A 122,455-nucleotide genomic window follows, 5' to 3' on the forward strand; every position below is an offset into this window, starting at 1 on the left:
CATTTAACCATCTATCCAACCAACCAAGCATCCATCCAACCATCCAAGCACTCATCCATCCAACCACTCATCCACTCACCCATCCATGCATGCATCCATCCACCCATTCAACCACTCATTCATCCATCTGTCCATCCACTCATTCATCCATCTATCCATCCATTCACACCTCCATGCATCCACCCACCCCTCCATCCACTCATCCATCCATCCAACCAACCACTGATTCATCCATCTATCCATCCACACATCCATGCCTCCATCCATCCATCCATCCACTCATCCACCCATCCATCCAACCACTGATTCATCCATCTATCCATCCACACATCCATGCATACATCCACCCCTCCAACCACTCATCCGTCCATCCATCCACTCATCCGCCCATCCATCCACTCACTCGTCCACCCATCCAACCACACTCATCCGTCCAACCACTCATCCATCCATCCAATCACTCATCCACCCATCCAAGCACTCATCCATCCAACCAACCACTGATTCATCCATCTATCCATCCACACATCCATGCCTCCATCCATCCACTCATCCATCCATCCATCCATCCATCCATCCATCCATCCATCCAACCACTGATTCATCCATCTATCCATCCACACATCCATGCATCCATCCACCCCTCCAACCACTCATTCATCCAACTATCCATTCATCCAGCCATTCATCCACCCCTCAACCACTCATCCACCCATCCATCCATCCACCCAACCACTGATTCCTCCATCTATCCACCCTCCCCTCAGTGCATCCATCCACCCCTCCAACCACTCATCCATCCATTTACCCATCTAACCAACCACCCATCCAAGCATCCATCCATCCATCCATCCATCCATCCATCCATCCATCCATCCATCCACTGATTCATCCATCTATCCACCCTCCCCTCAGTGCATCCATCCACCCCTCCAATCACTCATCCATCCATTTACCCATCTAACCAACCACCCATCCAAGCATCCATCCATCCATCCATCCATCCATCCATCCATCCATCCATCCAAGCATCCATCCATCCATCCATCCACTGATTCATCCATCTATCCATCCTCCCCTCAATGCATCCATCCACCCCTCCAACCACTCATCCATCCAACCACTCATCCATGCATCCCTTCACCCCCCTCACTGCCCAGGAACAATGCCTGCTCCCCTCTGCTGCTGCCGCACGTCAGGCGCACGCTGGACGCTCGCCTTCAAAACAGGCTTGGGCTTGGGGAGCTGCTGGTGGCTTTTAATTAGGAGCTTTGCCTGGAAGGTTCTTTTCTTCTCTCTTTCCCCCCCCCCCCCAAAGTGTTCTTCTTCCACCACGGAGACAAAAGGCACTTGGAGAAAGAAAGAAAAAGGAGGTGGGGTTGGGGGGGAAGCTTTAAACTGGATCTTGTTTGCTTTTGGAGGCTCCCAGTGCTGCTTTGCAGCATTCCCAGATCCACTCAGGGATGGCAAAAATGAGCAGGGTCATTCCATGGCTCCTGGATTTGTGGCAGAGAGGTTTCAGGGATGGGAATGTGTAAAAATGACCGCGAGTTGGCTCCTGGTTCCGTGGCTGACAGATGCCGGGGGGAGGGGGGGGTGGGTGGGTGGCAAAGGTGCCCAAGCCGAATTCCTCAGCGCGCTCGGGCGTGCGGCGGTTTGGTTGGAGCTCTCCGTGGAGGCTGTGCAAATCCAGCGGCAACCACTTGGAATTGATTGACTGATTCCATGCATGGGAATTGCTGAGGGTTGTTTCCCCCCCCCCCCCCCCCCCCCTCCGCCTCGCTTCCAGCCGGGGCTGGGCAGCTGCTCCGACGCGTGGCTGGCGATGACAGGGCAATGGCTTTGCCCTCCCTGGCTGCCAGCGAGGAGCCGCAGCTGAGGATCCAGCCCACAGCTCCTTGTGGGCCACAGCTGGGTCCTGGGGGTACAGGCAGGGATAGAACTGGGGTGCAGAGGTGAGGAGGCTGCTGGGGAGCTGAGGGACAGGGTGTAAAAGGGGTGCAAGGATGCTGTGGTACCAGGGTGCCAGGTGCTGGATGGAGAGTATGGGGGAATGGGGGTTAGGGTGCAGAGGTCAGGCTGCGTGGGTGGTGGGATGTGGGGGTGCAGGAGGATGAAGTGGATGGGTGCTGGGGTCTGTGGGTGCTGGGATGTGGGGGTGCAGGAGGATGAAGTGGATGGGTGCTGGGGTCTGTGGGTTCTGGGATGTGGGGGTGCAGGGGGATGAAGTGGATGGGTGCTGGGGTCTGTGGGCAGTGGGATGTGAGGTGCAGGAGGATGAAGTGGATGGGTGCTGGGGTCTGTGAGCACTGGGATGTGGGGGTGCAGGAGGATGAAGTGGATGGGTGCTGGGGTCTGTGAGCACTGGGATGTGGGGGTGCAGGAGGATGAAGTGGATGGGCGCTGGGGTCTGTGAGCACCGGGATGTGGGGGTGCAGGAGGATGAAGTGGATGGGTGCTGGGGTCTGTGGGCACTGGGATGTGGGGGTGCAGGAGGATGAAGTGGATGGGTGCTGGGGTCTGTGAGCAGTGGGATGTGAGGGTGCAGGAGGATGAAGTGGATGGGTGCTGGGGTCTGTGAGCACTGGGACGTCGGAGTGCAGGAGGATGAAGTGGATGGGCGCAGGGGTCTGTGAGCACCGGGATGTGGGGGTGCAGGGCTATGAAGTGGATAGGCGCAGGGGTCTGTGAGCACCGGGATGTGGGGGTGCGAGGGAGTCAGGGTGCGTTTGCTGCTGCTGGACGCCGGCGAGCGGCTCCGGCGCCTGCTTGCGCTCGGAGGCGGTTGTGAAGCGAAGCCTCCTGCGGGGGCCGGGGCCGGGGCCGGGGCCGGGCAGTGCCGCTCACATGAGCCATTTGCTTTAGCTCTCCTTAGCAGAAGTGTGTTGACATTTTCTCTCGGGGGCCTGCCGGGGGCGGGGGGGGACACACACAGGACACTGATGAATGGCTCCGTCCTGTACCGTGCGGCCGGGAGAGCTGCGGGCTCCTGCCACGCCGTGAACAGCCAAGGCTGAATCTCAGCCCTGGAGCTGAGGGGAATGCTTTTGGTGTTTACATCGCTGCTGGTCCTCAGCCTCAGCTCGTGTTGAAAGTTTATTAGGGAGGAGGGGGCGGAAAAAAAGCCCCTTCCCCTGGTTAACCCTCCCTGGGTATTTCCTCCTCTCGCTTGGCTGCTGACAGCTGCAGCTCCGCTCCGTGCTGCGGCTGGAAAGCTCTGCTGGAGGGCGAGAGGGAGCTTAGCTGGGTGGGTTTGGAGGCAGCTCAAGCCCCGGGGTGGAGGCAGCAGCCTCAGGCTCTCTTTGCTCCCACTTTTCTCCGAGGCTGGGAAGGGTTTTGCAGCTGCCTTTGTTCTCCTGCCGAGCCCCTGCTGCATTCTTCCCTTTTGCCATTATCATTTTGGTTAAACAGAGAGCCAAGTTGTGTACCATATGGATCATGTTAACAATTGCTTATCTGCAGCCTGTGTTTTCTCCTCCCTCCCTTTTTTTCCAACCCCCCCCCCCCACTCCTCGGCCTTTTTCTCCCTTCTGGGACCTGGGCTGAGGGCTTTAACAGCCTGGAATCATTGAAATAGAATCACAGAGCCACAGAAGAAAGCAGAATCATTGAATCCTAAAATCCTTGAGTCATAAAATCATGGAGTGATAGACTCACTGAATGACAAAACCCACAGAATGAAAGGACTACAAAGTCCTCAAGGCTGTAAAAGAGCCCAGAGGTCACCAAGCCATTGGGTTTGGTGCTGGTTTGGTGCAGTCCTGTAACCCAAACCTCTCAAGTCTCCACCAGAGTTAATTCCCCACGAGAATAAAACTGAGCTACCTCCAGCCTGGCTCTCCCTGGGTGCTCTGAAGCACAGCAGACAGTGGCTGAGGAGTGCAGCCTGCCTGTGCTCACAGATTGATGCCCCTGGGGGGGCAGCTGAGCCTCCCTTTGCCTTTATTTGGGAAGGAGGTCTCTGACCAGGCTCTGCATCTGCATCTGGGATGGCTCAGGAGCAGTGTGGGCAGCAGGAGCAGGGAGGTTCTTCTGCCCCTGTGCCTGTTTCTACAGCCTGGTGTGAGCAGAGGCTGGGATGCTCCCAAACCCCTGCTCCAGGCTGCTACCAGTCCTCTGTGGAGGAAGGAGGATGAAAGGTTTTTGAGCCCTCCCCACATCCATCCTTCATAGATCCATGGAATGGGACCTTAAGGATCATCCCATGCCAACCTCCTGCCATGGGCAGAGACACTTCCACCAGCCCAAGTTGCTCAAGGCTTCATTCAGCCTGGCCTTGGACATCTCCAGGGAGGGGGCCAGCCCTGGGCAGCCTGTTCCAGGGTCTTCCCACCCTCCCTGTCAGGAATTTCTCCTTAGTGTCCAGTCTCAGTCTCTCCTTTTCCAGCTCCAATCCATTCCCTCTCAAAAAGCCCTTCTCAGAAGTCCCTTCCTTTGCTCCAGAGGCTCCTGGTAGCTCCTGGAAGACCAAAAGGGGGGGAAAAAAAACCCAGTTTGTTATTTTGTGTGCCCAAACAGAGGTGCAAGGCCCTAACCTGAGGCCAAGGGAGTGGCTCTTGGGTCACTTAATTCACCTTTCCCTGCAGGAAAGGTAACCACAAAAGCCTCTGATCCCAGATCCCAGCAGAGCAGCAGCAGGTTGGCAGGAGGCAAATGGTTCTGCAGGGCAGAGCCTCACCTCCAGAGCAACATCACCACTGGGGCCACTGGAACAGTGCCTGGAAGGAGTCTGGAGAGGAGGAGGCTGAGGAGAGACCTCACTGCTCTCTACAGCTCCCTGCAAGGAGGTTGGGGTGAGGTGGGGGTTGGGCTCTGCTCCTCAGTATCAGCTGATAGAAGGAGAGGAAATGGCCTGGGATTGCCCTAGGGGAGGTTCAGGTTGGCCATGAGGAACAATTTCTGCCCTGCAAGAGTGGTCAGGGATTGACACAGGCTGCCCAGGGAGGTGGTGGAGAGTCCCTCCCTGGAGGTGACCAAGAACTGTGTGGCCATGGCACATGGGGGCAGGGTTTGGTGGTGCTGAGTTGATGCTGGACTGGATGATCCTGGGAGGTCTCTTCCAACCCAAGCACTTCTGTGACTCTGGAATGTGTGCCCTGACTGCTGCCTCCTTAGACTTTATTCCTGGTAGTGATTCTTTTACCCTCTCTAGCTGAGGAGCTATTCCTGAGGGCAGGAATTGCCACCTCTGGAGTTTTCTGCCAGCAGCCAAACCTTCTCCTTTCTACCCTTTCTGCCTCTGCTGGTCTGAGGCTTTGGAGCTTCTTGCACTTCCCTGCTCCTGTCCTCAAAGCTGGAAGGAGCTGAGCTGCACATGGGGAGGGAGCAAATCCTCAGTCCTCAGTTTACACCAGCAGATGCAGGAGCAGTGGATTGGAGGGAGGATTCCTAAAGGGAATTCCCCTGCAGATGACATTAATGCATCTGGAGAAGTGATGGTGACCCTTGGTGACACCAACCCTTGTGCCAGTGCCATTCTCCAGTAATTCTGTGGCTGGAAGTGGAGCTTTGCTGTTTGGCAGCTCATGGCTTGGACAAATTCACTCTGATATGGGTCAAGAACTGGGTGGAGAGCCCTGCAGAGGGACCTGGCCAGGATGGATGGGTGGAATGGGATGAGACTGAACAAGGCCAAGGGCAGGGTTCTGCACTTTGGCCACAACAACCCCAAGCAGCTCCAGGCTGGGGCCAGAGTGGCTGAGAGCAGGCAGGCAGAGAGGGAGCTGGGGGTGCTGGCAGAGAGGAGCTGCAGAGGAGGCAGCAGTGCCCAGGTGGGCAGCAGAGCCAATGGCATCCTGGGCTGGCTCAGGAGCAGTGTGGGCAGCAGGACAAGGGAGGTTCTTGTGCCCCTGTGCTCAGCACTGCTCAGGCCACCCCTGGAGTGCTGTGTCCAGTTCTGGGCTCCTCCATTGCAGAGAGATGTTGAGGTGCTGGAAGGTGCCCAGAGCAGGGCAGCAAGGCTGGGGAGGGGCCTGGAGCACAGCCCTGTGAGGAGAGGCTGAGGGAGCTGGGGGGGTGCAGCCTGCAGCAGAGGAGGCTCAGGGCAGAGCTTATTGCTGCCTGCAGCTGCCTGCAGGGAGGCTGTAGCCAGGTGGGGTTGGGCTCTGCTGCCAGGCAGCCAGGGCCAGAAGAAGAGGACATCCAGCCCTATCCAATCACCCAGACCATGGCACTCAGTGCCCCAGCCAGGCTTGGCTTCAACACCTCCAGCCATGGGCACTGCACCACCTCCCTGGGCAGCCCATTCCAGTGCCAATCACTCTCTCTGACAACAACTTCCTAACAACATCCAGCCTCAGCCTGCCCTGGCACAGCTTCAGGCTGTGTCCCCTTCTTCTGGCCCTGGCTGCCTGGCAGCAGAGCCCAACCCCACCTGGCTACAGCCTCCCTGCAGGCAGCTGCAGGCAGCAATCAGCTCTGCCCTGAGCCTCCTCTCCTCCTTCCTTTCCACATCTGCAGGTGGTGGCATCCAGCTCCCAAATCAGGCTCTATTCACATGAAGCTGGAGGAGATGAACCTGAGTGAGGACCCTCAAAGGCTCTCTCAAGGCTCCATCAACCCCAGCCTGGATTTGCAGAGGCTTCTCTACAGGCACTGCCCTGCAGGTCCTGGGCTGGAGCCTCCTTTTAGTGGGAGCAGGAGTTGAAAGTCAGCTCTGGCTCTGCACAGAGCAAAGTTTGCTTTGCTGGGGGTGAGGAAGCTGTAAAAGCTCTCTGCTGGCCTTGTGGCCTGGCACCAGCTGGAGTTAATGGTGGTTAAATTGCACAGGTCACCAGCCCAAATCTGCCTCCACTGCTGCCTTATCAACATCCCCTGATCTTTATGGGGGCCCTCATAAACCCCCACCAAGGCCTCGCAGGTGCTGCTGGCTCAGGGTGAGGAGCATGGGAGGAGCAGCCTGAAGGATTTCTCCCTGGCTCCTTTCTCCTCAGGACAGACAATTCCATGCTGGGAAAAACGTGGCCATGTTAATGCCAGGGATGCCAGCCTGGCACGGGGGGGGGGGGTGTGTGTGCCTGGGGGCCTTGCACTGCATCACGATGCTGGGATGTGCTCCAGGCTGGGATGCTGGGATGTGCTCCAGGCTGGTGCTGGGATGTGCTCCAAGATGGGATGCTGGGATGTGCTCCCAGGGTGGGGATGCTGGGATGTGCTCCCAGGATGGAGTGATGGGATGCACTCCAGGCTGGGATGCTGGGATGTGCTCCCAGGGTGGGATACTTCAGTGTGTTCTGCAGGTTGGGGTGCTAGGATGTGCTCTCAAGTTGGGATGCTGGGATGTGCTCCCAGGTTCAGATGCTGGGATGTGCTCCCGGGGGGGGAAGATGCTGGGATGTGCTCCCAGGGAGGGCTGCTGGGATGTGCTCCCAGGGAGGGGGATGCTGGGATGTGCTCCCAGGGGGGGATGCTGGGATGTGCTCCCAGGGGGGGATGCTGGGATGTGCTCCCGGGGGGGGGAAGAGGCTGGGATGTGCTCCCAGGGGGGGATGCTGGGATGTGCTCCCAGGGGGTGATGCTGGGATGTGCTCCCGGGGGGGGAAGATGCTGGGATGTGCTCCCAGGGAGGGGGCTGCTGGGATGTGCTCCCGGGGGGGGGAAGATGCTGGGATGTGCTCCCGGGGGGGGAAAATGCTGGGATGTGCTCCCAGGGAGGGGGCTGCTGGGATGTGCTCCCAGGGAGGGCTTCTGGGATGTGCTCCCGGGGGGGGAAGATGCTGGGATGTGCTCCCGGGGGGGGAAGATGCTGGGATGTGCTCCCAGGGAGGGGGATGCTGGGATGTGCTCCCGGGGGGGAAGATGCTGGGATGTGCTCCCAGGGAGGGGGATGCTGGGATGTGCTCCCGGGGGGGAAGATGCTGGGATGTGCTCCCGGGGGGGGAAAATGCTGGGATGTGCTCCCAGGGAGGGCTGCTGGGATGTGCTCCCAGGGGGGGATGCTGGGATGTGCTCCCGGGGGGGGAAGATGCTGGGATGTGCTCCTGGGCAGGATGCTCTGCTGGCTGGGGCTGGCCCCAGGCCTCTCCTTTCCCTCAGAGGAGAACACAGCCACTTTTTTTTTCCCCCTCCCTTTTTTTTCCCCCCAAGGAAGTGCAAACTGCTGTCAGGACCAATTGCACTTTAACCTGCACTTGTCTTGCCTACAAGAAATAAAGCTGAATAATAGCTGAACAAGTACCCCAGTGCCTGCCCTGGCCATGCTCACAAGAGGAGCCTGCTCCTCACAAAGCCTTTGCTGTGTAAACAGCTGAGAGGTGCAGTGACAGCACTGAGGGGACTCGTGGCATGGAGGGAGGGGGGAGGAGGCACTGGAGCTTGAGTCCTCTCCCTGTGATTAATCTTCCAAGGCTCTGAGGAGCAGCAGGAGTTGGTTGCTGTTTGCTTCCTCAGCTCTGCTGTGCTCTAGGGAGGTTCTTCTCCTGTTCTGCTCCGCTCTGCTCTGCCCACACTTGGAATGCTGTGTCCAGTTTGGAGCTCCCCCAGGTCAAGAGAGAGAAAGGGATCTGCTGTGGAGAGAGTTTTTGGTGTGGGGGTATTGGAAACCTGCCCAGAGAGGTTGTGGAGTCTCCTCTGGAGAGATTCCAACCCCACCTGGACATGTTCCTATGTGACTGAGCCTGCTCTGGCAGGGAGGGATTTGGACTTGATGATCTCTGCCTGCCCAGAGAGGTTGTGGAGTCTCCTCTGGAGAGATTCCAACCCCTCCTGGATGTGTTCCTGTGTGAGTGGCCCTGCTCTGGCAGGGGGGGTTTGGACTGGATGATCTCTAGAGGTCCCTTCTGTGATTCTGTGGCCAAGGAACCTTCCCATCAGAGGTTGTTTCCTTCCCTTGGAAGGAGCCTGTGGAGCTCTCAGCTCTGCTCCCCAGGCCCTGCTGCCTCCCAGAGCTGGGTGGTGTGGCTGTCACTGATGGAGGGAGGGTGATGGCTGCAGCAGGGTGGCATTAAAGGCCAGGGCTGAGGCTCTGCTGGGCACGGGAGGGTTGAGTGTGTCCTTGTCCTGCACATCTGCCCCAGGATGGGCAGGGCACCCTGCTCGAGGTGTCCATGTGCCCTCCTGTGTCATCAGGAGGGGCATCTCCTTCCTCTTTATCCATTTCCATTTGCACCTTAACCCTTTTAATTCCTTTCCCTCCTCCTCCTCCTTCTCATCCTCCTCCTCCTCCTCCTCTTTTTCCCCCCCATTGTATTTCCTTTTGCACCTTAATCCACCTCCAGCCTCAGGGCAGGGTCCAAGGGTCATGGCATGGGTCTAAGGGTGGCACAATCCAGGTAGAGGTTCCAGAAGGAGGTGGTTAGGGGTCTGGCTTTGGGCTGCTGGTGTCCTCCTCCTCCAGGGTGATTACTTTTTAATGAGCAGCTGCTGAAGAGGGAGAAAAATGAATTATTTCTGGCCCACGATAGGCTCGGGGGGGAGGGCAGCAGCAGCACTGCCCTGATCGATACGGAGCCAGCCTGGCGCCGAGCTGCTCCCCGGTGATGCCTTCAGCCTCATGCTGCTGCCTGGGGCTGGGAATGAAGCATCCCCCTCCTGGCATGGAGCAGTGCCAGCAGCTTGTGATCAGAGCCAGCTTCCAGCCACTGAGTGTAATCCCAAACACAAATCCAGGCTGGGTGAGGAGTGGCTGAGAGCAGCCTGTAGGACAAGCTCTTGGGGGTGTCAGTTGGTGACAAACTGCCCAGGAGCCAGCACTGGTTGGTGGCAGCCCAGAGCCAGCTGAGTGCTGGGCTGCAGCCAGAGCAAGGAGAGCAAGGAGGGGATTCTGCCCCTCTGCTCTGCTCAGACCCCACCTGCAGCATCCCTTTCAGTTCTGAGGTCCTCAGCACAAGGAGCTGCTGGAGAGAGTCCAGAGGAGGCCACAAAGATGAGCAGAGGGCTGCAGAACCTCCCCTGTGGGGACAGGCTGGAAGAGTTGGGGATGTTCAGCATGGAGAAGAGGAGGCTCCAGGGAGAGCTTAGAGCAGCTTTCCACTGCCTGAAGGAGCTCCAGGAGCTGGGGAAGGACTTGGGACAAGGGCTGGGAGTGCCAGGATGAGGGCCAGTGGCTTTGAGCTGGGAGAGGGGAGAGTGAGAGTGGAGAGGAGGAAGAAATTGTTGAGAGTGAGGGTGGGGAGAGCCTGGCACAGGAGTGTGCAGCCTGGCAGAGAGGAGGCTCAGGGCAGAGCTCATTGCTGCCTGCAGCTGCCTGCAGGGAGGCTGTAGCCAGGTGGGGTTGGGCTCTGCTGCCAGGCAGCCAGGGCCAGAAGAAGGGGACACAGCCTGAAGCTGTGCCAGGGCAGGCTCAGGCTGGATGTTGTTAGGAAGTTGTTGTCAGAGAGAGTGATTGGCACTGGAATGGGCTGCCCAGGGAGGTGGTGCAGTGCCCATGGCTGGAGGTGTTGAAGCCAAGCCTGGCTGGGGCACTGAGTGCCATGGTCTGGTTGGTTGGGCAGGGCTGGGGGCTGGGTTGTGCTGGGTGAGCTTGGAGCTCTCTGCCAACCTACTTGGTTCTGTGATTCTCTGATGTTAGGAGGAAGTTCTTCAGCATCAGAGTGGTGAGAGCCTGGAACGGTTTGCCCAGGGAGGATGTGGAAGCCTCACCCCTGGAGGTGTTTCAGGTCAGGCTGGATGAGGCTCTGGGCAGCCTGATCTCGTGTGAGGTGTCCCTGCCCATGCCATGGGGATGGCTCTGGCTGATCCTTGTGGTCCCTTCCAACCCTGACTGGTTCTGTGATTCTCTAAAGGCCAAGGAGCCTCAGGCTGGGTCTTGAAGGTCCCTTCCAACCATGGCAGGGGGTTGGAACTGGATGGTCCTGAGGGTCCCTTCCAACCATGGCAGGGGGTTGGAACTGGATGGTCCTGAGGGTCCCTTCCAACCATGCAGAGGGTTGGAACTGAATGGTCCTGAGGGTCCCTTCCAACCATGGCAGGGGGTTGGAACTGGATGGTCCTGAGGGTCCCTTCCAACCATGCAGAGGGTTGGAACTGGATGGTCCTGAGGGTCCCTTCCAACCATGCAGAGGGTTGGAACTGGATGGTCCTGAGGGTCCCTTCCAACCATGCAGAGGGTTGGAACTGGATGGTCCTGAGGGTCCCTTCCAACCATGGCAGGGGGTTGGAACTGGATGGTCCTGAGGGTCCCTTCCAACCATGCAGAGGGTTGGAACTGGATGGTCCTGAGGGTCCCTTCCAACCATGGCAGGGGGTTGGAACTGGCTGACCTTGAAGATCCCTTCCAACCCAACCCATTCCATGATCTGTGGCTGAAGATGAGAGTCCTAGGGGCAGCTACTCAGAGCATGGCTCCCAGGTCCCAAAGCCAGAGTCTGTCTGTCTGTCTGTCCATGCTGGAGCGCAGCAGAGGGGAGCTGCAACCTCGGGCGTGCGTGGGGGCAGTGCTGTCAGCCAAGAAAAAAGAGAAAAGCTCCCAAAAGAGAAAAAGAAGGGAAAAAAAGAAGGGAACTTCTGGAAAATCCATTAGTGAATGGAGTGCAGGAGGGAGCTGAGCTTTTCAGGCTGCCTTTAAAGGAGGAATCCTGAGTCAAAAGGCTGAGAAAACAAAAGAGAGGCCCCCAGGGCTGGCCGGGAGATGCTGAAGCTGTGGGTGCTGAGGGCAGGGAAGGTGGTCCACAGGCAGTGGGGCTGGGAGACAACATCCCACAGGGTGTGTGAGAAGGACACACAAGGCTCCAGGGCAGAGGAGATGGAGAAATGCTGCCAGAGAGGATTTCCTCCCTCCCACCCCCCCACCCCCCCCTGCCCTGCTCGGTTCCCTGCGGAGCTGCTGCCCAGCAGAGCACCCAGGCAGAAAATACAACCAGGTTGTGCAGCGCCGGATGGGGCTGGGAGGCTCCTCGGAATTAACAGCTAATTAAGATTGATTCGTTCCATGCAGGAGCTGAGCTGAAGCGTTGCTGCTGCTGCTGCTGCTGCTGCTTGCTGTAGACAGGCTCCGGTGCAGGGGGGGAGTAAATTATCTCCCTGCTGCAGCCCCCTCAGCCCCCGGCACTGACCCCTGCCCAAGAGCAGAGATCGGAGAAGATAGAGCAGGGGCTGGTGGCTTCTGCCGGGGCTTTTGCCACCCCCCAGGGGGAGTTTGTTATTGGAGCTTCATCAGGAAGATCACCTTAGGAGGAGAAGGCTTGAGCAGGGGTGAGGGGTGGGGGGTGGTGATTGTGTGCTTGCTCCTGGGGCCCCTTTGCTGGGCTGCAAAGCAGCTCCTGTGTTTAATGACCTTCATCCAAGGGCTTGTGGGGAGAGGAAAGGTGATGGCAGTGGGGAGAAAAAAAATCGGTTATCAGAGATGGTTTTCAGCCTCCTGGGATCCATGGGTGTAGGATGGGAGTTTGCAGACCCTCTCCACCCACAGTGCTGGGTGTGGGTCAAGCTGTGACTCCCCAGGGTGCAGCAGGGGTGCAGCAGCTGGGCTCAGTGTCCAGCCCTGCAATGCTTTGGCTTTGCTTCTTCTCCTGCTCTTGTGGTGGAAATTCCAAGGCTTGCATCCCTGAGCTGGCATCTCCCTCTCCCAACATCCTACACAGCATCACAGCTGCTGGCTCAGTGCTGGCTGCAGCCTGGTGGGGGCCGTCACAAGAGCAGGACACTCCCTCCCCAACACCCCCACCCAAATCCTCCTTCTGCAAGTTCAGGTGGGGTCAAGCAGCCCCTCTCAGGGGTGGGGTGGGTCCTGATGGGTTTCAACAAGTGGGTTTGAATGGAGTGAGCTCAGGACAGGATTTCCAGAGCTGGAGCTGGGGCAGAGTTGCCTCCAGACTCTTTCTCTGTGGACCATTTGAAGTTGCATGCCCAGAGCTGGAATCTCTGCAGGTGGTTTCTGGGTCAGCTTGAGGAGAAGCTGAGCATGGCCACATCGGTGGCAAGCACAGACCCACACAGCCCAGATGGGAGCAGCAATGTCCTCACCTCACTGCATCCTCCTGCCTGGCCCTGGGCTGGAGGCAGAAGCAGGAGGCAGAGCCCTGTAGGGGAAGGGGAGACTGGAAGCTTTGGGGTGCATCCAGCACCCTCACTGGCTTGGCTGCTCTTGTGCAGCTTGTGGGTCCATTTGGGGCTGTTCAGCCTGGAGAGGAGAACATTCTGGGGTGGCCTTAAACAGCTTTCCAGTACCTGAAGGGGGCTACAGGGGGGCTGGGGAGGGACTTTTTATAAGGTCCTTTGGTGACTGGGCAAGGGACAATGGTTTGGAAGCAGGGCAGGGGAGGATTGGCCATTAGGAAGTGGTTTACTATGGTACACTGGAAGAGGTTGCCCAGGGAAGTGCTTAAGACCAGGCTGGATTAGACCTTGAGCAGCCTGAGCTAGCAGGAGGTGTCCCTGCCCATGGCAGGGGGTTGGAACTGGGTGGTCTTGAGGGTCCCTTCCAACCATGGCAGGGGGTTGGAACTGGGTGGTCTTGAGGGTCCTTTCTAACCATAGTAGGGGGTTGGAACTGGGTGGTCTTGAGGGTCCTTTCTAACCATAGTAGGGAATTGGACCTGGATGGTCTTGAAGGTCCGTTCCAACCATGTCAGGGGTTGGAATTGGATGGTCTTGAGGGTCCTTTCCAACCATGTCAGGGGTTGGAAACGGATGGTCTTGAGGGTCCTTTCCAACCACAGCAGGGGGTTGGAACTGGCTGATCAGGTCCCTTCCAACTCAACCCACTCCACGCTCTGTGAGGAACAAGCATCAAGGCAGAGGCTGATTTGCACCTGGATCCCTTTTATTGCTTCTTCCTCTCCCATCCCTCTCCTCCTGTGCAAAGCTGGAGCAAAATTCCTCAGATCCACTAACTGCCTCAGCTCATTAGGGACAATTCCTGCCTTTTGCTGCCATCTACCCTGACTCTGGGCATTCCCAGGGCCAGGCTGTGTGCACAGTTTCCTGCTGGTGACATTGAGGTGACAGATGGGTGATGCTCAGCTGCTGCCAGGCTGCAGCAGCCATATGAATTTTTCATTTGCTGGCTGGGGGCTGGGGCAGCACAGATGGACGATGGCCCCGGTGGTCACTGGCTCCTGGTTCATGCTGGTGTCCAGCTGCTCTGCACTTGATATATGAGTGGACAGAGAGGATGCTGGAGCCTGCAGCTTGTGCTGGATGGGGCTGTGGAGGTTGTTTTCCCCACGGTGGGGGTGGGGAAAGGGCATGGTGGGAGTTAGGCTGAATCCTTTTAACATCTGTACCTTGCCCCAGCTCTGGTTGCAGGAGCATCCTTTGCTTCGCCGGCACAGGCTAGGAGGGGAATGTGCTGGACAAAGAAGCAGCTTCCCAAGGGATTTGCCAAACCACCCCACTTTGCCTTGGAAAATGATGTTTGTGGCTTGCAGGGGAGGGCAGGAGGTTTAAACCTCTCCCCCTTTGCAGATGCTGCCAGGTGCTGTGCTTGAGTTCCAGCACCGAACGGGTTGGGTTAGATGGGAGCTCAAAGCTCAGCCAGTTCCAGCCCTCTGCCATGGGCAGGGACACCTCCCACTAGCCCAGGTTGCTCAAGGCTTCATCCACTGCTCCCTCCCAAAGGTTGGGATGCTCCTGCAGAGCAGCAGCAGAAGAGTCCACTCTAACAGGATGCAGTGTGGGAATCTGTGAGCGTGGGGCTGGGACATGAGCAGATCAAACTCCCATCCCTCTGTGTGTGTGGTGTGCTCTGCCTAGGAGGGCTGTGGAGGAGATCTCAGAGTGCCAGGTTGGAAGGGACCCCCAAGGATCATCTGCTCTAACCTCTGCTGAACTCAGACATCAGATGTCAGACTCTTGACAAGGGCTGGTAGTGGTGGGACAAGAGGGAATGGAATGAAGCTTGAGGAGAGCAGATTGAGAGTGGAGATGAGGAAGAGATTCTTGAGAGTGAGGGTGGGGAGACACTGGCACAGGTGGCCCAGGGAGGTTGTGGATGTCCCCTCCCTGGAGCTGTTCAAGGCCAGGCTGGATGAGACCTTGAGCAGCCTGTGCCGGTGGGAGGTGTCGCTGCCCATGGCAGGGCATTGGCACTGCCTGCTCTTTAAGGTCGCTTCCAACCCAACCTATTCCATGAATCCATCAACCTCTGAATGCAAGCTCCAACAAAGCCATCCCTGGGCTGCTGCTGGGGGCTGCCCTGTGTCCCCACAGCCTCCAATCCCCCAAGCAGAGCTTTTTTGTGGGGAGAAGGGGGGGGAATGTTTGTTGGGGGGGGGGGGATGGGGGTGGTGGGAGTGCACCCCATGGGCAGCGCCGAGCCGTTGGACACCCTCGGTGGAGCTCCCCTGGAGAAAGCCCTGAACAAAGGCCCAGTTGAGAGCTGCTGCTGAATAGATTAACGAGATTTCCATAATTAGGGCGGGTGGGAACAATGGGATTCTCCTCTGCCCAGCCCCCCCTGCCTGCCTTTGTCTTGCACGGGGGATAATGGGCAGCAGCGAGGGTGGGAACCAGCCCAACCATTTGGTCACTGGACAGTAATTTTCTCACACTGCCAAGGGGAGCATTGAAACATCTGCCCTGCTCCACCGCCCCCTCCCCAGCCCATTGCAGCCCCCTGACAGCTTCTCCCTGCTCCCTGGCCCTCCCCCTCCTCCTCCTCCTCCTCCTTTTCCAGGCTTTTTTTTTTTTTTTTTGGGGGGGGGAGGTGTTTGGTCTTTTCTTCTCCCAAATCATCTTTGATAGATCCCTTAGATTCATGGAGTGGGTTGGAAGGGATCTTAAAGATCAGCCAGATCCAACCCCCCCCATACACACACCCCCTGCCATGGGCAGGGATACCTCCCACCAGCTCAGGCTTGCTGAAGGCCTTCATGGTGGTGGAGTCTTCATCCCTGGAGCTGTTCAAGGAACCAGTGGCCATGGCAGCCAGGGGACATGGTTTGGTGTCTTGGACTGGATGGCCCTTGGAGGGCTTTGCCAACCCAACTCAGCTCTCTGAGCTCAGAGCTCTTCTTCTTTGTGCCTTTTCCTGCAGGCTGCATTGGGGGCTGTGGTCCATCAGGAGCACTTTAATCATGGGCAGTAAAGGCAGGGAGGATGCCAGATAAAGGCAGGCAAAGCTGCCAGGGAAATCCTCTTGTGGAAGTTGGATATCCAAAGTGGAAGCACAAATGCCCCCTAAGTCAATTAAAGCATCCAGTAATCGAATTGTGCTGCGCTCCCAAAGTGGCTTAAAGGCTGAGAGCTGCACCAGCTCCCCCCCTGCCTCCTGCCTCAGCTGTCCCCTAAGGGGCTGGGCAGAAGGGCAAAGGAGGGGACCCACACCAGGGCTTGTGCTGGGGGGACACTGACACTGTGAGCAGCCAGGGACCGTCTGGTGTTTGGGGGCTGGAGCAGAGAGGCTGCTGCTGACCTCAGCGTTGCTGTGATCATAGTGTCAGGGAAATGGTTTGGCTGGAACAGCCTTGTGAGGGCACTGAGTGCCAACCTTCAACCCAGCACCACCAGGGCTGTTAAACCATGTCCTGAGCCTCAGAATCCCAGAGTGGCTGTGGTTGGAAGAGGCCTCAGAGCTCATCTGCTCCAGCCTCCTGCCGTGGGCAGAGACACCTCTCAACCACACGTGGCTGTTCGAGGCCTCATCCAACCTGGCAACCTCCCTGGGCAGCCTGTGCCAGAGTCTCACCACCCTGGCACTGCAGAACTTCTTCCTCAGCTCCACTCTAACCCTGCTCTGCCTCAGCTTCAAACCATTCCCCCTTGGCCTGGCTCAGACACTCTCATGCCAAGTCCCTCTGCAGCCTTCCTGCAGGATCCCTTCAGGCTCCAGCAGGCAGCTCTGGGGTCCCCCTGGAGCCTTCTCTAGGGGGACCTGAAGATGTTTGTCCCTGCTTCTCTGCCCTCACCCCCAGCTCTGCTGTGCCCCTTGGCCTGGCTCAGACACCCTCATGCCAAGTCCCTCTGCAGCCTTCCTGCAGGATCCCTTCAGGTACCAGCAGGCAACTCTGGGGTCCCCCTGGAGCCTTCTCTAGGGGGACCTGAAGATGTTTGTCCCTGCTTCTCTGCCCTCACCCCCAGCTCTGCTGTGCCCCCAGGTCTGTCGAAGATGCACTGGTCACCAGAGCATGCCCAGTCCCTGAACCAGTGGCCCGAGCAGCACCTCGATGTCTCCTCCACCACCTCCTCACCAGCCCACAAGTCCGAGCTCTACCCCAGCACCCGGCAGCGCTTCAACTACGCCTGGGCCAACGACGACATCTCGGCCCTGACGGCCTCCAACCTGCTCAAGAGGTACGCGGAGAAGTACTCGGGGGTGCTGGAGGCGCCCTACGAGCGTCCGGTGCTGAGCGGCTACGGGGACGGAGCCTTCGCGGCAGTTAACGGCCAGAAGGGGGATGCGGAGCCCTGGCCTGGGGCGCACGGTTCGGACGGTGCCTACCCCCTCACCCCCATCCACGATGGCCTCCCCGGTGCCAAGGGGGTGGTGCCGCCCCCCGTCCCCTCCAGCGGCGGCGCCATCGGGCTCGGCGGCTCGCCCGTGGTGTCCGCCAACCTCAGCGACCCCATGTACCCCGGCAGCTCCTGCGGAGGAGCCGCTGCCAGCTCCGGTGGGCTCGGGGCATCTCAGGAGTACCCCTCAGGTTACGGTGGCACCTATTTGCCCTCCAGCTACTGCACCCAGCCGGCCGCGGCGCTGCCTCCCCCGCACCCTCCTGCTCTCCACGGCTCAGGGCTCCTGCAGCCTCCACACCCCTCGCCCGCCTTAGTGCCAGGCTACGGCTCCTCCGGCCCCATGTATAACTACAGTGCCAGCAGCTACCCGCCGCAGCCAGGATACGGCACCATCCACCCTCCCCACCCCTCCGCTTCCTACCTGCCCTCCGGCATCGCGGCGCCCACCCCCATCCCCGCCCCGCCGCCCTCCACTCGCCCACCGGGGGTGCCCAGTTACGGCTATCAGGGTGCCGGCTTGGCCCCCCTGGCCGTGCCCCCCCTTGGCACCGAGGCAGCGGGCACCCTGAAGAGGAAGGCTTTCGACATCTCGGGCAGCGAGGACGAAGGGGAAGGTCGCTATCGGAAGTACAGCTACGAGCAGCCAAAGTCTCCCTACCCCCTGCCGGACAACGGCGAGTGCCGGGGCAACGGATTCGGTGGCAACGCCGAGTCCCCCCAGGTGGCCTTCAAGCCCGGGAAGCGGCCGGCTGGGGCCGGGAACGCCGAGCAGCACGGCAGCAAGTACGGAGGGCAGGCGATGAAGAGAGTGGTGTCGCCTCCCTACAGCGCCGGGGACGCTCCGCTACGGCCCGCAGAGCCCTTCGAGAAGTTCAGCCCCCCCTTGGCCAACGGGGAGCGGGCGGCCGAGCCGGGACCCCCCTTCCCGCTGCGGCTGCCCCTTAAAGCGCCTCTCTTCGGCGGTCCGCCCGTAGAGGAGCAGCCTAAGAACGTCGACCCTCTGGTCTTGGAGCTGGTGAACACCAAGGTGGTGGAGCGGGGGCCGCCGGTGCAGTGGTCGGACATCGCCGGGCAGGTGTCGGTGAAGGCGACCCTCGAAGAGCAGCTGCTGTGGCCCATCCTGCGTCCCGGCGCCTACAGCGGTGCCAGCCGCCCGCCAAGGACCATCCTGCTCTTCGGACCCCGTGGCACCGGCAAGACCCTGCTGAGCCGCTGCATCTCCACCCAGCTGGGCTCCACCTTGCTGAAGCTCAGCGGCGCGACCCTGCTCTCCACCTGGAAAGCCGAAGCCGAGAAGATCCTGCAGACTGTCTTCTTCGTGGCCAGCTGCCGGCAACCTGCCGTGGTGCTCATCACGGAGACCGAAGCCCTGCTGGTGTCCCGGGCCGCTGAGGACGGCAACCTGCTGAGCAACCTCAAGTCCCAACTCCTCTCCTACCTGGACAACGTGGCTACCTCATCCGAGCAGAACGTGGTCGTTATCGGCACCACCTCCCGGCCCGGCAGCATGGACGAAGCCTCTCACCGACGCTTCGCCAAACGCTTCTACATCCCTCCCCCGGACAGCCTCGCCCGGCGCCAGATCCTGCATCAAGCCCTGGCTCAGCAAAGCTCCTGCCTGAGCGAACGGGAGATGACCTCCTTGGTGCAGCACACCGAGAGCTTCTCGGGCAGCGAACTGGTGCAGCTGTGCCAGCAGGCAGGCGCCGCCACCCTGCACGCTCTGCCCACCTCCTACCAGGACTTCGAGAAGGCTTTCTGCAAGGTGCGCCCCGCGGCCTCGGCCGAGGAGCTGGACCTGCTCCTGGAGTGGGACAAGATGTACGGCACCAGGCACTGACGGCAGGGACGGAGCCTCCGCTGCGGGGCCCCAAGCTTTGCGGGCTGGATTCGGGACCGCTGGACCGCAGAGTCGGGAGGGGCTGGGCTGGGGTCTTGCAGGTCCTGCTCGGAGCTGCGCCCCGGGACGGGTGCAGCCTCCCCGGGGGCGATGCGCGGGGTCAGCTCCGACGGCGCTACCGGTACCTCGGTGTGGGACCGAAACGGGGGTCTGCTTCTCCTTGGGGAGGGGGGAGGACTGAGGTAGGGTATTCCTCCTCCTCCTCCTCCTCCTCGGGGCTCGGGGAGCTGTCCCCTACCCAACTCAGGATCTCCTATTTATTATTTTCCCATTCTCCATCCCCAGAGCAGCAGCGCAGGGCTGGAGGCTCCTCAGGATCTGTGGGGTGCAGGAGCTGCCCCTTCTCTGAGCTCCCCCCACTCCCCTACCCCTTCTACCCCTTCCCCTCCCTCCCCCCCCAGTGGCTCCCATTTTTATTATTATTAATCTTTATTTTTCCACAGAAATACCTCAGGAGCATCCTGGGAGCAAAGCAGCCTCTGGCCCATGGCAGCCGTGTCTGGAATGGGGGTGGGAAAATAGGGGTGGGGGGTGGGAGGGCTGGGGGTGATCCAAACCCAAAACCTGGGGAGGGGTTTTGGGGGTGGGGGTGTGGAGGGGTGGAGTGGGGTGGGAAAATGCTGTAGAGTGTTTCATATCCTAGACTTGGGGTTGGGGTGGGGGTTGGTTATTTTTGTAAGGTTTGTAGGAATTTTGGGGTTGGGTTTTGGGGTTTTGATTGGGTTTTTTTTTGGGGGGGGAGGAGGAGTTTGGGTTTGGGTGTTGGGGTTTTTTTTTTCGTTTTATTATTGATTTTTTTTGTTCAACTACTCAGGAAAATGAAAATACCTCAGAAATATAAGAAAAGAAGGAAAGAAAAGAAAGGAAGGGAAGGAAAGGAAGGAAAGGAAGGAAAGAAAAGAAATAAAAGGAAGGAAGGAAGGAAGGAAGGAAGGAAAGAAAGAAAGAAAGAAAGAAAGAAAGAAAGAAAGAAAGAAAGAAAGAAAGAAAGAAAGAAAGAAAGAAAGGAAAAACATAAAAGAAAGGAAAGAAAGAACAGAAAAGAAAGAAAGAAAGAAAATAAAAGAAAGGAAAGAAAGAAGAATGAAAGAAAGAAAGAAAGGAAGGAAGGAAAGGAAAAAAGGAAAGAAAGAAGGAAAGAAAGAAGGAAAGAGGGAAGGAAAGAGGGAAGGAAAGAAAGAAAGAAAGAAAGAAAGAAAGAAAGAAAGAAAGAAAGAAAGAAAGAAAGAAAGAAAGAAAGAAAGAAAGAAAGAAAGAAAGAAAGAAAGAAAAGAAAGAAATAGAGAAAGAAAGAAAGAAAGAAAGAAAGAAAGAAAGAAAGAAAGAAAGAAAGAAAGAAAGAAAGGGAAATTAAATGAAAGAAAATCAATAAATAAAGAAAAGAAAGAAATAAATAGAGAAAGAAAGAAAGAGAAAGAAAGAAAGAAAGAAAGAAAGAAAGAAAGAAAGAAAGAAAGAAAGAAAGAAAGAAAGAAAGAAAGAAAGAAAGAAAGAAAAGAAGGAAAGAAAGAAGGAAAGAAAGAAAGAAAGAAAGAAAGAAAGAAAGAAAGAAAGAAAGAAAGAAAGAAAGAAAGAAAGAAAGGAAAAAAAAAGAATGTGTTAAAAAAAAACCTTTTTTATCTGCTCAGAAATGGGGAAAAAGAAAAACACAAAAACCAAAAAAGGTTTCTTTTCCAAGACTTTTTTTCCATGCCTGGCATAAAACTGCCTCAGGTTTGGGGTTGTCATTGTTGTTGTTTGGGTTTTTCTTGGGTTCTTTTGGTTTGGTTTTGGCTTCCAAAAAGGAGAAGGAGAAGAAAAACTTGAGGAGAAAAGAAACCAACAAGGACAAGAAAATAACCCCAAACCAGAAACTTGAAGCTGTCACAAGTTGAATGTATTTTGGGTGCTTTCCATGTCTCTCGTGCCAGGATTTTACTGGGATTTCTTCTTTGGTTTTGGTTGGAGTTGTTGTTGGGAATGTTGGAAGTGTAGCTTTTTGGTGGAGCAAAGGAGTCTTCGAGGGCAGGAGGAGCAGGATGGGAGCACCACTTTTGGGTCAGGTTGGATCCCTCCAGTAGGTTGGATGTGTTCAAGAGGTTGGATGTGTTCAAGAGGTTGGGTGTGTTGAAGAGGTTGGGTGTGTTCAGGAGGTTGGGTCCATCCATGAGGTTGGATCTGTCCATAAGGTTGGGTCCATCCATCAGCTTGGGTCTATCCATGAGGTTGGATCTGTTCATCAGGTTGGATCCATCCATCAGCTTGAGTCTATCCATGAGGTTGGATCTGTTCATCAGGTTGGATCCATCCATCAGCTTGGGTCTATCCATGAGGTTGGATCTGTTCATCAGGTTGGGTCCATCCATCAGCTTGGGTCTATCCATGAGGTTGGATCTGTTCATCAGGTTGGATCTATCCATCAGTTTGGGTCTATCCATGACACTGAATCCATTCAGGAGGTTGGATGCATCCATCTATCCATCTATCAGCTTGGGTCTATCCATGAGGTTCAATGCATCCACCAGGTTGGATCCATCCACCAGGCTAGATCCATCCATCAGATTGGATCCATCCATCAGGTTGGATCTGTCCATGAGGTTGGATCCATTCAGGAGGTTGGATACATCCATCAGATTGGATCTGTCCATGAGGTTGGATCCATTCAGGAGGTTGGATCCATCCATCAGCTTGGGTCTATCCCTGAAGTTGCATCCATCCACCAGGTTGGATCTATCCAGGTTAGATCCATCCCTGAAGTTGCATCCATCCACCAGGTTGGATCCTTCCAGGTTAGATCCATGCATAAGGTTGGACCCATCATCAAGCTGGATCTGCCCATGAGGTTGGACCCATCCCTGAGGTTGGACCCATCCCTGAGTTTGAATCCATCCCTAAGATTGGATCCATCCCTCCCCCCAGCCCCCATCCAGCAGCTCCCCCTGAGCTCTCCACCTGAGGCCTGGGGGGTGCAGGAGGGTGGCACCAGCATGGCACTGGCCTGGGAGTGGTCCTGTCCCAGTGCCACTTTTCAGCTGGACCTTGGGGGCCACCAAAGCTTTGCTGGGGAGGACTCTGCTGCTGCAGGGGCCTGGAGCCCACCCCCCCAAAAAAAAAAAGAAAGGGATCTTTGGCTTCCCACCCAGGCAGGAGGTGCAGGAATCATTTTCCACACTCCCCCCACTCCCCCCCCCCCCCAAAAAAAAAGTCCTCTCAGGGCTGAGTGAGCTCCGAGCTGGGTTGAAGCTTTTGGGCTTGCAGCACAAAGAAGGAGTTTTGTAATGATTGGTTTTGCTTTTGGGGTCTCAATTCCCCCGGGGGGGGGCCGTGAGGGGGGGTGGGGAACAGCTGCTCTGCAGCTGCCCTGCTCAGAGCAAGCCCAAAGCCCCTCCCCAGGAACCTCAGGGTCTGCGTGCAGGGGCCAGGGGGATGCACAGCTCCTCCCTGGGGAGGGGTCCCCAAAGGTGGGAGTGAGTTGGCTGCCAGTTGGGGGCTGCTTTCCCAGGATCTGGGAGCTGTTTTCCCAGGATTTGGGGGCTGCATTCCCAAGATTTTGAGGGTTGATATCTCAGAAGTTTGGGTCACTTTCCCAGAATTGGGGGGGCTGTTTTCCCAGGATTTAGGAGCTGTTTTCCCAAGATTTGGAAGTTTGATATCCCAGAGGTTTGCCTCAGCTTCCCAGAATTTTGGGTCAGTTTCTCAAGATGTGGGGGGCTCTTTTCCCAGGATTTGGGGGCTGCTTTCCCAAGGTTTTGGGGCTGTTTTCCCAAGATTTTGAGGGTTGATATCAGACTTTTGGGTCAGTTTCCCAGGATCTGGGGGGGTCTTTTCCCAGGATTTTGAGGGTTGACATCCCAGAATTTTGGGGCCAGCTTTGCAGAATTTTGGGTCAGTTTCTCAGGATTGGGGGGGTCTTTTCCCAGGGTTGGGGGGCTCTTTTCCCAGGATTAGGGGAGCTCTCTTCCCAGGACTGGGGAATGCTCTTTTCCCAGGATTGAGGGGGATTCTTTCCCCAGGGTTTAAGGAACCTCTTTTCCAGGACTGGGGGAGTTCTTTTCCCAGAGTTTAAGGACCTCTTTTCCAGGACTGGGGGGGGGCTCTTTTCCCAGGCCTGGGGAGGGGGGAGGGCTCTTTCCCCAGGGTTTAAGTGACCTCTTTTCCAGGACTAGGGGGGGGGGGTCTCTTGTCCCAGGTCCTGGAGGGGGGGCCTCTTTTCCCAGGACTTGAGGAGCTCTTTTCCCAAGATTTTGAAGGTTGATATCCCAAAATTTTGGGGGCAGCTTCCCAGGATTTGAGCCAAGGGCATTACCTGGTGGGGGGGGGGGATGTGTGTGTGTGTGTGCATGGAGGGGGTGGCTCATTGCGTGCACGGTAAGGGGGTGAGGATGTGTGTGTGTGTGGGAGTGGGAGTAGGGGGGGGGAGGGAAGGGAAAGGTGGTTTTGGGGGGGGCTGTGGGGATCAGCTCCTCCCAAAAGTTGGGTTCCAGAAGACTTTTTGTTTGTTTGTTTGTTTTTTTTAATCCTCTTTTTTTTCCCCCTCCCTTTTGTTAATTATTATTAATTATTAATGAATGAATTAATTATTACCCTGTCCGTACGACTTCTCTGTAACCATTTCTACCTCATTTTGTTGCAACGTCTTGTACATGGAAGTATTTAATTCCTGGCTTAAAGGAACCCGGCGGGGGGAGGCGGCGGCGGCGGCGGCGGCGGCGGCGGCGGCAGCGGCAGCGGCGCTGCTCTCGCTGGGGTTGCTCTACCTCATGAAGTGCTGTATTTTAAAGAAGGAAAAATAATGATGATGATGATGATGATGATGATGATGATGATGATGATGATGATGATGATGATGATGATGATATGATACAGTATTAAAGAGATTACCTGAAACGAGCTCCCCCCCAATCTCGGCCTGAGACAACCTCCCCCCCCCCCCCATTCCCGGCCCCCTGCAACCACCTCCAGCCCTCTTGATCCATCCCCAGCCCTCCTCAACCAGCCCCCAACCCTCCTCAGCCAGCCCCTAACCCCCCTGATCCACCCCCAGCCCTCCTCAGCCAGCACCCAACCCTCCTGCTCCACCCCCAGCCCTCCTCAACCAACTCACAGCCTTCCCAAACCAGCCCCCAACCCTCCTGATCCACCTCCAGCCCTCCTCAACCAGCCTCCAGCCTCCCTCAACCACCCCCAGCCCTCCTGATGCCAAGGGGCAACCCTGATGCCAAGGGACAACTCCAATGCCAAAGGGCAGTCCCAACGCCAAGAGGCAACCTCCACGCCAAGGGGCAACCCAGACACCAAGGGACAACCCCAACACCAAGGGGCAACCGTGATGCCAAGAGGCAGCCCTGATGCCAAGGGTAACCTTGATGCCAAGGGCAACCTTGACCCCAAGAGGTAGCCCTGATGACAAGGGGCAGCCCTGATGCCAAGGGACAACCCTGACACCAAGGGTAACTCAGACACCAAGGGCAACCCTGATGCCAAGGGACAACTCTGATGTCAAGAGGCAACTCTGGTGCCAAGAGGCAAACCAGACACCAAGGGCAACCCTGACGCCAAGGGCAACACTGATGCCAAGGGTAACCCAGACACCGAGGGCAGCCCTGATGCCAAGGGCAACCCAGACGCCAAGGGCAACCCTGATGCCAAGGGCAACCCAGACGCCAAGGGCAACCCTGATGCCAAGGGCAGCCCTGACGCCAAGAGGCAGCGGCGGCGCCAAGGGGCAGGCGCAGCGATGCTGGCAGCGGTGGGACTCGCCCTGCTCCTGCTGGCGGTGGGCGGCCAGAGCGAGGACGCGGTGGTGGGCAGCGTGGGCCGGCACACCATGAGCCGCATCGTGGCCATACTGAGCCCCGCCGAGTGCCGCCGGCTGCGGAGGTGGCTGATGGGGCCCGAGGAGGCGCTGGAGGAGCAGGCGCTGGAGCTGCTCTCGGAGGACAAGAACCCGATCCGGCCCCGGCAGCGGCGGCAGCTCCGCGGACCCCTGCGCTGCTCGGCGGAGCTGCGGCACTGGCGGGACACGGTGGGGACCGCGGTCGGTTGGGACCGGCTGGCGAGGAGCCTGCGCCGCATCGGCCGCTCCGACATCGCCCGGGAGCTGGGCAAGAACCTGAATCAGGACCGGAGCCTGGAGCTGCGCAGGAACGTGGAGGGCTACGGTCGAGCCTTGCAAGGCTTCGGCTCCGGCTTGTTGCTGCCGGGCGGGCGGCAGAGCGCAGCGCGGGGCAGGAGAGCCTCGGCCGAGCGGCTCCGGGAGCTGCGCTTCGAGCGGCTGCCGCAGCCCCCATACAGCCGCAGCCTGCTGGGCTGGGTCGGCCCCTTGCTCTGGGGGGTCCTGGGTGGCTTCTTCACCTCCGCCCTGCTCAGCCTGGCCACTGCCTACTCCTGCCGCTGCGCCGTGGCTCCGGGGCCGCCTGAACCTGGGGGGTGACCCGAACTGGGCAGCTGCCGGAGACTGCTGGAGAGCGAATAAAGCCTTGCGGAGGGGCTGAGAGTAGAGACCGACCCTGTGTGCTCCGGACAGGGAGGGGCCCACCCGGGAGGGTCTCACCCTCAGCGTGGGTTCTGCTAGAGCATGCTGGAGGAGATGCCCAGCAGCCATCCCCACCAGCCCTGGCAGCTCCGGAGGTGGCTCCGGCTGGCACTGGATGCCTTTCCCTGCCTCGACGAGCAGCCTGAGGCACTTCAGGCCAGAGGCTGGAGCTGGATGTCCTGGACCTGACTTTGTGAAGCTGTCTGAGGAGTGGGTGTCAAGGTGAAGGTGCCAGGCTCTTTTCAGTGGTGCCCAGGGACAGGACAAGGGGCAGTGGGGGCAAGCTGGAACGCAGGAGGTTCCACTTGGACCAGGAGGAGAAAATCCTTTGGTGCTGCAGCCCTGGAGCAGGCTGCCCAGAGAGGCTGTGGAGTGCCCTCTGGAGAGCTTCCAACCCTTCCTGGATGTGTTCCTTTGTGCCCTGCCCTGGGTGACCCTGCTCTGGCAGAGGTTGGACTCAGTGGTCCCCAGAGGTCCTTTCCAGCCCAACCATCCTGTGGTGCTGTGGTGGCAGCAGTCCTGATGGGCTCTGCCCCATCCAGCAGTGATGACCTGGCTGAGCTGAGGGGCTGGGGGACCTAAGGAGCTGCATGGGGTGGGGGAGGTGGTGGTGGTGGTTGCTGCTGTGCAAAGGTGAACAGAAGGACAGGGCAGGCAGGAGGAGTTGTTAAACCAAGGTGGCCAAAGCTTTTTATTGCAAATTCCAAAGTAAAAAGATGTACAGTACAAAGGAGCTCAAAGTTCAGACATCAAACTCCCAGCCCACTTCTCAACCACATCCCTCCTCCTCCTCCCTCCCTCCCCAGGCCAGCTTCAGCCTCTTCCTTCCATCGTGTGGCACAGAACAGAGAATAAAAGCCCAGGAGTGGAGGTGAAGAACAAGGGGAGGGAAGCTGTGCCCCAGGTGGGCAGCAGGAGCTGTGCTGGCTCACAAGGACCTTCCTAGCAGCACCTTTGGCACCAGCTCACAGGTGCCCAGCTCCTGCTGCACACTTCTTGGTGCTCATGGCTCTTGGTGCCCATGGCTCGAGGTGCCCTGCCCACAGCCCCCTCATTAAGCCTCACAACACCCCTGTGAGGTAGGGAAGGGGACACCCAGTTTACAGCTTGGAGGCTGGAGGGAGGTTTCCTTCCCTGTGCCCTGTGCACCCCTCAGGGAAATGCCAACAGAAGTGAAGTGGCAGAGAGGGAAATGATTTTGTTGCTGTTGTTTGTTTAAGAAGAAAGACTGAAGCCAGCCTGGGCTTTGGGTGCCAGCTGGACCTGGTGAGGTGCAGGACAGCACAACCATGCTCTGTGTCCTGCAGTGGTTTTATCTGAGCAGCAAAATTCCCATTTTGGGGCTAAATTGAACCCAAACTCTGTCAGGAAAAATAATTCCATGGTGCCATCCTCAGCCATTAACTTGCAACCACTCCAGGAGGAATTCTGCCCCTCCAAGGAGGCAGAGCCTGGACTTGGAGCTTGTGCCCTGCTCAGCATTGTGGGGCAGAGGTGGGAGAAGCTGTGCTGAGTGTGGGTCACTTGCTGCTGGCTGCAGCCTCAATCTGGGACCCTTCAGCACCATTGAGCAGCAGGACCTTGCACTTGTGCCCCAAGAGGGGGGCAGGTACCCACTGACCACTCCTACACAGAGGGTCCCACTGGGTGTGGAGTTTCTGGGGAACCCAAGCTGAGAAGAGGGGTGAGAGTCCTGAGCTCACAGTGATGTGCCCAAGCAAGGGGTGCTGCAGGAGGTGCCCCAGCACAGCATGGCCCAGAGGAGATGGCTGCTGGGGAAGGGCTCTCTGGCCACTCTTCATCTGACTTCCAGTGCAAGTGACTGCAGGGTGAGGGGCTGCAGGGAAGAGGCTGCAGGGTAAGAGGCTTTGGGGTGAGAGGCTGCAGGGTAAGGGCCAGTAGGGTAAAGGGCTGCAAGGCAAAGGGGTGCAGGGAAGAGGCTGCAGGGAAGAGGCTGCAGGACAAGAGCATGCCTGAGTCCTCCCTTGCCAAAGCAGGTCCAGCACGGCCAGCAGCAGAGCTGTCCTCTGAGCATGCAGTCAAGGGGCATCTCCTGAAGGGCACCCACCTGCCATCCACGCTGGAACACTGCACAGACATCCATCCCTCCCACTCCCCCCGACAGCATCAATCCCCACGGCCCCAGAGTGGGCAGCTCAGGATGGAGGAGAATGAGGCTGAGCCATGTTCAGCACTGAGCCCCTGCACCAAACACCCTTCCAGCAGCTCCTCCTGCAGCAGAGCAGTGCCCTGCAGCGCTCACGGTGCCCAAACACCCTTCCAGCAGCCTCTCCTGCAGCCGACCTGTGCCCAGCAGCGCTCACGGTGCCCAAACACCCTTCCAGAAGCCTCTCCTGCAGCCGACCTGTGCCCAGCAGCGCTCACGGTGCCCAAACACCCTTCCAGCAGCTCCTCCTGCAGCTGAGCTGTGCCCTGCAGCACTCACGGTGCCCAAACACCCTTCCAGCAGCTCCTCCTGCATCCGAACTGTGCCCAGCAGCGCTCACGGTGCCCAAACACCCTTCCAGCAGCCTCTCCTGCAATTCACTCGAGCCAAAAGACTTCTGGAAGGAAACTTGGAGGAGATGGAGGGGAAGGAGGAGGCAAAATAATCGGGACACCAAGACAACCTGAACCTCATAGAGTGAAAAGGGTAACCTTTATTTCATCTTCTTTTGGCTTATAGTCAACCTTAATTGTTAATCATGTTGGGTAAAGGTCATTAAGAGCCACCATGCAATTTCTAATACACTAATTAATCTTCACTATTGATCTTTTACAGCTTCAACAGGTTTGGTTCTTTTTTTGTTGTTGTTGTTGTTCCTTTAAGTATTATTTTTATTATTTTTTCCCTTTTTTTTTTTGTTTTTGTTTTTTTTTGTTTTGTTCCTGCAGAAAATGAAAGAATTCAAACTGGGGTCGTGGCCTCTCTGCACCATCAGAAGGGGGAAAAAGGAGGGGAGGGAGGGTTTAGGGTTTTGCTTCTTAATTTGGGGTTGGTTGGGTGTTGACTTCTCTCAAGGGTTAAAAATAAGTGAAGAGGAGAGAGAAAAGAACCAAAGAAAAAGCAGCAATTTTTGGTTGGGTTGGGTCTTGGAGCATCTCTCCCTCTGCCCTTGGAAGAACTCAGTCAGAAATTACCCCCCCACACACCACCCCCAAAACCGAGGAGGATTTTAGGAGTGGGGGAGGGAAGGGAGTGACTTGTCCTGATTTTTGCCTGTGCCCTTTGAACTAGCACACACCCCCTCCCCCCAACATACACCCACCTCACCCCACTCCCACAGCCCTGAACCCAGGATACGAATTCCATGCACGCAGAGAGATGCCTGGTGGCACCCACGCGGTGGCACCGAGGTCCCCGAGGCTCTTTGACCACTTTCCTGCTGTCCTTGGCTTCACCCAGAGCAGGGTTGCAGCCTCAGCCCCACTGCTTCAGCACCTGAGGGCTGGGTGCAAATCTCTGCTCCAGGAAGGAGGCTAAGAGAAGGGAAGGGACTTTGTGCAAGGGCTTGGAGAGGCAGGACAAGGAGGGGACAGAGTGAAGCTGGGAGAGGGAAGGTTGAGACTGGAGAGGAGGAGGAAACTGGTGAGAGTGAGGGTGAGGAAGACACTGGCACAGGTTGCCCAGGAAGGTTGTGGCTGTCCCCTCCCTGCAGGTGCCCAAGGCTAAGCTGAATGAGCATCCTGGGCTGGTGGAGGTGTCCCTGCCTATGGCAGGGGGTGGCTCATTGGACCTGGCTGATCTCTGAGGTCCCTTCCAACCCAAACCCATTCCACACCTCCATCACTCTATGAAAAACAACCTTCCTCTCCCCCCACCCCCCTTCAATCCCCTCCCCATGAGACTTCTGCTTTGAGCAGAGAGCACAACTCCAGCCGCAAAGCTGCCTCATTGCCACCCTCTCAGCAAGGGTTGGCACCAACAGCTGGCACCGGCAGCAGCCTCCTGCCACGAGCAGAGCTCTGGCTGAGGTAAAAAAGAGGAAAACAAACGAAAAAGAGAGAAAAAGAAACGAAAAAGAGAGGAAAAGAAACGAAAAAGAGAGGAAAAGAAATGAAAAAGAGAGGAAAAGAAACGGAAAAGAGAGAAAAAGAAACGAAAAAGAGAGGAAAAGAAACGAAAAAGAGAGAAAAAGAAACGAAAAAGAGAGGAAAAGAAACGAAAAAGAGAGGAAAAGAAACGAAAAAGAGAGGAAAAGAAACGAAAAAGAGAGAAAAAGAAACGAAAAAGAGAGAAAAAGAAACGGAAAAGAGAGGAAAAGAAACGAAAAAGAGAGGAAAAGAAACGAAAAAGAGAGGAAAAGAAACGAAAAAGAGAGAAAAAGAAACGAAAAAGAGAGAAAAAGAAACGAAAAAGAGAGGAAAAGAAACGAAAAAGAGAGAAAAAGAAACGAAAAGGGGAGAAAAAGAAACAAAAAAGAAACGAAAAAGAGAGGAAAAGAAACGAAAAAGATAGGAAAAGAAGCAAAAAAGAGAGGAAAAGAAACGAAAAAGAGAGGAAAACAAACGAAAAAGAGAGAAAAACAAACGAAAAAGAGAGAAAAACAAAAGAAAAAGAGAGAAAAAGAATCGAAAAAGAGAGAAAAAGAAACGAAAAAGAGAGGAAAAGAAACGAAAAAGAGAGGAAAAGAAGCAAAAAAGAGAGGAAAAGAAGCAAAAAAGAGAGGAAAAGAAACGAAAAAGAGAGGAAAAGAAGCAAAAAAGAGAGGAAAAGAAACGAAAAAGAGAGGAAAACAAAAGGACAACGAAAGAAAATTCTCACACCCCCCCAAAAAAAAAATCTCTCCCCAGAGGTTTTGAAGGGACCTTTTTATTTGGAAAGCACTCGAGGAGCTCGAAGGAATTTGCCAGCACAAACTCTAACCGTACCCAAAGCGTCCCCATGAGCCCAGCCTGGGGAAAGGGAGGTGGAGAAGCCAAATCCTTGCATAGAAGAGGTCAAATTATTGCACATCGGAACCCGAAAGAGAGATTCTGCTGCGAGGAGAAGTGGCAAGAAAGCTTCGGAGCTGTGAGACCTACTTGAGAGGAGGGGGAGGGAAGAAAGGGGAAGGGGGAGGGGCTGCTTCGTCTGAGTTTTTGTTCCTCTTTAGCTTTCTTTGTATGTTTTTTGTTGCCTTTTTCTTTTTGCCTTTTCCTTTTTGCCTTTTCCTTTTTGCCTTTTCTTTCCCCCCCCCTCCTGTTTCTCTCTCTCTTTTTTTCCCCCTCTCTTTGCTTGTTATTTATTTTTCTGTTTGGCTTTTCCTCTTTATTTATTTGTCTTTTTTTTTATGTCCTTTTTATTTGTCTTTTTATTTTTGGTGTCTTTTTTTTGTTGCTTTCCAACCCATTTTGGTCTTTTTTTCCCTGTTTGTCTTTTTTTTCCTGTTTGCCTTGTTAAAATATTTTTCTTTCTTTTTTCCCCTTCTCCTTTCATCTTTTTTCCTTTTCTTTCTCTTTTATTTCATTTTTTCTATCTCTTCTTCTTCCCTCCTTTCTTTCTTCCTTTCCTCCTTCCTTCCTTTCTTTCTTTCTCTTTCTTTCTTTCTTTCTTTCTTTCTTTCTTTCTTTCTTTCTTTCTTTCTTTCTTTCTTTCTTTCTTTCTTTCTTTCTTTCTTTCTTTCTTTCTTCCTTCCTTCCTTCCGTCCTTCCTTCCTTCCTTCCTTCCTTCCTTCCTTCCTTCCTTCCTCCCTCCCTCCCTCCCTCCCTCCCTCCCTCCCTCCCTTCCTTCCTTCCTTCCTTCCTTCCTTCCTTCCTTCCTTCCTTCCTTCCTTCCTTCCTTCCTTCCTTCCTTCTCCCCTCCTTTTTATTTCTTTTTCCTTCCTATTTCTTTCCCCTCCTTATTTTATTTGCCTTCCTTTTCTCTTCCCTTCCTTTTAAATTCTTTTCCTTTCCTTATTTTATTTCCCCTTCCCTTTTAGTTTTCTTCCTGTTTCTTTTCCCTTCCTTATTTTACCTTTCCCTCCTTTTTATTTCTTTCCCCTTCCTATTTTATTTTTCCTTCATTTTTAGTTTATTTTTCTTTCCTTTTTATTTATTTTCTCTTCCTTATTTAATTTTCCTTCCTTTTTATTTATTTTTTCCTTATTTCTTTCCCCTTCTTATTTCTTTTCTCTTGCTTTTTATTTTTCTTTTCCCTTCCTTCCTTTTTCTTTTCCCTTCTTTCCTTTTTCTTTTCCCTTCCTTCCTTTTTCTTTTCCCTTCCTGTTTCTTTCTTTCTTTTCCTTTCCTTTTAATTTATTTCCCCCCTTCCTCTTTATTTCTGTGTTTCTTTTTTTATCATCCCTCTTTTTCCTTTGCTGTGTGCTCTGCTTTGTGCTGCTCTCACGCCGCAGCCTGTACAGATGGATGAGCTTTGCTCTCGTGCTTTATTACACAACTGATTCCTAGGAGCAACTTGAAGGGGACCAAGAGCTGAGAGGGGAGCAAAACACCACCAAAACCCCCAACACCAACACCCCTCACCCCACCTCCCTCCAAGGTTCCCTTGTGAGTGCTGCTGGGCAGCGGCAGAAGCTGCTGGCACTGCCAGAGCCGGGGGCTGGGCAGCGCGGCTGTGGCACAGGTGGCTGCTGATGGCTTCCTGCGTGGCTTTGTTGGCTAAGTGACTCCTGGCATCGCCTGGGCTGTGAGGTCCTGCACGCTGAGCTTTGCCCAGCCAAGCTCTGCTGTCGTGGTTTGGGTTTCTTTCCTGCCGTTCCAGATACCCTGAAGCTGGTCCCTGCTCAGCCCTCGCTGCTGCTGCCAGCTGCTGCCGGAGGGGCAGCGGAGCCTTGGCGCTGCTCTGCTACCCTGCGAGCTGGCCCTGAAGCGAAGCCTCTCACCCCGGAGCGGTGGCTGAGAGCTGGCTCAGCCATGAGGACACCACGGAAAGGGATCTGGGGATGGCTTGAGTCTGGTCACTGACAAAAAGGAATGGTTGGAGCTGTTGCGGGATGGTCCTGCGGGGGTTGCAGCGAGAGGGCTGAGGCAAGAGGTAGCTCTGGGTCTTCACCCACCCTGCGGAGCCTTTCCGTGGGAGTGGAGGAAATAGAGGGAAGGAGAAGGCACCCAGCAGCTGCTGCCCCACCCTGCTGCCCAGAACGGGCTCCTCCTCCGCTGCAAACCCTCACAGCTATGGGAGCGAGGGAGCTGCAGCAGCTGCTGCCAGAGGATGAAGGACTCAGGGGGTCTGGAAAGCTCCTGAGGCTCCGTATCCCCCCCACGGCAGGAGTCCTGATGGCTGTGGGACAAAGGAATGCTCTGAGCCACGTCCCTGACCCCGAGTGGGACTATTTGGGGTAAGCTCCCCAAATTCCTGCCAGCAGAGAGAAGAGGCTGCAGGGTTTAGCACTTAGCTCAAAACCCAAAGGTGTCCACGCTGCAGGGTGGAGACTGAACCATCACTGACACCAGGGAGCACAGGACGTGGCAGGGGACTGACTGGCACTGGAGCCCTGGAGCTTGGCTTGACAGTGAAACTTCTGACAGCGAGGGTGGAAAGACCCTGGCACAGGTTGCCCATGGATGTCCCCTCCCTGGAGGTGTCCAAGACCAGGCTGGATGTGGCCTTAAGCAACCTGGGCTGGTGGAGGTTGTCTCTACCCACGGCAGGGCAGGGGTTGGAGTTGGATGAGCTTCAAGGTCCCTTCCAACCCAACCCATTCCATGACCCTCTCAAGGAGCCATTCCCAGCTTTGATCACCTCCCCTGGGATGAGGTCCAGAGCAGCATTTGAGTTTTGTTGTCTTTCAGAGTGCAAAAAGAAAAGGATGAATGGCTTGGGGGGAGGAGGAGGAGGGAGAAAAACCAAACCAAAACAAACCAAAGACAAAGCTGTTAAACATCCACACACAAAATGATTTAATCTGCTTCCTTTTGGGGTCGGTTTGGGGTTGGTTTGTTTGTCTTTTTGTTCTCCTACCGCAAGAACTTGCTAAGAACTGGGCTGGGTGAGGGCCAAGGAGGGTTTTTGGCTCCCAGTACAGTGCAGGGGTGGTCAGGGGAAGTGCTCCGAGTTTATGGCTTAACACTGCTGTGGATCGGGCACGGAGGGTCTGGTGGTGATGGTGGTGATGATGGTGGTGGTGGTGGTTCCTCATGCATGGTCCTGGTCACTGCATGCCAACATGCAAACTGCTCCTGGGCACTGAACGAGCACTTGGGGGGGTGTGGGGTGGAAATCGACCTGAGCTGACTGTAGTAGGCTGCAAGTCCCCAACTGGCACCCCCCCCCGCCCCCCAGAGCCAGGAGAGAGAGGCCATGGGGAAAGAAGGATGCAGGTAACAGAGAGCAAATAAAGGATGGCAATTAAATGGCAATTAAATGGCAATTAAATGGCAATTAAGTGGCTCAAGGGGCAACTTCTTTCTTCTTTCCCCCCCCTCCCTTTTCAATTTGTTTTTTCCTTATTTGAATTCTTTTTGTTTTTTCCCCTTTAAAAAATATTTTCTTCATTTTTCTTCATTTCTCCTCCCCCTTTTTTCTTTCTTTTCCTTTTTTCTGGGGGGGAGGGAGGGAGCTGCTTAGCTAAATGCAAACCAAACCTAATTTTACATGACCAGAAACCCTTTCACATCATCACCCTGGCAGGGGTTGGGTTTCCGCCCCCCCCCCCCCCCCCCCCCCCTTTCAACCACCACAACAACGAGGGAGGGGTTGAGTTTTCCTCCCCCTTGACCACCACAACCACCAGGGAGGAGTTGGTTTTTTTCATCCCTTTCAACCACAACCACCACCAGGGAGGGGTTGAGGTTTTTCCCCTTGGAACACAACCACCAGGGAGGGGTTGATTTCCACCCCCCCCCTTTCAACCACCACAACAACCAGGGAGGGGTTGATTTTTTTTCCCCTTGGACCACAACAACCACCAGGGAGGAGTTGTTCCCCCCCCTCCCCTTTCAACCACCACAACAACCACCAGGAAGGAGTTGTTTCCCCCTCCCCCTTTCAACCACAGCAACAACCACCAGGGAGGGGTTGAATATTTCGCCCCCTTGACCACCACAGCAACAACCAGGGAGGGGTTGACTTTTCCCCCTCTTTGACCACCACCACAAGCACCAGGGAGGGGTTGTTATTTTCCCCCTTTCACCAGCACAACCACCAGGGAGGAGTTGGTCTTTTCCCCCCTTTCAACCACAGCAACCACCAGGGAGGGGTTGTTCCCCCCCCTCCCCTTTCAACCATCACCACAACCACCAGGGAGTTGTTTTTTCCCCCTTTCAACCACCACAACCACTAGGGAGGGGTTGTTTTCCCCCCCCCTTTTAACCACCACCACAACCACCAGGGAGAAGTTGTTACTTTCCCCCTTCAACCACAGCAACCACCAGGGAGGGGTTGTTATTTCCCCCCCTCCTTTCAACCACAGCAACCACCAGGGAGGGGTTGTTATTTCCCCCCCTCCTTTCAACCACAGCAACCACCAGGGAGGGGTTGTTATTTCCCCCCCTCCTTTCAACCACAGCAACCACCAGGGAGGGGTTGTTATTTTCCCCCCTTTCACCACCACAACCACCAGGGAGGAGTTGTTTTTTAACCCTTTCAACCACAACAACAACCAGGCAGGAGCTGTTTCTACCCCCCCCACCCCCCCCCCCCACCCCACCACAACAACAACCAGGGAGGGGTTGATTTTTCACCCCCTTCCAACCACCACAACCACCAGGGAGGGGTTGTTATTTTCCCCCCTTTCAACCACCACAACCACCCAGGAGGAGTTGTTGTTGTTTCCCCCCCCCCCCCCCCCCTTTCCAACCACCACAACCACCAAGCAGAGATTGTTTCCCCCCCCCCCTTTCATCCCACACCAACCACCAAACCTCCTCTCCTTTTTTTCCCCACAACCAAACCCTTTCACCTCATCACTTTGTAGGGGGAAAGAAGAAACATAAAGGAGAAACTAAACCTCCCCCCCCCCAAAAAAAATTCATGTTGGGGTCGCTTTGGTAAAACCAAAACCAAACCAAACCCAAAACAACAGCAGCAAAACCCTCCCCTCCCCCTCCCCCCCCCCAAAATAAAACAACCCCAAAAGCTGACTCCCAGCAGCAGGTTCTGTGTCTGTCTGTCTGTCTTTGTGGGGGGGGGGTTGTGTGAGTGTGGGGGGGGTTGTGTCTGGTGTCTTTTGCTTCTTTGTCCTAAGTGGCATTGACCGCTGTGGAACATGCAGTATCCACCTGCCCCAACGATAGAAAATCCTTATTATGGGATGGGATTTTTGGTTGGGATTTAAAGGTTTGGGTTTTTTTTTTTGGGGGGGGGGAGAGGAGGAAGTTTGGGAGAGTTTTGGAGAGGGGGAGGGGGGGGTCCTTTAGACAGGTGGTGGTGGGGCACTGCCGGAGATGCGACGCTGGCATACGGTAAAGCAGGGCTAAGTTTGGTATAAGATCTTGAGAGAGAGGGGATGGGGGGGGGGGGGGGGGGGGGGGCTTGGGTGGGGGGGGGGTCTCCAGAGAGGCTCTGGGTTGGGTACAGCTCAGGGGAGTTTGTAAACAATCTGTTTTGCTTTTTTTTTTGTGTGTGTGTGTGTCTGTTTTTGTTTTAGTTCTTTGTTTGTTCTGGTTTTAATGTTTTGCTTTTGTTAATGTTTTGCTTTTGTTGTGTTTTGTTTTGCTTTTGCTGTGTTTTGTTTTTGTTTTGTTTTTGTTGTGTTTTGGGGTTTTTTTGTGGTTTTTTTTTGTGTGTGTTTTGTTTTGTTTCTGGTTTGTTTGTGGTTGGTTTTGTTTTGTTTTGTTTTGTGTTTTTTTTATCGCTTGCAAAGAGTTGAATCTGTACAATTCTGGTACAATCCTCAGCACTGCTCTGTCCCCCTCAGCACTTGGACTCCCTGACGTCTTTTGGTCTCTTGGCTCGCTCTTTCCTCCCCTCCTCCGCCCGCTGCTGCTTCTCCTTCTCGGGTTTGGTGACGCTGTCGTAGGAGGGCAGGGACGCCGTGGAGGGAGTCCCCTCCTTCTTCTCCCTGTTGGCTCCTCCGTTCTCCAGGTTTTTGGAGATAGGCCTCCTGCTGATGAAGCCTCTCCTGGCCAAACGGACCCTGTAAGCCCTCTGGATAACCACCGCCGAGACCTCCTCCTGCTTGCGGCGCAAGGTGGTGGTGATTGGCTCGTAAGACACTTTGGAAGGGTTGGAAGCCACAAACCTCTCCTCCATCTGCTGCCTCAGGATGTCCAACTCGCCGCTGTCCCCCAGGACGCGTTTGGTGAAGGCAAAGAGGATATCTAAACAGTGGATCCTGTCCCCACTTACCATAGGCAGGTCCATGGCGATGAGTTCGATGGTGTTGGGCTTGGGGACCCGCAGGGGGTGCTCCAGGGCGTCGGCGAAGTCTGCCAGCTTGCTGTACTCGATGAACTGAGTGGCGTCGGGGTCGAACTTCTCCCAGATCTCGTAGAAGGTCTCGAAGTCGTCCTCGCTCAGCGGGTCCGCGCTCTCCTCCGTCGCCACGCTGAAGTTCTCCAGGATGATGGCGATGTACATGTTGACCACGATCAGGAAGGAGATGATGATGTAGCTGACGAAGAAGAAGATGCCCACCGAAGGGTTGCCGCAATCCCCTTTGAAGCCGCTGCCGGGGTGCTCCTTGTCCAGGTCGCAGTCGGGCGGCCGGTTGAGGATGGGCAGCAGGAGGCCGTCCCAGCCCGCCGAGGTGGTGATCTGGAAGAGGCAGATCATGCTGTTGCCGAAGGTCTCGAAGTTGAACATGTCGTCGATGCCGGCCTCGTGCTTGACGTAGGCGAAGTTGGACATGCCAAAGATGGAGAAGATGAACATGACCAGGAAGAGCAGGAGGCCGATGTTGAAGAGGGCAGGCAGGGACATCATTAAGGCAAAGAGCAGGGTGCGGATCCCTTTGGCTCCCTTGATCAGGCGCAGGATCCGCCCGATGCGGGCCAGGCGGATGACGCGGAACAGGGTGGGGGACACGAAGTACTTCTCGATGATCTCGGCCAGGAACATTCCTAGAGGGGAAGAGAAGGGCTGAGGGTGAGCGTGGAGGTGCTTGGTCTGCTGCCCAAGCTAGTCGAGGGGGTGGGCAGCACAGAACAGCTTGGGCGGTGATGATGGTCAGAGGGAGGGTTGGAGAACCTCCCCTGCGGGCACAGGCTGAGGGAATTGGGGCTGCTCAGGATGAAGGCTCCAGGGAGAGCTTAGAGAAGCCTTTGTAGGGGCTCCAGGGACAGCTTAGAGCAACCTTTGCAGGGGCTCTAGGGAGAGCTTAGAGCAGCCTTTGCAGGGGCTGCAGGGAGAGCTTAGAGCAGCCTTTGCAGGGACTCTAGGGACAGCTTAGAGCAGCCTTTGTAGGGGCTGCAGGGAGAGCTTAGAGCAGCCTTTGTAGGGGCTGCAGGGAGAGCTTAGAGCAGCCTTTGCAGGGGCTCTAGGGACAGCTTAGAGCAGCCTTTGTAGGAGCTGCAGGGAGAGCTTAGAGCAGCCTTTGCAGGGGCTCTAGGGACAGCTTAGAGCAGCCTTTGCAGGGGCTGCAGGGAGAGCTTAGAGCAGCCTTTGCAGGGGCTCTAGGGAGAGCTTAGAGCAACCTTTGTAGGGGCTCCAGGGACAGCTTAGAGCAGCCTTTGCAGGGGCTCTAGGGACAGCTTAGAGCAGCCTTTGTAGGGGCTGCAGGGAGAGCTTAGAGCAGCCTTTGCAGGGGCTGCAGGGAGAGCTTAAGCAGCCTTTGCAGGGGCTCTAGGGAGAGCTTAGAGCAGCCTTTGTAGGGGCTGCAGGGAGAGCTTAGAGCAGCCTTTGCAGAGGCTCCAAGAGAGTTGGTGAGGGACTTTGGACCTGGGCTGGAGTACCAGGATGAGGGACAATAGTTTTGAGCTGGGAGAGGAGAGATTGAGAGTGGAGATGAGGAAGAAAATGTTGAGAGTGAGGGTGGGGAAAAGACTGGCACAGGCTGCCCAGGGAGGCTGAGGCTGCCCAGGGAGGCTGTGGCTGCCCCCTCCCTGGTGGCTGTTCAAGGCCAGGCTGGATGAAGCCTTGAGCAAGCTGAGCCTAGCTGAGCAGCATCCCTACCCCCAGCAGGCAAGGGAGAGGTTGGAGCAGCTGAGCTCCGAGATCCCTTCCAACCTGAGCCGCTCTAGGATCCTGCACATCCCCTTGGAGCTCTAACTTTGTAACCCCCACAAGTCAGCCCAGAGCTCGAGAGCCCTCCAGCTGCTTGGTGTCTCACTTACCCACGATGGACAGAATCACAACCACGAAGTCAAAAATGTTCCACCCGATGGTGAAATAATAGTGCCGCAAGGCGAACATCTTCAGCACACACTCACAGGTGAAGAAGATGACAAACACCAGGTTAATCCAGTACAGGATGTCCTCCATCTGCTTGCTTTGGGTGTCTGTCTCCACCATCATGGTCACCATGTTGAGGCAAATGAGCATCATGATGACAATGTCAAAGGCTTGCTGGGTCACAAAGTCAAAGACAGCTCCTTGGATGCGGTTCTGCGCGACAGGAGGGAGAGCGTGAGGCAGGTACAGGGAGCAGGCAGGGCAAGGGTGGGGTGGCAGAGAGTGGGGCATGGCTCTGGGGGTAGCTAACAGGGCACAGGTGGGGTGGCAGACAGTGGGGCATGGCTCTGGGGGTAGCTAACAGGGCACGGGTGGGGTGGCAGACAGTGGGGCATGGCTCTGGGGGTAGCTAACAGGGCACAGCTCTGATGGTAGCTAACAGGGCATAGGTGAGGTAGCAGCCAACAGGGCACAGCTTCAGTGGTAGCTAACAGGGCACAGCTCTGGTGATAGTTAACAGGGCACAGGTGTGGTGGCAGCCAACAGGACACAGCTCCAGTGGCAGCTAACAGGGCACAGGTGGGGCAGCAGCCAGAAGGGCACAGGTGGGGTGGTAGCCAACAGGGCACAGCTCTGATGGCAGCTAATAGGGCACAGGTGTGGCTACAGCCAATGGGGCACAGCTCTGGTGGTAGCTAACAGGGCACAGGTGGGGCAGCAGCCAGCAGGGCACAAGTCTGGTGGCAGCTAAGAGGGCACAGCTCCAGCAGCAGCCAACAGGGCTGGCCAAAGTGCCAGGAGATGAGACCCTCTGGGACATGGAGGTGCTGGGCAGAAGGCTGCCCAAGGAGGCTGTGGCTGCCTCCTCCCTGGAGTGCTCAAGGCCAGGCTGGGTGAGTCCTTGAGCAGCTGAGTGCAGCTCAGAGGGGTCCCTGCCCGCGGTGGGAGGCTGGAGCAGAGCTGGGAGGTGCCTCCTGCCCCGAGCCGTGCTGCAGCTCTCTGAAAGCTGAGGGACATCGACAGGAGCGTGGGAAGAGTCCAGCAGGAGGCAGCCCAAAGGACGCTTCTGGAGCTGAAGCTCCTTTGCAAGCCTGCCCTGCAGGTGCCTTTCTGCTCTCTCACACTCACCAGAGGTCGAGGGATTGGTTTCTGAGGCTTCTTGGAGCCCAGCTTCTTCATGGCATTGTAGTACTTCTTCTGCTCCTCTGTCATGAAGATGTCCTGACCTCCAAAGTAAAGGGCAAAGGGAATCTGATCACAACCAGCAGCAGCAGGGAGAGGGCAAACAGATCCTGGCTAAGACAGGAGGACATCTGCCCGGTGGGAAGGTGGTGGCAGCTGGCTGGGGCAGGAATCCTTTGCTCTAAGAGCCAAGGGGCTCAGAGCTTCACTTAGAGAGAGTTGGGAGCTGCCCTGCTGGGACCCTGCTGCAGCCTGCCCCAGCTCGCAGCTGCTGCAGGTCCTGCATGCAGCAAACCCTCAGCCTGAGCTGCAGGGAAGGAAAGCAGCACAGGGCAGAGAGAGGGCAAAGGAAACATCTCATCAGTCCAGGCTGTGAGTCTTAGCCTGGGTTAAAACCCCAACCTTCTCCCTTCCAGGCTGTCTTAGCCCAGGATTAAACCCCCAAACATTTCCCTTCCAGGCTGTCTTAGCCCAGGATTAAACCCCCAAACATTTCCCTTCCAGGCTCTGAGTCTTAGCCCAGCATAAACCCCCAAACATTTCCCTTCCAGGCTCTGAGTCTTAGCCCAGGAGAAAAATCAACCCAAGGGAAATGCAGGAAAATGTAGCCCAGGAGAAAGAGTTTTGAGTTTCCCACAAAGCTTGAGGCTGCCTCCTGGCCCCAAAGCCTCTGTGGGGCTGGGGAGGGAGTGCTGCAGACAGGGCCTGTGGCTCTCTGCCCCACAGCTCTCAGAGGGGAGGTCTCTGCCTCAGCCTTTAGAGAATGGGTTGGAAGGGACCACAAGGATCAGCCAGAGCCATCCCCATGGCATGGGCAGGGACACCTCACACTAGATCAGGCTGCCCAGAGCCTCATCCAGCCTGGCCTGAAACACCTCCAGGGGTGAGGCTTCCACCACCTCCCTGGGAAACCCATTCCAAGCTCTCACCACTCTCATGCTGAAGAACTTTCCCCTAACATCAGAGAATCACAGAACCAAGCAGGTTGGCAGAGAGCTCCAAGCTCATCCAGCACAACCCAGCCCCCAGCCCTGCCCAACCAACCAGACCATGGCACTCAGTGCCCCAGCCAGGCTTGGCTTCAACACCTCCAGCCATGGGCACTGCACCACCTCCCTGGGCAGCCCATTCCAGTGCCAATCACTCTCTCTGACAACAACTTCCTAACAACATCCAGCCTGAGCCTGCCCTGGCACAGCTTCAGGCTGTGTCCCCTTCTCCTGGCCCTGCCTGCCTGGCAGCAGAGCCCAACCCCACCTGGCTACAGCCTCCCTGCAGGCAGCTGCAGGCAGCAATCAGCTCTGCCCTGAGCCTCCTCTGCTGCAGGCTGCACCCCCCCGGCTCCCTCAGCCTCTCCTCACAGGGCTGTGCTCCAGGCCCCTCCCCAGCCTTGCTGCCCTGCTCTGGGCACCTTCCAGCACCTCAACATCTCTCTGCAATGGAGGAGCCCAGAACTGGACACAGCACTGCAGGGGTGGCCTGAGCAGTGCTGAGCACAGGGGCACAAGAACCTCCCTTGTCCTGCTGCCCACACTGCTCCTGAGCCAGCCCAGGATGCCATTGGCTCTGCTGCCCACCTGGGCACTGCTGCCTCCTCTGCAGCTCCTCTCTCCCAGCACCCCCAGGGCCCTCTCTGCCTGCCTGCTCTCAGCCACTCTGGCCCCAGCCTGTAGCTGCTTAAGGCTGTTGTGGCCAAAGTGTAGAACCCTGCACTTGGCCTTGTTCAATCTCATCCCATTGACCCCTGCCCACTCATCCAGCCTGGCCAGGTCCCTCTGCAGGGCTCTGCTACCCTCCAACAGCTCCACACTGCTCCTAGCTTGGTGCCATCTGCAAACTCACTGATGATGGACTCTCTCCATTTCCAGCTCTGTTCCATCCCCCCCAGTCCTATCACTCCCTGACAGCCTAAAAAGTCCTTCTCCAGCTTTCTCGTCGCCCCCTTAAGATAATGAGAGGTCACAACAAGGTCACCACAGAGTCTTCTCCTCTCCAGACCGCACAGCCCCAACTCCCTCAGGCTCTCCTTACATCAGAGCAGCTCCAGCCCTCTGCTGGCCCTTCTCTGGGCCCCTTCCAGCACCTCCAGATCGCTCTTGTACCCCGGGGGGGTCTCCAGAACTGAACTGTTATTTGGCAGCAATGCCCACCCCAGGCTGCAGCCTGCAGCTCCCCAGCCCAGCAGCCAGCCCAGGGCACTTATCTTTTTCTTCTGCTGGTTGAAGTTGTCGATGATGACACCAATGAAGAGGTTCAGGGTGAAAAAGGAGCCAAAGATGATGAAGATGACAAAGTAGATGTACATGTAGATGTTGTCTTCGTACTTGGGCTGCTCTTCTTGCTGAGGGGGAGAGGGGAGGGGAGGGAGAGGAGAGATGAGGAGAGGAGAAGGGAGAGGAGAAGGGAGAGGAGAAGGGAGAGGAGAAGGGAGAGGAGAAGGGAGAGGAGAAGGGAGAGGAGAAGGGAGAGGAGAAGGGAGAGGAGAAGGGAGAGGAGAAGGGAGAGGAGAAGGGAGAGGAGAAGGGAGAGGAGAAGGGAGAGGAGAAGGGAGAGGAGAAGGGAGAGGAGAAGGGAGAGGAGAAGGGAGAGGAGAAGGGAGAGGAGAAGGGAGAGGAGAAGGGAGAGGAGAAGGGAGAGGAGAAGGGAGAGGAGAAGGGAGAGGAGAAGGGAGAGGAGAAGGGAGAGGAGAAGGGAGAGGAGAAGGGAGAGGAGAAGGGAGAGGAGAAGGGAGAGGAGAAGGGAGAGGAGAAGGGAGAGGAGAAGGGAGAGGAGAAGGGAGAGGAGAAGGGAGAGGAGAAGGGAGAGGAGAGTTAGAGCAGGACTCTGTGCTCGGGAGCAGCAAGCATCACAGAGCTCAATCCAAAAGAAACTAGTTTGGTTTGGGGTTTTTTTTGCTCTTGATTTGCCCAAAGCAAAACGAGCTGCTGGGAGCTGCTGGGAGCTGCTGGGAGCTGCTGGGAGCTGCTGGGAGCTGCTGGGAGCTGCTCTTTACCTTCCTGGAGTCCACTGCTGCATACATGATGTCCATCCAGCCCTTGAAGGTAGCCTGCCAGAGAGCACAGATCAGGAACCACAGCAGTCAGACAGAGCTCCCCCCAGAGATCCAACCTGGTGTGGGTGCAGCCAGGCCAGAGGGCCCCTTGGCACTCCTCACCCTCCTCACCCTCCACTCTGAGAGCACTCCAAGAGTTCCCTCTGCACTTAAGCCAAGGAGAGGGGAGAAGAAAGTGCCCAGCAGGGCCTGGCACGGGGCAGGAGGTGCTGATGTGAGCTTAAAGAGGCAGAATTCAGCTGCATACAAGGGAGATGTTTTGGGCATTCAGGTGTCCAAGGCTCTCTCCAGGCACCATTCCTAGCCCACGGACTGAGCCAGCTTGGTCATGGGCTGGGCACCACCAGGGAGCCCAAGAGAGGGGATAGGCACTGCCAGGGAGCCCTGGGGAAAGGCTGGGCACTGCCAGGGAGCCCCAAGGAAGGGCTGGGCATCACCAGGGAGCCCCAGGGAAGGGCTGGGCACCACCGGGGAGCCCTGGGGAAGGGCTGGGGACTGCCAGAGAACCCCAGAAAAGGGCTGGGCACCACCAGGGAGCCTCAGGGAAGGGGTGGGCACCACTAGGGAACCCCAGAGAAGGGCTGGGCACCACCAGGGAGCCCTGGGGAAGGGCTGGACACCACCAGGGAGCCCTGGGGGAGGATTGGGCACCACCAGGGAGCCCCAGAGAAGGACTGGGGGCGTTGGTGGGGCAGGCAGAGGTGGGAGGCAGCTGCCTGCAGCCTATGACTTTTTCCTCCCAGCTTCGCAGGTTTGGCTGCCGTCGGCCCCAGGGAACAGGCGACAGCCCCCAGCCCCTCCCCCCATCCCCATCCCCCTCCACGGGGAGAGGGCAGCAGGCAAAGGCAGCAGCAGCAGCAGCAGGAGGAGGAGGAGGAGGGAGCTGCCGGCAGCACAACTTACGACTTGCAGCAGCGCCAAGTACCCTGCCCCGACGTTGTCGAAGTTGATTTTGACATTCTTCCACCTGATCTCCGTGGAGTTGGGAGGCATCAGAGCCTCGCAGTCGGTCTTGTTGTTCACAACCTCAATCTCAAAGCGCTCCTCGGAGGTCTCATTAAAGCAGTAATGATATTTGCCAGCGAACAGGTTCACCCCCATGATGCTGAAAATCAGCCAGAAGATAAGGCAGACCAACAAGACATTCATAATGGAGGGGATAGCCCCAACCAAGGCGTTGACAACCACCTGTGTTGGAAGGGGGTGGGAGAGAGTTTTCAGTATAAACCAGGAAGGGAGGGAACCAGCAAGCACCAATACAGCTGCCTGGGGGAGGGGGAGTTGGAGGTAAGGCTCTCCCCCCACCCCCTCAACCCTTCCCCATCCCCTCCTCCTGAGGGGGTTGTGGCTTTGACTCCAGGCAGTGAACTTAGTCCAAAGCAGGGAAGCAAAACAACTTCTGCTCCCCCCCCAAGCCACCTCCTGAAGGGCTGTTTGAGAAAGCAAACAGGCCACAGGGCTGGGGCTGGTTTAGGGCTGTCGATTCCTTCAGCAAATGGTTTGGTTGCCCAAAAGGGAGAGAGGAATTTCTGTGCCTGAGGCTCTCCTCTGGCTGCCAAACAGGCTCCTGGCTGCAATTTGCCCAGAGGAGACCTTTTTTTTTCCTGGTGGATTTGCTGGGTCCCTTACAGCCATTCCCCACCCTCAAACAAGGCTGTCCTGAGCCTGCCTCCTGCCCCCACCGAGCTGCCCAGCACCCTGAGTGGGGTGGGCTCAGGTGGGGCCAGGAGCAAGCCTGGTTCAAGTGAGTGACTGCACACATCCAGAGCAGATCTGCCCTCAAGCAAGGCCAGGCAGAGAGCTGAGCATGCAGCTGGGCAGGCTCCAGAGGACACCAAAGCCAAGTTCCTAACTCCAGGCTGCAGCAAAGGCAGCAGGCAGTGGGGCTGGGCAGAGCTCCTCTCTTCCAGTGCCTCCTCAGTTTAGCTGCTCCCTAAGCACCCCTGGGCAGTGGAAGCCACCAGGCTGTGGATGGAGTCAGGTCAGCAGCTGTGACAGCTTTGATGATGATGATGGTGATGATGATCTCCTAAATTCAGATCCCTTTAATAAATGAACAGAAGCTAAACTGCTTTGAGCCTTCTGCCTTCCTTCTGAAAGGGTCCTCAGCCCTGTGGGGATGTAGGAGGAGGCTTCAGGTAGTAGCAGCTGAGCCACAAACTGGCCCTGGCCACCACCAAGTGTCCCCTTCTGTTCCCACAGCATCTGCTGGCTGGGTGCAGCCACCATGGGCATGCCAAGCTCTGCAGCACCTCCTGTCCTCCAGCCCTGTGGGCACGAAGGGAAGCTGCAGACAGGAATGAACCTGGGTGAGAAGTGGCACTGCAGCAGCAGTGAGCTGACCTCAGGGATCCATCACAGAGGTGTCAAGCCACAGGTCACAGCCCAGCCCTCCAGGACACCTTCACTTCCATCCTCCCATCACCCAGCCAGGACCTCTGCTGCTGACCACCAGCACATCAGGGCAGCTTCTGAGGTTCAAGACCCTTCAGATGCTGGTTTATGGCTGCAGCTCATCACAGGAAGCTAAGAGAGTGGCAGGACCTGCTGAGATGTGGTCCCCAGGAGCAGCCTGAGTGCCTACAGCACCCAAAACAAAAGAGCTGGGAGGAGGAACTTGGCTTTTGTGTGCAGACTGACACGAGGCATGCAGAGCTCACAGCGAACCTCCTGAGCCAGCCAAGAGCAGAGCAAGCTCTGGGGAATGCAGACAGCTATGGAGAGAGAGAAAAGCAAAGAACTACTTCTCTGTTTCCTTTGCAAAGCCAATTCCAATCTGTGCCCTGCCTCAGAAGGGTCTTTTGGGGCTTCTTTTGGGTTGGGTGGGGCAGATTTTTTTTGCCTCCAAGAAGTCTAAATCAAGGGAGAACAATTGGAGCTTAGGGATCCTCCAGGGCTGCAGGCAGAGCTCTCCATCAGGGCTGCAGGCAGAGCTCTCCATCAGGGCTGCAGGCAGAGCTCTCCATCAGGGCTGCAGGCAGAGCTCTCCATCAGGGCTGCAGGCAGAGCTCTCCATCAGGGCTGCAGGCAGAGCTCTCCATCAGGGCTGCAGGCAGAGCTCTCCATCAGGGCTGCTGTGATGCAAAATCTCCCAGTTGAAGCCTGGGAATCTCCTGGCTGTAGCTGAGGGATTGCAGCTTCTCTCCAGCATGGCTTAAAGCTGAGCTTTGATACCTGCAGGTTTAGGGTCAGGTCTTTTCCTTTGTGATCATAACTTTAAGTGGGGTCTGAGCCCAGGCTCTGGGTTATGGAAATGTTTTCCTCCTCTGTGCCTGTTTTAGGAAGCAAACTGCCACAGAGGAATCCTAACAGCAGAGTAACAGAGCAGGGAAGAAGCAAACCCTCTGGATCTGGGCTGATGGCTTCTACTTCTATCTCTTCCCATGGACTCTGAGGGCTCCTGCTCAGGTTCTTTTTTGCCTCTCTCTCTGATGCTGAAGTTTTGTGCTCAGCAAATTCCAAGCAGCTCAGATGGATCCAGGTGCAAACAAAAAAAAAGGCTGAAACTTCCTTTTTCTTAAGCAAAAAAAGACTTCATTTTCTCTCTTGCAGCAGCTCTGACTGAGAGCTGACTGGGACCTGGCACAGCAGCCCTACATGAGGAGGAGGAAGAGGAAGAGGAGGAGGAGCTGGGAACCCCAGCCCAGCCCTTTGGCTGCCAGAAGCATCCAATTCCTTGGTCTGTTCTTCTGGGATCCTTTCAATCCCAAATGGGGATAAAAAAAAAGCCAAACCAAACCAAACCCCCAAGCAACCAAACCTCAGGTACCAAACCACAAAGGATGAGTGGCAAAGTGTGTGTGTGTGTGTTTGGGGAGGGGGAGGAGAGAGGCTGCAGCAGTTCCAAAGCCCCCCACCCCCAACCTGTGGTGCTCTCTAGCAATTTGAGGACAGCTTGGTAAGTTCAATGCTTTGCTTGTGCTGTGTTGCTCGTTCCACAAGGGACAGGACAGAGGATCATAAAGCATGGGGTGGGAAAAAAGGGGAAGGGAGTGGAAAGGAAAAGCTTCACCATGGGACAAGGCTTCCAGTCACCACCCAGACTGGACTGAGAACAACGAGGTGCAACAAGAGGAATTCAACCAAAACCTTCTGCTGTTTTTGCTTTGGGTCTCTCCCAGAGCTAAATTCCCACCAGTGCCTTCCCAAAGAGCCTGAGTGACCCCAGACAGGCAGCAGCTGAGGGCAGGTTGCATTCTGATCTCCCCCCAACCTCCAGAGAAGATCCTATCAAGCCAATTCCACCAAGGGCTGGAGGCATTTTGAGGTGGTTTAAATTCTGCTTCTTTGCACCTGGTGATTCTCCCTAGATTAAAAACCCCAACCCCCAAAACTAAACCAAGTTCCAGCTGAGAAGCTCCCCTCGGATGCTAGAGGTCAAAGCCAGGCTAAATGCCAACAGCCAAGTGTCAACATCGTCTACAGATGGCAGTGGATTGGGGGCAGTAATTCATGGGATGAGGCAGCTGAATGCATCTCCCCTGGAGGTTAAGAGGGGGGGAGGGCACAGCGGTGGGGCAGGGTGAGAGGACATCCAACGGTAGAGGTGATCGAGTCAGCAGCTGCACCATGAGAGTCTGTTGGGAATTTTTTTCTTTCCACCACTTTTGCTCAGTTTCTAGCATGCTTCAAAAAAGGAAAACATAAAAGAACACCCCCCCAAAAAAAACAACAACAAAAAAAAACCCCACCCTCCAAAAAAAAAACCCCTCCCCAACCTCCCCTCCCCCCTCCCACCCCCAGCTTCCCCAGGCATGCAGAAGGATCAGCTGCTAATGGCATCTTACCCTCATCCCCTCAAATCGGGACAACGCTCTTAAAGGCCTCAAAGCTCTTAGTGTCCTAAGGGACTTTATGGCACCTAGTTCCGAGTAGCCCAGGGCATTAGCTATAAGGCTGACTAAAGAGACCTACACAGGAAATAGAACACAAAGGAAAGAAGAAGAAAAGAAAGAAAAAGGGGGGAAAAAAAAAAGAGAAAGGGAAGGGGGGAAAAAAAAAGGGGGGGAAAGAAAGGGGGGAAGGGAAGGAAAGGGGGGAAAAGGAAAGGGGAAAAAGGAAAGGGGGAGGAAAGGAAAGGGGAAAGAAAGGAAAGGGGGGAAAAAGGAAAGGGGGGGAAAAGGAAAGGGGGGAAAAAGAAAAGGGGGGAAAAAGAAAAGGGGGGAAAAAGGAAAGGGGAAAAAGGGAAGGGGGAAAAAGGGAAGGGGGAAAAGGAAAGGGGGAAAAAGGGAAGGGGGAAAAAGGGAAGGGGGAAAAAGGAAAGGGGGAAAAAGGAAAGGGGGAAAAAGGAAAGGGGGAAAAAGGAAAGGGGGGAAAAGGAAAGGGGGGAAAAGGAAAGGGGGAAAAAGGAAAGGGGGGAAAAGGAAAGGGGGAAAAGGAAAGGGGGGAAAAGGAAAGGGGGGAAAAAAGGAAAGGGGGGAAAAAAGGAAAGGGGAAAGAAAGGAAAAGAGAAAAAAAGGAAAAGAGAAAAAAGGAAAAGAGAAAAAAAGAGGAAAGGAGAAAAGAGGAAAGGGGGAAAAAAGAAGGGGAAATAAAAAGGAAAGGAGAAAAATAAGGAAAGGGGGAAAAAGGAATAGGAAACAAAAAGGAAAGGAGAAAAAAGGAAAGGAGAAAAAAAAGGAAAGAAAAAAATGAAAGGGGAAAAAAAGGAAAGGGGAAAAAAGGGAAAAAAAGAAAGGGAAAAAAAAGGAAAGGAGAAAAAAGGAAAGGGAAAAAAAGGAAAGGGGAAAAAAGGAAAGGGAAAAAAAAAGGAAAGGGAAAAAAAAGGAAAGGGAAAAAAAGAGGAAAGGAGAAAAAAGAGGAAAGGAGAAAAAAAGGAAAAGGAAAAAATGAATGGGAAATAAAAAGGAAAGGGAAAAAAAGAAAAGGGGGGGAAAGAAAAGGGGAAAAAAGAGGAAAGGAGAAAAAAGGAAAGTGGGAAAAAAGGGAAAGGGGAAAAAAGGGAAAGGGGGAAAAAGGGAAAGGGGGAAAAAGGGAAAGGGGGAAAAAGGGAAAGGGGGAAAAAAGGGAAAGGGGGAAAAAGGGAAAGGGAAAAAAAAGGGAAAGGGGAAAAAAGGGAAAGGGGGAAAAAAGGGAAAGGGGGAAAAAAGGGAAAGGGGGAAAAAAGGGAAAGGGGGAAAAAGGAAAGGGGGAAAAAAGGAAAGGGGGAAAAAAGGAAAGGGGGAAAAAAGGGAAAGGGGGAAAAAAGGGAAAGGGGGACAAAGGAAAGGGGGAAAAAAGGGAAAGGGGGAAAAAAGGGAAAGGGGAAAAAAGGGAAAGGGGAAAAAAGGAACAGGAAAAAAAAGGAAAGGGGAGAAAAAAAGGAGGGGAAAAAAAGAAATAAAGAAAAAAGGAGAGAGAAAACAAAAGAATAAAAAGAAAATAAGAAAAGAAAAGAAAAAAAAAAAACAAAAAAGAGAAAAGAAAAAAACAAAGGTTCCAGACTGTTAGAATTGAGTCCCCTAACACTGCTTGCCCAGCCCAGGCTGCCAGCCTGGGTGGCCCCCAGAATAAATACCGAAGACATGACACCAGCTGCCTACTTCACTTGACTGAAACGACCTGGAAGGAAATAATGTGGTTGAGAAAAGCATCAGAAAAGAACAGAAGGGAAAGAGAAGTGAAAAGAGAGAGAGGGGCAGAGACACACAGACGAGGAGGGGGCTGGCTGAGGAAGAGCCCAAACAAAAACCTTACCCTCGCCCTGGCCTGTCTGCAGGGTCCCAGCGGCTCCCATTAAACTTAAGGCAGACAAATTAAAGGTACCTAAGAGAAAGAATACAGATAAATACAGACACTGCACCCCACTGCACCCCACTGCACCCCACTGCGCCGGCACAGCAGCCTGCTTGCTGCTGGTCCCTCCTTGGCAGTGGCCTTCAGGGCTGTGAGGACAGGCTGGGGGGATGGGGGAGGGCTGGAGGGGCTCAGACTGGAGAGGAGAAGGCTTCCAAGGGGGACCTCAGAGCTGCCTGTCTGTGCCTGAAGGGATCCTGCAGGAAGGCTGCAGAAGGACTCAGCATGAGGAGGTCTGAGCCAGGCCAAGGGGGAATGGTTTGGAGCTGAGGCAGAGCAGGGTGAGAGTGGAGCTGAGGAAGAAGTTCTGCAGCAGGAGGGTGGCAAGAGCCTGGCACAGGCTGCCCAGGGAGGCTGTGGCTGCCTCCTGCCTGGGGGTGTTGAGGCCTTTAGTCTAGCTGAGAGGTGTCCCTGGGCATGGTAGAGAGGTTGGAGTGGATGAGCTCTGAGGTCTCTTCCAACCTGAGCCATTCTGGGATTCCCCACACGAGCCAATGGAAAACTCTTGAGCTTGGATCTGCCAGGACCTGGCCATGTAAAGAGCATCTACAGACACCAGCATCCCAGCATCTTCCACTTGGGGCTAGCACCACGTTACAGACACAGGTAAGAACAGAGAAGTCAACCTCCTCGAAGGGAAGAGAGAAAAAAAAAGACATCAATGAACAAGAACAGGCAATGGAAAAGCAAAGAATTCCTCCTGGAGCAGGCAGGGGCTGAGCTCCCCTCTCAGCACAAGACACTTCCCAGTCACCACTGCTTCAAAAGGGACACAAAGTTAATCGTGGGACAGAAATCAGAGGGATGATTCTTATTCCACACACACACACTCCAGAGACATCCCAGGATCAAAGTCCAAATGCTGAGCCAGGCTGGATGAGACCTTGAGCAACCTGGGCTGGTGGCAGCTGTCCCTGGCCATGGTAGGGGCTGGCACTGGCTGAGGTTTGGGGTCCCTCTCTAACCCAACCCCTTCTGTCTGCCTGCCCTGCAAATACAACACGGGGCAGAGGCTTCACTGACTCCTCACTTCCAGAGCTTCTTCCCCCTGGGATAACATCTGGATGCCCAGCAGGGCACAGGCTTCACTCACTCCTCACTTCCAGAGCTTCTTCCCCCTGGGATAACACCTGGATGCCCAGCAGGGCACAGGCTTCACTCACTCCTCACTTCCAGAGCTTCTTCCCCCTGGGATAACACCTGGATGCCCAGCAGGGCACAGGTTTCACTCACTCCTCACTTCCAGAGCTTCTTCCCCCTGGGATAACACTTGGATGCCCAGCAGGGCACAGGGAGCCAGCTAAAGGCTGGGGCAGCTCTTGGGGGGGGTCTCTCCAGTGCTATTCCCTTGGGACACTCCAGCAGCAGACACAGGAGGCAGAGATGCAGGCAAGAGGGATTCCAGACAGGCTGCAATGCAGAAGCCTTCATCATTACCCAGACACTGGTCTTCAGAAACAGACCCAGAGAACCTGGGTGGGGAGGAAGAGGAGGATGAGGAGGAAGATGATGATGATGATGAGGAGGGTTACTGACAATGCTAGCAACCCTGAAAAGTAACAGTGGAGAGAGTGGTTATGAGGCAAAGGTCAGGATCCTGCTTGGCACAGCTGCCACCTGCCTGCTCCAACCCCACCTCTGCCACCTGCCTGCTCCAATCCCACCTCTGCCACCTGGGAAAACTGCTCTGATGCTGAGGGTTAGCAGGAGCAGGACTTGGTGCTGAGCTGCAGCTCTGCTGAGCACCGTTTTGCCTTCTCAGTTCCACACCACAGCAATCTGCTGCCAGCAGCTGAAAGGAAGAACTTCTCCTGCAGCCCTGGGAGTGAAGGATCTTTGATCCCTGATCCAGCTGGGACAGGTCCTTGAGCAAGAAAGTGAATGGATCCTGAAGGTGAATGGATCCTTGAGGCTGTGGCTGCCCTCTCCCTGGAGGTGTTCAAGACCAGGCTGGATGTGACCTTGAGCAACCTGGTCCAGATGTCCCTGGCCATGGCAGAGGGGCTGGAGCATCTTTAAGGTCTCTTCCAACCCATTCCATGGATCTGTGAACGTTCCCAGGCTCACTCCCTCTGTGTTCCCTGCCTGGGAGCTTCCTTTACCCCCCTGGCAACTCGAGAAGCGAATGCAACTTGCAGCACACCTGTCAATTAAACTGCTCTGCATTCCCAACAGCTGGAATTCCACTCCCACCTCTGAAGCAGGAACACAGGGAAAGCTATTCCTGTGCTCAGCTGCTGCTCATCTTTTTAATCCAACCCCCCCCCAAGGAATTCCATCTGCTGGAAGCTGCCCCCAGAGCTGCGCAGAGGAGGGGCTGGCAGCCTGCGTTCCTCTCTGGCTCTCCACTCGTTCCCCATCTTAAGGCAGTGAAAAAGGATTCCAGGGCTGCTTCCAGCAGAGTTACTGCTCCAGGATGTGTGCTGGGAGCAGGAAAAGCCTTGAGGCAGCAGAGAGGGCTTTGGTTTAAGAGAAGAATTCAATCCATCCAGTAAGGAAGTTCAGCCCTGCACAGGAAGCGGCGACATCCTGAGTCACTTCTGCCCCTGGATTCCAAGCATAGTTCCTCCACCTACTCAGGAATATTTCCAGAGTGATCATGGCACTGAGCAACAACTTGGCACAACTGAATCATATCCAGCATGTTCCAAAAGAAAAAGCTTTGGTGGGGGGGGGAAATGTGAAGTTTGGGGTTGGGTTTTTGCTTTTCAGCTTTGCTGCTTGGGTGCTGGCTGAGGACACCCAGCTTGGAGGGGGTGGAATGTCACAGGGTCTGGGTTAGTGGTGGTGGGAGTTGGGTTGGAGATGGATTCAGTGACCTTAATTAAAGGTCTTTTCCCACCTTAGCCACTCCATGATTCTAGGAGAGAGGCACTTGGGGCTGTGAAACCCTTTGGATGCTTTTGCTGCCTGCCATCTGGGGCAGCAGCAATTGAGCTGCTGCTGTGTCACAGCCACGCTGGTTGTGGCTCTCTTCTCTCTCTTGCTGGGTGCTTCTCTCAGTTCTCAAAGTCCTTCTCCCTACCAAGAGGTTCTGGAAGGGGAATTCCAGGGTGATTATGGACTGGATCTATCCACATTGATCCCTGCCCTGCTGTGATCCTTGCTCAGCAGGATTTGCCTTTGCTGTCTGCTGAGGTCCTGCTTTTATCCCCTGGGCACCAGAGCTTCTTCATAGAGGAGAGGACACTGAGGCATTAAAGGTGGTGAGACACTGGCACAGGTTGCCCAGGGAGGCTGTGGATGCCTCCTCCCTGGAGGTGTTCAAGGCCAGGTTGGATGCCATGAGCAGCCTGAGCTGGTGGCAGGGGGCTGGAGCTGGGGGACCTTTGAGGTCCCTTCCAACCCAACCTTTTCCATGGATCTCTGGTGGAGAACTTCCTTTTCCATAAGGAGATCCCAGAGCACTCAGAGCTGCCACAGATCTCTGTGCCCCACGTTCAGAAGGACAGATCCTGCCAGGTGGGGGTGGGGAGCTTTGAACCCTGCCTCTTCCCCCCCGCCCCTCATTAACAGCAGAAGCTAATGAGCACAGGCAGGAGTCACCGAGGAGCCTCCCAAACTCTCTCCCTTCTCACACCTTCCAGCAGCCCAAGCTGTGGGCAGAGCTCTTGGAAACAACATTTTCAACTCAGCAAAGGAGCTCAGGGGCTGGGAAATCCTCCTCTGTACCTCAGTTAGGCTCAGGAGGAGCTGCTGAGCAGCAGCTCCACAGGCAACACATTCCAAGGCTTTGGAAACCTACAGATGCTAAAGTCCTCACTGCAGAGAGGATTCAGTCAGGATACTCCCTAGGAGAAACCATGAACCCAGCAATCCTTCACCCCAAGAGCTTTTTGTTCCCAGCAGAAGGAAAGGAGGGGAGGATACATACAGCCACGATGAGGAAATCCAGCCAGCACCAGGCGTTGGTGAAGAACTTCACAAAGCCATAAGCACACCACTTGAGCAGCATCTCCAGGATGAAAATGTAGGTGAAGACTTTGTCTGCATACTCCAGGATGGTCCTGATGGTTTTCCTCTGCTCGATGTAGATATCCTCAAAAGCCTGGGAAACAACCGAGGTTTGCTCTCACTGCCTCGGGTGGGTTCCACAGCTCAGCCTCTGACGCTGAAGTGAGCAGTGCAGAGGTGAGCAGTGCAGAGGTGAGCACTGGAAGTACATCTTCGAGCTGGGTCAGGCTGCTCAGGCAGCTGGGAGCTGTCCCATGCCTGCCACTGGGCCAGCTCAGGTTGTTTGGGTGATCTGCCCTGGTTGGGGATGTCCCTGCTGACTGCAGGGGCTTGGACTGGGTGAGCTTGAAAGGTCTCTTCCAACCCAAAATACTCTGTGAGTCTGTGTTCTGCTCTGGGTGTAGCATTGCAGGTCCAGAGGAAGCCACAGAGGAAGCCAAGGGCTGGAGCAGCTCTGCTGTGGGGATAGGTTGGGGGGAGCTGGAGGGGCTCAGCCTGGAGAGGAGAAGGCTCCAGGGGGACCTCAGAGCTGCCTGCCTGTGCCTGAAGGGATCCTGAAGGAAGGCTGCAGAAGGACTCAGCATGAGGAGGTCTGAGCCAGGCCAAGGGGGAATGGTTTGGAGCTGAGGCAGAGCAGGATGAGAGTGGAGCTGAGGAAGAAGTTCTGCAGCAGGAGAGTGGCGAGAGCCTGGCACAGGCTGCCCAGGGAGGCTGTGGCTGCCTCCTGCCTGGGGGTGTTCAAGTCTGAGAAGTGTCCTTGCCCATGGTGGGGAGGTTGGAGGGGCTGAGCTCTGAGCTCCCTCCCAGCTTGAGCCATTCCATCATCCTGCAGCTTCCTAAATCCAGTTTCCCCACTCAGCTGCCCCCCCATGGCTCCAGCCCACAGCTCTCTGCCTGCTACTCACCAGAGCACCACTGCTCAGCAGGATCATGAAGATGATGAAGGTCTCAAACCAGTTGTGCTCCACGATCAGGAAGCAGGTTTTCCTCAGGGTCCACCAGGACTTCCCCAGCCCTTCCTCGATGTTCACCTGGCAGCATTTGCAGCGCTGCACACACCCTGCAGGGGGGAGAGTGCACAGAGGAGCCTGAGCCAAAGGCTGCCGTGGGAGGAGGGCAGGGAACAGAGTTTAATGTCAGGACAAGAAATTCCCCTTGGCTGGAAGTGGTTTTGATGCCAACAACATCAAACCTGCTGAGTTCCAGTTCAAACTCTCTGGTTCTTGAGGAGTTTAGGATTGCTTCTGCCATGTCTCTGCCTGGGCACCTGAACTTACACTCCCCTGTGTGTGACCAGCCTGAGCTGCTGCTGGCCAGGATGGTGCCCACATGCCTGGCAGGAGGGGAGTGGAAAAGTTGCTGCTGAAAGAACCTTGAACCACTTCAGATGTTTGCCATGGGAGCAGCTGTGAGAGATCAGCTGCTGATGGACATCCAGGCCATGAGAGGGGAAAAGTGAACCTGCCCAGGAGCCAGGGGCTGCTGCTGAGCACTGCAGGCTCCAGGTTCTGCTGCTGCTGAGCACTGCAGGCTCCAGGTTCTGCTGCTGCTGAGCACTGCAGGCTCCAGGCCCTGCTGCTGCTGAGCACTGCAGGCTCCAGGTTCTACTGCTGCTGAGCACTGCAGGCTCCAGGCTCTGCTGCTGCTGAGCACTGCAGGCTCCAGGCTCTGCTGCTGCTGAGCACTGCAGGCTCCAGGTTCTACTGCTGCTGAGCACTGCAGGCTCCAGGCTCTGCTGCTGCTGAGCACTGCAGGCTCCAGGTTCTGCTGCTGCTGTTGAGCACTGCAGGCTCCAGGTTCTTCTGCTGCTGAGCACTGCAGGCTCCAGATTCTACTGCTGTTGAGCACTGCAGGCTCCAGGTTCTACTGCTGCTGAGCACTGCAGGCTCCAGGTTCTACTGCTGCTGAGCACTGCAGGCTCCAGGCTCTGCTGCTGCTGAGCACTGCAGGCTCCAGGTTCTGCTGCTGCTGAGCACTGCAGGCTCCAGGCCCTGCTGCTGCTGAGCACTGCAGGCTCCAGGTTCTACTGCTGCTGAGCACTGCAGGTTCCAGGTGCTGCTGCTGCTGAGCACTGCAGGCTCCAGGTTCTACTGCTGCTGAGCACTGCAGGCTCCAGGTTCTGCTGCTGCTGAGCACTGCAGGCTCCAGGCCCTGCTGCTGCTGAGCACTGCAGGCTCCAGGCTCTGCTGCTGCTGAGCACTGCAGGCTCCAGGTTCTACTGCTGCTGAACACTGCAGGCTCCAGGTTCTGCTGCTGCTGAGCACTGCAGGCTCCAGGTTCTACTGCTGTTGCTGAGCACTGCAGGCTTCAGGCTCTGCTGCTGCTGAGCACTGCAGGCTCCAGGCCCTGCTGCTGCTGAGCACTGCAGGCTCCAGGCCCTGCTGCTGCTGAGCACTGCAGGCTCAGCTGTGCAGAGGCTCAGCTTGCCCTACCCATGGCTCTGCACTGGCAGCTGCACCTCCAGGGCCTGCACTCTGCAGACCCTTCTGAACTAGTTCAGCCACGGTGCAAGGTCCAAGACAGATCTCAACTAAGCTGGCAGCCAACCCTGGTCCTGACTGAGACCTGACCCCATCAGGCAGGTGCCCCAAAGAGCTCAGAGGCTTCCAGGCAGAGCATCTCACCTTCTGTGAAGCAGGCATCTGGGTCCAGGTACTCCTCTGGTGCCTCCACAGGGACTTCTTCCACTTCAGGCTTGATGTCAATGGTGCTGCCCTCCGAGGAGCTGGTGTCATCCAGCTTCTGGAACACAGAGCAGAGCCCAACTCAGCCCAGGAGGAGCTGCCAGCAGCTGCCAGGCTGGCTGCTGACACAGCAATTTCCCCACCAGAGTGACTACAAATCTCTTCACTTCACCCCACGAAGGTCCTGCCCCTCCTCACGAAAAATTTCTTCCTCCCCTCCTCTCTCAATCTTCCCTCTCCCAGCTCAAAGCCATTGTCCCTCTCCTGGCACTCCCAGCCCTTGTCCAAAGTCCTTCCCCAGCACTCCTGGAGCCCCTTCAGGTCCTGGAAGGTTGCTCTAAGCTCTCCCTGGAGTCTTCTCTTCTCCAGGCTGAACAGCCTCAACTCTCCCAGCCTGTCCCCACAGGGGAGGTTCTGCAGCCCTCTGCTCACCCTCGTGGCCTCCTCTGGCCTCTCTCCAACAGCTTTGTGCTGGTTCTCTTTAGTTCTCCCTCCCCAGATGCTTTCAGGTACTCACAGCACCACAGGTGTCAGGGGTTGGAAGGGACCCAAAGAGATCATCCAGTCCAAACCCCTCCCTGCCAGAGCAGAACCATCCAATCTAGCTCAGAGCACACAGGAACACATCCAGACAGGCCTGGAAAGCCACACAGGATCACACAGGATCATGCAGGGTCACATAGGGTCACACAGGATCATGCAGGGTCACATAGGGTCACACAGGGTCACACTGGGTCACACTGGGTCACACAGGGTCATAGGATGTCAAGAGTCGGAAGGGACCCAAAGAGATCATCCAGTCCAACCCCCCTGCCAGAGCAGGATCATCCAATCCAGCTCAGATCACACAGGAACACATCCAGACAGGCCTGGAAAGTCACACAGGACCACACAGGGTCACACAGGATCACACAGGGTCACACAGGGTCACAGAATGTCAGGGGTTAGAAGGGACCCAAAGAGATCACTGAGTCGATGATCTCCTTGGGTCCCTTCCAACCCCTAATGTCCTCTGATCCTGTGAGTCCAGCTCCCTCCCCTGCCAGAGCAGGACCATCCAATCCAGCTCAGATCACACAGGAACACATCCAGACAGGCCTGGAAAGGCTCCAGAGAAGGAGACTCCACAACCTCTCTGGGCAGCCTGTGCCAGGCTCTGGGACCCTTCCAGCAAAGAAGTTCCCCTTGTGTTGAGCTGCAACCTCCTGTGCTGCAGCTTCCATCCACTGCTGCTTGTCCTATCCCAGGGAGCAGTGAGCAGAGCCTGTCCCCCTCCTGACCCCCACAGCCTGTCCCCTGCCTCCTGACCCCCAGAGCCTGTCCCCAGCTCCTGACCCCCAGAGCCTGTCCCCCTCCTGACCCCCAGAGCCTGTCCCCCTCCTGACCCCCAGCCCTTAGATAGTTATAGACATTTATTAGATCCCCTCTCAGTCTTCTCTTCTCCAGACTCTCAGCCCCAGGTCCTTCAGCCTCTCCTCACCAGGCACTGCTCCAGTCCCCTCATCATCCTCATAGTCCTCCACTGGATCCTCTCCAGCAGATCCCTGTCCCTCTGCAACTGGGAAGCCCCACACTGAATGCAGCACTCAAGATGAGGTCTCAGCAGGGCAGAGCAGAGGGGCAGGAGAACCTCCCTGGCTCTGCTGGACTCACTCTGCTTAACACACCCCAGGACCCCATTGGCCCTCTTGGCCCCAGGGCACATTGCTGCCCCATGGATGCTCTCCCCCAGCACTCCCAGCTCCCTCTCCCTGGGGCTGCTCTCCAGCAGTCACCTCCCAGCCTGTCCTGCTGCAGTTTATTCTCCCTCCCCAGGTGCAGGACTCTGCACTTGACCTTGTTGAGCCCTCATTTGGCTCCTCTGTGCCCAGCTCTGTCTGCCCAGGGCTCCCTGGACGGCAGCACAGCCTGCAGCTGTCTCAGCCTCCTTCGCTCCCTCACACAAGCGACCCCCGAGGACTTTCTCCCCTCCTCCTCCCTTACCTCTTTGCTGCCATCAGGATCTGTGTCGCTGCTGAAATCCTCCGTGTTGAGGTTCTCAAAGTCCGACTCGCCCACGGCGATAGGCACCCGCACGGTCAGGTTGGGGTTGTTGATGAAGGACATGTGGTCCTCGTCGATGATGTACTTCTCCACGCTGCTGCCGATGCCGCTGGTGGTGCCGTTGCCGTTCTTCTGGTAGTCGATGTCCCTGTTGATGTCGGCCCCCGTGTGGTTGGCGATGCAGTTCACCTTCTTGTCGTACAGCTCGTCCAGGGGCTTGACCTCGTCTGCCTCCCGCTGCTTGAAGTGAGCCTGCATGAACTCGCGAACCTTCGCCTTGGTCCAGGCGATGCCTTTCTTGATGCGGATGACGGAGATCTGCAGGTTGTTCATCTCCCCATCGTCGTCCGTGGCCGCCAGGTTGTCTGCGCTGAAGGAGCTCAGCAGCAAGGCTAAGAACAGGTTCAGCACCTGGAAAAGAAGAGGCTTGGCAGGGCTTGGCAGGGCTTGGCAGGGCTGGCAGGGCTGGCAGGGCTTGGCAGGGGCTGTGCTGCCCGAGCTGAGCAAACCACCCAGGTTCCGCTGATGCTCGCAGGTTGTTAGAGCCATGGGATGGGTTGGAAGGGAGCTTAGAGCTCATCCAGTGCCAACCTCCTGCCACAGGCAGGGACAACTCCACCAGCTCAAGGTGCTCAAGGCCACATCCAGCCTGACCTTGGACACCTTCACCAGCTCAAGGTGCTCAAGGCCACATCCAGCCTGACCTTGGACACCTTCACCAGCTCAAGGTACTCAAGGCCACATCCAGCCTGACCTTGGACACCTCCAGGCAGGGAGCAGCCACAACCTCCCTGGGCAGCCTGTGCCAGGCTCTCCCCACCCTCACTGCCAAGAATTTCTTCCTCCTCTCCACTCTCACTCTCCCCTCTCCCAGCTCAAAGCCATTGTCCCTTGTCCTGGCACTCCAAGCCCTTTTCCACACTCCCTCCCCAGCTCTCCTGAAGGTGCTGGAGGACTGCTCTAAGCTCTCCCTGGACCTTTCTCTTGTCCACATCCAGCAATAGCCTCCAAGACTTATATTGATGAGAGAAGAGCTCCAAGAGAGCTGACAGCACTGCTCTGGAGCATGCAGCTGCTGGCACTGCCTCAGCCTCACTCACATTCTCCTCCAGAGGCTTTTCTCCATCCAATTTAAGCCCAGCAGGAACCATCCTGCTCCAGTCCAACCTCCCACACACACCAGGCCCTGCAGCTCCACCAGCCTCTTGCACACCTCATGACTGAGCCTGTGGGCAGAAACTTCCAAGCTGATTTTAGCACTTCAGGACCTTCCCCTGCTCACCAAACCACTTCCTCTGCTGGCATTTCACAAGTCAGGGTCTGCTGCTTTTGAGCTGCTCTTACCCACCCAGGCAGGGTCTGAGGCTGCCCTGAGGGGCTCAGACTCCTGCTTTTCACACAGTCCCAGCATGGCAGGGGCTGGAAGGGACCTCCAGAGATCACTGAGTCTAATTCCTCTGCCAAGCAGGATCACCTCCAGCAAGCTGCACAGGACAGTGCCCAGGTGGGTTTGGAATGGCTCCAGAGATGGAGACCTGCACCACCTCCCTGCTCCGGCTCTCTGCCACCCTGAGGACAAAGAAATTCCTCCTCATGCTGGGTGAAACTTCTGATGTTCAAACCTGTGCCTGCTACCCCTTGTCCTGTCTCTGGGCACCACTGGCACCAGCCTGGCCCTGCTACCCCTTGTCCTGTCTCTGGGCATCACTGACACCAGCCTGTCCCTCTTAGCCCTTGTCCTGTCCCTGGGCACCACTGGCACCAGCCTGGCCCTGCTACCCCTTGTCCTGTCTCTGGGCACCACTGACACCAGCCTGGCCCTGCTACCCCTTGTCCTGTCTCTGGGCATCACTGACACCAGCCTGTCCCTCTTAGCCCTTGTCCTGTCCCTGGGCACCACTGACACCAACCTGCCCCTGCTACAACTTGTCCTGTCCCTGGGCACCACTGACACCAACCTGCCCCTGCTACAACTTGTCCTGTCTCTGGGCACCACTGACACCAACCTGCCCCTGCTACAACTTGTCCTGTCTCTGGGCAACACTGATACCAGCCTGGCCCTGTTACCCCTTGTCCTGTCTGTCTCTGGGCACCACTGACACCACCCTGGCCCTGCTACAACTTGTCCTGTCTCTGGGCACCACTGGCACCAGCCTGGCCCCATCCTCCTGCCCCCCACCCGCTCAGCAGTGCCGAGACCCTTCTCATCCCTCTCCAGGCTAAGACCCTCAGCTCCCTCAGCTCCCTCCTCTGCACAGGGCTTGGCTGCTCTACTGACGGACAGCAGAGCAGCCCCCAAGCAGGCACAGCACAGCTCTCCCTCCGTGCTGCCAGGCTCAGCAGCGCTGCCCACACGCCAAAGCTCCACCACAGCCTGCACCACCTCTCCCCCAGCTCCTGCCAGCTCCTCCCCCCTCCCCCCCCCCCAGCAAAAGGCAAGCAAAACAAAGCCCCAGCAGTAACTCATTTACTGACCACCAGGTTTCCGATGACCATGACCATCATGAAGACAATCAGGCACATGGCCTGGCCTGCCACTTCCATACAATCCCACATGGTCTCAATCCATTCCCCACACAACACACGGAAGACAATGAGGAAGGAGTGGAAGAAATCGTTCATGTGCCAGCGAGGCAGCTCACACTCCGGATTGATCTTGCAGACACACTCCTTGTAGCTCTTGCCAAAGAGCTGCATCCCCACCACGGCGAAGATGAAGACGATGATGGCCAGCACCAAGGTCAGGTTCCCCAGGGCCCCCACCGAGTTCCCGATGATTTTGATCAGCATGTTCAGAGTGGGCCAGGACTTGGCCAGTTTGAAGACTCGCAGCTAGGGGGGAGAAGAGGGTGAAAATGAGAGGGGGAGGGGGAGGGAGGAGAGAGGGGGAGGGGGGAAAGGGGGAAAGGGAAGGGGGGAAAGGGAAGGGGGGAAAGGGGGAAAGGGAAGGGGGGAAAGGGGGAAAGGGGAGGGGGGAAAGGGGAAGGGGGAAAGGGGAAGGGGGAAAGGGGAAGGGGGAAAGGGGAAGGGGGAAAGGGGAAGGGGGAAGGGGAAAGGGGAAGGGGGAAAGGGGAAGGGGAAAGGGGAAGGGGAAGGGGGAAAGGGGGAAAGGGGAAGGGGGAAAGGGGAAGGGGGAAAGGGGAAGGGGGAAAGGGGAAGGGGGAAAGGGGAAGGGGGAAAGGGGAAGGGGGAAAGGGGAAGGGGGAAAGGGGAAAGGGGGAAGGGAGCAGGGGAAGGGGAAAGGGGAAAGGGGGAAGGGGGAAAGGGGGAAGGGGGAAAGGGGGAAGGGGGAAAGGGGGAAGGGGGGAAGGGGGGAAGAGGGGAAGGGGGGAAGGGGGGAAGGGGGGAAGGGGGGAAGGGGGGAAGGGGGGAAGGGGAAGGGGGAAAGGGGGAAGGGGGAAAGGGGAAAGGGGGAAGGGGGAAAGGGGGAAGGGGGAAAGGGGGAAGGGGGAAAGGGGGAAAGGGGAAGGGGGGAAGGGGGGAAGGGGGGAAGAGGGGAAAGGGGAAGAGGGAATGGGAAGGGGGAAGGGGGAAAGGGGAAGAGGGAAAGGGGGAAGGGGGAAAGGGGAAAGGGGGAAGGGGGAAAGGGGGAAGGGGGAAAGGGGGAAGGGGGAAAGGGGGAAGGGGGAAAGGGGGAAGGGGGAAGGGGGGAAGGGGGGAAGGGGGGAAGGGGGGAAGGGGGGAAGGGGGGAAGGGGGGAAGGGGGGAAGGGGGAAGGGGGGAAGGGGGGAAGGGGGGAAGGGGGAAGGGGGAAGGGGGAAAGGGGAAAAGGGGAAAAGGGGAAAAGGGGAAAAGGGGAAAAGGGGAAAAGGGGAAAAGGGGAAAAGGGGAAAAGGGGAAAGGGGGAAAGGGGGGAAAGGGGGAAAGGGGGAAAGGGGGAAAGGGGGAAAGGGGGAAAGGGGGAAAGGGGGAAAGGGGGAAAGGGGGGAAAGGGGGAAAGGGGGAAAGGGGGAAAGGGGGAAAGGGGAAAGGGGAAAGGGGGAAAGGGGGAAAGGGGAAAGGGGGAAAGGGGGGAAAGGGGGAAAGGGGGAAAGGGGGAAAGGGGGAAAGGAAGGAAGGGGGAAAGGAAGGAAGGGGGAAAGGAAGGAAGGGGGAATTGAAGGAAGGGGGAAAGGAAGGAAGGGGGAAAGGAAGGAAGGGGAAAAGGAAGGAAGGGGAAAAGGAAGGAAGGGGGAAAGGAAGGAAGGGGGAAAGGAAGGAAGGGGGAAAGGAAGGAAGGGGGAAAGGAAGGAAGGGGGAAAGGAAGGAAGGGGGAAAGGAAGGAAGGGGGAAAGGGAAAAAGGAAGAAGGGGGTAAGAAAAAGGGTGGAGAAAGAAAAAGTGGGTGGAAAAAAGTGGGCAGGGAAAATGGTGTAGGGAAAAGGGAGGAAAGGAAGAAAGAGAAAAGGAAGAAGGGGAAAAGGAAAAGCTCTGCATCCTTCTTGTGCTGAGGAGAGCAGAACTGGAGGCAGGATTGGAGGTGAGGTCTCAGCTGAGCAGAGCCAAGGGGCAGGAGCCTCTCTCTTGCCCTGCTGCCCACACTCCTCTGCCTGCAGCCCAGGATGCTCACTCCCAGGCCATCCCTCACTGCCCAAACGCCATCAGCTGTTGCTCAGATCTTGTGAGGAGCAGCGGTGAAGGAGACACCACAAGACCTAACCTCACTCATCACTGCCCTCCCCTCAACCAGGGAAGGAACCACAAGTGAGGTTTGCCCTTTCTTGTGGGGAAAGCTCTCCAGGAGCTCCCAGGTTTGGCTTTCAAAGGGAAGCAGAGGAGGGAAGTACCAATCGGAAAGATCGCAGCACTGAAAGTCCTTCCACATCTGCCAGGCTCAGCTCCATCAAACTGAGGGAGACAATAAACCCATCAAAGATGTTCCAGCCTTCTTGGAAGTAGTAGTAGGGATCCATGGCAATGAGCTTCAGGAACATTTCTGCTGTGAAAATTCCAGTGAAAACCTGGAGTGGGGAGGAGAGAGACAAAGGAGAGGCAGAGCTTGGCTCTGGTTTGCTTTCTGACCTTCAGGCTTTAGGCAAACAGTGCAGTTTTGGTCACCTCAGTTGAAAACTTGAAGCCTGGGCACTGCCACCTGCTTGTCTGCAGAAGTCTCTTCTCCTCTCTTGCAGCACCAACAGCACTGCCCTGCTGCAGCAGGCCAGGGGTGCACAGCTGCATTTTACAGCCACTAACGCTGACCAGAAAGGAGCTCCCCTAACAACCACCTCTGAGCAGCCACAGGCTGCAGCGAGGGCAGGCTCCTGCTGCTCAGAGTCCTCTAGAACCTGGGCAGTTCCCTCAGCCCAAGTCTGCACCAACAAGCAACAGATGCCAGGGGGAGCAGCTCCGTGAGGAGCGTTTCACAGCATCGCAGAGTTAACCAGGTTGGAAGAGACCTCTAGGATCATAGGATCAGGCAGGCTGGAAGAGAGCTCCAAGCTCATCCAGCCCAACCCAGCCCCCAGCCCTGCCCAACCCACCAGACCATGGCACTAAGTGCCCCAGCCAGGCTTGGCTTCAGCACCTCCAGCCATGGGCACTGCACCACCTCCCCGGGCAGCCCATTCCAGTGCCAATCACTCTCTCTGCCATAGAACCACAGAACCAAGCAGGTTGGAAGAGAGCTCCAAGATCATCCAGCCCAATCAAGCACCCAGCCCTGGCCAACTCACCAGACCATGGCACTAAGTGCCCCAGCCAGGCTTTTCTTCAACACCTCCAGCCATGGGCACTGCACCACCTCAAGAACTTCCTCCTAGCACCCAGCCTAGACCTGCCCTGGCACAGCTTGAGGCTGTGTCCCCTTCTCCTGGCCCTGCCTGCCTGGCAGCAGAGCCCAACCCCACCTGGCTACAGCCTCCCTGCAGGCAGCTGCAGGCAGCAATGAGCTCTGCCCTGAGCCTCCTCTGCTGCAGGCTGCACCCCCCCAGCTCCCTCAGCCTCTCCTCACAGGGCTGTGCTCCAGGCCCCTCCCCAGCCTTGCTGCCCTGCTCTGGGCACCTTCCAGCACCTCAGCATCTCTCTGCAATGGAGGAGCCCAGAAATGGACACAGCACTCAAACTGCTCTCTGCCCATCCCTACCTCGTTCCCCTCTCCTCTCTCACAAGCCCACACTGGGTGTCTCGGAGCAGGACCATGTGCCAGTGTGGCAGAGACCCTCTGCTGCTTCTGCTGCTCTCTGCTCCCCAGGAAACAGCCACACACACAAACCCTCCATCAGTCCTTCACATGGAGCTCTCCTCACACATCTGGAAACAGCTGGCACACATTTCCCCACCCTCTTACCAGGTTCCCAACAGCCAGGACGTGTTCAAACTCTGGGGTCATGGGGTGGTGCTCCATGGCCATGAACAAGGTGTTCAGCACGATGCAGATGGTGATGGCCAAGTCCACAAAAGGATCCATCACAATCAGGTTCACAATCTCCTTCAGCTTGATCCAGTATGGGTGGCACTCCCAGATCAAGAAGGTGTTGGCAAATTTATACCAGCAAGGGGGACACTTCCTCTGGGACTCTTCCAGCTCTGCAGTTACAAACCAAGACAGCAACAGAGGTCAGCCCTTGGCTGCAAGGCTGCTGGACCTGCCTGGTGCTCAGCACAGCTGAGGTCCTGTCTGGCCATGCCTGTCAGGAACCCTTCTGGTGTCTGCCTGCATTCTTGGCCCCACACAGACCCAAACCTCACTCCTGAGGAGCTGTAGGTTGCTTACCAGCAGCTTTGAGCCCCAGAGCTGCTAAGCTCTGAACCCCATGGCCATGGGCAATCAGCCTAGGGGTGGGAAGGGACCTCTGGAGCTCATCTGGCTCCATCCCCTGCAGCTTGGCCAAGATCAGGCTGCACAGGAACACACCCAGGGAGGTTCTGAGAGTCTCCAGAGAAGGAGGCTCCACAGCCTCCGTGGGCAGCCTGCTCCAGCCTCTCCTCACCCTCACTCTAAACAATTCCTTCCCCATCTCCACTCTACATTTGCCCTCATCCCAGACCCCCATGGGCACACCAATGCCTTGGGCAGACCCATGTAGGCTAAGAGCTCAGACTCAGGCCTGGCAGAGCTACCCTCAAAAGTGGTACCTAAACCCAGCAGAGGTTGGTACTTGAGGCTCAGGGTCTTGCAAGGTTCCCTTCAGGCCTCCCAGCTGCTGAGGTGGGCAGGGGAAGGTCCCTGCCCTCCCTTCCCCATTGGCTCCCTGGTTGCTTGGTGTTCAGTTGCCTGGGAATTTCTAAAGTGGAAAGGCAGGAGCTGAGGAGCTGCAGCCTGGAGGCGTTGGCGCAGGAGGGGAGCAGCAGCAGCAGCAGCAGCAGCAGAACTTTGCTCTGCTTCTGAGTATTTTTAGTTTTCCTCCAGTTCTGTTGCAGGAGGCAGCAGGAATTTGAGCTCAGCAACCTCACAGGGCTGCTGCTCACGAATCCTCCCTGCTCCCTGCACCACAGCTTTGGAGTCTCCGCTCCTGGTGCTGCCCATTTCAGAACTCCACCACCCTGAAGTCCCTTTCCCTTCCTGGCAGCTGTCACATCTCAGCTCAGCGTCTGCAGGGGGCCTACAGGAGAGGCTGGGGAAGGGCTCCTTAGAAGGACCTGCGGTGAAAGTGTGTCCCTGCAGAGGGACAGCTCCAGCAGAGGGAACCCAGGGCAGATGTGAGGTAAGGAACTAACCCATCACTGCCTGCTGGAGGGGTCCTCTGCCTTCCCTATCGAGCCAGCCCAGTGCAAGCACGAAGGGCACACCCTGAGCCACACCTACCCTCCACCAGGGTATGGTCAGCCCTGTCATGGCACACCCTGAGCCACACCTACCCTCCACCAGGGTGTGGTCAGCCCTGTCATGGCACACCCTGAGCCACACCTACCCTCCACCAGGGTGTTGGTCAGCCCTGTCATGGCACACCCTGAGCCACACCTACCCTCCACCAGGGTGTTGGTCAGCCCTGTCATGGCACACCCTGAGCCACACCTACCCTCCACCAGGGTGTGGTCAGCCCTGTCATGGCACACCCTGAGCCACACCTACCCTCCACCAGGGTGTTGGTCAGCCCTGTCATGGCACACCCTGAGCCACACCTACCCTCCACCAGGGTGTTGGTCAGCCCTGTCATGGCACACCCTGAGCCACACCTACCCTCCACCAGGGTGTTGGTCAGCCCTGTCATGGCACACCCTGAGCCACACCTACCCTCCACCAGGGTGTTGGTCAGCCCTGTCATGACGCTGTTGGTCCGATCCTTCCTTCCGTAGGATGCATTCACCTGATCCATGGAGACCAGGAGGGAGCCTCCAGGCTTCTTTCTGATCTCGATTTCAGTGGTGCCCTGCAAAATTCACCTGGTGATGAGCACAAACTCTTCATCCTCCCAGTGTCTCCCACACCCTCAGCCTGGGGATGTGGCCCCTTTGCTCCCTTCTCCCTTTCCCACCCTCTGTGCGTGCTCAACCCAACCCTCCAGCCCTCATTCCTGCCAGCACCCTGCAGCCTTACACCAAACAAGGACTGGGTTTTGAAGGCCATTTGCAATGAAGACTGCTGCAAGGCAAAGCCACTGCAGGGACCCTCGGGCAGGCCACAAGCCTGCAGTTCCACAACGCATCTGCTCAGTGTGAGCTCCACCCCAGTCTCATCTGAGCCACCTAAGTCGCTGTGGCTCAGGAGCTGAACACCTGACAGCAGCAGCAGCAGCAGCAGCTGCTGAACGTTGGGATGAAAGCAGCTCAGCCACATCACTGTCCCAGAACCGTGGGATTTCCTCCCACTCCAGCCCAGCAGGGAGCTGATTTTCCAACACCACAGAGGTTTGAAACTCTGTCTTGATGTCACTCTTGTGAAGGTTAACCTCGGCGCCCCTCCAGCCTGCACTTCTAAAGGCACCTTGCAGTTTCCATCCTACTCATATCTGCCTTTAATTAAGGCCTCAGCTCCGAGCAGGAAGCCAGGAGGAGGAGGAGGAGTTGGCTCATTGATTTGGAGAAGGAAAGAAAGAGGAAGGCAGAGCAGAGGGCGCTGAACCCAGCACGGACTCCCCATGCTCTGCGCTCGCAGAGGAGGGGAGCAAAGCTCAGCCCCTGCTGCCTTCCTCACTCTCTGCTGGGGAGCTGCACCCTCACCTCGGGCAGGAGGCGGCCCCCAGGCATGCTGGAGGGGGGACCCCCGATGAGGGACACGACCCCGTTGCAGTCCACGGTGCTGTTGCGCTTGAGGCTGCGGCGCAGCGTGGGGAAGATGCGTGAGGAGCGACTGCCTTGGCTGTAGCCGCTGTAGCCGCTGTAGCTGCTGCGGCGGTCACGGCCGCGGATGGGGATGAAGAGGGAGTCCCTGCGGCCCTCGCTCTCCTCCACGGTGCTGTGCTCGTCGTCGGCGAACTCGTTCTCCGAGCCCGGGTCGCGGAACCTCCCCTTGTAGCTGAAGATGCTGCTCTTGCTGTTGTGCCGAGAGAGGAAAGGGGAGCCTGGGATGCTGAGGAGGGACTGGGGGAGAGAAGAAAGCGACAGCGACGTGAGTGGGACGGGAAGGAAGCACTGCAGGGCTCGCAAAGTGCTGCTCGGGAGGTTCTTCCCCTTCCCCGGGTCTGCTGGGCTTATCCCTGCCTAAGAGCAGCGCAGGGAACGAGAACTACCTGGTTCATGATGGAGAACTTCCTGCCCAGCCTGTTGTCCGGCAGCCTGAATGCCTTCCTCCTCATGCCGTCCTCGGACTCAGACTTGAACACCTTCTCGGTGTCACACTTCTCGTCCCCCTCCGACAGTTCCTTGTCCTTCCGTTTTTTCCTCCGGTTCCGCCGCTCCTTGGCGCTCTTGGAGCTGAGTTTGGAGATCTCCGAGGAGCTCCGAGACATCCTCCCCCCTCCATCATCTTCCACAGCATCTTCAGACACTGTCCCTGCTGAAGTGACCATAGCAGCAGCCTGAGGGTGTAGGCAAGAGAAGGGGAAAATCAATCAGACCTCACCGCGATCGATGCTCTGCGTTCTGCTCCCAGCGGGGCTCAGCGCAGGGCAGCAGCAGGTCCGGGGGCAGGGCTGAGGAGTTTGTTCTTTCTCTTAGGAGCAACTCGCAGCCAGGACTTGTAAAAGGTTTTACAACCAACTTCTGCAGGTAGTAAAACCTCCCTTGGCTCCTCAGGCTCGTTTCCAGCCTCCTGCTCCAGGACTGACCAAGCTGCACTGCTCTGGCTTGCAGACTCCCAACAGTTAGGCAGGGAACACAGAAAGTTCCCAGCACAGAGCAAGCACTGCAGGCTCCACACAACCCAGAGACACTGCACCAAGCCAACCCTGGCCAGCAGCTGACTTGATGCCAGGGCAAGCCAGGCATGGCACAGCTGCGTGGCTGCTCTGTAACACCAGGCAAAGAAGCCTTAACATACCCAAATGCACCCAAAGAAAGCCCAAGCGATGCCAGCACTGACCTGGGCTTCCTCCTGCTGCTTTTTCAGTTGTTCTAACATGGCTTTAAACTCTGCCTCCTTCTGCTCTGCCTCCTCCAGCGTGGCCTGGTTCTGCTCCTCGTAAGCCATGGCTACCACAGCCAGGATGAGATTCACCAGGTAGAAGGACCCCACGAAGATCACCAGGACAAAGAAGATCATGTAGGTCTTGCCTGCTGCTCGTAAGGTCTGCCAGGAGGAAGCAGAATGGTGGAGGGAAGGGCAAAGGAAAGGGGGGAGCAGCTCCAGAGTGAGCCCTGACACAGACACTGAGCCCTGACACACAGACACTGAGCCCTGACACACAGACACTGAGCCCTGACACACAACCTGAGCCCTGACACAGACACTGAGCCCTGACACACAGACACTGAGCCCTGACACAGACACTGAGCCCTGACACACAGACACTGAGCCCTGACACACAGACACTGAGCCCTGACAGACACTGAGCCCTGACACACAGACACTGAGCCCTGACACACAGACTGAGCCCTGACACACAACCTGAGCCCTGACACAGACACTGAGCCCTGACACACAGACACTGAGCCCTGACACAGACACTGAGCCCTGACACACAGACACTGAGCCCTGACACACAGACACTGAGCCCTGACACACAACCTGAGCCCTGACACAGACACTGAGCCCTGACACAGACACTGAGCCCTGACACACAACCTGAGCCCTGACACACAGACACTGAGCCCTGACACACAGACACTGAGCCCTGACACACAGACACTGAGCCCCAGCCAGGCTTGGCTCCAACACCTCCAGCCATGGGCACTGCACCACCTCCCTGGGCAGCCCATTCCAGTGCCAATCACTCTCTCTGACAACAACTTCCTAACAACATCCAGCCTCAGCCTGCCCTGGCACAGCTTCAGGCTGTGTCCCCTTCTCCTGCCCCTGCCTGCCTGGCAGCAGAGCCCAACCCCACCTGGCTACAGCCTCCCTGCAGGCAGCTGCAGGCAGCAATCAGCTCTGCCCTGAGCCTCCTCTTCTGCAGGCTGCACCCCCCCAGCTCCCTTGCCCTTTGCCTGCTCTGCCTCCAAGGCACAAAGCAGAAGCCAGGAGGGGGTTGGAGTGGATGACCTTTGGAAGCCCCTTCCAGCCCAGAGCCCCCCATGGCTCCGTGGGACCTTCACTCACCAACTGGTAGAGGTTCTCCCAAAAGTCCTGAGTCATGAGGCGGAAGAGGGCCAGGAAGGCCCAGCTGAAGGTGTCGAAGCTTGTGTAGCCATAGTTGGGATTCCTCCCTGCCTTCATGCACGTGTAGCCCTCAGGGCATTGGCTGTGGGCACGACAAGAGCCACTGCTGGCCACCCAAGGCAGGCTGGCAGCGGGCAGAGGAGCCAAGGGAGGGCTCTGGCAGCTCTGCCAATGGCAGCACACATCCTGCTCCTGGGAGGAGAGCAGGCAGGGGGCTGGCAGGCAGGGGGGCAGAGGAGCTCTCTTGAGCATCCTGCAGTAGTGTGGAGCTTTTGAGCCAAGGTGAGAAGAGAGGGGCAGCTTTGGGCAGAGAGGGGCAGCTTTGGGCAGAGAGGGGCAGCTTTGGGCAGGGAGGGGCAGCTTTGGGCAGAGAGGGGCAGCTTTGGGCAGAGAGGGGCAGCTTTGGGCAGGGAGGGGCAGCTTTGGGCAGAGAGGGGCAGCTTTGGGCAGGGAGGAGAAGCTTTGGGCAGGGAGGAGAAGCTTTGGGCAGAGAGGGGCAGCTTTGGGCAGAGAGGGGCAGCTTTGGGCAGGGAGGAGAAGCTTTGGGCAGGGAGGAGAAGCTTTGGGCAGAGAGGGGCAGCTTTGGGCAGAGAGGGGCAGCTTTGGGCAGGGAGGAGAAGCTTTGGGCAGGGAGGAGAAGCTTTGGGCAGGGAGGAGAAGGTTCTGTGAGAGAGGGGCAGTTTTGGGCAGGGAGGAGAAGCTTTGGGCAGAGAGGGGCAGCTTTGGGCAGAGAGGGGCAGCTTTGGGCAGGGAGGAGAAGCTTTGGGCAGGGAGGAGAAGCTTTGGGCAGGGAGGAGAAGCTTTGGGCAGGGAGGAGAAGCTTTGGGCAGGGAGGAGAAGCTTTGGGCAGGGAGGAGAAGGTTCTGCGAGAGAGGGGCAGCCCTGGGCAGGAAGGGGCAGCTCTGGGCAGGGAGGAGAAGCTTTGGGCAGGGAGGAGAAGCTTTGGGCAGGGAGGAGAAGCTCTGGGCAGGGAGGAGAAGCTTTGGGCAGGGAGGAGAAGGTTCTGCGAGAGAGGGGCAGCCCTGGGCAGGGAGGAGAAGGTTCTGCAAGAGAGGAGCAGCTTTGGGCAGGGAGGGGCAGCTTCTGCCAGGGAGGGACAGCTTTGGCCAGGGAGGGACAACTTCGGCCAGAGTGGGGCAGCTTTGGTCAGAGAGGGGCAGCTTGTGCCAGTCTGCAGCTCTCCAGGCATGGGGCACAGTGCTGGGACCTGCCTGGCAGAAAAGTGCCTGGGGATGTTGGTTGACAGCAGTTAGAGATGAATCAGGGAGTGCCCAGGTGGGCAAGAAGGCCACCAGCAGTGGGGTGGGCACCATCAGCACTGGTGTGGGCAGCAGGACAGTGCCCCTGGACTGGGCACTGAGGAGGCCACAGAGTGGCAAAGGATGAACAGCTACAGTAAGAAACAGGAAACCTTCTCCAGGGGCAAGAGAAGGAAGCAAAGGGAAATGCTGCAAAGGCTTTGCCAGCATCAGAGGTGCTGAGAGTCTCCTTCCACTGAAGCTCACCACTCACCCTGCATCAGAGCTGTTTCCACAGAGCAAAGGATCAGGGGCACCAGGAATGATGTAAAAATTTGCTGAAGGAGATGAAAAAGAGCAGGTTAGAAGGTGAAAAAGCCAAGACTGCAGGCACACACCTGTGGAGCTAGAGGAGCTGCCCCCCAAGCACCTACCAAAACACCTCCCCCACCCCCAACACCTTAAAAACCTCCCCTGGAGATCTCCTGCTGATGACTTTGTCACTGCCCTCCCTCAGCTCTCAGCCTGTGGCTCTCTGAGTCCTGCTTTGGCAGCTGGGTTGGACTCAATCACCTCCACAGGTCCCTTCCAACCCACAGATTCACAGAGTGCACTGGGCTGGAGGGGACCCCTCGAAGCTCATCTTGGCCAACCCCCCCCCTACAGTCAGCAGGGACCCCTCCTGCTGGAGCAGGCTGCCCAGGGCCATATCCATTCCCTCAGTCCACCATTCTGTGCCCTGAGCAAGAGGCTTCTGCTGCACCAAGCTGGACACCTCCCAGCTCAGTGCACATCAGAGAGGCAGCAGCTTCCTGTGCAGATGCTGGCCCTAAATCCAGAGCCTGCTGCAGCCAACGTTTAAGTGCTGTGAGTGATGCCAGGACCATTTCATAGAACCAGGCAGGTTGGCAGAGAGCTCCAAGCTCACTCAGCACAACCCAGCCCCCAGCCCTGCCCAACCCACCAGACCATGGCACTAAGTGCCCCAGGCAGGCTTGGCACCAACACCTCCAGCCATGGGCACTGCACCACCTCCCTGGGCAGCCCATTCCAGTGCCAATCACTCTCTCTGACAACAACTTCCTAACAACATCCAGCCTGAGCCTGCCCTGGCACAGCTTCAGGCTGTGTCCCCTTCTCCTGGCCCTGCCTGCCTGGCAGCAGAGCCCAACCCCACCTGGCTACAGCCTCCCTGCAGGCAGCTGCAGGCAGCAATGAGCTCTGCCCTGAGCCTCCTCTGCTGCAGGCTGCACCCCCCCAGCTCCCTCAGCCTCTCCTCACAGGGCTGTGCTCCAGGCCCCTCCCCAGCCTTGCTGCCCTGCTCTGGGCACCTTCCAGCACCTCAACATCTCTCTGCAGTGCAGGAGCCCAGCACTGGGCACAGCACTTCACAACACAAAAAAAATCCATCAGAAGAGATCCTGCTCCTCTGGCCAGAGATATTCTCAATCTCTGCTCTCCAGACCTCGGCAGGGGAGAGCACCCAACCCACCACAGGAGATGGTTGGAGGAGAGGAGCTCTGAGGCCAAGCTGAGCCCTTCTGGCAGGTTGTGGGGTGGGGGTGAGGTGGAGGTCAGTGCAGCAATACCCACACATGTTGTTGGTGTACTCCTCCCAGTCGAAGCCCCTGGAGCCGTTGTCCAGGAAGGTCTCGTTGACATTGATGGGCCAAATCACACACTTGTTGCGCAGGTTGCCCATGAACAGCTGCAGCCCAATCAGGGCAAAGACACTCAGGCAGAACACAGTCAGGATCATCACATCTGACAGCTTCTTCACCGACTGGATCAGGGCACCCACGATGGTCTTCAGGCCTGCGGAGAGGGCAGCGAGGCTGGAGGTGAGCACCGGGCAAGGGACGGCCCCGGCGCAGGGCACAGTGCCCTCAGCTGCTGGGGGCAGGCCAGAGATGGGGGCTAGAAGGTGGCTGGGAATGCTGGGCAGCTCCTCTAGGCACCTCATCTAGGAACCACCTCTGGGCACCATCTAGCTAGGAACCACCTGGGGACACTTCATCTAGGAACCACCTCTGGGCACCATGTAGCCAGGAACCACCTCTGGGCACCATCTAGCTAGGAACCACCTCTGGACACTTCATCTAGGAACCATCTCTGGGCACCATCTAGCCAGGAACCACCTCTGGACACTTCATCTAGGAACCACCTCTGGGCACCATGTAGCCAGGAACCACCTCTGGGCACCATCTAGCCAGGAACCATCTCTGGGCACCACCTGTCTAGGAGCCACCTCTGGCCACCTCATCTAGGAACCACCTCTGGGCACCACCTGTTTAGGAACCACCTCTGGACACTTCATCTAGGAACCACCTCTGGGCACCACCTGTCTAGGAGCCACCTCTGGGCACTTCATCTAGGAACCACCTCTGGGCACCACCTGTCTAGGAGCCACCTCTGGGCACCTCATCTAGGAACCACTTCTGGGCACCACCTGTCTAGGAACCACCTCTGGGTACCACCAGTCTAGGTATCATCTACCTAGGAACCACTTCTGGGCACCTCATCTAGGAACCACTTATCTAGGAGCAAACTCTCGGCTCCATCTATCTAGGAGCCACCTCTGGGTACCACCTGTCTAGGAACCACCTCTAGGCACCATCTAGCCAGGAACCACCTCTGGGCACCACCTGTCTAGGAACCACCTCTGGGTACCACCATTCTAGGAACCACTTTTGGGCACCTCACCTAGGAACCACTTATCTAGGAACCACCTCTGGGCACCTCATGTAGGAGCCACCTCTGGGCACCATCTACCTAGGAACCACCTCTGGGCACCTCATGTAGGAGCCACCTCTGGGCATCACCTCTGGTTTTCCCCCAGGGTGATGCCTGAGTCAAGCTCTGCAGTTTCCATGGGCAGCTCACAGGATCCTGTGCTTATGAGTGAGAGGTGAAGGAGGCTGAAGGGAGGGAGGAGATGGGGGGGAAAAAACTCCACATGACAGCTCCAGCTGACCTGGGGGGAGCCAGAGCCAAGGCTACTGGGAGGCTGAGGAGACCCTGGCACAGGTTGAGGGTGGTGAGACACTGGCACAGGTTGTCCAGGGAGGTTGTGGAGCACAGAAGCACAGAATGTGATCTTTGATCACATTCTGTGCTTCTGTGCTCCACAACCTCCCTGGAGGTGTTCCAGGCCAGGTGGGATGAGGCTGGGCTGGTGGCAGGGGTCCCTGGGCTAGCAGTAACTGCTCTCTGTAGGTCCCTTCCAGCCCAACCCCCCTCTGTGGAACCTTCCCATGCCAGCAGGGGTTTGAATCCACATCAGGATCATCACGATTCAAACCCACAGCAACACAAAAGGATCCCTGGGGGAGGAATCAGTTCTTAAAGTCTCTTTCCCTTCGACCTTCTAAGCTTCCTATCAGTGCCAAAGGTCTCCTCCAGCACAGAGCAGCTCCTTGATGTCAGCTCTGGCTGCCAACCCCTCCCCACCCCCATCCATCCTCATCTGCACCTCTCTGCACATGCAGCCTCTGCTCCAGCCCCTGCCCTGCTGCTGGGGACGTTGCCCTCTGCTAAGCAGATAAGGAGGTTTGGAACCCAGGTGATAAGCCGGCAGCAGGAGTGGCCCCCAGGTCGCAGGACAATGACAACTTCTTCCTGTGTGGCAGAGCCAACCACAGCCTGGGTCACAAGCTGGCAGCAGGTGGAGTCTGCTGGCACTGGGCAGTTCAGATGCCAGCAGCTAAAGTGCCAATGAAAAAGTCTCTGGGGGCACCACAAGGCAGGAGGTGACAGCAGCACTGTGGTGCTTTAGCTCAGAGGTGCCACAGTCTGCTCCTGTCACACAGACCCCTGCAGAACCTCCACTGCCTCCATGGAATTTCATCCACAGCCTCTCAGCATTCCCACTTCTATCCTGCCTGACAACAACCCCACGCTGAGGAGAGTGCCAGTGATGGGCAGCAGCTGCAGCTGGCACTGCCCAGAACCCTGGGATGAGTTCCTCTGGAGCTCAGCTCAGTGCTAACATCCCCATCCTGTTCTGGGTGCTGGAAGCAGAGGGGGAACCACTGCAGGCTTCGCTGCCAAGTGGCTGCTAAAGATCACTTCCTGCACATCACCGGGGCCCAGAACCAGCACTTGGTGCCCAAATTCACCCTGGCCAAGCCCCAGGCCAGCGACTCACACACTCTGCATGCCCCACATGGTCAGCTCCAAGGCTGGCAGGGAAGCAGAGTTTGTGCCCTGCCTGCAGAGCCACAGCTGGGGGAGATCCTGTCCCAGGTGCCCACAGCCAGACCCCAGCCCTGGCCGTGCTCAGCTCCCACACCAGATCTGATCCCCTCAGCTGTGGGCAGCAAATCTTCCCTTTGGGGGTGCTGTGTGAGCCAGGAGTGTGCTGCAGCCAGCTCAGGAGGGCTCAGCTCCACTCCTCCTGCTGTCCTTTGGAAGGAGAGGGAAAGAATTCCCTTTGTTTGGAGCAGGATGGGGGAGAAGGCTACAAACCGGAGCTGCTCAGCTCCCTTCCCCACCCCCACAAGGCAGCGCTGCCAGCACAGCCAGGGAGCAGCTCACTGGAAGCTGCAGCATCTTCACTTCAGAGGCTGGAGGCTCTATCTTGGAGCAAGGCAGTTAATGCCAGCTGCAGGCTGGCAGAATCCCAACTGCACCTCAGATCCCTCCAGTGCAGGGCTGCCAGCAACCACCAAATGCCTTTTGCTCTTTGTGCACTGCCAGACACTGAGGAGGGCCAAGGGAGAACATTGATTCCAGCATCAGACTCTCGTTTGGTGCAAGGGAAGCAGGTGCCAGGTCAGGACATCATGCACGACAGCCATGGGCAGCTGATGGGGTTAGCAGTCTGGAGTGGGGATAGGAGGGAAGGGTCCCTGTGACCCCACAGCCTCTCTCCTGGCAGAGGCTGTGTGCAAAGTGCAGCCTGAGGCAGCAGAAGAACCAGGAGCAGGAAATGCATCGGGAAAGAAAAACCCCAAGGGAGAGAAGCCCAAAGCTCAGCAGAGGAGTGGCTGAGGAGGCCTTTGCAGGGCAGCCAAGCCCCTGAGAGCTGCCAACTGCAGCTGCTGCCTGAGGCACCTGAGCCTGGAGCTCGACCTTCAAACCATGGCTGCTGCAGGACACTTCCCTGGCCAAGGACTCAGGCTCAGAGGTTCATTGCCAGGCCATGCTGGGCTGCCACGCTGAGGGCAGGGGCACTGCCTACCCTTTACACCAGGCTAAGAGTCTTGAAGTAGCTTTGTAAGTGCCAGCTCTGGGCAACCCAGCTCTGGGGGCTATGGATGAGGACTTGGGGCTTGCTGGAAGCACTTTGGGCCACCCTCTGCTGACTGCAGCTAGTCCCACTACAACACAGAAGGGCAGCAGCTGGCAGTGCCAATGCTCCACTGAGCTTTTTCTACCCCAGATGCCAGCAGCAGCCCTTTCTGAAGGGCTTGAGGTGTGGATCTGTTGGGGGTAGGAGAGCCCTGCAGAGGGACCTGGCCAGGCTGGATGGGTGGGCAGGGGTCAATGGGATGAGAGTGAACAAGGCCAAGGGCAGGTTCTGCACTTTGGCCACAACAACCCCAAGCAGCTCCAGGCTGGGGCCAGAGTGGCTGAGAGCAGGCAGGCAGAGAGGGCCCTGGGGGTGCTGGCAGAGAGGAGCTGCAGAGCAGGCAGCAGTGCCCAGGTGGGCAGCAGAGCCAATGGCATCCTGGGCTGGCTCAGGAGCAGTGTGGGCAGCAGGACAAGGGAGGTTCTTGTGCCCCTGTGCTCAGCACTGCTCAGGCCACCCCTGCAGTGCTGTGCCCAGTTCTGGGCTCCTCCATTGCAGAGAGCTGTTGAGGTGCTGGAAGGTGCCCAGAGCAGGGCAGCAAGGCTGGGGAGGGGCCTGGAGCACAGCCCTGTGAGGAGAGGCTGAGGGAGCTGGGGGGGTGCAGCCTGCAGCAGAGGAGACTGAGGGCAGAGCTGATTGCTGCCTGCAGCTGCCTGCAGGGAGGCTGTAGCCAGGTGGGGTTGGGCTCTGCTGCCAGGCAGGCAGGGCCAGAAGAAGGGGACACAGCCTGGAGCTGTGCCAGGGCAGGCTCAGGCTGGATGTTGTTAGGAAGTTGTTGTCAGAGAGAGTGATTGGCACTGGAATGGGCTGCCCAGGGGGGTGGTGCAGTGCCCATGGCTGGAGGTGTTGCAGCCAAGCCTGGCTGGGGCACTGAGTGCCATGGTCTGGTTGGTTGGGCAGGGCTGGGGGCTGGGTTGTGCTGGGTGAGCTTGGAGCTCTCTGCCAACCTGCTTGGTTCTGTGATTCTGAGGCCAGGCTGGATGAGACTCTGAGCACCCTGAGCTAGTGGGGGGTGCCCCTGCCCATGGCTGATCTTTAAGGTCCCTCCCAAGCCAACCCCTTGCATGGAGCCATGGAGGAGTCTCTGAGCAAGGAAGATCAGAAGCAATCCCTGGATAACTTTGCTCGGATGGACTCAAAGTTCAGGCTCATTTCAGAGCTCAGGCAGCCACATCTGCCCCCAGGGCAGAGCATTCCTCTCCTCATTTGATGTCCCAGAGGCTTGGATTTCAGCCTCCTCCCTTGGCCACAGACTGCAAAGCCCATCAGAGCCACATCAGTACCACGCCTGAGGAAGCAGCAGCGCAGGAGAAGAGCCACAGGGTGGGGTGGGGGAGAGAGGGGTGGGAGGAAGGACACAGACACAAACCAGGCTCGTAAGGCTGAGAGGGTTTCTCACCTGGGATTACAGAGATAGTTTTCAAAGCTCGGAGAACTCTGAAAGTTCTCAATGCTGAGACATTCCCAAGGTCCACAAACTCTGTGACATATCTGCAATGAGGGAGGTCACACACAAAAAGAGAGAGGAGAGGGGAGAGGGAGAGAGGAGAGGGGGAGAGAGAGAGGAGGGGGGAGAGAGAGAGAGGAGAGGGGAGAGAAAGAGAGGAGAGAGGAGATAAAGAGAGGAGGAGGGAGAGAGAGAGGAGAGGGGAGAGGGAGAGAGGGAGAGAGAGAGAGAGGAGAGGGGAGACAGAGAGGAGAGGGGAGACAGAGAGGAGAGGGGAGACAGAGAGGAGAGGGGAGACAGAGAGAGGAGAGGGGAGAGAGAGAGAGGAGAGGGGAGAGAAAGAGAGGAGAGGGGAGAGAAAGAGAGGAGAGGGGAGAGAAAGAGAGGAGAGGGGAGAGAAAGAGAGGAGAGGGGAAAGAGAGGAGAGGGGAAAGAGAGGAGAAGGGAAAGAGGAGAAGGGAAAGAGAGGAGAAGGGAAAGAGAGGAGAAGGGAAAGAAAGGAGAAGGGAAAGAGAGGAGAGGGAAAGAAAGGAGAAGGGAAAGAAAGGAGAGGGAAAGAGAGGAGAAGGGAAAGAGAGGAGAAGGGAAAGAGAGGAGAAGGGAAAGAGAGGAGAAGGGAAAGAGGAGAAGGGAAAGAGAGGAGAAGGGAAAGAGAGGAGAAGGGAAAGAGGAGAAGGGAAAGAAAGGAGAAGGGAAAGAGAGGAGAGGGAAAGAAAGGAGAAGGGAAAGAAAGGAGAGGGAAAGAAAGGAGAAGGGAAAGAGAGGAGAGGGAAAGAAAGGAGAAGGGAAAGAAAGGAGAGGGAAAGAAAGGAGAGGGAAAGAAAGGAGAGGGAAAGAAAGGAGAAGGGAAAGAGAGGAGAGGGAAAGAAAGGAGAGGGAAAGAAAGGAGAAGGAAAGAAAGGAGAGAGAGAAAAAAAAAGGAAAAGAAAAGAAGAAAACAAAAGAACAAAGCCACAGTGACAAAACACACACCAAAAAAAAGAAACCAAGGCACTACAGACGAGGCAAATACATCACTCACAGGGGCCTGCACCCGACAGCTAACACCGAACCCGAGCAGCCTTACCTGGGATAACAGAAATAGTTTTCAAAGCTCTCAGAACCCTGAAAGTGCGCAGAGCTGAAACATTGCCTAGGTTTACAAACTCTGTTATATACCTGCAGAATCAAACCAGAGTTAATGGGCACCGCTGGGGGGGTCACCTCCCTCCCTCTCTGCACCTGAGGGCGGGCAAAAGGAGCTGGGCGCTGGAGTGGCTGGAGGAGAAGGTCGGTGGGGTCCTGGCGGGGGGGGGGGGGGGGGGTTAGGGAAGAGGGTGTCCAGCAGATCCAGGGAGGTGCTCTTCTCCCTCTGCTCTGCCCCTTGCTGAGGTTTCATCTTGAGTGATGGGGTTTGGGGGTCCTCGGTTTAAGGGGGACAGGGATTTGCTGGAGAGGGGCAAGCGGAGGGCTAAGGAGGATGAGGAGGGCACAGCTGATGAGGGGAGGCTGAAGGACCTGGGGCTGAGAGTCTGGAGAAGAGAAGGCTTAGAGGGGGTTTGATAAAGGTGTCTAAGTATCTGAGGGCTGCCAGGAGATGGGGGTCAGGAGATGGGGGACAGGAGATAGGGGGACAGGAGATAGGGGGACAGGAGATAGGGGGACAGGCTCTGGGAGCCAGGAGATGTGGGTCAGGAGATGGGAGACAGGAGATGGGAGCCAGGAGATGGGAGCCAGGAGATGGGGGTCAGGAGATGGGAGACAGGAGATGGGAGCCAGGAGATGGGAGCCAGGAGATGGGGGTCAGGAGATGGGGGTCAGGAGATGGTGGACAGGCTCTGGGAGCCAGGAGATGGGGGTCAGGAGATGGGAGCCAGGAGATGGGGGTCAGGCTCTGCTCACTGCTCCCTGTGATGAGGGGACTGGAGGGCACAGCTGATGGGGGGATGCTGAAGGATCTTTTTAGTCTGGAGAAGAGAAGGCTTAGAGGGGACTTGATAAAAGTTTCTAAGTATCTGAGGGCTGCCAGGAGTGTGGGGGGGGACAGGCTCTGGGGGTCAGCAGGTGGGGGACAGGCTCTGGGGGTCAGGAGATGGGGGACAGGCTCTGCTCACTGCTCTCTTTGATAGGACAAGCAGCAATGGATGGAAGCTGCAGCACAGAAGGTTCCAGCTCAACACAAGGGAGAACTTCTTGCCTGGAAGGGTCCCAGAGCCCTGGCACAGGCTGCCCAGAGAGGTTGTGGAGTCTCCTTCTCTGGAGCCTTTCCAGGCCTGTCTGGATGTGTTGCTCTGTGATCTGTGTCAGATAGGATTGTCCTGCTCTGGCAGAGGGGGGGGGGGATTGGACTCGATGAGCTCTTTGAGTCTCTTCCAATCCCTGACATCTGTGATCCTGTGAACAAGTGGGAATGGCCTCAAGCTGCCACTGGGAAGGTTTAGACTGGACATGAGGAAATGTTCTCCCAGCAAGAGTGGACAGGAACTGGAATGTGCTGCCCAGGGACGTGGTGGAGTCACCAAGCCTGGAGGTGTTTAAAGGTCCTTTGGATGTGGCACTTGAGGATATGGCTTAAGGCTGAACCTTGCAGAGTAGGTTGGGCTTAGTGATCCCTTGGGGGGCTTCTTCCAGCTGGAATGTTCCTGTGATTCTCTGACTCTGTCTGCAGGGAGCAGCTCAGGTGCTGCCAAGGGCTGGAGGAGCAGCAGGCTCAAAGTGGTAGAGCTTGGGGCAAGCTCAGAGCCCCAGAGGCAAGGCTGAGCCTCTCCATGCTGCCAGCAGCTTGTCTAAGGTGCATGGTTGGGTACCTGCAGTCTCCCCTTGGAGAGCCTCCCCTGTGGGGCTGGGCTGGGAGGGGTTGGGGTTGTTTGGAATGGAGAAGAGAAGGCTCCAGGGAGACCTCAGAGCAGCCTTCCAGTGCCTGAAGGGGCTCCAAGAGAGCTGGGGAGGGTTGGGAGTGCCAGGATGAGGGCAATGGCTTTGAGCTGGCAGAAGGGAAACTGAGACTGGAGATGAGGAAGAAATTCTTGGCAGTGAGGGTGGGGAGAGCCTGGCACAGGCTGCCCAGGGAGGTTGTGGCTGCCCCCTCCCTGGAGGTGCCCAAGGCCAGGCTGGATGAGGCTTTGAGCAGCCTGTGCTGGTGGAGGTGTCCCTGCCTGTGGCACTGGGAGATCTTTCAGATCCCTTCCAGCCCAAACCACTCCTTGAAACCTAGAGAGGGGTTGAAAATCCAACCCCAGCTGTCAGAAGTGGGAGCAGACCTGGTGGCATCAGCTCCCTTGGCAGGGGGTTTGGCCTCTTTGCTCCACGTTTGCATGCTGCATTGAGCATCTCTTTTGCAGCCTTCACTTCTCATCCTCTCTGCTTCACTACCTGTTGGTGAGCCTCAGCCCCCAGCAGCCCCCAGTGTGCAAGGGGATAAACCTGAGACACTCAGAGGATAAGAGGCTTAGAGCCAAGTTAATGGAGTTCAACTTCATCACTGCTCTAAGACCAGAACCTTCCTTCTGGGTGCTCTGGGGAGAAGCAGGGCATGGAAATGGACAACATCTCCTGCTGCAGAAGGGCTTCAAGTGCTTCAGAATGCCTCCCCCTCCAGCAGGGTTTAAACGAGGCAGAGGATTGGTGCAAACCAGGAGTGGTTGGAGGCTGCAGGTGACCTCTCTGGAAAGGAGGAGGTCAGAGAGAGAGAGCAGCCAGAGCCTTGGCACAGCTCCTTCAGAGCAGAGCTTTGGGGCCTGGTTGAAGTGAATTCACCAAGAAACAAAGGCAATAAACCAAGCCAGAGGCCAGGGTGGTCTGTGGGCACGGAGCCTGCCCAGCACAGGGCTGCTTGTGCACGGCAGGGTCCTGGCTGCTCCCGAGTGCGCTACTGGAGAGCTGCCTTCTGCAGGCAGCCTCCATCTCCTCACACTGAAGGCACAACTGTGCTAAAGGTACAAGCCAAAGGCAGGTAGGAAGATAAAAGTAGGGGGGGGGGGGGGGAAGGAATTTAGCGACCTTGAGTGCAGATTCCAGCCAAGAAAAGGCATTTCAGACCACGTCAGCCTTTTGCTGCTCCTAAATGCAGGTGCTCTGAACCCTTGCAAGTGAAGCTCCTGAGTCTTCCTATGTGAGCCCTCACTGTTCATCTGCTGCTGTTGGCTACAGGAGCCCAAACATGGCCAAAAGCAAACCCCAGAGGGTTTATGGACAACAGAAACCTCCTCCCCCGACGCCTCAGGCTGCCAATGCCCCACACCCAGCTGCTGAGCAGCACTGAGCCTAAGCAAGGACCCACACAGGCCAGTGAGGACAGACCCAGGCATGCACCTCCCAGCTCTGCCACCCCCAGGACTCCTCCCTGCCAGACCCAGCAAGCTGAGCTGGCATGAGGGAAAAGAATGAGCAAGGAAAAGGAAGAGCTCCCTTGCCTGGCACTGCACTGGGCAGGGGCTCAGGGAGGGCTCAGTCTGAAGCTGCACCCCAGGGAAGTGTAAGGTGCAAGCCCAAGGAGCACAGGAGTGGTAGGGAGCAGGGTTTGAGGGTGTTTGGCTCCTTGGGCTGTGCAGAGCAGGCTCAGCTGCCACCCTGGCACAGGAGGCAGCTCAGGTGCCAGGCTGCAGTGTGGAGCCTTGAAGGAACGAGGGCAGCTGCCAGAAAACAGGAAGGGTTTGGAGCAGCAACTCCCTGAGTGCCATGGGCTGAGGATAGGTCTGGTTGGGCAGATGGGATTCCCCAGGCACTTTGGATCCCCAGGTATGGATTCCCAGGCAGTTTGGATCCCCAGGTATGGATTCCCAGGCAGTTTGGATCCCCAAGCATGGATTCCCAGGCAGTTTGGATTCCTCAGGCATGGATTCCCAGGCAGTTTGGATCCCCAGGCATGGATTCCCAGGCAGTTTGGATCCCCAGGGATGGATTCCCAGGCACTTTGGATCCCCAGGTATGGATTCCCAGGCAGTTTGGATCCCCAGGCATGGATTCCCAGGCAGTTTGGATTCCCCAGGTATGGATTCCCAGGCAGTTTGGATTCCCAAGTTTAGATTCCCAAGTAGTTTGATTTCCCAGGCATGGATTCCCAGGCAGTTTGGATTCCCAAGCATAGATTCCTGGGCAGTTTGGATTCCAGGTATGGATTCCCAGGCAGTTTGGATTCCCAGGTAGTTTGGATCCCCAGGGATATATTCCCAAGCCCTTTGGATCCCCAGGGATGGATTCCCAAACAGTTTGGATCCCCAGGGATGGATTCCCAGGCACTTTGGATCCCCAGGGATGTATTCCCAAGCACTTTGCATCCCCAGGGATGGATTCCCAAACAGTTTGGATCCCCAGGGATGGATTCCCAAGCAGATTGGATCCCCAGGGATGGATTCCCAAGCAGATTGAATTCCCAGGGATGTATTCCCAGGCACTTTGGATCCCCAGGGATGGATTCCCAAGCAGATTGGATCCCCAGGGATGTATTCCCAAGCAGTTTGGATCCCATGGGATGTATTCCCAAGCAGATTGGATCCCCAGGGATGGATTCCCAGGCCCTTTGGATCCCCACTTTAGATCTGTGCCTCTATCAGCCTCAACCCTTCCTCTCTCCCCACCGCTTGCCCTCAGTCTCCTTTACACTTCCCTTCCAACCTCCCCCCAGGAAGAAAAAAATTCCTTTTCCTTGCTTTTTCCTTTCCTCCTTCCACATCCTGAGGGCCTCATCCCCCCCCTGCCCCGGGGCCACAAGCAGCTGAGAGTGGCTGAGAGCTCAACTTACGCCATCATAATGACGCTGAAATCCAGCCAGTTCCAGGGGTCGCGCAGGAAGGTGAAGCCATCTATGCAGAAGCCTCTGGCAATGATTTTCACGAGTGACTCGAAGGTATAAATCCCAGTGAATGTGTACCTGGCAGGAGGGGAGGGGGAGAGCAACCTGGAGCAAAGGCGTTTGTGAGTCACAGGCAGCAGCAGTGTGGCCAGCAGGGCCAGGGAGGGGATTCTGCCCCTCTGCTCTGCTCTGCTCTGCTGAGACCCCACCTGGAGTCCTGCATCCAGCTCTGGAGCCCCTGGGCCAAGAGGGCTGTGGAGATGCTGGAGAGTGTCCAGAGCAGGGCCAGGAGGATGCTGAGAGGCTGCAGCAGCTCTGCTGTGAGCACAGCCTGAAAGAGTTGGGGCTGTGCAGGCTGGAGCAGAGGAGGCTCCCAGGTGAGCTTCTTGTGGCCTGCCAGGAGCTGAAGTGGGCTCCAAAAAAGCTGGGGAGGGACTTTTGAGGCTGTGAGAGAGTGGCAGGAGTGGGGGGGATGGAGCAGAGCTGGAGGTGAGGAGAGTGAGGCTGGAGGTGAGGAGGAAGTTGTTGAGCAGGAGAGTGGTGAGAGCCTGGCAGGGGTTGCCCAGGGAGGTGGTTGAGGCTCCATGGCTGGAGGTGTTTGAGGCCAGGCTGGGTGAGGCTGTGTGCAGCCTGCTCTAGGGTAGGGTGTCCCTGGGCATGGCAGGGGGGTTGGCACTGCCTGCTCCTTATGCTCCCTTCCAACCCTGCCTGATTCTACGACGTCAACCACTCCGAGGCTGCACCCAGCGGATGCAAAAGTGGCTTCATGCTAAGAGGGGGTGGGGGGAGGGGGGAGGGAAAGGGGAGAGGGAAAAAAAAACAACCCCAAACCTCTCAACCGAAACAAAAAGCACCGCGGGGAGGGTCGCAAAGGCAACACAAAAGGGTTTTACTTACTCCACATTCTTCGACCATTCAGGTGGGTTACTAAAAGTCATGAACACGCAGTTGGTCAAAATAGTGCACATAATGATCATGCTAAATACTGTAGGGCCGAGTCAAGGATCAAAGGGACACGAAGGTGGCTCCTGCCAGCACCTTTTGGCTCCCTCCAGCACCTTTTGGCTCCCTCCAGACCACTTCGCTGCTCTAAACCCCACCGGGTCCCAGCCTGATGGCTCCAGACTGCGAGGAAGAGGCAGGATGCTCCCAGCCAGCAGAAGCAGGAGCAAGGTAAGAGTTTGTGTGGCACCTCTGGAGTACCTTCCAGTGGTTTTGTGGCACCTCTGGGGCACCTTTCAGTGGGTTTTGGCATCTTTAGGGCACCTTTCAGTGGGTTTTGGCACCTTTCAATGGGGATTTGGCACCTCTAGGGCACCTTTCAGTGGGTTTTGGCATCTTTAGGGCACCTTTCAGTGGGTTTTGGCATCTTTAGGGCACCTTTCAGTGGGTTTTGGCACCTTTCAATGGGGATTTGGCACCTCTAGGGCACCTTTCAGTGGGTTTGTGGCACCTCTGGGGCACCTTTCAATAGATTTTGGCATCTTTAGGGCACCTTTCAGTGGGTTTGTGGCACCTCTAGGGCACCTTCCAGTGGGTTTTGGCACCTTCAGGGCACCTTTCAATGGATTTGGGCATCTTTAGGGCACCTCTCAATGGGTTTATGGCACCTCTCAGTGGGTTTGTGGCACCTTTCAACGGGTTTGTGGCATCTCTAGGGCACCTTTCAGTGAGTTTTGGCATCTTTAGGGCACCTTCCAGTGGGTTTGTGGCACCTCTAGGGCACCTTTCAATGGGTTTGATGCTTTCCAGCATCCCTTCATCATCCCAGAAGCAGTTGCCCATATGGAAATGCCTCCCTGGGGAGCTGCAGCCCATCAGTGCCCTCAGAACCCAGGCAAGAGGGCAGCAGCTGAGGGTTTAGCTTGGAGAAAGCCTTCCCCAGCACCTGGGCTCCCTCCTCTGTGTGCTCAGGACGGCTGCAGGTGGAAGGTGCTGCACTGAGTGGCTCCAGGAGTGCTGCAGGGACAGCAGCAGCTCAGCACTGGAGCTTGGAGTGGATTTTAGCTGCTGCTTGTTAGCAGAATGGTAAAACCCAGGTCAGAGCCAGAGCTGTGTCAAGGCCCAGGACCCACTGCCAGCATCTTGGTCTCACTCTGACAGCTCTGCACCTCCCAGCTGCATCCCAGCAGCATCCAAAAGGGTGGGAAGACATCAGGACTAACACAGAAGCCAAAGCTTCTGCCTCTGGAAAGATGGAAAAGCTTTTTCTGCACATGAGATGCAGGAAGCCAGCACAGAGCAGCCTCTAAAGCAAGAGCTGAGTGCTTCAGAGTCACTTCCTGAGCAGAAAGAAATCAATCAGCAGAGCACAGCAGCTCACTGCTGGCTGCCTGGGGCTCTTCTCATCTGCAGCTGATGCTTCTGGAGCTGTCTGAGCTGCCCAAAGCCCTGCACTGGAACCTTTGGGGAGAGCTTTGCCATTAGGAGGAAGCTTGAGAGCTGCCCTAAGAGCATTAAACGAATGTCTAATTGCACAGGAGGCATCTTTGGCTCCTTCTCCAGCTACTGGCTTCTGTTCTTTCCACCTCCTTTCAGCAGCCAGGCAAAGCTCAACTCCATCCTCCCAACATCAAACACAACTTTTCAATCAGGGCTGTCCCAAACCTGATCCATGCCTGGGCACAGGAAGGTAGAATTGAGCAGGGCAACCAGAACAGAAGCAACCAGGACTGCCTGTGCCCTGCTTCCTCCTCCCCAAAACTGCAACTTTCTCTGCCTGCCCTGAGGCCAACTCAACCTTTTCCCCCTCACCCCCGGGGGGGGGGGATGCAACTCTGCAGCCACTTTTGGAAGCAAGGCAGAAGGGAACAGCTGGAGAGGTTTGTGGCCTGAGCACCCAAGGGCTAAGAGAGCTCAGCAGTAGTTAAAAAGGATATGAATGTATCAAAATTTTAATTGCTATTCTTCTAAACAGGTTAAAAGGACTTAAAATGTACAAGGCAGGAGTGGCACTAAATCGGAAGAGAGTTTTCCCTCTGTTTAGTACTACAAAGGTCTGAGGAGAAACAAAGGGAGAAAGAAAAAGAGAGAGAGAGAGAGAAAGAGTTAAGGACATGAAGATCAAAGCAGGAGCTCTGCACAGACAAGCGACCCCCTGGCATCTCCCCTCCCTCCCTTGGCATCTCCCCTCCTTCCTTTGGCATCTCCCATCCCTTCCTCGCCACCCCCACCCCCACCCCCGGCAGTTTCTGCTCCTCTGGGAGCCTGCCCTGAGCACCACCGCAGCGAGCAGGGCAGCAGGAGGGCAGCTCCAGAGCAGCCACTTGGCAGCAGGCAGCTGCTAGAGAAGGAGCCAAAGCTCCCTCCCGAGAGCTCACATCTCCACCGGGCAGAGGCACAACTCTCTCTGGCCCACAGCAGCTCAGGGCCACAGGTTCAGGAGCAGGACTGGCAGCTAAGCCCGGATCTCATCTCCTTTCTCACTCCCAGCCCTTGTCCCAAGTCCTTCTCCAGCTCTCCTGGAGGTTCTTCAGGTGCTGGGAGGCTGCTCTGAGCTCTCTCTAGAGCCTTCTCCTCTCCAGGCTGCACAGCTCCAGCTCCGCCAGCCTGTGCCCGTAGGGGAGGCTCTGCAGCCCCCTGAGGCACCAACCCCCTGCGGGCAGCTGCTGCCCTCTAATCAGTGCCACGTCGAGGGGCTGAGCTCTATCGAGAACCTGTGGCACGAATCTCCTACCCACGAGGAACCCCTCCCCTCCATCCCCAGGAAACTCCTTTCCACAAGGAATCCCTCCCTAGGAATCTCCTACCCACCAGGAGGATCCAATCCCTCCCCTTCATCCCCGGGAATCTCCTACCCACCAGGAGGATCCAATCCCTCCCCTTCATCCCCGGGAATCTCCTACCCACCAGGAGGATCCAATCCCTCCCCTTCATCCCCGGGAATCTCCTACCCACCAGGAGGATCCAATCCCTCCCCTCCATCCCCGGGAATCTCCTACCCACCAGGAGGATCCAATCCCTCCCCTCCATTCCCAGCTCTGCTCTTTCCTCTCCCTGCTGCCCAATACCTCCCTGAGACCCACCCCAGGAGGATGACAGCAGCCAGACGGGAGGCGAAATGAGAGCCCTGCCTGCCTTAACCCCAGCCCAGGCAGTACCCCGAGCCCTCCTCTGGCAGGCGAAGGTGCCAGGCTGTGCCCTCTGGGGAGCCAAATCCCCTTCCCGACATCATTTCCCCAGCCCTCAGCCCCTTCAGGATGCTGCAGCAGCAGCAGCAGGGCAGGGTGGACCCAGGATGCTGCCAGGGATGGAGCGAAGCAGGGACTGGCTCCCGGCACCAGCCCACCACTTGGCACAGCCCCGAGCCTCCCGGAGCCCAGCAGAAGGGAATCCACCAGGGCTGGCTGCCAAGGCAGCCGCTGTGCCTCCCCAGGAGACTCACTCCTGGGGAATTTGTCATTTCCCTCCTAGTACAACAAAGTCTTTGAGCTCATTTGGCTAAACGAGACCATTGAGCAGTAAATTATCGGAGAGGGAAATCAAAAGCAGGTTGTGGTTGAGCAGGGGGGGAGGAGGATTAGTTAGCAGAGCCTGAGCCTCACCTCCCAGCACAAGCACTTCGAAGGCAGCCCCTGGGGCAGCTCTTAAACGGCAGCATCAGGAATCGATGCCCAGGCTCACCCTGGCACCCAGAGCTGCTCTCAAAGCCTCTCGAGTGTTTCCAAGCTGCAGGTGACAGAGGCCAGGGGCACCTGATGCTGAGCCCCAGCTGCCTCTGCCCCCCTCACCCCCACAAAGCCTCCCAGGGGCACCTGATGCTGAGCCCCAGCTGCCTCTGCCCCCCTCACCCCCACAAAGCCTCCCAGGGGCACCTGATGCTGAGCCCCAGCTGCCTCTGCCCTCCTCACCCCCACAAAGCCTCCCAGGGGCACCTGATGCTGAGCCCCAGCTGCCTCTGCCCTCCTCACCCCCACAAAGCCTCCCAGGGGCACCTGATGCTGAGCCCCAGCTGCCTCTGCCTCCCTCACCCCCACACAGCCTCCCAGACTCACAGGTTGGGTTTTCATCTTCTCCCACTGGCCAACAGATCAGGGAATGGGTTGGGGTTGGAAGAGACCTCTAAGGATCAGCCAGTGCCACCCTCCCTGCCATGGCAAGGACACCTCTCACCAGCCCAGGTTGCTTAAGGTCTCATCCAAATTGGCCTTGGACACCTCCAGGGAGAGGGCAGCCACAGCCTCCCTGGGCAGCCTGTGCCAGTGTCTGCCCACCCTCACTCTAAAGGATTTCTTCCTCCTCTCCAGCCTCCATCTCCCCTCTGCCAGCTGAAAGCCACTGCTTTGATGGGCATTGGGTGGGCACAGGATGAGGCTGGCAAAGAGAGGACTGAGAGGAGGTGCCCTCAGGCCAAGAGGCAATGGGTGGCAGTGGAGGCACAGGAGGTTCCTTGTGCACCTGAGGAAGAATCCTTTGAGAGTGGCAGAGCCCTGGAACAGGCTGCCCAGGGGGGTTGTGGAGTCTCCCTCCCCAGAGAGGTTCAAGAACCATCTGGATGTGTTCCTATGTGATCTGCTCTGGGGGGTCCTGCCCTGGCAGGGTGGGGCTGGACCAGATGAGCTTTGCAGGTCCCTCCCAGCCCCTGACATTCTGTGATTCTATGATCCTCAGTGCTCAGCAAGAGCTGCAGAGTGGAGGTCATGAGGATGGAGCTGGGACAGGCTGAGGAGCAGCTGGGTTTGAACTGGAGCAGAGGAGGTTGGCATTGGCCATCAGGAGGAAGTTCTGCACTGTGATGGTGGCCACTGGCACAGGTTGCCCAGAGGAGCTGTGGACAGCTTAATCCTGGAGATACCCAGGGCCAGGTTGGATGAGGTCTTGAGCAACCTGGGCTGGGGGAGGTGTCTCTGCCCATGGCAGGGGGTTGGCACTGGCTGCTCTTTAAGGTCTCTTCCAACTCAAACCCTTCCACAGTCCCATGAGCTCCCACACAGCAGCTCCCTGGTTTCTGCCCCACGCCCTGCCCAGCTTTCTCCTTTCAGACCTCAATGCTCCTTGCTCCTATTCCAGTCTCCAGAGCCCATCCTAAGTGGGCTGCCCAGCACAGCCCAGCTGAGCTGAGCCCATCCCACTCCTGCCCATCCATCCTCATGGCTCCCAGCTCTGCTGCTCCATGCATCTCAGCAAACCCCAAGTGAACCTCCTCTTGGTCCTGTCAACAGGAAGAGAGCAGAGAGGCCAAGAAGAGTTTGGCAGCTGGAAACCTTCTCTTAGTGTTTTCTTTATGCTGCTGACATTAAAATTCAATCCCAAAATGGCTGCAGGCTCCTAAAACGTTGCCTGGGTCAAGTCCAAGAACATCCTTAAGCCCTTTTAAGATCTGCTGAGGTGAAGCTCAAAACTCACCAGAGAAAGTGGTACCTGGGAAGGGCTCTCTGCAGGCATCCTCTGGAGATGAAGGCTGCTGGAACTCTGAGAGCTCTGGGCTGGGTGGTGAGAGAAAGGCTCTGCCCATTCTCTTCTCTGAGAGCTGTCTGGGAGCCTCAGAAGCCAGCTGAGTGCCCACTGTGCCAGAGGGACAGGATGGCATCCAGAGGGACCTGGACAAGCTGCAGAAGCAGGTCCAGGTGAACCTCATCAGGTTCCAGGAGGGTCCTGCAGCTGGGGCAGGACAATCCTCACGCTCAGCCCAGGCTGGGGGTGATGAGGTTGAGAGCAGCACTGGGGAGAAGGACTTAGGGGTGCTGGTGGGGGACAAGCTGGACAGGAGCCAGCAGTGGGCACTTGCTGGGGTCAGCTTTGGGCCCCTCACTCCAAGAAGGACACTGAGGGGCTGGAGCAAGTCCAGAGAAGGGCAGCCAAGCTGGGGAAGGGTCTGGAGAAGATGGCTGGGGAGGAGCAGCTGAGGGAGCTAGGGGTGCTCAGGCTGAAGAGGAGGCTGAGAGGAGACCTCATTGTCCTCTAGAGCTCCCCACAAGGAGGCTGAAGCCCGGAGGGGTTGGGCTCTGCTCCTCAGTATGAGGTGATAGGAGGAGAGGAAATGGCCTGGAGTTGCCCCAGGAGAGGTTCAAGTTGGCCACAAGGAACAATTTCTGCCCTGCAGTAGTGGTCAGGCACTGGGAAGAGGCTGCCAAGGGAGGTGGTGGAGACCATCCTGCTTCTCCACTCTGCTCCAGGCACCCCACTGAAGTCCACAGCCCACTGGTGGCCACCCAGTCCCTGCAGAAGCCATCGGTGCAGGCTCCCTGCAGCACACGCTGGAGCCAGATGCGCCTCCTGCAAAGCTGCTTCCTCCCATCCCTGTGCTTGTCCCTGGCCCACGCAGCCAAGGTGACATTCCAGACCCGAGGGCCCATTTCCAAGGCCTGCATGTGACTGGAGGAAGCTGCAAGTCACTGCACTGGGCAGGCACAGCCTGGGGAGATCCTCAGGTGCTCATCTGCAAGCTATAGGTGACCTGTGACAGTCCCCTCCAGCCTGAGTGAGACCCTGGTGGGTGTGGAGTCTCCTACAGCTGCAGGCTTTGGCTTCTCCACTGGGATCAACCCTCCTCAGCTCCCAGAATATCCAGGGACCTTTTCCTGCCTTCTAGATGGAGCCATGGCAGGAGAACCTTTAGCTTGTGCTGTGGCAAGTGTGAGACTCACAGCAAGAGCTCAGCTGGGAGAGGAGAAGGCACCAAAGAGACCTTAGAGCAGCCCTGCAGTGCCCGAAGGGGCTCCAGGAGTGCTGGGGAGGGATGAGAGTGGCAGGACAAGGGACAAAGGCTTTGAGCTGGGAGAAGGGAGCCTGAGAGTGGAGAGGAGGAAGGAATTGTTGAGAGTGAGGGTGGGGAGACCCTGGCACAGGTTGCCCAGGGAGGTTGTGGAGCATAGAAGCACAGGATGTGATCAGAGATTCTGTGCTTCTGAGCTCCACAACCTCCCTGGAGGTGTTCAGGACCAGGCTGGATGAGACCTTGAGCAAGCTGTGCTGGTGGGAGGGATCCCTGCCTGCAGGGCTCTGAACCTGGGGCTCCTGAGCCCCTCCCTGTGCCATGGCTCTAGGGCACACTGCTCCTGCACAGATCAGGTGCCAGGCCAGGGCAGGTTCAGCTTCTCCACCAAAAATGCAGTTTCAGTTTGCTTAGCCAAGCCAAGATCACTTCGACCTCCCCCGAGGAGAGGCAACCTCTGTGTCCTCTGCATGCTGCAGCTGCAACAGCAAAGCTCTCTGGTGCAAAACCTCCTGGCAAAGGCTGGGCTGGGAGGGGGGGAGGAAACAACCCCCAAACCAACCCCAACTCTTGGAAAACTTCCCCTGGCTCACACAGATTCCCAGTTCCTGGAGACTGAGGGAAGAGCTTTGTTAATGGCCCTCCAAAAGGAATTCACGGTGGGAGGTCAGGGAGCAGCAGAGCAGCAGCAGCAGCAGAGACCTGAGCCAGCCCCAGCCTGGAGTGGGGGAGGCAGGAAAATGTTCTCCTGCTGCTGTGGGAAGAGCAGGAACAGGAGGGCTTGAGGCTGGCAGGACTGGGGGGAGTTTGGCTCCCATCTCCAGAACCTTCCACTGCAAGCTGCAGCTGCTCCAGCTCGGAGCAGAGTTTGCAGCTCTGCCAGCACTCAGGTGGCAGGAAGGTGCAGCTGCCTCCTGCAGACCTGGGGATGCTTTCCCAGCTGGAATGTGGCTTCTTTCCCTGGGGATGCTTTCCCAGCTGGAATATGGCTTCTTCCCCTCCCCAAATGGGAGACTGGTGAACAGCTTTGTGCTGGGAGCCTGACGGGGCCAAAGCTGCTTCCCTTTGCCTCCTGCTCCTGATGGATCATTGAGACAACCAAGCAGCCTTTGCCCAACACTCCAGGCTGTGCCCACTGCCAGCACTGCCAGCAAGAGCATGGCCCAGAGGTCCCTTAGGCAGTGGCCCCTCAGCTCCATGGGCACAAAGCGGGCACAGAACAGCCCTGCTTGAGCCAGCAGCCACTGCAGCTGGGTGCAGGTTGGCACCACCTCAGTGCCCAGACCTCATTCCCCTACCCTCTATCCACGCTTCCTGAGATCAACCTCCCCAAAACCCCAGAAGAGCTCCAACAACCCAAAGCCACCAACCCCAGCCCCAGCCCCAACTTCCAACTACTTCATCTTCTACTCCAACCAGACCCAAACCTGCGAGGTAGAAACCTGCTTTGGTGGTTTTTTTTGGGGGGGGGAGGAGCTCCTTTCTCACGGACTCACTTTCTGGGTCATATAATAAGGGTCAAAGTCCTCCAGGGGTACAGCAACCAGGCCTTTGGGGATGTCCCCGTAGATGAAAGGCAAATTCTTCCCAGCCTCCAGGTCGCTGTTGGGTTTTGGTTTGCTGTCCTCATCGTCGTCCCTGTGGCTGCTGTCCTGCTTGGGGCGCTGCTTCTGCTTCTTCTTCAGCTCCGCGATGTGTTTCTCGATGTTGGCCAAGGACTCCGGAGTGAAGGGTTTAAAACTGTCGGGGCCTGGTGGTGCGAGCAGCCTCGCTGCCATCTTTTCATCCTGCAGCAGCTTCGGTCCTGGTGCTGCAGCCCTGGCAGGTCAGCTCTGCGGGGAGGAGAAAGAGCAGCGCAGGGTCAGGAGCGGCGCGGGGAGAGGGCAGCGGCGAGGGGAGAGGGCAGGGGAGAGGGGAGAGGGCAGGGGCGAGGGGAGAGGGCAGGGGCGAGGGGAGAGGGCAGCGGCGAAGGGAGAGGGCAGCGGCGAAGGGAGAGGGCAGCGGCGAAGGGAGAGGGCAGCGGCGAAGGGAGAGGGCAGCGGCGAAGGGAGAGGGCAGGGGCGAGGGCAGAGGGCAGGGGCAAGGGCAGAGGCGAAGGGAGAGGGCAGCGGCGAAGGGAGAGGGCAGCGGCGAGGGCAGAGGGCAGCGGCGAAGGGAGAGGGCAGCGGCGAGGGGAGAGGGCAGCGGCGAGGGCAGAGGGCAGCGGCGAGGGCAGAGGGCAGCGGCGAAGGGAGAGGGCAGCGGCGAGGGCAGAGGGCAGCGGCGAGGGCAGAGGGCAGCGGCGAGGGCAGAGGCGAAGGGAGAGGGCAGCGGCGAAGGGAGAGGGCAGCGGCGAAGGGAGAGGGCAGCGGCGAAGGGAGAGGGCAGCGGCGAAGGGAGAGGGCAGCGGCGAGGGGAGAGGGCAGGGGCGAGGGCAGCGGCGAGGGGAGAGGGCAGCGGCGAGGGGAGAGGGCAGCGGCACAAGGGGTTAGAGGTGGGCTTGGGTTGAGGGGCAGAGGATCGCTGAGGCTGGAGGAGGTCTTTGACGTCATGGAGTCCAACCACAATCCCTCTGGTGTGGCTACCAAACCTAACCGCCGTGGCTACCCAACCCAACCAGTGTGGTTACTCAACCAGCATGGCTACCAAACCCAACCAGCATGGCCACCCAATCAGCACAGCCACCCAAGCAACCAGCATGGCCATCCAATGCAACCACCGTGGCTACCCAACCCAACCACCGTGGCTACCAACCCAACCAGTGTGGCTACTCAACCAGCATGGCTACTAGACCCAACCAGCATGGCCACCCAACCAGCACGGCCATCCAAGTGACCAGCATGGCCATCCAATGCAACCACCATGGCTACCCAACCCCACCAGCACTGCCACCCAATCAGCACAACCACCCAAGCAACCAGCATGGCCATCCAATGCAACCACCATGGCTACCCAATCCAACCAGTGTGGCTACCAACCCAACCAGTGCAGCTACTCAGCCAGCATGGCTACCCAACCCAACCACCATGGCCATCCAACCCAACCACTGTGGCTACCAAACCAACCAGCATGGCTACCAAACTCAACCACCATAGCCACTCAACCAGCACAGCTACCAAAGCAACCAGCATGATCATCCAACCCAACCAGTGTGGCTATCAAACCAACCAGTGTGGCTACCCAACACAACCACCACAGCCACCCAACCAGCATGGCTACCAACCCAATCAGCATGGCTACCAAACCAACCAGCATGGCCATCCAACCCAACCACCATGGATACCAACTCAACAAGGATGGCTACCAAACCAAACAGCATGGATACTAACCCAACCAGCATGGCCATCCAACCCAACCAGTGTGGCTATCAAACCAACCAGAGTGGCCATCCAACCTAACCAGCATGGCTACCAACCCAACCACCATGGCCATCCAACCCAATCAGTATAGCTACCAAATCAACCAGCGCAGCCACCCAACCCAACCACCATGGCTACCAAACCCAACCACCATGGCCACCAAACCATGTCCCCAAGTGGTCAAGGCCACACATTTCTTGCACACCTCCAGGGACGAGGACTCTGCCACCTCTCTGGGCAGGCTGTGCCAGTGCCTGCCCCTGCCCATGGCAGGAGGTTGGAGCAGAGGACCCCTGAGGTCCCTTCCAGCCTGAGCCATTCCAGGACTCCAAGCAATGTGCAGCTCCCCACAACAAAGAGAAGTGGAGGATGTCCAGAGGCAGAGCTCAGAAGGCCCTCACAGGACTTCCACTGTGCAAAGCAGCAGGGCCCTTGGGCAGCATTTCCCTGCCCTCCCACCCAGCTCCTCCCCTTCCTGCCCAGCAGAACCCAAACACCTACAAACCCTCTGCAGCTTTGGTCCCTCTTGCCAAGCTCTCTCCTGGGAAGCAGCAACAAGCAGACCCTTGCATCCCTGAGCCCCTGGTACCTCCTCGAGCTTTTCACACTCCAGGAGGAGGCCAAGAGAGGAGAGGGATTACAGAAGCCCTGCACTGATGCAACAGCACTGCAGTGCTGCAAGCTGCAATGCAACCTCACCCTGCCAGGGCTTGGCCCTTCAGGGAGGAACCCAAGCACCAAGGCAGGAATGAGTGCAGGAGGAAAGGCAAAGCATCCACAGGGACAGCAGGGAAGGGATCCAAAAGCTGCATAAGGTCCCTTAAGTGAAGGGGAAAAGATCATCCTGAGGCCAGCACCAAAGCATCTGAGAAGCCTTTGGGATCTCTGGAAGAGGAAAGACTTCCCAAGCCCTTGGAAACTACAGGAGTGAACCATTACAACTCTCAGCACAGCAGAGCAGGGGCTGGGAGGGACCTCTGCAGATCATCCAGTCCAAGCCCCATGCCAAGGCCACCTGGAGAAGGTCACACAGGACCCAGGCTGGATGAGGCCTTGAATAACCTGGTCCAGTGGAGCTGTCCCTGCCTGTGGCACTCTTCCATTGTGGTTTCAGCCACCAAGGACATCTGCAGCCCTCAGCTTTGAGGACCACTCTGTGCCCACGTGGGAAGAGCTTGCAGAAGGCAGGAGGAGTGCTCACATCCAGAGGGATGAGCTGGGATGTGCTTGCCAGCCTCTGGGCACAGCCCAAAACTGAGCACCACAACTTGCTGTGGACTGCAGGGGACTCCCTCAACAACCAGCACAGGGGTGGCAGAATCCTGGTTGTGGGAATGCCTGAAGATCCCAGCCCTGGCCTCAGGGACAGGATAAGAGGCAACAGCCTCTTGGATCAGGAAAAATTTCTTCCCAGAAAGGGCTCTCAGGCTCTGGCCCAGGCTGGTGGTGGAGTCCTCATCCCAGCAGCTGCGTGGATGTGGTGCTGAGGGCTGTGGTTCAGTGGTGCTGAGCAGCAGTGGTGGGTTGTGAGCTCTGGGTGAGTGGTTGGACTGGATCCTCCCCAAGGTCTCTTCCAACCTCAACACCTTCTGTGGTTCTGTAGTGCCTGGGGCACTTCCAAAAGCCAGGACACAGCCTCCCAGAATGGCTCAGGTTGGAAGGGACCTCAGAGCTCATCTCCTCCAACCTCCCCTCCACGGGCAGGGAACCTCTCAGCCAGGCTCAGCTGCTCAGAGCCTCATCCAACATCCCTGCAGAGCCCTTCCGAGGCAGGTCAGGATTCTCCTTGCAACTGCTTCAGTGCTGCACATGGAGCTCCCAAGCTGCACCAGGAGAGCTTCCACATGGTCTCCATCTCGGCTTTTATCTGGAGATCTCCCTCCTTATGTAACTGCGGAGCACAGCCTGGGCTGGGCTCTTCACACAGCCTTGCCCAGGTACCTCTGGAGGGACACCAACAAAGGCTCAAAGAGGGGAAGGGAAGAGGCAAGACCTTGGCCACATCAGCTCTGGAAACACCACGGAAGGGTCTGCTGATGTGAAGGGAAATTTCCTTTGTTCTCTTCCTGCAGCATTTGCATTTCAGCCCCAAACTCCCCAGGTCCTGTGCAGCTCCGAGGGGCTGGGCACTAATTGAGTGGCACAGATAGAGCTGGCAGCTCTGGATTTAGAAACCAAAGTAGCTCAGGGACACAGCACGAGAGAAAGAGGGGGAAAGGGAAAAGAAGGAAAGAAATGAAGGCAGAAATGAATGCCTGGGTGGAGTCACAGCCCAGCAGCTGGAGACAGCCAACTGCTCTGCCCCAGCCTCCACCGACTGCTCCTCCTCTGCCCCAGCCACCAACAGCTGCTCCTCCTCTGCCCCTGCCACCAACAGCTGCTCCTCCTTCACCTCAGCCTCCAACAGCTGCTCCTCCTCTGCCCCAGCCTCCACCAACTGCTCCTCCTCTGCCCCAGCCACCAACAGCTGCTCCTCCTCTGCTCCAGACACCAACAGCTGCTCCTCCTCTGCCTCAGCCTCCAACAGCTGCTCCTCCTCTGCCCCAGCCACCAACTCTTCCTCTGCCCCAGTCACCAACTGCTCCTCCTCTGCCCCAGCCACCAACAGCTGCTCCTCCTCTGTCTCAGCCACCAACTCTTCCTCTGCCCCAGTACCCAACTCCTCTGCTCCAAAGAGGAATACAGAAAGGGAAGAGAATTTGCCCAGGGTCACCTGGAAATCAGTGGCCAAAGGGATGCTGCTCACAGCCACTGTGACTCTCCCCACGGGCCACCTGTACCTGCCTCCCCCTGGCTCCAACAGAAGCCTCTCCACGCCCAGAGCAGCACAGCTTTGTCCCACCAGGAGCTGTCCTGCCAGAGCTGGGTGGCTCAGTCCCTGCTCATGAGAACCACTGGTGCAGGCAATGGGAGAGTTGGTGCAGGCAGTGGGAGAGTTGGTGCAGGCAGTGGGAGAGTTGGTGCAGGCAGTGGGAGAGTTGGTGCAGGCAATGGGAGAGTTGGTGCAGGCAATGGGAGAGTTGGTGCAGGCAGTGGGAGAGTTGGTGCAGGCAGTGGGAGAGTTGGTGCAGGCAGTGGGAGAGTTGGTGCAGGCAATGGGAGAGTTGGTGCAGGCAATGGGAGAGTTGGTGCAGGCAGTGGGAGAGTTGGTGCAGGCAGTGGGAGAGTTGGTGCAGGCAGTGGGAGAGTTGGTGCAGGAAATGGCAGAGTTGGTGCAGGCAGTGGGAGAGTTGGTGCAGGTAATTCTCCTCGGAGGGGAGCAGAGGGCTCCAGGATGCATCCCACAGGGAACTCAGCTGCCTGCCTGGGGCAGAGCTGTCACTGGGCAACTCCCCAGGCTGGTAGGACCCTCTGGTCCTTGTCCAGCACTGCTGATGCTGGTTGGAAGTGCTGAGGCTTGAGCACAGAAGTCCAAAAGCAGACAAAAAGGACTTGGGAAGGTCTTGGAGTGATTTGAGCACCAGAAAGGCTTTCCTCAGTCCCTTCAGCATGGCATGGCTCAGGTTGGGAGGGACCTCAGAGAGGAGACTTTAGGCAGCCAGGACCTTGTCCCAGGCACCTGGAGCCTGCTGCACAGAAGCTTCTGGGGCCACATTGGGGATTGTCCCACAGGTCCCTCCTCAAAGACTTCCCAGCAGGAGGAAATGCTGTGCAAGGATGCTCAGGAAGGTTCCCAGCAGTCCATTTGCTGGCACATTATGAAATGTCCTAATCAATTATTCAAGCTGTTTGTCAAAATGAATTAAAAATGCACTTTTGAGGCAATATCTTTGCTTTAATACAGTTCCTCAGTTATTAATTTGCAAGATGCAGTCACTCCCAGCTTGTCTCCCAGTTGCTCCAAGAGAGAGCCCTTGGACATGAGGGGAGGCTGAGGGAGCTGGGGGGGGGGGCAGCCTGGAGGAGAGGAGGCTCAGGGCAGAGCTCATTGCTGTCTGCAGCTACCTTAAGGGAAGCTGGAGCCAGGTGGGCTGGAGCAGCCCTGCTGTGGGGATAGGTTGGGGGGAGCTGGAGGGGCTCAGCCTGGAGAGGAGAAGGCTCCAGGGGGACCTCAGAGCTGCCTGCCTGTGCCTGAAGGGATCCTGAAGGAAGGCTGCAGAAGGACTCAGCATGAGGAGGTCTGAGCCAGGCCAAGGGGGAATGGTTTGGAGCTGAGGCAGAGCAGGGTGAGAGTGGAGCTGAGGAAGAAGTTCTGCAGCAAGAGAGTGGTGAGAGCCTGGCACAGGCTGCCCAGGGAGGCTGTGGCTGCCTCCTGCCTGGGAGATGCTCAGGGCTAGGGTGGATGAGGCCTCAAGCAGCTGAGTTTAGCTGAGAGAAGTCCCTGCCCACGGCAGGAGGACAGAGTGGATCAGCTCTGAGCTCCTTCCCAACTTGAGCCATTCTATGATCTCTTCTTATCATGCAGACAAAAATCTCTCTCCCTGCATGCCAGCTACTCCCAGCTGGCCTCACACTGCCCTCCTGCCCCTGGTCTCTCAGACAGTCAATGAAAAGTTCACCTCCTGCTGGAAGCATCCCTGGAAGAGCAACTTTTGGTGTCCAACCTCACCTTCCCAGGGTACTTTCCCACCCAGGTGCAACACAGCTGAAGGACCTGTGAGTCACTGCAGCCACATCACAGCACTAAGGCTGATGAAACCCACACATGGCCTAAGGGTCAGGACCCAGCTCTGAACCTTCACAACCCTTTTCCCAAGCTCCTCTAGTTAAGAGTTGGCTCCTCTGAAGCAGTCTGAGGCTTAATGATTTTGAGCAGACACCTCTTAGACTTCCACAGACCCTCTGGGAGTTCACCAGGCCTGGAAATAAAGGCACTTTTTTATCATTCCTGACTTCAAAAGAACAATTTTCTCACCTAGCATTAGTTATAAAACAATTTAGTTTATGCCTGGCCATGCCCTCAGCCACGAGGAGAAAATGAGTGAAGGTGAAGCTCTGGGGACAGCTACAGAAGCTTTTGGTGTGGGGAGCTCCAATTGCTGTTTTCCAAGCAGCCTTCCTCAAAACCCAATGCCAGAATCACCATTTCTGAGACCAAGGAGAGGTAAATACTGCAGAGTTGGCCCCAAGAAGCAGCAGGAGCTTCTGATCCCAAGCAAGCAGCAGGAGTGTCTGATCCCAAGCAAGCAGCAGGAGTGTCTGATCCCAAGCAAGCAGCAGGAGTGTCTGATCCCAAGCAAGCAGCAGGAGTGTCTGATCCCAAGCAAGCAGCAGGAGTGTCTGATCCCAAGCAAGCAGCATCTCCCCCCTCAGAGTCACAGCATGGCTCAGGTTGGAAAGGACCTCAGAGCTCATCTGCTCCAACTCCCCCCCACAGGCAGGGACACCTCAGCTAGGCTCAGCTGCTCAAGATCTCTTCCAGCCTGGCCTTGAGCACCTCCAGGGAGAAGGCAGCCACAGCCTCCCTGGGCAGCCTGTGCCAGAGCCTCAGCACCCTCACTCCAAAGTACTTCTTCCCCATCTCCACTCTCACTCTCCTCTCTTCCAGCATCAATCCCTCATCCTGGCACTCCCTTCCCAGCTCTGCTGCAGTTCCTCCAGGTACTGGAAGTCTGCTCTGAGCTCTTCCTGCCTGTTCTCAGTTCAGGTACTTCTGTTTTGTTATTTTACCTTCTCTAATCCAAACCACTTCTGTGCACGCAAGGCTCAGGTATTGATCCCAGGGTGCTGGTGGCTGCCAATGGGCACTGCAGGCACTTGGGGAGGAGGTGATCAATAGTGAATGGAAATCGTTTGGCCAGGCCCACACACACGGCCCAGGGCCACCACACTCCCTCCAGCCATTGAAGAGGAGGAGGAGGAGGCAGAACCAGTGGAGATGGAAAGGCTCAGCAGGTCCTTCCAGTGAAAACACCAAAGCCAACCAGGCAAGCAGACAGCAGCAGGGGGAAGGCAATGCCACGATGGAGATCTTCAAGCTGCTTCATCTGCACTCACTGCTGACTTTGGTTGATGTTTGGTTTGGGTTTTACCTCCTTAAACTGAGAATCCCAGAATGCCAGCTGGGAAGGGACCCCCCAGGGCTCACCTGCTTCAACCTTTCTGGGTGATGTGGAGTGGAAATGAGCTGGCCCAGCACCCTGGCAAGACAAGCCCTAAAGCTGCCCAGGGTAGAGGAATCCACCACTTCCCTCAGGAGGTGATTCCAGTCTCTGGCTGTGCTCATGGAGGTTTTCTCCTGGATTCCAATGGGAACTTCCCCAGCAGTAACTTGTCCCCACCACCCCTTCACCCTTTCCCTATGCATAAAGGCATTCTCCACCCTCCTGCTAGCCACCCTTTACGTCCTGGCAAGCAAAGTGCATCCATGCTCAGCTTCCTGCACAAGCAGTCCCTGCCCTGCCCAGCTCTGCACCTCTGCTCACCAAACACTCACAGCTCCACCAAGCCCTACAGCATCCACCCCAGGATCCAGCCATGCCACACGTGGCAGCTTACATAACTGCTTCAACGGCTTGCAACTGGTCCAGGTCCCCTCAAGCAGGGCGAGGGACCCCCGGGAGTGCTGGAAGAGGCGGCAGAGGCTCGGGTGGTCCTTCAGCCACCTTTGGGATGTAAACAGCCCCAAAGCTCGGAACGGAGCCTTTGCTGCACACACGGCAGGTGGGAAACACAACTCGTGGAGCTCGCAGAGGCCACACAGGTCCTTGGACAGGTCCTTGGACAGGTCTCTGCATTACGGAGCACGGCTCCGTTACCGCTCCGAGGTGCGCCAATGCCTCTCCCGCCGCTCGGCAGCACCGGCAGCTATTTACCGCCTGCGAGCAGCCACAGCAGCTGCCTGACCCCGAGAAACGGCCAGAGCCCACCGGCGGCGACGAGCGGGGAAGGAGGAACCCAGGCTGCGGGAGGGCAGGAGCGGACGCGGGGCCCAGGAGCTGTCCGCTTCAGCACCGCCCGCCGGGGCCGCACCGGCGACACCGGCCCCGGTGACACCGACCCCACCGACACCGGCACCGGTAACACCGACCCCACCGACACCGGCACCGGTAACACCGGCCCCATCCCCACCGACACCGGTAACACCGACCCCACCGACACCGGCACCGGTAACACCGGCCCCAGCCCCACCGACACCGGCCCCACTGACACCGGTAACACCGGCCCCGGCCCCAGGCCCCTCTTACAGAAAAACAAGGAGCAATGCCGAGCGCAACTCGCCCCCAGAGCCGCTGGGGGAAGGGGGAACCACCGAGGGTACCTCCCGCACACCCCTGCCGAGGGTAGATCCCGCACACCCCCGCCGAGGGGTACCTCCCGCACACCCCCGCCGAGGGGTACCTCCCGCACACCCCCACCGAGGGGTACCTCCCGCACACCCCCGCCGAGGGGTACCTCCCGCACACCCCCACCGAGGGGTACCTCCCGCACACCCCCACCGAGGGGTACCTCCCGCACACCCCCGCCGAGGGGTACCTCCCCCGCACCACCTGTCCTGCATCCCGGTGCCTTTTTGGAAGAGCATCCACCACAGCCACAAGGACCTAAGCACTCCTGTGCAAGGATATTTCCAGGCCCCCACCGTGCCAGGCAAGCCTGGCAGCCATCACCCACGAGAACCCCACGGATCTGATGCTTCCTTCCCTCTTTTGCCTCAAAAGACACCATCAGGAGTGGACAATCAGACCCCTGGATCCTCAGAATGAAGCCTTCCCCCGCGTGAAAGGAGGCCGGAGGGGGTGGTGGCTTCCCATCGCGGGTGGAATGCTGCAGTGTTACCAGGCCCAGGTTCCACAGCCACACACAGCAACCCCTCAGCTGCTCCCGACCCCACAGCGATGCCCTAGGACACGGCACACACGGAAAGGCAGCAGCCGAGGAACCTACCACACCTGAGACCCCTCCCCGAAACGCCTCCCCGGCCCCTTGCAGCAGTCCAGCTCCAGCCGTGGCCGCCCTCAGGCTCAGGCTTTCTGCTCTCTCCCGCTCCCTTTCCCGGCAGACTTTCAGACTTTACCTCGCCTCATCTGCAGCCACTGCTGTGGAGCTCCCTTCCAGCTTCCCCACCCCCACATCAGCTGGGCAGAATTTGCACCAGAAAGGGGGAGGGGGCAGAGGGGAAGCAGGCACCCAGATTTTCGGTAGGGAAAGGTGGGGAGGGGGGGGAGGGGATGAAAAAAAAAGCAGCTTGCGAAGGTGCAGTTCCCTCTCCTCGGGAAGGGGAAAATAAAGCTGCCCTCATCGCTCCCCTCCGCAGCCTGCACGCTGGGAGGAAGCAAGAGCACGAACCGCGGTGCCTACATCTGGGTCAGGCTGGAGCCTCAAGGCTGCCCCACGAATCTTTCCCCTTCCTCCCCCCCCAACAAAACTCTGTCCCTCCAACTTCTCCCCCTCCCCGGCAGCAGGAGGCTCAGGGCGCCCAGCAGTAGGAGAAATGCGGGGAGGTGGCGGAGGGCTGGCAGCAGCTCTGCGGCGAGGGCTGAGGGGGGAAGGGATGCCGAGCAGAACTCCGGTACCCTTCTCCTCTCCGTAATGCAGACAAAGAGCACAGCCCCGAATTTAGGGGCCTGGGAGAAGGACTCCCCGGGCTGCGGGATGGATAGAGACGGAGGCCCAAAGAGAACCTCCCGCTGCTCCAGCCTGAGGGTGGGTGTAGAGGGAGGTGCCCCCCCCCCTCCCAGCAGCAGCCTCCCAGCCGGGGGCAGGCTGACCCCGAGGCCGCAGAGCCGGCGGGAGGGCTGCCGAATCCTCCCCTCCTTGGCCGCGGGGCTGGGGGGAAGGGGAGCAGGCGAGAACGAGGGGCAGGAGGCTGTCCGGACCTTCCCCCACCTGGGGCAGGGGCTGCCTCGGGAGCCCCAGGGACCGCAGCTTCTGCTAGGGCGCGGAGAGAAGCCAGGGGCACCTCCGTACCCCCTCCCTGAGCGGGGGCATCCTTCGGGGCCAAGCCTCCTCTGAGGGACGCAGAGAGGAAAGGCTCCCGGGGCACTCCGTCCTCGCAGGCAGATTTGGGGCAGGGGTCTCTCCCTGTCCGTCCCCCACCCCTCCCCAAGCCCAGAGCCAGCTCCAGGTTGCACCAGAGATCGCTCCCAGGGCTGCCGGAAAATCGCTCTGCGGCAAAGCCCCCGCCCGAGGGGGGGGCCGGGGGAAGAGTGCGCGGAGAGCGGAGAGCAGGGGAGGGGAGGAGAGGTGGAGGGAGGGGGGGGGGGGGGGGGGGAGGTGAATTTACCCCCCAAAATAATAACTAAAACAATGCGGGGAGCAAAGGCAGAGGCACCCCAGGCACCCCCCGCGCCGGGGCTGTCACTTACGGTGGCGGCTGCACTAACGCGTCTCCCGCAAGGCGCTGCCGGACTGCGGAGGTGGGGGAGCTGCAGGAGGAACTGCGGTTGTCGCCATCTTGGTGCGCTGCCTGCGCTGCCCCCCCCCTCCCTCCCCCCCCCCCCCCCCCCCCATCCCCTGCCTGCCCGCCCCCCGCGACGTGCCGGCCCCCGCCCCGCCGCTGCCTGCCGGTAACCGGCTTAGGGAGCGTGGCAAAACTCCCGTCCGCACCGGTAGGAGCCAGGAAAGGAGCTGAGAACATCCCAACCCCGAGGAGCATCCCGCGGAGCGCAGCCCTACCTAGGGAGGCGGACGGAAAGGTGTCCCCCGACAGGACCACGCCGGGGGTTGTGTTCGGGGAGGAGCAGCGGGGCCTGCCCAGCCGGTACCGGCAGCACAGCTCTCGGCATCAGCTTTCTCCCGCGGTACCGGCAACCGGCGCGGCGCGGGTGGGGGAGAGTCCCGCGGAGCCGCTCGGAGAGCAGAGCTCCCGCGGCTGGGTGCTGCGCGGGTTGGGGACGGGGCAAGGGCGCCTCGGGAGGAGCCATCGGCAGGTCCCGCAGCCCAGCTGCGCTGAGCCCAGCGCTCCGCAGTGCTCCCAGCCGCTGTCCGTGCGGCACGGACGCGAGAAACGAGGGCAAAACTCCCGCAAAACAGCCCCCTCCCGCCCCTTCCGCAGCCCGGTGTGAGCGGCGGCGGCTGTCAGCGACCCAGCAAAGGGAACACTCGGCACCAGCCAGGCGCTTTTCCTTCTTTCTTCTCTTCTCTTTAGCGTGGCAGAACTGTCAGAACGGCTGGGGAAAGTTTGAACACAAAATCCAACCCCACCCCCACTCCCCAACCCCCTCCCGCGGAGCCGAGCTGGGGCTGTGGAACCGGTCAGAGTCCCCTCGTGTCAACGAGGCTCCAGCTCTGCACGTAGCTGAAACCTTAATGAATTCATCAAGGCAATCCCTGATAGATCTGTTGAGGTTGGGAGAGACCTTTGAGATCACCGAGTCCAAGCCCTCGCCCAGAGCTCACAGTTCCGCCACTGCCAACGTGAAAGAAGTGGAAGGGCTGAAATATGGGGGGGGGAGAGATCCAGGGATAACAAACTGCTGAGGAACAGGACAGCGTCCCCCAAACACAGACTAAGTGTCCAAACACCACAGTTAAGCCACGTAAGACAAGGAAAAAAAGACCTTCTCCACCTGGTGAAGGGAGCTGGAAGCAACCCGTGGCAAAACCCCGGGTTCGTTTTGGCTGGAAAAGCCCCCAAAGATGCATCAAAAGCCCCCAAAGATGCATCAAATCCAAGCTAGGATCATCAAACGCAGTGGCACACTCGGGCTTCCAACTAGGGCACCCTCGGAGCTGCTGGGAAGGGTGGGCACAGAGGTCCCTCCGGGCGGGCACGCACCAGAAATACTTCAAGGACACGGCGGGGCCCCGGGGGGGGTATTACAGTTAGCATCAGGTGGCGTTAAGCAAAGTGCTCCAAGAAATAAATAGGTCACTGCCCTCGGAGGGTGAGCAAAACAAAACCGAGCTCCCAAATCAACCCAAGTGGTCCTGCCACAAGCCAGGGAAGAGCCAAGGAAGTGCCACACGCGATCCTGAGGCAGAATCACCTCCATCCTCCAGCTGTCGGAGCCGTGGAGTTTGTTAGCCCGAGCCAGGTGGAGAGGGAATCCTCAGCAAATGGGCAAGTGAAGCTGCCCTGTAAGGCAGCTCCCATCCTCCAGCTGTCGGAGCCGTGGAGTTTGTTATCCCGAGCCAGATGGAGAGGGAATCCTCAGCGAATGGTCGGTGAAGCTGCCCTGCGAGGCAGCTCCAGCTGTGGGTTTGTTTGCCTGGAGTCGGGACCAAAAGGCTGATAAAAAACCCACAACTTGCTCGGGCTGGGGAGAGAACAAAACTGCCCAGAACTCAGGGAGCAGAGCTAAGAGAATTGATAGGATCATGGAATGGGTTGGAAGGGACCTTCGAGGGTTCCAACCCCACCCTGCCGTGGGCAGGGACACCTCCCACCAGCCCAGCTCTCATCCAGCCCGGCCTCGAACACCTCCAGGGAGAGGGCTTTATGCCTGACACCCAACCTGCTCCGGCTGTCCCCTCCCCGCTCAAGTCCCCTCCCCGCTCAGGTGTCCTCAGCAGCTCTGCACAACCGCAGCGCTGCCGCTTTAAGAGAGCGTCGGGACGGACAGACAGACGGACGGGACGGACAAGTCGCGGGCAGGTGCGCCCCTAGCAATAGCACCGGCTGCGACGGGATGGGTTGTTCGTGCCCCGGCGGTCGGGCAGCTCCAGGGATGCTGCTCGTCCTCCTCCTCCAGCGCTGCCTCCAGCTCCTCCTCTTGCCCATCCACGCTCTGGCCTGCCTGGGCTTGTGGGACTCCTTCTACAAGAGACTCTTCCCGCACGTAATGGCCAAAGTGGCTCCTGTCTACAACCACAAGGTCTACAAGCAGAAACAGGAACTCTTCAGCAGCTTAAGGAGATTTGCAGGGCCCTTAGGCCAGCTCAGGTTGCTGGAGATTGGCACAGGCACTGGCACCAACTTCCAGTTCTACCCAGCAGGCTGCCGCCTGACCTGCACCGACCCCAACCCCAACTTCAGGATGTTCATCCTCAAGAACCTCCTGCAGAACCAGCACCTCCAGCTGGAACGTTTGGTGGTGGCTTCTGGTGAGGACCTGCACCAGGTGGCAGACGGCAGCATGGACGTGGTGGTCTGCACCTTGGTGCTGTGCTCGGTGAGCAGCATCAGGAGGGTCCTGGAGGAGGTGCTGCGAGTGCTCAGGCAGGTGAGTTGGGGCAGCAGGAGGGAGCTGGGGAGCCAGAAGAGAAGTTGTGAGTGATGACCTACATTGAGGATAAACACCAACAGCTGCCCCAGGCCAAGAGGCAGCTGAAAAACAACCTTCCTGCCACTTACCCACCCACATGGAATGTCCTCCTGTGCTGCTTCACCTGCAGAGGAAGGAAGCAGCTCAGCTCAGCTCAGCTCAGCTCAGCTCAGCTCAGCTGCTCCCTCTCTGCCTTCCCAGTCCCATGACTGCTGCACTGCCACACAGGCAGGTCTGGAGCACCTGCAAGCTGCTGCTGACTGCCCGGGCAAGTGGGACACAGCTCCTCTGCCTGAGCAGCCTGGCACCTGCAGCTGGGCAACTCTAGACTGGAGGTGAGGAAGAACTTCTTCAGAGGGTGGTGAGGGCTGGAACAGGCTGCCCAGGGAGGTTGTGGGATCAGCCAGTGCCAACCCCCTACCATGGGCACCTCCACCAGCCCAGATTGCTCAAGGCCTCGTCCAGCCTGGCCTTGAACACCTCCAGGGAGGGGGCAGCCACAGCCTCCCTGGGCAATCTGTTCCCCACTCTGACTCTCAAGACTTTCTTCTTCATCTCCACTCTCAGCCTCCCTTCTCTCAGCTCAAAGCCACTGTCCCTCATCCTGGCACTCCCAGCCCTTGTCCAAAGTCCTTCCCCATCTTTCCTGAAGCCCCTTCAGGTCCTGGGATGCTGCTCTAAGCTCTCCCTGGAGCCTTCTTCGCTCTGGGCTGAACAGCCCCAACTCTCTCAGTCTGAGTTCAAGTGGTTTAGCCAAGATCACCCAGGACAGAGACAAACCCCTGCTGGCTGCAAGTCCTTCTAATCTATTTTTCCATGGCACTGGTTTCCAGGGTGGAGCTTTCTACTTTTTGGAGCATGTGGCTGCAGACCACTGCAGTTGGACCTACTTTTGGCAACAGGTCTGTGACCCATTCTGGAAGTACTTTGGGGATGGCTGCTGCCTGAGCAGGGAGACGCAGGAGGAGCTGGAGAAAACCAACTTCTCGGAACTGAACCTGAGGCACTTCCATGTCCCACCCTGCTGGATCCCCACCAGCCCCCACATCATTGGGTATGCAGTAAAATAAAGGACCCTGAGCAGCCTGAGACTCAGCAGCTCCTTTCAGGGCTCCCTTGGTGCTTTGCAGAAGGTTTTGCATCCTGCCCTTGCAGTCATAGAATTAGGCAGGGTTGGAAGGGACCACAAGGAGCAGGCAGTGCCAACCCCCTCTGCCATGCCCAGGGACATCCTACCCTACAGCAGGCTGCACACAGCCTCACCCAGCCTGGCCTGAAACACCTCCAGCCATGGGGCCTCAACCCCCTCCCTGGGCAACCCATTCCAGCCTCTCACCACTCTCCTGCTCAACAACTTCCTCCTCACCTCCAGCCTCACTCTCTTCACCTCCAGCTCTGCTCCATCCCCCCCACTCCTGCCACTCTCTCACAGCCTCAAAAGTCCCTCCCCAGCTTTTTTGGAGCCCCCTTCAGCTCCTGGCAGGCCACAAGAAGGTCACCTGGGAGCCTCCTCTGCTCCAGCCTGCACAGCCCCAACTCTTTCAGTCTGTGCTCACAGCAGAGCTGCTCCAGCCCTCTGCTCACCCCAGTAGAGCTTCTCTGGACACGCTCCAGCATCTCCACATCCTTCCTGTAATGGGGGCTCCAGAACTGGATGCAGTACTCCAGGTGGGGGTCTGAGCAGAGCAGAGCAGAGAGGGAGAATCCCCTCCCTGGCCCTGCTGACCACACTGCTGCTGCTGCAGCCCAGGATCTGGCTGGCTCTCCGGGCTGCGAGTGCACACTGCTGGCTCAGTCAGCCCCTCCGTAGCAGCTGCCTACCAAGAATAAAAGTCTGGAGAGCTTCCTGAGCACCTGCAGCTCCTTCACTCTTCCCCTTGCTCATTGGCTTTCCGGAGAGAGCTCTGGAACAGAGGCAAACGGCACAGAGGTCTGGACAGCACCGAACGCAGCAGGCAGGAAAGGGACCCTGCAGAGTCACCCTGTGCAACCCCCTGGCATCAGCAGGGACACCTCCAACTAGAGCAAGTTGCTCCCCATCAAATCTGACCCTGAATGCCTCCAGGCCCTCGCTGTGCAGACCCTTCTCTGGTGTAGTTGCCAGCAGGTGGAGGTCTGAGGGCAGGGTTGGTTACCAGCCCAGCTCCGACGCCGCCCCGGGTAGCATTCGCGGCGATGCCAGCAGAGGGAGGAGGCAGCTCAAGAGATGCTCCGCGGTGAAGCTTTGAGGAGGGACCTCAGCCTGCGCCGGGCTCCTCCGGAGCGCAGCAGTTCGGTTCCAGGGGTTAATCGACTCTGCCGCTGCTGCTGCTGCTGCTGCTGCTGCCCCCTTCGGAGAAGCACCGCTGAGTGCTGAAGGGTTCACAGAATGCATCCAGCATGGAAAGGGCTGCCCGAGGTCCAAGCTAAGGGAACTGGGGGTGTTCAGCCTGGAGAAAGGAGGCTGAGGGGAGACCTCAGGTGGGGAGCTCAGACTGTGAGGGCTCTAAAGTTGTGCAGGGATTTGCAGAGGTTCACAGAAAGGTTTGGGTTGGAAGGGACCTTGAAGCTCCCTCAGGTTCTTTGGCTGAGGTCTCTCCTCGGAGCCCTCGGCTCAGATTGCAGCACTCTTAGAATCACAGAACTAAGCAGGTTGGCAGAGAGCTCCAAGCTCACCCAGCACAACTCAGACCCCAGCCCTGGCCAACCAACCAGACCATAGCACTCAGTGCCCCAGCCAGGCTTGGCACCAACACCTCCAGCCATGGGCACTGCACCACCCCCCTGGGCAGCCCATTCCAGTGCCAATCACTCTCTCTGACAACACCTTCCTAACAACATCCAGCCTGAGCCTGCCCTGGCACAGCTCCAGCCTCTGTCCCCTTCTCCTGCCCCTGGCTGCCTGGCAGCAGAGCCCAACCCCACCTGGCTACAGCCTCCCTGCAGGCAGCTGCAGGCAGCAATCAGCTCTGCCCTCAGCCTCCTCTGCTGCAGGCTGCACCCCCCCAGCTCCCTCAGCCTCTCCTCACAGGGCTGTGCTCCAGGCCCCTCCCCAGCCTTGCTGCCCTGCTCTGGGCACCTTCCAGCACCTCAACAGCTCTCTGCAATGGAGGAGCCCAGAACTGGACACAGCACTGCAGGGGTGGCCTGAGCAGTGCTGAGCACAGGGGCACAAGAACCTCCCTTGTCCTGCTGCCCACACTGCTCCTGAGCCAGCCCAGGATGCCATTGGCTCTGCTGCCCACCTGGGCACTGCTGCCTCCTCTGCAGCTCCTCTCTGCCAGCACCCCCAGGGCCCTCTCTGCCTGCCTGCTCTCAGCCACTCTGGCCCCAGCCTGGAGCTGCTTGAGGTTGTTGTGGCCAAAGTTAAAGAACTTCACAGAAAAATCGGGTCTCCTGACTCAGCAGAATCCAAGCTCATTCAGCCCAACCTATCCCCCAGCTCTGCCCAGGGGGCTCCACACCACTGCCGTGGTTTAACACCACAACACCTCCGCTGGCGAGCCCCAGCAGAGATCAGCTCCCTGGGCATGACATCCTGCGGGCACGGAAGATCCCTTTGGGTGCCCTGGACGTGCCCTCTCCCAGCTCCCTCCCAGCTCTCCCCTCCCAGCTCCCTCCCAGCTCCCTCCCAGCTCCCTCCCAGCTCCCTCCCAGCTCCTGCTGGCTGGCAGAGCATGAGAAACTGCAAAGTCCTTGACTTGGGCTAAACAGCTACTTAGCAACAGGAACACCCTCTTCATACCAAAGCCAAACCGCAGCTGCCAGGGAGAAAAATTAACTCTGTGTCAGCCGAAACCTGGCCCAATGCACACCGAAAAGCTTCAGGTGCCCAAAGCGCCGAGAAACTGAAAACTGCTGCTGCAGAGAGAGCAGAGAGAGAGGAGTTCGGGGTGGGAAACAACTCCTGACCGAATGGAATTGAACCAAACTCCTCGGGAAGCGCCGGGAGCAGCCTCCCCCCCCCACCCCCCGGGCTCAGCTGCGCTGCTCTCAGCTCCCCGAAGCCAAACGAGGCTGCTTTAAGAGGTGTGCCCTGTAACCTAAAACTGCCAACTGCCGAACCAGGGAAACCTCCTGATGTTCTGCCAGCTTCCGAACAAAGTTGTACTGCCCCCTTCACCCCAGTTTCCTAACGGCCTGGCAGCTGCCCTGCTGCCCCAGCCAGCGCCTTGCAGCCACTGAGTGCTCTGCCCTCCTGCTCCGCCCTTCCCCGCCTGCTTTGGACTTCGAGCTAAGCTTTGCAGAAGTCACCCAGCTCAGCCTCGGGAGCTGGAGACCCTTCAGAGAACACAGCAGGCAGCCCAGGGGCTCCAGCAGACAGCAGGATTAGTTTTGCTCAAGGCAGATCCTCTGCCCCAGGCTGGAGATGGCAGAGCTCAGCGTCCTCTTGCTGCGTGCCTGCCTGGCAGTGCTGGCCATGCCCATCTACCTCCTGTCCTTCCTGGGCATCTGGAAGCCCTTCTGCGAGAAGATTTGCTTCCCTTACGTCTTAGAGAAGATTGGTGAAGGTCACGAAAAGAAGGCAAAGCCTCACAAGGAGGAGCTGTTCAGCAACCTACCCAACTTCACAGGGCCCTCGGGAGAGCTGAAGCTGCTGGAGATTGGCACTGGCCTGGGGGCAAACTTCCAGTTCTACCCCCGGGGCTGCAAGGTGACCTGCACAGACGTGAGCCAAAACTTCCAGCAAGGCCTCCTGAAAAACATGGGCAAGAACCAGCACCTCCACTACGAGGGTTTCCTTGTGGCTACAGGAGAGGACCTGCGCCAGGTGCCCAGCAGCTCTGTGGACGCAGTCGTGGGCACCTTGGTGCTGTGCTCCGTGGGAAGTGTGGACCAGACCCTGAAGGAAGTGCTGCGAGTGCTGAGACCAGTGAGTACCTGAACAGGAGTGCTGAGCAGTGAGCAGTGAGTAGCTGAACACAGCTGAGTGCTGAGTAGTGAGTACGTGACCAGGAGTGCTGAGCAGTGAGCAGCTGAACACAGCTGAGTGCTGAGCAGTGAGCAGTGAGTAGCTGAGCAGTGAGTACCTGAACACAGCTAAGTGCTGAGCAGTGAGTACGTGACCAGGAGTGCTGAGCAGTGAGTACCTGAACACAGCTGAGTGCTGAGCAGTGAGCAGTGAGTACCTGAACACAGCTGAGTGCTGAGCAGTAGCAGCTGAACACAGCTGAGTGCTGAGCAGTGAGTGCCTGAACACAGCTAAGTGCTGAGCAGTGAGTACGTGACCAGGAGTGCTGAGCAGTGAGCAGCTGAACACAGCTGAGTGCTGAGCAGTGAGCAGTGAGTAGCTGAACACAGCTGAGTGCTGAGCAGTGAGCAGTGAGTAGCTGAGCAGTGAGTACCTGAACACAGCTGAGTGCTGAGCAGTGAGTACCTGAACACAGCTGAGTGCTGAGCAGTGAGTAGCTGAACACAGCTGAGTGCTGAGCAGTGAGCAGTGAGTACCTGAACACAGCTGAGTGCTGAGCAGTGAGCAGCTGAACACAGCTGAGTGCTGAGCAGTGAGTAGCTGAACACACCCTGAGTGCTCACACCAGTGAGTAGCTGAACACACCCTGAGTGCTCACACCAGTGAGTAGCTGAACACACCCTGGTTATCTCTGTCAGTGACTCCAAAGGCACTGAACCAAGAGGAAAAAGATAAGCAAGGGGGGGGGAGGGGAAATAATCTGAGTTTGAGTTTACAAACCAGATCCAGGTTGACTCAAACCAGCTCCAGTTTGATTCTCTCCAACCACTCTGCACTGCTAACCAGTGCAAAGCAGGAGCAACCTGCTTGGCAGTTTGTTGTGCTCTTAAACCCAGGGTGGTGAGGCTCTGGCACAGGCTGCCCAGGGAGGCTGTGGCTGCCTCCTGCCTGGAGGTGGTCGAGCCCAGGCTGGAGGAAGCCCTGAGCAGCTGAGAGGTGCCTGTGGTGGGGAGGTTGGAGCAGATGAGCTCCGAGGTCCCTTCCAGCCTGAGCCATGCTCTGCTCCCGTGCTGGGTAACCTGCCCCTGCCCTGCTGGGTGTCTGAGAGGAGCTGGGACGGAGGGAGAGGAGAGGCTCAGTGCAACCCTGCTGTCCTCTGCAGCTCTCTGAGGTGACTTCTTTGTCTTCTCCAGGGAGGAGCTTTCTATTTCTTTGAGCACGTGGCTGCTGACCCTTCCAGCTGGAAGTATTTTTGGCAGCAGGTCTGCTTCCCCACTTGGAAGCTCATCTTCTGTGGGTGCTGCCTCACCAGAGAGATCTGGAAGAATCTTGAGCAGGCCAAGTTCTCGGAGCTGAAGGTGAAACACATCAGTGTGCCCCTGCCCTGGACCCCCATCCAGCCCCACATCATCGGCTACGCCGTGAAGTAAAGCACAGAGCCCTGCCAGGCCAATTCCCTGCCCCCCACACCTCCCCTGGCACCATTCCCCTGGCACACAGCACAGGCTGACCCTGACATGCCAGCCTAGAAACCACGGTGAAGGACTTGAACTCATTTAAGGAAGGAAAGGGGCAGTTTGCTCAACACCTTTAAAGCCTCACAGACCCCAGCACAGCCCTACAGAGGATCCCAGGACTTGCAGAGAGCTGAGACCTTCCAAGAGCATCCAGTCTGACACCAACCCAACACCACCAAACCACATCCCCAGGTGCCATGGCCACAGGTTCCTTCAACCCCTCCAGGGATGGGCACTCCACCACCTCCCTGGGCAGCCTGTGCCAGCGCCAGACCACTCTTGCAGGACACAAATTGCTCCTCATGGCCAAGCTGAACCTCCCCTGCAGCAATTCGAGGTCATTTCCTCTCCTCCTACCCCCTGCAAGCTGCTGTGGGTGCCCTGCTGGAGCAGGGCTGAGCTCCAAGAGGTCCCTTCCATTCCACGGTTCCAGAAGGCTGCAAGAGAGCACAAAGCAGCTCAGCAGGAAGCAGACAAAGGCCCCGAGGGAACTGGTTCCAGGATCTGAAGGGGGCTAGAGGAGGGCTGGGGAGGGACTACTGACAAAGTCTTGTAATGCCAGGATGAGGAGGAATGGGATTGAAGTGGCAGAGGGGAGACTGAAACTGGATGTTAGGAAAGGGTTCTTGACAGACAGAGTGGTGAGAGACTGGCACAGGTTGAGGGTGGTGAGACCCTGGCACAAGTCACCCAGGGAGGTTGGATGAGACCCTGAGTGACCTGTTCTAGCAGGAGGTGTCCCTGCCCATGGCAGTGAGTTGGAACTGGTTGAGCTTTGAGCTGCCTCCCAACCTAAACCATTCTCTGATTCTTCCTGTGTCTGGGAAGGATCCCCTCAGTGTTCCCCATGCTTGGAAGCATCTGGGGCAGGGTGAACCATGGAGCTCATCCTGCCTCTCCCCACTGCAGCCTGGGAGATTCCTATTGGACTCCAGAAGAAAATTCATAGAACCAAGCAGGTTGGCAGAGAGCTCCAAGCTCCCCCAGCACAACCCAGCCCTGCCCAACCAACCAGACCATGGCACTCAGTGCCCCAGCCAGGCTTGGCACCAACACCTCCAGCCATGGGCACTGCACCACCTCCCTGGGCAGCCCATTCCAGTGCCAATCACTCTCTCTGACAACAACTTCCTAACAACATCCAGCCTCAGCCTGCCCTGGCACAGCTTCAGGCTGTGTCCCCTTCTTCTGGCCCTGCCTGCCTGGCAGCAGAGCCCAACCCCACCTGGCTACAGCCTCCCTGCAGGCAGCTGCAGGCAGCAATCAGCTCTGCCCTGAGCCTCCTCTGCTGCAGGCTGCACCCCCCCAGCTCCCTCAGCCTCTCCTCACAGGGCTGTGCTCCAGGCCCCTCCCCAGCCTTGCTGCCCTGCTCTGGGCACCTTCCAGCACCTCAGCATCTCTCTGCAATGCAGGAGCCCAGAACTGGGCACAGCACTGCAGGGGTGGCCTGAGCAGTGCTGAGCACAGGGGCACAAGAACCTCCCTTGTCCTGCTGCCCACACTGCTCCTGAGCCAGCCCAGGCTGCCATCGGCTCTGCTGCCCACCTGGGCACTGCTGCCCCTGCTCGCTCCACACCAGCAGCACCCCCAGACCCCGCAGTCGCCTCCCAGGGCACGCAGCAGCTTCCCCCTGCCCGGGGCTCGGCGCACGCTGCCGAGGGCAGCTCCTTCCAGCTCCGCCGTCGCTCGGCGGCAAGGCTGCACCGAGCGCTCCGCCGCCTCCCTTCCCCGCCCGGGCTCCCTGTGCTCGCTGTGCCTCCGCTCCCGCCCCAGCCCCGCGGCCAACCGGCGGCGCCGTCCTTGCCCTAGCAGCCGAGGGCGGACAAAGGTCGAGCCGAGCCCCTGCCGGGGCGCTCAGCCTGCCCGGTTCGGCGCTGACGCTTGCGGTAGACAGAGCAATAAAGGCCCCGCGCTGGCCGCACCGCGCCCGGGACCTTCCTCTGCGCCGCGGCCGTTAGCGGTGCCCGCGGGGGGCAGGGCCGGGCCGGGCCGGGCGGCGCCGCCGCCATTTTGTGCCCCCTCGACGGGAGGGCTGCAGCGGAGCATGGGCACCGCCACCGCCCTCCTCCCGCTGCTCCTCCTCCTCCTGCCGGGCTCCCTGCCCGACCTGGCGACCCCGCGGGCTCCCACCCAGCCGGGTACCGGGGCCGGTGTGGGCATGGCAGGGAGCGGGCGGCGCCGAGGGGAGCGCAGGGGGAAGGGGAGGGGAGGGGAGGGGAGGGGAGGGCAGGGGAGGGCAGGGCAGGGCAGGGCAGGGCAGGGCAGGGCCGCCCAGGGGCAGAGAGCTTCATCGGGGGCAGAAAGCAGCCGAGCTGGGACGAGCTGCGGGCGGCAAAGCGGCGGGCGGGAGAGGTCTGGCCCCGAAGTGTGGCTGTGAGCGCCTGGAGGAGGCCGAGAGGGGACTCTGCCCGCGGCGGGAGGGGTCGGAGCAGGGCGGCTCTGAGGTCGCCTCCCCGCGGAGCCGCTCCGGGGCTCTGCACCCACACAGCCCGCACCGGTTCGGCCGCGTCGAAGCCTCGGGATCGGCACAAGCTGAGCTCCCGCGGAAGACTTCTGAGCTCCTGCAGCTGTGCCCTAAACAAAAGCACAACCCAAGCCTCTCCTGCCGCTGCCCCTGCCCCTGCTCCTGTTCTTGTCCCTGTCCCTGCCCCTGCTCTTGTCCCTTCTCCTGCCCCTGCTCCTGCCCCTGTTCTTGTCTCTGCTCCTGTCCCTGCTCCTGCCCCTGTTCTTGTCCCTGCTCCTGTCCCTGCTCCTGCCCCTGTTCTTGTCCCTGCTCCTGTCCCTGCTCCTGCCCCTGCCCCTGCTCTTGTCCCTGCCCCTGCTCTTGTCCCTGCTCCTGCTCCTGTCCCTCCCCCTGCTCCTGCCCCTGCTCTTGTCCCTGCTCCTGCTCCTGTCCCTGTCCCTGTTCTTGTCCCTTCTCCTGTCCCTGCTCTTGCCCTGCTCCTCTTCTTGTCCCTTCTCCTGTCCCTGCTCCTGCTCCTGCCACTGCCCCTGCTCTTGTCCCTGCTCTTGCCACTGCCCCTGCTCCTGTCCCTGTCCCTGCTCCTGCTCTAGTACCTGCTCCTGCTCCTGACTCTGCTCCTGCTCTTTTCTCTGCCTCTGGTCTTGTTCTTGTCCCTGCCCCTGTTCACAGGCTCACAGGATATCAGAGGTTGGAAGGAACCCAAGGAGATCATCGAGTCCAACCCCCCCCTGCCAGAGCAGGACAATGCTCTCTAAGACAGATCACAGAGCAGCACATCCAGACAGGCCTGGAAAGGCTCCAGAGAAGGAGACTCCACAGCCTCTCTGGGCAGCCTGTGCCAGGGCTCTGGGACCCTTCCAGCAAAGAAGTTCCCCCTTGTGCTGAGACAGAACCTCCTGTGCTGCAACTTGCACCCATTGCTCCTTGTCCTGTCCCAGGGAGCAGTGAGCAGAGCCTGTCCCCCCACTCCTGGCCCCCAGAGCCTGTCCCCCTCCTCCTGGCAGCCTTAAGATACTTATAAACATTTGTCAAGTCCCCTTCTCTTCTCCAGACTAAGCAGCCCCAGGTCCCTCAGCCTCTCCTCATCAGCCATGCCCTCCACTCCCCTAATTGTCTTTATAGCCCTCAGCTGGACCCTCTCCAGCAGATCCCTGCCCCTCTGCAACTGGGGAGCCCAAAACTGAACACAGTATTCAAGATGTCCCTGCCCTTGCTCCTGCTTTCATCCCTGTCTCTGCTCCTGCTTCTGCACCTGCTCTTGCCCTTGCCCCCTGCTCTTGCTCTTCCTCCTGCTCTTACCCCCACTCTTGTCCCTGTCTCTGCCCCTGTTCTTGCTCCTGCCCCTACTCCTGCTCTTCCTCTTGCCTCTGCCCCTGGTCTTCCTCCTGCTCCTACCCTGCTCCTGCTCCTGCTCTTGCCCCTGTCCCTGTTCTTGCCCCTGCTCCTGCTCTTCTTCCTGCTCTTGCCCCTGTCCCTGTTCTTGCTCTTGCTCCTACCCTTGCCCCTACTCCTGCCCCTGCCCCTGCTCTTCCCCCTGCCCCTGCTCCTTGTCTCCCTTCTCCTGCCCCTTCCCCTGCCAGCCCACAGCAGCCCCCAGGCAAGCCCTGGCCCCGCAGCGAGTCCGCAGGCTGCACGGGAGGTGCCCGCAGGCTGCACGGGAGATGCCCGCAGGCTGCACGGGAGGTGCCCACAGGCTGCACGGGAGATGCCCGCAGGCTGCACGGGAAGTGCCCGCAGGCTGCACGGGAGATGCCCGCAGGCTGCACGGGAGGTGCCCGCAGGCTGCACGGGAGGTGCCCGCAGCGCTCTGCCTGCCTGAGCAGGGACCTGTTCGGGTTGTGTCTTGCAGCCTGCGGGCAGAGGCCGTTCCTGGACAGGTTCTCCTCGTCCCGGGTTGTGGGAGGCCAGGAAGCCCAGGTCGGGGCTTGGCCCTGGTCTGTCAGCCTGCAGATCTCCGAGGGGCGCTTCGGTTACATCCACGTCTGCGGCGGAGTTCTGATTGCCCAGAACTCGGTGCTGACTGCTGCCCACTGCACCACGGCCAGGACGTGAGTGGGAGCCTGGGGAGGGGCACAGCAGCTCGGCCTGGAGGTGGATCTGGAGGGGAGAAGGCTCCAGGGTGACCTCAGGGCTCCATTTCAATAGCTGAAGGCTGTGCAGGGGCTGTGGTGGCAGGATGGGAGGCAATGGTTTGGAACTGGGGCAGGGCAGAGTGAGGCTGGGAGGGAGGTGACACCACAGCAGCTGTGGGCAGGAGAAGGCAGACTCGTGGGGGACTTCTCAGCACTGAAAGTGGCACTGCTGAGGGGCAGCAAAAGCACAAAAAGGCCACACCTGGAGTGCTGTGTCCAGCTCTGGGCTCCTCCATTGCAGAGAGCTGTTGAGGTGCTGGAAGGTGCCCAGAGCAGGGCAGCAAGGCTGGGGAGGGGCCTGGAGCAGAGCCCTGTGAGGAGAGGCTGAGGGAGCTGGGGGGGTGCAGCCTGCAGCAGAGGAGGCTCAGGGCAGAGCTGATTGCTGCCTGCAGCTGCCTGCAGGGAGGCTGTAGCCAGGTGGGGTTGGGCTCTGCTGCCAGGCAGGCAGGGCCAGAAGAAGGGGACACAGCCTGAAGCTGTGCCAGGGCAGGCTGAGGCTGGATGTTGTTAGGAAGTTGTTGTCAGAGAGAGTGATTGGCACTGGAATGGGCTGCCCAGGGAGGTGGTGCAGTGCCCATGGCTGGAGGTGTTGGTGCCAAGCCTGGCTGGGGCACTGAGTGCCATGGTCTGGTTGGTTGGGCAGGGCTGGGGGCTGGGTTGTGCTGTGTGAGCTTGGAGCTCTCTGCCAACCTGCCTGGTTCTATGATTCTCTGATCAGCAGAAGTTCTGCACAATGAGGGTGAGGAGACTCTGGAGCAGGCTGCCCAGGGAGATATTTGAGGCCACATCCCTGGAGCCATGCAAGATCAAACTTTGTGTAGTCCTGGGCAAGCCTGAGCCACTGTAGGATTCTGTGATCAGCCTCAGTCATTCATCTGAATCTGCCTGACCTAAGCAAGGAGCAGTCCAAAGCAGCCAGGATGAGCCTGAGCCTGCAGAAAAGAGTGCAGAACTTTCAGTGCCTGTCCCTAAAGGTGCAGGGAAGCAACCAGCCAGAACAGTGCCAGCAAGAAACCTCCCTGAATCCTCTTCTCCTAGGGACCCTTACTCTTGGAGAGCTGTCCTGGGGGTGCACAACCTTTGGAGACCTGACAAGCACACAGTGAGGAGAGGGATCAAAAGCATCACAGTGCACCCAGGCTTCGAGAGGCAGCTCTTTGAGCACGACATTGCCCTCTTTGAGCTGGCTGCTGCCGTCAGCTACAGCCCCTACATCCAGCCCATCTGCCTGCCCCCTCCACACCTCCACCCAGGCAGGGACAACGACACCAAATGCTTCGTCAGCGGCTGGGGACGCACAGCAGAGAAAGGTAACAGCTGCTCTGGGGACCTGCTCTAGTGGGAGGTGTCCCTGCCTGTTGGGGGGGGGGGGTGTGTTTGGAACTGGATGATCTTTGAGATCCAGTCCAACCTAAACCATTCCATGGTTCAGCTCCAGAGCTGGTGTGGGCAGGGAGCTTGGAGCAGGTTGTCCCTCAGGACCCTTCCAACCTGAGGCACTTTGTGAGCCTGTGAATATTTTGCTCTTTGCTCTGCCAAGACCTCTGCTTGAATCTTGTGTCCAGTTCTGGTGGGCTCAGCAGGAGGAAGGCACAGAGGTGCTGGAGTGAGGCCAGAAGAGGCCACAAAATGAGCCAAGGGCTGGAGCAGCTCTGCTGTGTGGACAGGCTGAGGGAGCTGGGGGTGTGCAGCCTGCAGACGAGAAGGCTCCAGGGGGATCTCAGAGCTGCCTGCCTGTGCCTGAGGGATCCTACAGGAAGGCTGCAGAGGAACTTTTCCTGAAGGTGTCTAGAGGCAGGACAAGGAGGAATGGTTTGGAGCTGAGACAGAGCAGGGTTAGGCTGGATCTGAGAAAGAGTTGGGCTCAATCTGCCTTATCTACAGATCTAAACACACAGAAACATGCTTTGAACAGGGGAAAAGAGCAGGGTGAGAGCTGCTGAATCAAGAGCAGAAATGCCCTGAGTGCTGTGTCCAGTTCTGGGCTCCTCCATTGCAGAGAGCTGTTGAGGTGCTGGAAGGTGCCCAGAGCAGGGCAGCAAGGCTGGGGAGGGGCCTGGAGCACAGCCCTGAGAGGAGAGGCTGAGGGAGCTGGGGGGGTGCAGCCTGCAGCAGAGGAGGCTCAGGGCAGAGCTCATTGCTGCCTGCAGCTGCCTGCAGGGAGGCTGTAGCCAGGTGGGGTTGGGCTCTGCTGCCAGGCAGGCAGGGCCAGGAGAAGGGGACACAGCCTGAAGCTGTGCCAGGGCAGGCTGAGGCTGGATGTTGTTAGGAAGTTGTTGTCAGAGAGAGTGATTGGCACTGGAATGGGCTGCCCAGGGAGGTGGTGCAGTGCCCATGGCTGGAGGTGTTGGTGCCAAGCCTGGCTGGGGCACTGAGTGCCATGGTCTGGTTGGTTGGGCAGGGCTGGGTTGTGCTGACTGAGCTTGGAGCTCTCTGCCACCCTGCTTGGTTCTATGGTTTCTATGAAATCTTTGACCCTTTCTTGTGCTGTCTTCTCCTGAAGGTAAAACTTCAGCTATCTTACAAGAGGCCCAGGTGGAAATCATCCCCCCCAGCGTCTGCAGTGGTGCTGAGGCCTATGGAGCTCTGGTGAACAGCAACATGATCTGTGCTGGCTCTCCTTCAGGAGGCACTGACACCTGCCAGGTGAGCGCAGCAGCCTGCAGGCAGGGCTGGGCTGGCTCTGCAGTGTGAGAGTGGCACAGGCTGCCCAGGGAGGCTGTGGCTGCCCTTTCCCTGGGGGTGTCCAGGACAGGCTGGATGAGGCCTTGAGCAGCTTGGGCTGTGCCCTGCTCCCAGCTGTTGCTGCCATTACTTATCTCCTGTCCCCTGTCATCAGCTCAGATGATGAAGAGCTTGAACCCAGAGGAGTGGCTGAGGTCTCCATGGGAAGGGCAGAGCTATAGAATCACAGAATCAGTCAGGGCTGGAAGGGACCACAAGGATCAGGCAGTGCCAACCCCTGCCATGCCCAGGGACACCCTACCCTAGAGCAGGCTGCCCACAGCCTCACCCAGCCTGGCCTCAAACACCTCCAGCCATGGAGCCTCAACCACCTCCCTGGGCAGCCCATTCCAGGCTCTCACCACTGGGCTCTGTCCTGTTTATTTCTAGGGAGACAGTGGAGGACCCCTGGCATGCTACTACCCCACTGCAGACCAATACTACCTCTTGGGCATCGCCAGCTTTGGAGTGGGCTGCGGCCGGAGGACCTTCCCTGGCATCTACGTCCGAGTGTCCCAGTACAGAGCCTGGATAGAATCTGAGCTGCAGCCAAGCAGCAAGGCTGAGAGCCCTGGGAGCAAGGCACTCAGCACCCTCCTGGCTCTGAGCTGTGCAGCACTTGTGTGGACCTTCTGAAGGGATGAGCCAGAGTGTGACTGCCACGGAGCTGGCTGGGAGCTGGGAATAAACCCATGGAAGCAGCGAGCTCTGCCTGCACCTGAGTCCTGCTTGCACCCAGAGGCCCAGGGTGGCTGGGAAAGACTCCACGAGCCCAACAAGCAAGCCAGCTCCACCGTGGCCACCAAACCCTGTCCCCAAGTGCCACGGCTTGGACACCTGCAGGGATAGGAACTCCACCACTTCTCTGGGAGCCTGTGCCAGTCCCTTGTGTTTAAGAGGAAGTTGGATGAGGCAACTTAGTGCTTGGGTTAGTTAATTAGAAAGCTTAGAGGAGAGATTGGACCCAATGATCGTAGAGGTCTTTGCCATCATGGTTAACGCTGTGATTCCTGCACGACAGGAGTTGTTTGTCAGGGCCAACCTGACCGCCCCCTGGGGCGATTCCTTGCCATTTCCTCTATCACCTGTTAAAGGTCTTCTGCCTTCGATACCTTTCCAACCAGCAGAGGACAGGGCAGCAGCCTTGTCCCTCGCAGCGAAGCTGCCGCAGAGGCGCTCCCAGCCGCACGGATGCTTCCCTCCCGCCCCTGCTCCCGGCCAGGGGCAGCTCCGCGACCGCTCAGCAGCGCTCCCGGCGCTGTGGCTGGCAGAGAGCTCCCCCTGCCGGCCGAGCCCCCGCACAGCACCGACCGCGGCCGGTGCCGAGGCCTCCGCTGGCCGAGAGCTGAATCAGGACCAGAGCAGGGAAAAGGAAGGGAGGGGAGAGGGAGGAGGGGGAGACACTGGCACAGGCTGCCCAGGGAGGCTGTGGATGCTTCCTCCCTGGAGGTGTTCAAGGCTGGATGAGGCTTTGAGCAACCTGGGCTGGTGGGAGGTGTCCCTGCCCATGGCAGGGCGGTTGGGACTGGATGATCTTTAAGGTCCCTTCCAGCCCATTCCATGAATCCATGAATGAAAATGGAGCTGCTGATGAATGCTTTTCTCACACCCAGCCAGCAGTTATCAAACCCCAGATCCTCCACTTACTGAGCTGAT

The 122,455-nt window shown here is 57.7% G+C and overlaps 5 protein-coding genes across 9 annotated transcripts; 4 read left to right on the forward strand and 1 right to left on the reverse strand.

The window, feature by feature from the left end:
* The first annotated feature begins 16,956 nt into the window (after positions 1 to 16,956).
* On the forward strand, positions 16,957 to 19,750 carry FIGNL2 (fidgetin like 2). The gene has a single exon (XM_064141556.1). It carries the CDS (start codon positions 16,985 to 16,987, stop codon positions 19,169 to 19,171), a length of 2,187 nt encoding a protein of 728 aa, XP_063997626.1. The 5' UTR covers positions 16,957 to 16,984; the 3' UTR covers positions 19,172 to 19,750.
* A 15,765-nt stretch (positions 19,751 to 35,515) lies between these two features.
* On the reverse strand, positions 35,516 to 105,047 carry SCN8A (sodium voltage-gated channel alpha subunit 8). Of its 5 annotated transcripts, none has more exons than XM_064141577.1 (27): positions 104,541 to 105,047; positions 93,141 to 93,476; positions 86,869 to 86,988; positions 84,888 to 84,976; positions 83,940 to 84,068; positions 78,173 to 78,264; positions 73,074 to 73,295; positions 71,755 to 71,818; positions 70,183 to 70,324; positions 69,007 to 69,213; positions 68,216 to 68,503; positions 67,707 to 68,066; positions 66,781 to 66,916; positions 64,894 to 65,132; positions 63,395 to 63,568; positions 61,105 to 61,461; positions 58,570 to 59,040; positions 56,527 to 56,644; positions 54,808 to 54,962; positions 53,823 to 53,996; positions 47,962 to 48,084; positions 44,078 to 44,362; positions 43,115 to 43,168; positions 42,326 to 42,463; positions 40,069 to 40,173; positions 38,883 to 39,153; positions 35,516 to 37,670 (listed from the first exon to the last, which is right to left on the reverse strand). In XM_064141577.1, the coding sequence occupies exons 2-27, from the start codon at positions 93,420 to 93,422 to the stop codon at positions 36,523 to 36,525; spliced, it is 5,943 nt and encodes a 1,980-aa protein (XP_063997647.1). In that variant the 5' UTR covers positions 93,423 to 93,476; positions 104,541 to 105,047; the 3' UTR covers positions 35,516 to 36,522. The 5 variants fall into 5 exon arrangements, with proteins under 5 accessions (XP_063997647.1, XP_063997645.1, XP_063997646.1 ...); XM_064141575.1 differs by lacking the exon at positions 104,541 to 105,047 and adding an exon at positions 104,231 to 104,356; XM_064141576.1 differs by lacking the exons at positions 78,173 to 78,264; positions 104,541 to 105,047 and adding exons at positions 79,287 to 79,378; positions 104,231 to 104,356.
* A 266-nt stretch (positions 105,048 to 105,313) lies between these two features.
* LOC135174324 (thiol S-methyltransferase TMT1A-like) lies at positions 105,314 to 108,160 on the forward strand. Its single transcript, XM_064141584.1, has 2 exons — positions 105,314 to 107,029; positions 107,905 to 108,160. The coding sequence occupies exons 1-2, from the start codon at positions 106,190 to 106,192 to the stop codon at positions 108,139 to 108,141; spliced, it is 1,077 nt and encodes a 358-aa protein (XP_063997654.1). The 5' UTR covers positions 105,314 to 106,189; the 3' UTR covers positions 108,142 to 108,160.
* Positions 108,161 to 111,174: 3,014 nt separating this feature from the next.
* LOC135174326 (thiol S-methyltransferase TMT1A-like) lies at positions 111,175 to 115,400 on the forward strand. The gene is made up of 2 exons (XM_064141591.1): positions 111,175 to 111,923; positions 113,156 to 115,400. The coding sequence occupies exons 1-2, from the start codon at positions 111,420 to 111,422 to the stop codon at positions 113,390 to 113,392; spliced, it is 741 nt and encodes a 246-aa protein (XP_063997661.1). The 5' UTR covers positions 111,175 to 111,419; the 3' UTR covers positions 113,393 to 115,400.
* Positions 115,401 to 115,523: 123 nt separating this feature from the next.
* On the forward strand, positions 115,524 to 121,504 carry TMPRSS12 (transmembrane serine protease 12). The gene is made up of 6 exons (XM_064141561.1): positions 115,524 to 115,617; positions 115,787 to 115,852; positions 117,793 to 117,991; positions 119,114 to 119,385; positions 120,579 to 120,721; positions 121,190 to 121,504. The coding sequence occupies exons 1-6, from the start codon at positions 115,524 to 115,526 to the stop codon at positions 121,433 to 121,435; spliced, it is 1,020 nt and encodes a 339-aa protein (XP_063997631.1). The 3' UTR covers positions 121,436 to 121,504.
* Positions 121,505 to 122,455: the final 951 nt, after the last annotated feature.

This window comes from Pogoniulus pusillus, unplaced genomic scaffold, assembly GCF_015220805.1.
Source record: "Pogoniulus pusillus isolate bPogPus1 unplaced genomic scaffold, bPogPus1.pri scaffold_58_arrow_ctg1, whole genome shotgun sequence".
In the NCBI taxonomy this organism is placed as follows: Eukaryota; Metazoa; Chordata; class Aves; order Piciformes; family Lybiidae; genus Pogoniulus; species Pogoniulus pusillus.

Coding starts and splice junctions, on each gene's coding strand:
- LOC135174326 (XM_064141591.1), top strand. CDS start 111,420: ATGGCAGAGCTCAGCGTCCTCTTGCTGCGTGCCTGCCTGGCAGTGCTG. Junction 111,924..113,155: donor TGCTGCGAGTGCTGAGACCA/GTGAGTACCTGA, acceptor TGTCTTCTCCAG/GGAGGAGCTTTCTATTTCTT.
- SCN8A (XM_064141577.1), bottom strand. CDS start 93,422: ATGGCAGCGAGGCTGCTCGCACCACCAGGCCCCGACAGTTTTAAACCC. Junction 78,265..83,939: donor TTCAGCGTCATTATGATGGC/GTAAGTTGAGCT, acceptor CCCTCATTGCAG/ATATGTCACAGAGTTTGTGG. Junction 69,214..70,182: donor GGGAGAACCTCTACCAGTTG/GTGAGTGAAGGT, acceptor TCCTCCTGGCAG/ACCTTACGAGCAGCAGGCAA.
- TMPRSS12 (XM_064141561.1), top strand. CDS start 115,524: ATGGGCACCGCCACCGCCCTCCTCCCGCTGCTCCTCCTCCTCCTGCCG. Junction 115,853..117,792: donor TCTGGCCCCGAAGTGTGGCT/GTGAGCGCCTGG, acceptor TGTGTCTTGCAG/CCTGCGGGCAGAGGCCGTTC. Junction 117,992..119,113: donor CACTGCACCACGGCCAGGAC/GTGAGTGGGAGC, acceptor CTCTTCTCCTAG/GGACCCTTACTCTTGGAGAG.
- LOC135174324 (XM_064141584.1), top strand. CDS start 106,190: ATGGGTTGGAAGGGACCTTCGAGGGTTCCAACCCCACCCTGCCGTGGG. Junction 107,030..107,904: donor TGCTGCGAGTGCTCAGGCAG/GTGAGTTGGGGC, acceptor ACTGGTTTCCAG/GGTGGAGCTTTCTACTTTTT.
- FIGNL2 (XM_064141556.1), top strand. CDS start 16,985: ATGCACTGGTCACCAGAGCATGCCCAGTCCCTGAACCAGTGGCCCGAG.